The sequence below is a fragment of the Bufo gargarizans genome, chromosome 1 (assembly GCF_014858855.1).
Source record: "Bufo gargarizans isolate SCDJY-AF-19 chromosome 1, ASM1485885v1, whole genome shotgun sequence".
Taxonomy (NCBI): Eukaryota; Metazoa; Chordata; class Amphibia; order Anura; family Bufonidae; genus Bufo; species Bufo gargarizans.
In genome coordinates, this window is record NC_058080.1 from 279,463,004 (window position 1) to 279,576,801 (window position 113,798).

A 113,798-nucleotide genomic window follows, 5' to 3' on the forward strand; every position below is an offset into this window, starting at 1 on the left:
TGGGGTTATCCCTAAAAAAGTGGCAGGAGATTTGTGTCATATTCACGACCAGATAATCGATAATCTTCCTCAAGAGCGTGATATCCTGTGAACAGCCGTGAGGGTTAGAGATATAGTTCCTATCAAAGCAACCATCAGGGTGCCGCTTATTTTGTCCTTAAAGGGGTTGTCCAAGTTATATTTATTGATGACCTATCCTCAGGATAGGTCATCAATATCAGATCGGCGGGGGTCCGACCCCCGGCACCGCCTCCGATCAGCTGTTTGAAGAGGAGACTCGCACGGTGTCAGCGCTGCCTCCTCTTCACTGTTTACCTTCTAGCCGTTGCATCTGCAGTGGTGAGCAGGTGTAATTACACCCAAGCCTTCCTATTGAAATGAATGGGACGGCTTGGGTGTAATTACACCTGCTCACCACTGCAGATGCAACGGCTAGAAAGTAAACAGTGAAGAGGAGGCAGCGCTGACACCGCGCACGCCTTCTCTTCAAACAGCTGATCGGAGGCGGTGCCGGGGGTCGGACCCCCGCCGATCTGATATTGATGACCTATCCTGAGGATAGGTCATCAATAAATATAACTTGGACAACCCCTTTAAACATGTTTATTTTCTTCTTCTCTGAAGAGACAAGAAGTGAAGAGATAATTTGCAATCTGCCTGTGGAGAATGCTATCCTGCGAACAGCCACCGTAATCATGGCTATAGGTCATATTATAGCAAAAAAGGATAAGCACAACAAGGGGTAAGTTATGCCCCCATCGCGGTACCACTTATTGTGTTCTTGAACATGCTGCTATTCTTCTTCTGCTCTGGAATCATAAAATATGATAGAGGGAATCAGCAATTTGTCAGTGAAAAGTAAAATCCTGAGAAAAGACAGCATTAGAACGGGTCTAGATCATTTCAAATCAACTCAAATGTAAGAGTAATTAGGCATAAATGACGTACCCATCGCAGTGCCACTTTTGTATAATGAGAATGATGGAATTAAAAGATGGACACATTGAAATCATTAAAAGTTATAATGTGACAGGTATATTCATAACTGGACACCAGCATACAGTCGTGGCCAAAAGTTTTGAGAATTACATAAATATTGGAAATTGGAAAAGTTGCTGCTTAAGTTTTTATAATAGCAGTTTGCATCTACTCCAGAATGTTATGAAGAGTGATCAGATGCATTGCATAGTCCTTCTTTGCCATGAAAATTAACTTAATCCCAAAAAACCTTTCCACTGCATTTCATTGCTGTCATTAAAGGACCTGCTGAGATCATTTCAGTAATCGTCTTGTTAACTCAGGTGAGAATGTTGACGAACACACGGCTGGAGATCATTATGTCAGGCTGATTGGGGTAAAATGGCAGACTTGACCTGTTAAAAAGAAGGTTGATGCTTGAAATCATTGTTCTTCCATTGTTAACCATGGTGACCTGCAAAGAAACGCGTGCAGCCATCATTGCGTTGCATAAAAATGGCTTCACAGGCAAGGATATTGTGGCTACTAAGATTGCACCTCAATCAACAATTTATAGGATCATCAAGAACTTCAAGGAAAGAGGTTCAATTCTTGTTAAGAAGTCTTCAAGGCGTCCAAGAAAGTCCAGCAAGAGCCAGGATCGTCTCCTAAAGAGGATTCAGCTGCGGGATCGGAGTGCCACCAGTGCAGCGCTTGCTCAGGAATGGCAGCAGGCAGGTGTGAGCGCATCTGCACACACAGTGAGGCGAAGACTTTTGGAAGATGGCCTGGTGTCAAGAAGGGCAGCAAAGAAGCCACTTCTCTCCAAAAAAAACATCAGGGACAGATTGATCTTCTGCAGAAAATATGGTGAATGGACGGCTGAGGACTGGGGCAAAGTCATATTCTCCGATGAAGCCTCTTTCCGATTGTTTGGGGCATCAGGAAAAAGGCTTGTCCGGAGAAGAAGAGGTGAGCGCTACCATCAGTCCTGTGTCATGCCAACAGTAAAGCATCCTGAGTCCATTCATGTGTGGGGTTGCTTCTCATCCAAGGGAGTGGGCTCACTCACAATTTTGCCCAAAAACACAGCCATGAATAAAGAATGGCACCAAAACACCCCCCAACAGCAACTTCTTCCAACCATCCAACAACAGTTTGGTGAAGAACAATGCATTTTCCAGCACGATGGAGCACCGTGCCATAAGGCAAAAGTGATCACTAAGTGGCTCGGGGACCAAAAGGTTGACATTTTGGGTCCATGGCCTGGAAACTCCCCAGATCTTAATCCCATTGAGAACTTGTGGTCAATCCTCAAGAGGCGGGTGGACAAACAAAAACCCACTAATTCTGACAAACTTCAAGAAGTGATTATGAAAGAATGGGTTGTATCAGTTAGGAATTGGCCCAGAAGCTGATTGAGAGCATGCGCAGTCGGATTGCAGAGGTCCTGAAAAAGAAGGGCCGACACTGCAAATACTGACTCTTTGCATAAATGTCATGTAATTGTCGATAAACGCCTTTAAAACGTATGAAGTGCGTGTAATTATATTTCACTACATCACAGAAACAACTGAAACAAAGATCTAAAAGCAGTTTAGCAGCAAACTTTGTGAAAACTAATATTTGTGTCATTCTCAAAACTTTTGGCCACGACTGTACAGTGCAGCTAACCCGGAGTCACTGTTCTTAGATGTGCCATAATGGAGCAACACACAGATTCCTACAGATTGGAGTGGGAGTTGTCATTGTGTAGGGGTTTATTACATCTTCCAATTCATTGCTTAACATTATTAGCACAGCAATGACATCATGAAAAATGTATAATCATTTTATTGTTGAAGCTCTTTATTACACGATGCAGTTACCCTGCGTTCCCACTAGGTGTCAGTCTTCATCTGCTTTCTGACTTGGCCGCTGCCTTCTTCCTTCCACTGGTAATGCAGGGAAATGCAAACTATTGCTTTCTGTTATCAGGGGAGGCTAGACTTCAATTCGAAGAATGACAGGCATTGTAGATCCCTCCCTGACCCCCATGATTACTACTTTATGATATTTTTGAGCATCCATTCGATGAGGTCAGAGCTGTTACTGCTTTCTGGAATGCAGAGGCATAAAACTGGCACACATACATCTACCCCAGCAGTGCACCGTGCTCCAGTCAGTGTGACCAGTGATAGGTCCCTCATATGCTGCACACAATAGGGGCCTGAGTCATTGCAGTGTCAGGGGGCCCGTCCAGCCTCAAACACGTGCCCCCTGTTACAAATCAACTACTTCTAGGGTCTTTGTGTCTTTGGTGATCCAGACTTGCTCGCTGGGTCTTCCCCGTTTCATAATTTCCATTTCTCCTCACCACTACGAGTCTTCTTGGCATCTCAGGTCACATATTGTATAAGAAGATTCCTCCTGAGAGCTTTCTTCAGGGAACTGGAAAAGAAACGACTTACAAGTGAGTTCTGTAGGTAGTGGACCAAGATATACGTTATAGACATTACTGACCACCAAATCCCCCGTTGGTCACGATATACAGACCTCACCTTCACATATCGACCACTCTACACATATACTGCAGCTGACCAAGATACTGATAACTTCTAATATCACGGATGGCCATCTATGAATTGATGCTAAACTAATTGAATGGGTCTCAAATTTCCCAAATCTTCAAAGACACAGTGAATCCTAAACTTTTGATTTGTTTCAGAAGAAAAGCTCAAAATAGTATCCACCATTTTACAGATCAGAAGACCACAGAAGAAGGAGGATCACATTACCTGGACCTAAGATGGGCACCCGGCCGGTAGACTTGCCCATAATGCCATGCAGTCAGCCTAGGCCAATCAGGAGGGACGATATTGACGTGTCATAGGCACTACCCAACCAGAGAAGCCATATGTATTGTGAGCTTGTACGTTGATGTGACAGAACGTCTGACAGAGAGAGCGTTAAGCTGATCCTCAGACACACAGTACTGCGGGTCCAGACAGGGACAGTCTGAGGGAAGATAATAGCTAATAGATAGGACTAATGGCAGGAACTGGCCCAGTCCGCTATCAGTGTACTGTCAGAAAAAGTATTCAGCAGTGGAACGCGACATTGACGCACCGAAACAGACACAACCCTCCTTCACAAGTGTAGAAAACATCACCTGACAATGAATCAGGCATGTACATCTGTCAGGATTTTTACACCTTTCCAGCTGACACCCATGAATAGATCTGCCCTTGCTGACAGTGACTATTCATCGCCCGTCCAATGATGCAATTACTGCCGTCTGTCTGTCCATGATTTTGCATACTGTATTGCTGCCACTACACTACTGCTCCTGCTGCCACTACTACTGCTCCTAGATAGCCTCACATCTCCTGTTCATCAGGCCCCATATTGTTACAGCCACAGCCACTACTGCCACTACTACTACCCCTAGATAGCCTCACATCTCCTGTTCATCGGGCCCCATACTGTTACAGCCACAGCCACTACTGCCACTACTGCTACCCCTAGATAGCCTCACATCTCCTGTTCATCGGGCCCCATACTGTTACAGCCACAGCCACTACTGCCACTACTACTGCCCCTAGATAGCCTCACATCTCCTGTTCATCAGGCTCCATACTGTTACAGCCACAACTACTACTGCCACTACTACTGCCCCTAGATAGCCTCACATCTCCTGTTCATCGGGCCCCATACTGTTACAGCCACAGCCCTTACTGCCACTACTACTGCCCCTAGATAGCCTCACATCTCCTGTTCATCAGGCCCCATACTGTTACAGCCACTGCCACTACTGCCACTACTACTACCCCTAGATAGCCTCACATCTCCTGTTCATCAGGCCCCATACTGTTACAGCCACAGCTACTACTGCCACTACTACTACCCCTAGATAGCCTCACATCTCCTGTTCATCAGGCCCCATACTGTTACAGCCACAGCCACTACTGCCACTACTACTACCCCTAGATAGCCTCACATCTCCTGTTCATCAGGCCCCATACTGTTACAGCCACAGCTACTACTGCCACTACTACTACCCCTAGATAGCCTCACATCTCCTGTTCATCAGGCCCCATACTGTTACAGCCACAGCCACTACTGCCACTACTACTGCCCCTAGATAGCCTCACATCTCCTGTTCATCAGGCCCCATACTGTTACAGCCACAGCTACTACTGCCACTACTACTGCCCCTAGATAGCCTCACATCTCTTGTTCATCAGGCCCCATACTGTTACAGCCACAGCCACTACTGCCACTACTACTGCCCCTAGATAGCCTCACATCTCCTGTTCATCAGGCCCCATACTGTTACAGCCACAGCTACTACTGCCACTACTACTACCCCTAGATAGCCTCACATCTCCTGTTCATCAGGCCCCATACTGTTACAGCCACAGCCACTACTACTGCCCCTAGATAGCCTCACATCTCCTGTTCATCAGGCCCCATACTGTTACAGCCACAGCCACTACTACTGCCCCTAGATAGCCTCACATCTCCTGGTCATCAGGCCCAATACTGTTACAGCCACAGCTACTACTGCCACTACTACTGCCCCTAGAGAGCCTCACATGTTCTGTTTATCAAGCCCCACACTGTTACTGCCACTACTACTACCACCCCTAGATAGCCTCACATCTCCTGTTCATCAGGCCCCATACTGTTACAGCCACAGCTACTACTGCCACTACTACTACCCCTAGATAGCCTCACATCTCCTGTTCATCAGGCCCCATACTGTTACAGCCACTGCCATTACTGCCACTACTACTGCCCCTAGATAGCCTCACATCTCCTGTTCATCAGGCCCCATACTGTTACAGCCACAGCCACTACTACTACCCCTAGATAGCCTCACATGTCCTGTTCATCAGGCCCCATACTGTTACAGCCACAGCTACTACTGCCACTACTTCTGCCCCTAGATAGCCTCACATCTCCTGTTCATCAGGCCCCATACTGTTACAGCCACAGCCACTACTACTACCCCTAGATAGTCTCACATCTCCTTTTCATCAGGCCCCATACTGTTACAGCCACAACTGCCACTACTACTACCCCTAGATAGCCTCACATGTCCTGTTCATCAGGCCCCATACTGTTACAGCCACAGCCACTACTGCCACTACTACTTCCCCTAGATAGCCTCACATGTCCTGTTCATCAGGCCCCATACTGTTACAGCCACAGCTACTACTGCCACTACTACTGCCCCTAGATAGCCTCACATCTCCTGTTCATCAGGCCCCATACTGTTACAGCCACAGCCACTACTACTACCCCTAGATAGCCTCACATATCCTGTTCATCAGGCCCCATACTGTTACAGCCACAGCCACTACTGCCACTACTACTTCCCCTAGATAGCCTCACATGTCCTGTTTATCAGGCCCCATACTGTTACAGCCACTGCCATTACTGCCCCTAGATAGCCTCACATGTCCTGTTCATCAGGCCCCATACTGTTACAGCCACAGCTACTACTGCCACTACTACTACCCCTAGATAGCCTCACATCTCCTGTTCATCAGGCCCCATACTATTAAAGCCACAGCCACTACTGCCACTATTACTACCCCTAGATAGCCTCACATCTCCTGTTCATCAGGCTCCATACTGTTACAGCCACTGCCACTACAGCCAATACTACTACCCCTAGATAGCCTCACATGTCCTGTTCATCAGGCCCCATACTGTTACAGCCACTGCCACTACAGCCAATACTACTACCCCTAGATAGCCTCACATGTCCTGTTCATCAGGCCCCATACTGTTACAGCCACTGCCACTACAGCCAATACTACTACCCCTAGATAGCCTCACATCTCCTGTTCACCAGGCCCCATACTGTTACAGCCACAGCCACTACTGCCACTACTACTACCCCTAGATAGCCTCACATCTCCTGTTCATCAGGCCCCTACTGTTACAGCCACTGCCATTACTGCCACTACTACTGCCCCTAGATAGCCTCACATCTCCTGTTCATCAGGCCCCATACTGTTACAGCCACAGCCACTACTGCCACTACTACTACCCCTAGATAGCCTCACATCTCCTGTTCATCAGGCCCCATACTGTTACAGCCACAGCCACTACAGCCACTACTACTGCCCCTAGATAGCCTCACATCTCCTGTTCATCAGGCCCCATACTGTTACAGCCACTACTGCCACTACTACTGCCCCTAGATAGCCTCACATCTCCTGTTCATCAGGCCCATACTGTTACAGCCACAGCGACTACTGCCACTACTACTGCCCCTAGATAGCCTCACATCTCCTGGTCATCCGGCCCCATACTGTTACAGCCACAGCCTCTACTGCCACTACTACTACTACCTCTAGATAGCCTCACATCCTCACACTGTTACAGCCACTGCCACTACTATTGCCCCTAGATAGCCTCACATATCCTGTTCATCATGCCCCATACTGTTACAGCCACAGCCACTACTACTGCCCCTAGATAGCCTCACATCTCCTGTTCATCATGCCCCATACTGTTATAGCCACAGCTACTACTACTACGCTTACAATGCCACATATTTTCTTCCTTGCTTGTCAGGTTTTATACTGTACTGCTGCTGCTATGGCTACTACTGCCACTACTACTAACCCTACACAACTGCACGTCTTCTGCTTTGTTCATTAGGTTAAATACTGCATTGCTACTGCTGCCAGTACTATTATTGATACTACTACCCCTACACAGCCGTACATCTTCTGCCCATCATGTACCATACTGTACTGCTACTGCCCCTACACAGCCACCTATTTCCTGTCTATCAGGTTCCTAACTGTACTGTTAATGCCATGGCTAATACTGCCGTTACTACTACCCATACACAGCTGCACATTTTCTGCCTTGCTTCTCAGATTTCATACTCTATTGCTGTTGCTCCTCAAAATTGGGTAATATTTGGACTGTTTGCTAAGAACAAATATATATTGCTAATGTAAAAGATTCATGCAGTGCCCATATAGTAGATCGGCTATATACAGTGCTCATCTAACATCTTTATAAACACCTTTATACAATGATCATGTAGTAGATCTATACAGTGCTAACTTAATATATTTATACAGTGTTCATATAGTAGATCTACTGTATACAGTGCTCATGAAATAGATTTCTTCAGTGCCCGTATAGGGCTCGATAACACGACTATATAATAGTGCCAACAAATTTTCAAATAATATTGTTCTATGGTGCCTATATAAGATTGCTATACAGTGCACACATTACCCCTGGGTCACTAGTTTACTATATATAAAGTATATATATATACTCAGTATATACATACTGTGAAAGCTCTGTGCTTGCTGCCCGCTGTTATTCACAGCGAGCATGGGCACCACATCACTCACCTAGCCTTTGCCTGGGGCCAGCAGCCGGACTCCTGTGTCCCATTCTGCAGCCTAGCTGCTGGGTCTGTTTTTATATGTTTTAGTTTCTATTCATTGAATCTCCCCTTGCAGCACTGCAAGGGTTAATTCCCCATTTTGCTCTGTGTTCAGCTGTTTGACTAATGAGCTCCTCAGCTCTACTATATACGCTGAACGTTTTCTTCCCCACTTGGCCTAAGCAATAGATTCCTTTTGGTTTCATTTGCCTACTAGGCCCTGTAAGAGAGCTATAATGCATTTGTCTGTGTACTGACTTCTGCCTGTTTCCTGGAGTCTGACCCCCTGGTGCACATTTCATGTGTAATTAGGCAGATAATGATGAGATTCTTACCCGAGCTGCACACAGGGAAATCCTGTTTCTCGTCTGAAATACAAAAACTCTTCATTAATTATCAGGATTTCTCAAAAAACTTCTAAATACGAGGTCACATTGCGAGATGCTGCCTCGTCTTGTTTCTGCTGCAGAAAATGACCATCATGGCCACATGTTCTAAAATTTGTGAAATGTTTGTGTACACTAACCTCCTCTCTAGGAGGACACTAACCTTCTCTCCAGATGGACATGTGCCCCTCTCTAATTAGAGACTGATCCGCCTACAGAAGACTGACACTCTCTCTAAATGAGCACTTATCATCTATATAGATGGATGCTGATCTCCTCTCTAGTTGGACACTTAGAGTATCACCTCTATAGATGGACACTTACCTCCTAAATACGTACAGTTGAAGTGACTGCACACTTCACATGTGCTGTCTAAAACATAAGTGTTCCCTTGTTTTTCCACAAATCGAAACTTCTCAGCCACCGGTATCAAGACTTCCTGCTCTTTTGGGAAGAAGGAGATTCTGTGGATGTCAACTCCAAAGCAGGTTGTCATCTCGAAGAACAACCCCTCAGAATATTCTTTAGCTACTTCTATATTCCGAGAGGAAGAGGTGAATCTCCCAAACCTCAGATCCACCTCCTCTGATACCTGCAGAGACTTGTCTGTGCCCCTGTAAACTTTATAAGTTCTTGTTTGTCTTTTTGAGTTCTTCCTTAGCACTTGCAAGGCTCGAGTCAAGTAGAAGTGTAAAGCCTTATAGTGGAAGTTCTCCATGTAGTGTCCTCTGGACTTTCCAGCCATGGTCACATTCCCATTGAGTTCTTTATAGATTGGACTGCTCTCTGGCCAGTCTGTGGTGTAGACGATGATCGCTATCCCAAACTCATCCCTAAACTCGCCAGGAAGATGCACTGTTCTCTTCATTTTGTTCCACTGTACTGCTGCCCGGTCCCATGCCAAACCAAAGGCCAAGTTGAAGGATTTCTCCCGAGTTAAAATTTTTGGCATGAGATCTGTCTCATATTGATCCGAGCATCCAATGTACTGGTCGTCAAATGAATTGCGATTAAAATCCAGTAACTGATGCTTGCATTTCATCTACAAGAAATAACAAGAAGCTGAAAGGTATCATGAAAAAAAAATCAAGGACATATTTGCAAGAGAGGAAAGCCTTAGAGGGTGGAGGCCAAAGCGTGGTTGAATAAACAGGTGTAGATAAAGTCTAATGGGCCATGGTGCAAAAGTTTATCTAACCTTCAGTTCTATTGTCTACATTCCTGGTGGTCTAGGTAGTGAAAGGATTAATAACGGTATCCCTAGTGGTCTAGGTAATGAAGGGTTACATTGTGTGTACCAGCTGGTCTGTGGCAGTAAGGGTGTCATTGTCAACATCACTGGTGATCGAGGGCAATAAATAATAGGAATATTCCTCATGTCTAGAGCAGTGACGGGGGAAATGTTAGTACACACTGTGGTCTAGGGCAGTAAGGGGATTATTGGCAATCTACTTGGTGGTCTTTAACCCCTTTGGAAAAAGTGTTTCCATTTTAGTGATCGATTTTGTTTCATGTTACAATAACTTTCGTCTATCTTCTTGTAAATCTACAAGTTCATTACATTGATGCTTTAAGAACAATGTAACTTCATTTTGTTTACTTTCACTTTTCTTCTGTTCAGCCTTTTTTCTTTGCGCCTCACGGTATCTTTTAATATTGGATTTACGATCATTGAAGCAAATTCTCACTTCTTTTTTGTTTGCCCTGTGCACCATACGGCTTTCCCCCCAGGTTATGCTATCTCCTATAATGTACTGTACCGATGGCAGGAAGTCGTACTTGTCCGAGCTCGTTTGTCCTCCTGACATTTTCTTGCTTTTCTTCCAACTTATTAGACTAGAAATCTGGACTCCATCTTCTAAATGCTGATCTAGAAGACAAGGTGAGAACTAAGCTGTGGATGGAAGTGATATTACCGCATTCACTGTGTTCACCTGCCATAAGAAGCTGAACCTGCTGACACAGAGATAAGTCTCACCGGATGCTTCACACAAACTCACCTGGACAGATCCCGGCAAAATCCAGAAACACAGACACCGAAGAGAGAAACAGGAGGTTTAGTGAATGGGACATCATAGGAAATTATCTGTGGAAACAAGGGGAACATGAACAATTAAAAGAACAATAAAATAACTAAAGCAGAAAACAGCTTACAAGTAAAACTCTAAAATCAAAAGACAGACTTTTATTACATTGCTGCAGAAGACACTTGTTCTACAAACATTACGTCATTAAAGAGTTCGGGTCACTTCAGCAAAAAACATTTATTATGTAGAGGAAGTTAATACAAGGCTTTTACTAATGTATAGTGATTCTCCATATTGCCTCCTTTGCTGGCAGGATTCATTTTTTCATCATATTATACATGGCTCGTTTCCATGGTTACGACCACCCTGCAATTCAGGAGCGGTGGTCATGCTTGCACACTATAGAAAAAAGCACCAGCCTATGTGAACTTCAACAGTCCCAGCCACCCAAGAGGCAGGCGATTTTTCCTATAGTTTGCAAGCACGGCCACCGCCGATGGATTACAGGATGGCTATAACCATGGAAACAAGTGTATAATGTGATGAAAAAATTAATCCTACCAGCAAAGGAAGCAATATGGAGAATCACAATACATTAGTAAGTGCCTTGTATTAACTTTCTCTACATAATAAATGCAACTTGGTGAAGCGAGACAATCCCTTTACTAAAAATACATCCAATATTTAACCACGTCAGCTCCCCTAGCTTAAACACCCTTAATGACCAGAGCACTTTTTACACTTCGGCACTACACTACTTTCACCGTTTATTGCTCGGTCATGCAACTTACCACCCAAATGAATTTTACCTCTTTTTCTTCTCACTAATAGAGCTTTCATTTGGTGGTATTTCATTGCTGCTGACATTTTTACTTTTTTTGTTATTAATCGAAATTTACCTAAATGACTTTTTTTTACTTTCAGTTGTAAATTTTTTAAAAAAAAACTACATTTCTATATAAATTTTTCTCTAAATTTATTGTTCTACATGTCTTTAATAAAAAAATCCAATAAGTGTATATTTATTGGTTTGCGCAAAAGTTATAGCATTTACAAACTATGGTGCAAAAATGTGAATTTCCGCATTTTAAAGCAGCTCTGACTTTCTGAGCACCTATCATGTTTCCTGAGGTTCTACAATGTCCAGACAGTAGAAAAAACCCACAAATGACCCCATTTCGGAAAGTAGACACCCTAAGGTATTCGCTGATGGGCATAGTGAGTTCATAGAACTTTTTATTTTTTGTCACAAGTTAGCGGAAAATGATTATTATTTTTTTTCTTACAAAGTCTCATATTCCACTAACTTGTGACAAAAAATAAAAACTTCCATGAACTCACTATGCCCATCACAAAATACCTTGGGGTGTCTTCTGTCCAAAATGGGCTCACTTGTGGGGTAGTTATACTGCCCTGGCATTTTAGGGGCCCTAATGCGTGAGAAGTAGTTTGAAATCAAAATGTGTCCAAAATGCCCTGTGATATCCTAAAGGTGCTCTCTGGAATTTGTGCCCCTTTGCCCACCTAGGCTGCAAAAAAGTGTCACACATGTGGTATTGCCGTACTCAGGAGAAGTTGGGCAATGTGTTTTGGGGTGTCTTTTTACATATACCCATGCTGGGTGAGATAAATATCTCGGTCAAATGCCAACTTTGTATAAAAAAATGGGAAAAGTTGTCTTTTAGAGAGATATTTCTCTCATCCAGCATGGGTATATGTAAAAAGACACCCCAAAACACATTGCCCAACTTCTCCTGAGTACGGTGATACCACATGTGTGACACTTTTTTCCGGCACAGATTTCTTCATTCGCATCGATCAATGTGGATGAAAAAATCTCTCTGCCCAAAAAAAAAAAGGAGGGGAAAGGCGTCTGCCAGGAAATAGGAGCTCCGCCCAACATCCATACCCACTTAGCTCGTATGCCCTGGCAAACCAGATTTCTCCATTCACATCAATCGATGTGGATGAATAAATCATTGCCGGGATTTATTTTATTTTTTTTTATATACAAAGTGTTTGCCAAAGCATATGAACACCGCCGCCCCCTCAGCTCATATGCCTCGGCAAACGTATCTTTTACTACAGAGGAGAAATCTCGTCTTGCAGAGCCGCATACACCGACTTGTGTGTAATCTGACAGCAGCGCAATGCTTCTGTCAGAATGCACATCAGTGCTGCAGCTAGTCGATCGGTTGGTCCACCTGGAAGGTAAAAAAAACAGGCCGCAACGCAATTAAATTTATTTACATTATAATAACATTTGAACGGAACATTAACTTTTATAAACTTTATAGAACTTTTTGAACAGAACATTAACTTTTTTGCTTACCGGTGATTTTTATTTTATTTTTTTACCTTTTTTATAGGACAAACCTCTCCTTCCCCATGGGACAATGTGCAAAGCGCAAATCGCCCAGAGATGTGGCGAAGTACATTATGCACTTTGTCCCAGGTGAAAGGAGAGGTTTGCAGCAGCTGTGAGTGAAAGGGCCCTAAGACCCCTGTGTACCTGTCCTGTGTCACGCAATCCCTATACTAAGTGTACCTGTGTGTGGTACTTCCGGAAACACTCCCCTAAGCATAGGGCAGGGTGGTCAGGACAGAAATAGGGGGTGTCACTCCTTATTCCACTCCTGCTACAGACACAACATCTTTTTTGGTGTGACGGTTGGGTTGAGGTACCAGGAACGACATTGGGGAAACGTCGCTCGTGTAGACGGCTCACGGTGGATGGGGCCACGGAACCTCCTGGATACAGGAGGTTCTCGATGATCTCTTCCTGAAATTTAAGGAAGGATCCTGTTCTCCCAGCCTTACTGTAGAGAACACAACTATTATATACAGCCAATTGAATCAAATATACAGACACCTTCTTATACCAGCGTCTGGTGCGGCGGGACACAAAATAAGGAGCCAACATCTGGTCATTGAAGTCCACCCCTCCCATGAGCGAATTATAGTCGTGGACCGAGAGGGGCTTTTCAATGACACTGGTTGCTCGTTCTATTTGTATTGTCGTATCTGCGTGAATGGAGGAGAGCATGTAAACGTCACGCTTGTCTCTCCATTTCACCGCGAGCAGTTCTTCATTACACAAGGCAGCCCTCTGCCCCCTTGCAAGACGGGTGGTAACGAGCCGTTGGGGGAAGCCCCAGCGACTAGGTCGCGCGGTGCCACAGCAGCCAATCTGTTCTAGGAACAAATGCCTGAAGAGGGGCACTCTTGTGTAAAAATTGTCCACATAAAGATGGTACCCCTTGCCGAATAAGGGTGACACCAAGTCGCAGACTGTCTTCCCACTGCTCCCCAGGTAGTCAGGGCAACCGACCGGCTCCAGGGTCTGATATTTACCCTCATAGACACAAAATTTGTGGGTATAGCCTGTGGCCCTTTCACAGAGCTTATACAATTTGACCCCATACCGGGCGCGCTTGCTTGGGATGTATTGTTTGAAGCCAAGGCGCCGGTAAAATATATAAGGGACTCGTGTACGCAGATGTTTTGCTCAGGGCTATACAAATCTGCAAATTTCTGGTTGAAGTGGTCTATGAGGGGCCGAATTTTGTGGAGCCGGTCAAAAGCTGGGTGGCCTCTGGGACGGGAGGTGGTGTTATCGCTAAAGTGCAGGAAACGCAGGATGGTTTCAAATCGTGTCCTGGACATAGCAGAGAACATGGGCATGTGATGAATTGGGTTTGTGGACCAATATGACCGCAATTCATGCTTTTTGGTTAGACCCATGTTGAGAAGAAGGCCCAGAATTTTTTTTAATTCGGAAACTTGGACGGGTTTCCACAGGGTTCCCATTCCTCATCCGACTGGGTCAGAAGCCTGTAGGCCTCTTCAGAAGAATACCCCTTATTTTCCATTTGGACTACGAAATTTAGGGGTATTCCCTGAGACTACCCAAGAAAAAAAAGCAAGCCTGTCTTACAAATGGGAGGCTAGCGAAGTACCGGAGGCCGCTGCGGTTGATAAAAATATCAAAACTGATTTTTTTTATCGCCGCAGCGCTTGTAAAGTGATTGTGCAGTGATCAAAAAATAATAATTTTTTTGTCACTGCGGTGGGGCGGGCGTGGGTGAACGCACGTGTGGGCGACCGATCAGGCCTGATCGGGCAAACACTGCGTTTTGGGTGGAGGGCGAACTAAAGTGACACTAATACAATTATAGATCTGACTGTGATCAGTTCTGATCACTTCCAGATACTATAAAAGTACCAATGCTGATTAGCGATACGCTAATCAGCGAATCAGTGACTGGTGGGCTGGGCGCTAACCGATCGCTAACTACCTAAGCAAGGGGCCTAAACTATCCTAAAACCTAACGGTCAATACCAGTGGGAAAAAAAAATGACAGTTTACACTGATCACTTTTTTCCCTTTCACTAGGTGATTGACAGGGGCGATCAAGGGGTGATCAAGGGGTTAATTGGGGTGATGGGGGGTGATCTGCTGCTAAGTGTGTAGTGTTGGTGTACTCACTGTGAACTGTGCTCCTCTGCTGGAACCAAGCGACGAAAAGAACCAGCAGAGGAGCAGAGAAGTCATTTAACACATTATATTTATAAATATAATGTGTTAGATGGCTTCTGATTTGATTTTTTGAAAATAATCAGCCTGCCCGGACGATCATTGGCTGGCAGGCTGATGATGAAATTGTCCTGAAACTTTTGCAGGCCCGCGATGCGAATGCGCGGGCCGGCTGTGAGCGTCATCTCGCGTCTCGCGAGATGACGCATAGATGCGTGACTGTGCCTGAGACTGCCGCCTCCGGAACGCGATCCTGCGTTAGGCAGTCCGGAGGCTGTTAAGATGGTCTAACTACTATAATACTGCTCCTGTGTACAGGAATATAACGGCTATAATACTGCGCCTATGTACAAGAATATAACTACTATAATACTGCTCCTATGTACAAGAATATAACTACTATAATACTGCTCCTGTGTACAGGAATATAACTGCTATAATACTGCGCCTATGTACAAGAATATAACTACTATAATACTGCTCCCATGTACAAGAATATAACTACTATAATACTGCTCCTATGTACAGGAATATAACTGCTATAATACTGCTCCTATGTACAAGAATATAACTACTATAATACTGCTCCTATGTACAAGAATATAACTACTATAATACTGCTGCTATGTACAAGAATATAACTACTATAATACTGCTCCTATGTGCAGGAATATAACTACTATAATACTGCTCCTATGTACAAGAATATAACTACTATAATACTGCCTCCTATGTACAAGAATATAACTACTATAATACTGCTCCTATGTACAGGAATATAACTACTATAATACTGCTCCTATGTACAGGAATATAACTACTATAATACTGCTTCCTATGTACAAGAATATAACTACTATAATACTGCTCCTATGTACAAGAATATAGCTACTATAATACTGCTCCTATGTACAAGAATATAACTACTATAATACTGCCTCCTGTGTACAAGAATATAACTACTATAATACTGCTCCTATGTACAAGAATATAACTACTATAATACTGCCTCCTATGTACAAGAATATAACTACTATAATACTGCTCCTATGTACAAGGATATAACTACTATAATACTGCTCCTATGTACATGAATATAACTACTATAATACTACTCCTATGTACAAGAATATAACTACTATAATACTGCTCCTATGTACAGGAATATAACTACTATAATACTGCTCCTATGTACAAGAATATAACTGCTATAATACTGCCTCCTATGTACAAGAATATAACTACTATAATACTGCTCCTATGTACAGGAATATAACTACTATAATACTGCTCCTATGTACAAGAATATAACTACTATAATACTACTCCTATGTACAAGAATATAACTACTATAATACTACTCCTATGTACAAGAATATAACTACTATAATACTGCTCCTATGTACAGGAATATAACTACTATAATACTGCTCCTATGTACAAGAATATAGCTACTATAATACTGCTCCTATGTACAAGAATATAACTACTATAATACTGCTCCTATGTACAGGAATATAACTGCTATAATACTGCGCCTATGTACAAGAATATAACTACTATAATACTGCTCCTATGTACAAGAATATAACCACTATAATACTGCTCCTATGTACAGGAATATAACTACTATAATACTGCTCCTATGTACATGAATATAACTACTATAATACTACTCCTATGTACAAGAATATAACTACTATAATACTGCTCCTATGTACAGGAATATAACTACTATAATACTGCTCCTATGTACAAGAATATAACTGCTATAATACTGCCTCCTATGTATAAGAATATAACTACTATAATACTGCTCCTATGTACAAGAATATAACTACTATAATACTGCTCCTGTGTACAAGAATATAACTACTATAATACTGCTCCTATGTACAAGAATATAACTACTATAATACTGCCTCCTATGTACAAGAATATAACTACTATAATACTGCCTCCTATGTACAAGAATATAACTACTATAATACTGCCTCCTATGTTAAAGAACATAACTATTATAATACTATAATGCTGTTCTGTGTGCGGTATATGTTATGCTGTGCGGTGTGTGTTCTGTGTGCGGTATATGTTATGCTGTGTGCGGTATATGTTATGCTGTGTGCGGTGTGTGTTCTGTGTACGGTATATGTTATGCTGTGCGGTGTGTGTTCTGTGTGCGGTGTATGTTATGCTGTGTGCGGTATATGTTCTGCTGTGCGGTGTGTGTTCTGTGTGCGGTATATGTTATGCTGTGCGGTGTGTGTTATGCTGTGTGCGGTGTATGTTATGCTGTGTGCGGTGTGTGTTCTGTGTGCGGTATATGTTCTGCTGTGCGGTGTGTGTTCTGTGTGCAGTATATGTTATGCTGTGCGGTGTGTGTTATGCTGTGTGCGGTGTATGTTATGCTGTGTGCGGTGTGTGTTCTGTGTGCGGTATATGTTCTGCTGTGCGGTGTGTGTTCTGTGTGCAGTATATGTTATGCTGTGCGGTGTGTGTTATGCTGTGTGCGGTGTATGTTATGCTGTGTGCGGTGTGTGTTCTGTGTGCGGTATATGTTCTGCTGTGCGGTGTGTGTTCTGTGTGCGGTATATGTTATCCTGTGTGTGTTCTATGTATCTTATTTGTAATGAGGGAGGAGATGTGAGCGTGCCCTGCCCTGTGCAGTTATTTGCTCTTACACCCACCCGTGTCGCCCCCTTACAGTTAAGATGTGGTTGCGGTTCCCTCTGCTCCCCTGGATTCGGTGTCCTCTGCTCCCCTTGATTCAGTGTCCTCTTCTCCCCTGGGTGCAGTTCCCTCTGCTCCCCTGGATTAGGTGTCCTCTGCTCCCCTGGATTCGGTGTTCTCTGCTCCCCTTGATTCAGTGTCCTCTGCTCCCCTTGATTCAGTGTCCTCTGCTCCCCTTGATTCAGTGTCCTCTGCTCCCCTGGATTCGGTGTCCTCTGCTCCCCTGGATTCGGTGTCCTCTGCTCCCCTGGATTCGGTGTCCTCTGCTCCCCTTGATTCAGTGTCCTCTGCTCCCCTGGATTAGGTGTCCTCTGCTCCCCTGGATTAGGTGTCCTCTGCTCCCCTGGATTCGGTGTCCTCTGCTCCCCTGGATTCGGTGTCCTCTGCTCCCCTGGATTCGGTGTCCTCTGCTCCCCTGGATTCGGTGTCCTCTGCTCCCCTGGATTCGGTGTCCTCTGCTCCCCTGGATTCGGTGTCCTCTGCTCCCCTGGATTCAGTGTCCTCTGCTCCCCTTGATTCAGTGTCCTCTTCTCCCCTGGGTGCAGTTCCCTCTTCTCCCCTGGATTCGGTGTCCTCTGCTCTCCTGGATTCAGGGGCTTTGCTCTGTTGCTTCAAGTCGTTTTCTTGTTGAAGTTTCGGCTTCCGGTTTAACGACTTAGAGGAAGCCGAGCCCTGGACAGAGACAGAGTTACTGTAACTTCTCTTAACCCCTTCACTCCCTGCTGCTGGGAAATCTGTGCACCGACCTGAGGCTGCAGTCACCGTCAGTCTGTGATGTGCAGAAGATTTCATTAGATCACTCCCCCACCTCACAGCGCGTACACTGAGGGTGGGGCCCTTGTACCAGCACTATGTGGCCCTTAGTCTCCAGTAGCTTATCATAGAGCATCCCTGAGGTCTATCATGTCTGAGGCCATAATGGGTCCTCTTCCCTACTGGGCACATGTCAGGGATGTCACTTTAACCTTCTCTCTCCCTCCTTAAGGAGATACAGTGCCTTGCAAAAGTATTCTCCCCCCCCCCCCCCTTTGACTTTCTTCGTGTTTTGGTGCCTCACAACCTGGAACTAACATGGATTGTTTAAGGATTTGAATCATGTAATTACAGAACATGCCGACAACTCTGAAGATGTTTGTTTTATTTTTATTGTGAAGCAAACAACATATAGGACAAAATAACAGAAAAGGTCAATGTGCAGAACTATTCACCCCCTAAAGTCAGTACTTTGTAGAGGCCCCTTTTGCAGCAATCACAGCTCCAAGTCGCTCTGGATAAGTCTCTATGAGCAGTGGCCACATCTTACCGCTGGGGTTGTTGCCCGTTCCTCCTTGCAGAACTGCTCCGGCTCCTTCAGGTCGGATGTTTGCGCTTGTGAACAGCGATCTTTACGTCTGACCACAGATCTTCTATTGGATGGAGATCTGGGCTGTGACTCGGCCGTTGCAACACATTTACATGTTTCCCCCTAAACCAGTCAAGTGTTGCTGTAGCCGTGTGTTTGGGGTCATTGTCCTGCTGGAAGGTGAGCCTCCGTCCTCGCCTCAGATCACGCACAGAGTGAGGCAGGTTCTGCTGAGGAATATCCCTGTATTTAGCACCATCCATCTTTCCCTCAGCTCTGACCAGTTTCCCAGTCCCATCCCCCCAGTATGATGCTGCCACCACCAGGTCTCACTGTGGGGATGGTGTTCTTTGGGTGATGTGATGTGTTGGGTTTTCACCAGACACAGCGTTTTCTTTGATGGCAGAAAAGTTCAGTTTTTGTCTCCTCAGACCAGAGCACCTTCCTCCGTACATTCTGGGAGTCTCCCACAGGCCTTTCCACAACATCACAACGCACCTTATTGTTTCTAGCTGACAGTAATGGCTTTCTTCTGGCCACTCTGCCATAAAGCCCAACTCTATGGATCGTACGGCTTATTGTCGTCCCCTGTACAGATCCTCCAGTCTCTGCTGTGGAACTCTGCAGCTCCTCCAGGGTTACCTTAGGTCTCTGTGCTGCCTCTCTGATTAATGTCCTCCTTGCCCGGTCTATGAGTTTTGGTGGGTGACCGTCTCTTGGCAGGTTTGCTTTTGTGCCATGTTCTTTCCATTTGGTTATGATAGATTTGATGGTGCTCCTGGGGATCATCACAGATTTGGATTTTTTTTTATAACCTAATGCTGACTTATAGTAACATAGTGACATAGTACATAAGGCCGAAAAAAGCCCTCCGTCCATCCAGTTCGGCCTGTCATCCTGCAAGTTGAACCAGAGGAAGGCAAAAAAAAAACTGTGAGGTAGAAGCCAATTTTCCCTACTTTAGGGGAATAAAAAAATTCCTTCCCGACTCCAATCAGGCATAAGAATAACTCCCTGGATCAACGACCCCCCTCTAGTAGCTATAGCCTGTAATATTATTATGCTCCAGAAATACATCCAGGCCCCTCCTGAACTCCTTTATTGTACTCACCATCACCACCTCCTCAGGCAGAGAGCTCCATAGTCTCACTGCTCTTACCGTAAAGAATCCATAGTCTCACTGCTCTTACAGTAAAGAGTCCATAGTCTCACTGCTCTTACCGTAAAGAATCCATAGTCTCACTGCTCTTACAGTAAAGAGTCCATAGTCTCACTGCTCTTACCGTAAAGAGTCCATAGTCTCACTGCTCTTATAGTAAAGAGTCCATAGTCTCACTGCTCTTACAGTATAGAGTCCATAGTCTCACTGCTCCTACAGTAAAGAGTCCACAGTCTCACTGCTCTTACAGTAAAGAGTCCATAGTCTCACTGCTCCTACAGTATAGAGTCCATAGTCTCACTGCTCTTACAGTAAAGAGTCCACAGTCTCACTGCTCTTACAGTAAAGAGTCCATAGTCTCACTGTTCTTACAGTAAAGAGTCCATAGTCTCACTGCTCTTATAGTAAAGAGTCCATAGTCTCACTGCTCTTACCGTAAAGAGTCCTCTTCTATGTCTGTGTACAAACCTTCTTTCCTCCAGACGCAGAGGATGTCCCCTCGTCACAGTCACCGTCCTGGGGATAAATAGATGATGGGAGTGATCCCTGTACTGACCCCTAATATATTTATACATAGTAATTAGATCTCCCCTCAGTCGTCTTTTTTCTAAAGTGAATAACCCTAATTTTGATAATCTTTCAGGGTCCTGTAGTTGCCCCATTCCAGTTATTACTTTAGTTGCCCTCCTCTGGACCTTCTCCAGCTCTGCTATGTCTGCCTTGTTCACAGGAGCCCAGAACTGTACACAGTACTTCATGTGTGGTCTGACTAATGATTTGTAAAGTGGTAGGACTATGTTCTCATCACCGGCATCTATGCCCCTTCTGATGCAACCCATTATCTTATTGGCCTTGGCAGCAGCTGCCTGACACTGGTTTTTGCAGCTTAGTTTGCGGTTTATTAAAATTCCTAGATCCTTTTCCATGTCAGTGTTACCCAGTGTTTTACCATTTAGTATGTACGGATGACTTGCATTATTCCTTCCCATGTGCATAACTTTACATTGGTCAGTGTTAAACCTCATCTACCACTTATCTGCCCAAGCCTCCAATCTACTTCTCAACAACATTGTCCCTTACTTGTTTGGAGAGTTCCTTGGTCTTCATGGCAGGGTTTGGTTAGTGATGCCTCTTGCTTAGGTGTTGCAGCCTCTGGGGCCTTTCAAAAAAGGTGTGTATATGTAATGACAGATCATGTGACTTCTGGAGGTAATTGGTTGCACCAGAGCTTTTTATGGGCTTCCTAACAAAGAGGGTGAATACATACGCACATGACAATTTTCTGTTTTCTATTTCTAAAAAATAGTTTTATTTATATATTTTTCTCTTTTCACTTCACCGACTTAGACTATTGTGTTCTGATCATCACATAAAATTTAGATGAACAAAACATTAAATTTAAGGCTGTAATGTAACAAAACACGAAAAAAGTCAAAGGGGGTGAATACTTTTGCAAGACACTGTAGTTAGGATGAGCTGCAATGCACGCTGGGAAATGTATGAAAATAGCTCCACGTATGGAAATGGGGGTAGTTAAAGGGGTGTCTCATACAACCTCAAAAAATCTCTGCTAGCTAGTGACTCCTTCTGGACATTGATGGTCGGCTTCCAGGAGGCGCTAGAGGGACAGTCTTCTTCTTGAACTGTCAGATGTTTCACTACTTCTTGTTTCCTCTCATTAAAGGGGTTTTCCAGGAGTGTTGATGTTCTGCCCTCCAATCTAAGGTAGTCACAGGAGCCGTGGACACTCCCGCTGACCCCCCCCCCCCCCAATCATCAGTTATCAGCAGGAAGTACGGAGAAGCTGCAAATGTAAACTAGATACATTGTGAGGAGGCTGGCAGTATTAGGGAGGTCAGTGAGGCTGGCAGTGTTAGGGAGGTCAGTGAGGCTGGCAGTGTTAGGGAGGTCAGTGAGGCTAGCAGTTTTAGGGAGGTCAGTGAGGCTGGCAGTATTAAGGAGGTCAGTGAGGCTGGCAGTATTAGGGATGTCAGTGAGGCTGGCAGTGTTAGGGAGGTCAGTGAGGCTGGCATTGTTAGGGAGGTCAGTGAGGCTGGCATTGTTAGGGAGGTCAGTGAGGCTGGTATTGTTAGGGAGGTCAGTGAGGCAGGCATTGTTAGTGTCACGGCCTTTGCTGTGTACGCCGTGACACTTTTGCCACGCTTGCAGTTGCCCTGGGCAACATGTTGCTGTTATGGCATGTGGTGGCAGTGTCTCGGCTTTTGCTGTGTGCTCCGTGACATGGTTGCCATGCATGCTGTTGCTGGTGGCAACGTGTTGCTGTTATGTTATGTCATGTCGTGGCACTGTCTTGGCTTTTGCTGTGTGCGCTGTGACATGCTGTTGCCTGTGGTAACGTGTTACTTGTTGGCTGGTGTGTGCACTTCCCCTTTTAGTGGTATCCTCCCTCTGTCTGGTGCTGGAAGGGTTAACTCCCTGACTGGGTGTGGTCACTTGGGTTTTATCTCCTGTGGCTTCCTGGCTTGAGTCAGTGGTACTTCAGCTGTCGTTGGTGGTGGAGCTCTGCTCCAGTCCAGGGTGTTCTATCTGCCCAGTCCTTGAGGGCCACCTTGTAGGACATCGATGTCAACTGCGATGTCATCCCTTTGTCTCCCTTGTATGCTCTTTGTACCCAACCTCACTTGTTGTATGTTTGGTGTGGGTTTATGTTCAGGGTTTGTTGTATGTCTTGTTTGTTACATGTCTGGGCTGTTGTTGGTGTTTGTCCCTGCCTGTGTGCAAGACGTTTCCCTGTGCGTGTTGTCCCTCCAGAAGGGGGTTGGTTTCCCGGAGGGGTGAACCATAAGTCATTATGCAGTGCTGTCTGGGGCTGCCATGCAGTTTGCTATAGGGGGCCCAGGCAGTATCAGGAGTGCTGGATACCTGTATGTGGTGTTGTTTGTACGGTGTCCTATTTGGTGTGTGGGCACCTGTACTTATGCTCGGGTTCCAGTTGTGGTGGCTGCGGCAGGTAAGTGTGTTTCTGGTGTTCTTACCTGCCGACTCTGTTGCTGCATGTGGTATTTTCCCTGCTGCTAGGCCATTTGAGACTCCTGTTCATCCGTGTTCTGGGAAGAACAGGTCGTCTCTCCCCTGCTCCTATGTGAGGGATTATCAGGGCGACTCAGGGCCGAAGGTATCCTGGTATGAGCCGTCCTACCTTCCAGGTCCGCTCATACGGTGAGGAGTTAGGGTGAGGATTAGGGACCCTTTAGGAGGTGACCTGCTCCCTGATTCCGGCGTCCTGGCCTAGCTGCTTCTCCTTTATACCTGACATTGTACGGTGGGGAGTTTTCCCCACTCCCCACCGTGAGAGTTAGGGAGTTCAGTGAGGCTGGTATTGTGAGGGAGGACAGTGAGGCTGGCATTGTTAGAGAGGTCAGTGAGGCTGGCATTGTTAGAGAGGTCAGTGACGCTGGCATGGTCAAGGAGGTCAGTGAGGCTGGCATTGTTAGAGGTCAGTGAGGCTGGCATTGTTAGAGAGGTCAGTGAGGCTGGCATTGTTAGAGAGGTCAGTGAGGCTGGCATTGTTAGAGAGGTCAGTGAGACTAACATTATTAGGGAGGTCAGCAAGGCTGGCATTGTCAGGGAGGTCAGTGAGGCTGATATTGCTAGGTAGGTTAGTGAGGCTGGCAATGTTAGAGAGGTCAGTGAGGCTGGTATTGTTAGGGCGGTCAGCGTAGCTGGTATTTTTAGAGAGGTCAGCAAGGCTAGCATTGTTAGGGAGGTCAGTGAGGCTAGTATTGTTAGGGAGGTCATTGAGGCTGATATTTTTAGGGAGGTCAGTGAGGCTGGTATTGTTAGGGAGGTTAGTGAGGCTGGTATTGTTAGGGAGGTCAGTGAGTCTGGAATTGTTAAGGAGGTCAATGAGGTTGATATTTTTAGAGAGGTTAGTGAGGCTAGCGTTTTTAGTGAGGTCAGTGAGGCTTGCATTGTTAGGATACAGGATTATGGGGGCGGCCATCTTGCCTGAACTATTGCTAACAACATTTGGAGATATGCTTTACAGCAGACACCATGAACTGTGGATACAATAGACTGGAAGGGACTCATTGAACTCTGTGGGAGAGATTTGTAGGCATGTTCTGTGACCTGTGCAGAGGTCATTGCACAGAGAGGGAGAGTAGATAAACTGTGATATTACCTATTGTAAATGTTGGATTCTTTCTTTTATATTAATTGTAGAGTTAAGCGGACACCTGGATTTTCGGGTTCGACGGGTTCGGCCGAACTTCGGAAAAAAGTTTGAGTTCGGGACCCGAACTTGACCCCGAACCCCATTGAAGTCAATGGGGACCCGAACTTTTGAGCACTAAAATGGCTGTAAAAATGTCATAGAAAGTGCTAGAGGGCTGCAAATGGCGTCAAAATGTGGTTAAGAGTATGGTAAGTGCTCTGCAAACAAATGTGGATAGGGAAATGACTTCAAATAACATAAAATAAGTAAAAATAAAAAATTATAATCTTGATCTAGGAGGACCAGGTCCACATGGAGTAGGAGGTTGAGGAGGCGGTGGATGTTGGGGTGTAGGTGGAAGCAGCGGTGGAGGAGGTAGCCTACACTGCTTTTTGGTTTTAAATTTTATTTTTTTAATTAGGGTACACCCCAAACATTGGGAAATATAACCTGTGATAACCCCCTCCTGCCATGCTAAACACACGTTCAGACAATACACTGGCTGCAGGGCAGGCCAGCACCTCCAAGGTGTAAAGGGCAAGCTCAGGCCATGTGCCCAATCTGGAGACCCAGAAGTTGCAGGGGCTGACCCCTGTCAGTCAGTTCGTGTAGGCGTGTGCACACTTACTGCCCCACCATGTCGCACGTCCCCGTGATGTTCACGATCCAATTTGATATCTGCTCTATCAACTTTCGATGTTCTTTTATGCGCCTACCATGGTGATCACGGGTGGCGGGGAATCAGGGTTCCAGGCCAGAGAGGGAGCGTGAGAAAGAGAGACCACATCCAAGGGAGGATTCATTTTTTTAAATTTAAAATTAGAGTTGAAATATGGGAGAAATTATTAAAGCATAAAAGTGTGACAACTTATCAAAGTTTAAGCATTGAATGAAAGGATGTGGCGCATTAATTACTGAATAATATATTACATTTTATTCCCTGTCACCTGTGCAGAGCCGGGGTTTATTCACGTCTAAAATTGTATAATGTCAACCCAAGAATGTAACAGAAAAATTATTAAAATTTATTAAGCTGTCAACTAGGAGGAGGAGTGTATATTACACCCAAAAATTGGTGAATTTCACCAAAAAATGTAACTGTCAATTTTTTTTATTTTTTTTCAGTCTGCTAGGTATAGCAGTGGTACTATACACCCAAAAATTGGTGAATTTCCCCAGAATATATAACTGACAATTATTTTTTTGTTTAACCGGCCTACTAGGTATAGCAGTGGTACTATGCACACCAAAATTGGTGAATTTCACCCTAAAATGTAAATGACAAAAGTAGTGAAATGATATAAAATAAAACACGTACAAAAAAAAAAAAAATGGATTTATGAGGTGGAGTTCCATATGGAGTGGGAGTTTGAGGAGGCGGTGGACGTAGCGGTGGAGGAGGACGAGGTAGCCAACACAGGTTTTTGGTTTTAATTTAATTTTGTAAAATTAGGGTACACACCAAAAGAGTGTGAAATATCCAAAATAAAAACATAAGCAATTGCGCTGCAGTATAACAATGGCTGCTTAGTGCCGGTATACATGTCTATTCTGCACAAGGAACGGACAAGTCCTGAGGGATCCAGGCCTGGTTCATTTTAATGAACGTGAGCTTGTCTACATTGGCTGTGGACAGGCGGCTGCGCTTGTCTGTGATGACGCCCCTATCGTGCTAAACACACGTTCAGATAATACACTGGCTGCAGGGCAGGCCAGCACCTCCAAGGCGTTAAGGGAAAGGTCAGGCCATGTGCCCTAATTTGGAGACCAAGAAGTTGAAGGGGGCAGACCCGTCATTTATTACGTGTAGGCGTGTGCACACATACTGCTCCACCATGTTGGTGAAATGCTGCCTCCTGCTAAGACGTTCCCTGATCACTCTCAATGACCTCAGAACTCTCTATCCCCTAATAGCCACAATAGCTCATGGGCCCACCCACCAATCCAAAACTATCTTGAAAGAGCTAATTGATAAAATATGGGTGGCCCTAGGGATCACCCCCGTCCTAGTGAGACATACTCAAGCGTGCCTCATCTGCTCAGAGTGTAATCCAGGTAGAACCGAGCCCAGGCCCCGGAAATGTCTCCCAAAGGCCTTATATCCCTTTCAGAGGATACAAATCGACCACATTCAAATGCCAATGTGCCAAGGGTTTCAATATGTGCTGGTAGTGATAGACTTGTTCTCTGGGTGGCCAGAAGCCTAACCCGTCCGAATTCAGACAGCAACTACTACTGCAAAAAAACTGATGCAGGAGCTTGTCTGTAGGTTCGGAGTACCTGAGGTAATTGAGAGTGATCGGGGCCCAGCATTTACTGCCAGATTAACCCAAGAAGTCTGGGAAATGGTAGGGTCGCACTTGGAGTATCACACCCCCTACAGGCCCCAAAGCAGCGGCAAAGTTGAAAGATTGAAAGATTGAACGGGGTGTTGAAGTAAAAAATGTTGAAGATGACCAGGGAGACGGGGCTCAATTAGGTTCAGTGCTTGCCTATAGCACTCTTTTCAGTTAGGCACACACCAAGGCCTCCACACAAACTGACACCATACGAGATCCTATTTGGGACAGGGCCAAGAATGGGACAGTATTTCCCGCAACAGTTGAAAATGCATTATGAATCTGTTGCCAAATATGTGATAGCTCTGAGTAAACAATTGTCTAACATACATGCACAAGTTTTCTCTTCCATTCCAGATTCTAACTCCCTAGAAGGAAGCCACACTCTAAAACCTGGAGAGTGGGTGGTCCTGCTGACCACCCCAACTTCTGTAAAACTTGAGGGGAAACCTAACTGGATCCATGCATCACATTGCAAAACAATACGAGTGCCTGCTCCAGATATCGAGGGAACCACCGCTGAATCTGCATGATGCCTTTTGCAACAGTTATCGCTCTGCTACTTTTTGTCTACACCTAGATGGTCACATATACACAGAATCTTCCAAAGACAGGAGGACAAGTGGTCATCACCCAACAAAAAGAGAAAGATGGCTACATATTGACCACTTTCTGGTTTAATTTCTCCAGCACTCACGTGGCTACCTTCAAATTCGATTACTGCAGCCTAGCATTGTGCCCAATGCCAGCATGGCAATGTAGCATGTACCAAACGGGCAGCCATAGATCCACATACATCTGTGTCACTGATAATCAGTATGGGGAACAGTGTAACTCGTGGGGAGCAGTTGGGTGGAACACGGGTGACCCATGGGGATACAGACTTGAGAGTGCCCGAGACAAAATGGGTAAATCCTTGCTTACCCGCATGACACTGTTTAAGAGTGGAAGATGCCACCCAAGTAGACAGACAGGCTCCAACATGCCACTTACCCTCACAATAGAAAACCCCAGCGCCAATGACGCAGGGACATATCTTATAGGCACCTGGATGGGGGTAACTGCTGGGGACATGGGCATGTTCCACCTGAAAGACCTACACAATCTCACAAAGATAGAGAAGGGTCCGTCCAAACCCTACACTACCTCCCTTAGGCAGATGACGGCCATAGCAGACCCCACCTTTGAAGATACTATGGACACCGAGACAGGATTTTCTGACACCAACCTGTGGTTAGAATGAATGAAATACAATGCTGACACACACAATAAGACAAACTGTTACATATGCCCACACCTAGGCACAGCGCCCTTGCTTCTGCCTCCTGAGACTAAAAGATGCTTCCTCAGCCTATACACCAACACTAGCGTGAATGACTCTACCATGTGAAAAGTGGAAGATAAAATACCCCCTGGTAGTAAAAACCCCCAAACCAGGTGAAAGTATAACCACATACCCCGGTAACTACACCTGTTACCTCAACCCTGGCAGTCAGAGATTCTTGGCCAACTTCACAAGGGGTACTGCTCATCCTACAGCAGCCTGTCCACTGAAACACAGAATCAGAGGGTATCTTTGGGGGACATCTATTGGATCTGTGGAGACGGAAAAATAAGAACTAGGTTAGAAGGCAATTGGTTCGGTGAATGCGCCCTAGCGAAAGCCATAATGCCCCTTCACATACTAGAAGATGACCCCACAGCTAGAGGGTATACTCAAAAAAACTATTTAGGGAGGTCAAAAAGTGAAGCCTCCCCACAGGGGAGCTTTGACCCACATGTGTATATAGACACAATAGGAGTCCCAAGGGGGGTCCCCAAGAAGTTTAAGGCCAGAGATCAGGTGGCAGCTGGATTTGAATCCCTACTCCTAATGGTGACAGTCAACAAGAACGTCGACTGGATAAACTACATATCTTATAATCAGAAAAGATTTGTAAACTACACCCGTGGTTAGAGGCTACTTCTGCTGTGGCCTTTCAGAACAGGATGGCTCTAGATATGATCCTAGCTGAGACTGGGGGAGTTTGTAAAATGTTTGGGGAAACTTGCTGCACCTACATCCCACATAACACTGGCCCCAAAGTGAAGGGAAGCAATAAACAAGCTTACTAAGCTCTCAGAGGAATTAAAACGTAACTCAGGGGTAACAGACCCATGGGATGAGTACTTTGGATGGTTCAAAAATTGGAAATCCTTCCTCACCCAGATAGGTATGGTGATAGTCTTGATGCTAGTATTAATGTCAGCAGTGTTATGTTGCATTGTACCTTGTGTCCGAAAAATATGTGAGAAAATTGTGACGTCAACTACTGAACAGCCCATCATGCTGCTATATGGTGAAGAAGAAATGGAAACCAAAGAATTCAACACAAGTTCCCCCACCAATTACGATGTCGTACCGAGATAGTACCCTGGGATTCATTTTTCCCTATCATAAGTCCGAATTACCGGGAGTCTACCCAAAAGGGGTAGGTTGTCGCCACTGTGGGTGAAGAGTATTGCGAATGGTATTCCCAGGGGTTCACTAGCCAGCGAAAGTTCTACAATCAAGAATCCAAGGGGGGACTGTTATGGAATAGAATGAACACTTGCTTGTCACTTACAAAATGGTGTCTGTCCGAGAGACAACCCCCAGTATGCAGAGAGACAACCCCCAGTATGCAGAGAGACAACCCCCAGTATGCAGAGAGACAACCCCCAGTATGCAGAGAGACAACCCCCAGTATGCAGAGAGACAACCTCCAGTATGCAGAGAGACAACCCCCAGTATGCAGAGAGACAACCCCCAGTATGCAGAGAGACAACCTCCAGTATGCAGAGAGACAACCCCCAGTATGCAGAGAGACAACCCCCAGTATGCAGAGAGACAACCCCCAGTATGCAGAGAGACAACCCCCAGTATGCAGAGAGACAACCTCCAGTATGCAGAGAGACAACCCCCAGTATGCAGAGAGACAACCCCCAGTATGCATTCTATGATTGAAACTATTTGCAGCAAAGACTTGAAACTGTCAGGATTTCCTCTGAGTCTATCATACATATGCCTTAAACTTATTTCCTTCATTGCTTCTTGCTAAAAAGCCAATCATGTGAGCCCACTCCTCCCACTAATATAGAGGGTATATAATGTGAAGCCCCCACCTAATAAATTAGAGTTATACTTTGACCTTATATAGAGCGTCAGTGTTATTTCTCTCGCCGTGCATTTCTTTGGCTGTTAACCCTTGCTTTGTAAAAGTAAAAAAATATATTAAAATGGAAAATCTGCAAAAAAATTGAAATTCTGAAATTGTATCTCTATTTTCCATTAATTCTTGTGGAACACCTAAAGGGTTAATGACGTTTGTAAAATCAGTTTTGAATACCTTGAGGGGTGTAGTTTCTTAGATGAGGTCACTTTTATGGAGTTTCTACTCTAGGGGTGCATCAGGGGGGCTTCAAATGGGACATGGTGTAAAATAAAACAGTCCAGCAAAATCTGCCTTCCAAAAACCGTATGGCATTGCTTTCCTTCTGCGCCCTGCCGTGTGCCCGTACAGCGGTTTACGACCACATATGGGGTGTTTTTGTAAACTACAGAATTAGGGCCATAAATATTCAGTTTGGTTTGGCTGTTAACCCTTGGTTTGTAACTGAAAAAAAATTATTAAAATGGAAAATCTGCCAAAAAAGTGAACTTTTTAAATTATATCTCTATTTTCCATTAATTCTTGTGGAACACCTAAAGGGTTAACAAAGTTAGTAAAATCAGTTTTGTATACCTTGAGGGGTGTAGTTTCTAGAATAGGGTCATTTTTGGGTGGTTTCTATTATGTAAGCCTTGCAAAGTGACTTCAGACCTGAACTGGTCCCTAAAAATTGGGTTTTGGAAAATTTCTGAAAAATTTCAAGATTTGCTTCTAAAAACTTCTAAGCCTTGTAACATCCCTAGTCATTCCAAAAAAGATCCAAACATGAAGTAAACATATGGGGAATGTAAAATAATAACTATTTTTAGAGGTATTACTATGTATTATAGAAGTAGAGAAATTGAAACTTGGAAATTTTCATTTTTTTACAGGTTTTTGGTAAATTTGGTATTTTTTTTATAAATAAAAATGATTTTTTTTATTTCATTTTACCAGTGTCATGAAGTACAATATGTGACGAAAAAACAATCTCAGAATGGCCTGGATAAGTCAAAGCGTTTTAAAGTTATCACCACTTAAAGTGACACTGGTCAGATTTGCAAAAAATTGCCTGGTCCTTAAGGGGAAATAAGGCTGTGTCCTTAAGGAGTTGATAGGGGCAGTGTGGGGGCAAACTATTTCATGGGGTCGTGTGGGGGGAAAATTACTTTGTGGGGGCAAACTACTACATGGGTGGCATTGTGGGGGAAATTACTATATGGGGTAATGTGGGGGAAATTTCTATGTGGTGTGGGGGATGTTGCTATTGGTGAGGCCCTGTAGGGGCCTTTCTATTACAGGACATATTAGGGGGCATTATTTTTGGGGACACTATTCTGGCATTACCTGGGGCACAATATAGGGTGTTATTATTACTGGGGCACTCTAGGGGGCGTTATAATTGCTGTAGACACTATAGGGATCTTTGGGATAGTTTGTCAAACTGGTGTAAAGTAGAAATGGGTTAGTTGCCCATAGCAACCAATCAGATCTCACCTTTCATTTTTAACAGCTCCTTTGGGAAATGAAAGGTGGAATCTGATTGGCTGCTATGGGTAACTAAGCCAGTTTTACTTTACACCATGTTGATAAATGACCCCATTATGTCTACTGGGGTCACTATTTGTTCAGCAGTATAGTGCCTGGGGCATTGGGGGGCACCACGGGCACAGTATTGGGAGTGGCAGCAGGATGACACTGTCGGGACACCAGGATGGGGAGAAATCCAACGTGTCTGTGTAACTCTGTAAAGACAAGATTCAGCTGAAAGAATTAGTCATGGAGGTCTGGGTCAGATGGAGGAGAAGAGGAAAGAGAAGGTCTACATGACAGGAGATGTGCCTGGATGTTAGAGGTATGTGGGGGTGTATTCTCCTCCAAGTATTTTTTATTATAATCATATGTATTTTAAATTTGGCAAATTTGTAACAGCCCAGATAACAGTGATAACTTTCTGTGTGCAGATAACGTAGTAGATGTTCCCTGCAGTCCTATGTAGCATCCACATAACACAATAATTCACTGTGTTACGTGGGGTGTTACATAGGACTGCAGGTAACATCTATGACATCTGTACTCAGAGAGTTATGAGATGGTTGGGGTCTGACTCCTTGTACCCCAGCCAATCCGCTGTTTCAGACGGCGGTGTCCCAGTGAGCGCCGCAGCCTCTTTGCTCCTTACCAAACACAGCGCTGTCCATTTGATAGCACTGCGCTCGGTACTGCAGCTCAGACCCAATCACTCAGATGGGACAGAGCTGCACCGAGGCCATGTGAGCGATAAATGTGATGTCATATGGCCGAGGAAGAGACAAAGCACCGCAGCCTCTTCATACAGAAACATTTAACTCAAATGGAGGGAGGGGCCCGAGTTGGGTAGGCAGCCCCGGGACTATCATACACTTAATCCGCCCCTGAACACAAGAACAACAGCACTTTCTGAGATACTGTAGAAAAGTATATATTCATGTCTGTACCAGCCCTATCCTATCTATATAGTTATCTTGCCCATTTTTAATTTTTGAAATTCAGCATTTTTTTTTGTTTATGCTAAATGAATATTATTTTTTAAATTAAATTCAGCTCTACCAACGATACCGGGGAATGCAGCATCACATACCTGTTAAGTCTGGTGACTGAACCGTGACAATCCCTCTCATTGGCCACTCTATTTTTTTTCATCTTCTCCAGTTGGCCCAGACCTCCATGATTAGTTTTTCCAGCCCCATCTCATCTCTGCATACTCTGCAACTCACTAATGCCCCTCTGGTCATGTTCTGGCGCTTACCAAGTTCCCACGGGTCACCATTTCCTGGTCTTATCTCAGCACACAGGAAATGCTACGATCGGCCAGCTCACCGGCTGAGGCTGCTCACCACTGTTTCCGTTGGTTGGCTGAGGGGTCATTTCTGACATTTCCTGTGAAGTTTACGATAAACCTACGTCTACAAATAACCTGCTACATTGGCAGAGCAATCAACCTTTACCCCTGAGAAGAGGAATACCCACTGGACAGTACATAAGGGCACGTCGTAATTGCTCAGGTGACTCTGCGTTCCTTCGGGAATGTGATACATTGTTTGAAATATTCCATCAAAGAAGATACCCAAAGAAGACCTTACATAAAGCTCTTCTTAGAGCAAAGAGTACTTACCGTTCTGATCTATTAAGCAAAAAAGAGAAAATTGTTACCCCTGCTACCATTAGGTGCATTGGCAACTTTGATGCACAGCACCGTAGGGTTTTTCAAATCCTGCAAAAAGCACTGGCATATTTTACAAACTGACAATGATTTTAGGGAGGTGTTAATGACCAAACCTAGAATCACTTACCGTAGAGGAAAAAACCTCAAAGACCATCTAGTGCATCGTTTTCACAGCAAAGACCCCCAAAAAACAATGTGGTTGAGATCAAATGGAGTGGTCAGCTACCCATGTGGGAGATGCAGCTTCTGTCCATACATCAAAAAGATCAAAGATTTTATTACTCCCGTGAATGATAAAAAATATGATATCAGGCAATTTATTAACTGCTGAACAATGGGTATAGTGTATGTGGCCCTCGTCTAAAATTGTACAAACCGGATTCCCAAAAAGTTGGGACACTATACAAATCGTGAATAAAAGCTGAATGCAATGATGTGGAGGTGCCAACTTCTAATATTTTATTCAGAATCGAACATAAATCAAAAAGTTTAAACTGAGAAAATGTACCATTTTAAGGGAAAAATATGTTGAATCAGAATTTCATGGTGTCAACAAATCCCCAAAAAGTTGGGACAAGGCCATTTTCACCACTGTGTGGCATCTCCCCTTCTTCTTACAACACTCAACAGACGTCTGGGGACCGAGGAGACCAGTTTCTCAAGTTTAGAAATAGGAATGCTCTCCCATTCTTGTCTAACACAGGCCTCTAACTGTTCCATCGTCTTGGGCCTTCTTTGTTGCACCTTCCTCTTTATGATGCACCAAATGTTCTCTATAGGTGAAAGATCTGGACTGCAGACTGGCCATTTCAGTGCCCGGATCCTTCTCCTACGCAGCCATGATGTTGTGATTGATGCAGAATGTGGTCTGGCATTATCTTGTTGTAAAATGCAGGGTCTTCCCTGAAAGAGATGACGTCTGGATGGGAGCAGATGTTGTTCTAGAACCTGAATATATTTTTCTGCATTGATGGTGCCTTTCCAGACATGCAAGCTGCCCATGCCACACACACTCATGCCACCCCATACCATCAGAGATGCAGGCTTCTGAACTGAGCGTTGATAACAACTTGGGTTGTCCTTGTCCTCTTTGGCCCGGATGACATGGCGTCCCAGATTTCCAAAAAGAACTTCGAATCGTGACTCGTCTGACCACAGAACAGTCTTCCATTTTGCCACACTCCATTTTAAATGACCCCTGGCCCAGTGAAAACGCCTGAGCTTGTGGATCTTGCTTAGAAATGGCTTCTTCTTTGCACTGTAGAGTTTCAGCTGGCAGCGGCGGATGGCACGGTGGATTGTGTTCACTGACAATGGTTTCTGGAAGTATTCCTGAGCCCATTCTGGGATTTCCTTTACAGTAGCATTCCTGTTTGTGGTGCAGTGTCGTGTAAGGGCCCGGAGATCACGGGCATCCAGTATGGTTTTACGGCCTTGACCCTTACGCACAGAGATTGTTCCAGATTCTCTGAATCTTCGGATGATGTTCTGCACAGTTGATGATGATAGATGCAAAGTCTTTGCAATGTTTCGCTGGGTAACACCTTTCTGATATTGCTCCAGTATCTTTCTGCGCAACATTGTGGGAATTGGTGATCCTCTGCCCGTCTTGGCTTCTGAGAGACACGGCCGCTCTGAGAAGCTCTTTTTATACCCAATCATGTTGCCAATTGACCTAATTAGTGTTACTTGGTCTTCCAGCTCTTCGTTATGCTCAAATTTACTTTTTCCAGCCTCTTATTGCTACTTGTCCCAACTTTTTGGGGATTTGTTGACACCGTGAAAATTTGAATCAACGTATTTTTCCTTTAAAACGATACATTTACTCGGATTAAACGTTTGATCCGTCATCTACGTTCTATTACACATAACATACTGACATTTGCCATCTCCACATCATTGCATTCAGCTTTTATTCACAATTTGTTTAGTGTCCCAACTTTTTTGGAATCCGGTTTGTATGTTGGTAAGAATTTCAACGGCGGATTTGCCAACACATAAGCAGTATTAACACAAAATCAGATACTACTATATCCAGGCATGTTAGAGATTTCCATAAGGGGGATCCGAGCGGTTTGAAATGTTGGGGCCTTTGTAGAAGGACACTTGGTGCACGTAGAGGTGATCTGGACAGAGTTCTTCTTCAAGAAGAGACAAGGTGGATTTACCGCCTTGATAGTCTCAGCCCAAAAGGCCTCAATGAAGGCTTTACTTTTTCTTCCGTTTTATAATAGTTATCTGCACATTTCAGTTAATTGATCATATTGTATTTTCATCAATTTGTGAGCAGTATTAGACGCTGTTATAACTACTTCAATCTGACTGCCCCGAGTACGTTGTGTACAGCAAGAATGCTCTCTCGTGATTATTATGTCACATGTATGACAGCAATTTTGGTGAGATATATCGGTATTCCATCCCTATGAGGGACCACAAATACTTCTATAGATACTGATACATCCCTTTAAGGGAGGGGTATTATAGGTATTCTTTTAACAGTGTTACATATATATATGCTGTAATGTTTAAAGGGTAACCTGGCTACAGTGCGGGTGCGCAAGCGCAGTAGGAAGGAGTTGAGCTCATCTGAGATAAAGTCCGCACGCAGGTGTTTCTTGGCTCACGACTAAGTTAATAGAGACACAGTAGTGGAAGCGATGGGCTCTGAGGCTAAGTGCAAGCGCAAGCACATTACTGTTTATAGCGCCCGTCTTGGCCTCTAAGTTCCTGTGCAGCCGCAGTACAGTGCGGTGGTGCGTGTGCGCTCTGAGACTAAGTCAGCGCGCAGAGCAGTGCGCTCTGAGACTAAGTGTATGCGCAGTGTGATTAAAGGCGCTTCTGGTACTTCAATGTTCCTGCGCAGTAGTAGTGCAGTGCGCTCTGAGACTAAGTGTATGCGCAGTGTGATTAAAGGCGCTTCTGGTACTTCAATGTTCCTGCGCAGTAGTAGTGCAGTGCAGCGGCGCTCGCAGAAGGTAAGTCCAGGCGCAGATACCAGGCACGCAGCCGAATAATCTGGATGACGGTGGCGAGTGTCATTGTGACTTATAGTTTTTTCATTGGTAGCATGGTTTATAGGATACCTATTCGTTCATTCTTTGAATCTATGGCTTCCAAGGTGGACGCAGCCTTGATGAGGTTCATGGGCAGCGGCCTTATTCAATTCTGTCCGTTACCCCTGATGAAGCCAGATTCGCTGGGGGAGAGTATCCATTTCCTGGTCTCATCTCAGCACACGGGAAATGCTACGATCGGCCAGCTCACCGGCTGAGGCTGGTCACCACTGAAGGGTCATTTCTTAGGGTACTTTCACACTTGCGGCAGGACGGATCCGACATGCTGTTCACCATGTCGGATCCGTCCTGCGGCTATTTCGCCGTGCCCGCGGACCGCCGCTCCGTCCCCATTGACTATAATGGGGACGGGGGCGGAGCTCCGGCGCAGCACGGCGCTGCACGGAGAAAGGCCGCCGGACTAAAATTACTGCATGTCAGGCTTTTTAGTCCGGCGGCTTTCTCCGTGCACCGCCGTGCTGCGCCGGAGCTCCGCCCCCGTCCCCATTGTAGTCAATGGGGACGGAGCGGCGGTCCGCAGGCACGGCGAAATAGCCGCAGGACGGATCCGACATGGTGAACAGCATGTCGGATCCGTCCTGCCGCAAGTGTGAAACTAGCAGAGATCAGTGACGGTACGGTAAATGTCAAACCGGGATCGTCAGGGGAACGGTGAGGTAAATATGGCTTCCCAATTCTGAACTCCTTGGCACAACATGTTTCCCCTCTGGACAACCCTCTTACCCGAGGGGTTTGTTAATCACAAAAAAAACACCAAACACAAATGAAAAACCTAGAAAAACTTTAATTTATTTGAAGAAAGATTGAACTTGAAGGACTAATGTCTTTTTTTAACCATATTAACTATGAAAGTGTGAAGCAGCTGAACCTTCTGATCTGCAGTGAGCTCCAGCCACATCCTTCACTTGTGTTCTCCCAGGGCCTTTCACACAGTACTAGCTTTCAGCAGGACGTTGCCCCAGGGTTATGATATCACTCACACTGTGGAAGGAAATGGATGCCGGTGGGGGGTTGGTTGCATCCATGAACCTAATACTGTCACAACCAGTGCTTCTGACGTGATGTCACCATCGAGCTCCAGGATTCCTCATGCAGGTCTTATAGACCAAAATGGTAGCACCGGTGATAAGAAATATTAGAAACCAGATGACAAGGCCGAAGATAGAGACTGTGAAGAGATGAGAAACAGTCATTGTGGCAGCGACCTCAGCTCAGCGTCATGATGCCATGTTCACAGTGGGCACCCTGCCCCTATGGCTACTTAACGAGCTCTGGTGTCAATACTGTCTGCGGTCAGAAGTTCTATACGTCCCAGTATTGCCCCTTGTAGGGATGATGGGGATAGCCATAGAGTATTGTGTACGGTGTATTGTAGTGTAATGTATACTGTTCTACAAGTACAGGGTGAGGCAGAAGTTTGGACGCCCCCTTTTAACTGGTTAATTTGTAGAAAATTGAATTCCATTATTTGGTGGTGGAAACATTTTTGGCCGCCATTTTGAAATCCGCTATACTATATCCAGCTCTGTTTTTTCCAGTGGGAAGGGGGTCATGTGATACATCATCTGTGGCTAGAATTTACTGGAGGTGTCAGCTTTGACCTATTTTTACATGTTTAAAAGTAAAGCGAGGGAAATGTTTTCTAGACAACATGTTCTGTGTGTCCACTATTCTGCTGGAGGCACGTGGTTTACCATCTGGTCCAGTCTTCGTGAACACGCTGAAGAATTGCAGGTGATACTTCTTCACCACTTCAGGTTAGCCATACTACGCAAGAGCGCCATGAAGTATCGCCTGTGGCTCTTCAGCGGGTTCACAAAGACTGGATCAAATGTTGAACCATGAGCATCGGACAGAATGGTGGACACATTGAACACGTCATGTAAAGCACTGGAGGGAACCAGTGTACATGTATTCTTCTGACAGTCCTGCGATTGATCTGCTATTTAAAGCTACAGTATTCAATTTTTTCCTAATGATCAGAAGCCTAAGGCCTCTTTCACACGGGCGTTGTGGGAAAATGTGCGGGTGCGTTGCGGGAACATGCATGATTTTTCTGCGCGAGTGCAAAACATTGTATTGCGTTTTGCACTCGCGTGAGTACAGCCGGCATGCTTGGTACCCAAACCCGAACTTCTTCACAGAAGTTCGGGCTTGGGATCGGTGTTCTGTAGATTGTATTATTTTCCCTTTATAACATGGTTATAAGGGAAAATAATAGCATTCTGAATACACAATGCATAGTACAATAGGGCTGGAGGGGTTAAAAAAAAGAATAACCAAAAATTTAACTCACCTTAATCCACTTGATCGTGCAGCCGGCATCTCTTCTGTCTTCTTTCTTAGCTGTGTGCAGGAACAGGACCTGTGGTGACGTCACTCTGGTCATCACATGGTCCATCACCATGGTAAAAGATTGTGTGATGGACCATGTGATGACCGGAGTGACGTCACCACAGGTCCTTTTCCTGCACAGAGCAAAGAAAGAAGACAGAAGAGATGCCGGCTGCGCAAGCAAGTGGATTAAGGTGAGTTAAAAAAAAAATTTAACCCCTCCATCACTATTGTACTATGCATTCTGTATTCAGAATGCTATTATTTTCCCCTACAACCATGTTATAAGGGAAAATAATAAAGATCGGGTCCCCATCCCGATCGTCTCCTAGCAACCGTGCGTGAAAATCGCACCGCATCCGCACTTGCTTGCGGATGCTTGCAATTTTCACGCAACCCCATTCATTTCTATGGGGCCTGCATTACGTGAAAAACGCACAAAATAGAGCATGCTGCGATTTTCACGCAACGCACAAGTGATGCGTGAAAATCACCGCTCATGTGAACAGCCCCATAGAAATGAATGGGTCGGGATTCAGTGCGGGTGCAATGCGTTCAACTCACGCATCGCATCTGCGCGGAATACTCGCCCGTGTGAAAGGGGCCTAATAGAAGCCCAATATACATCTAAAATGTCATATGTACTGGCTGCCGATTTCCTAAGGATCCATTTGTCCTCTAGACATTGTCCAACTGTGCATTTTTTCCCAAAAAAATCTGTTTAGGCGTTTCTTCAACTTTCTTCAATTTTGTAGCATTGCAGTCAGTAAATATTTACTGTAGACAATGTCCAGTTGCACAGTTTCTTCAATTATAAGTGTAAAACCTGACTGGATACACTGCGCAGTGTCCGCGTATATTGTTACTGTAGACTGGGTTCAATCGCACATGTAATTACAAAAAGTCGGCCGGTCACAGACTAGTGCGCCTGACGTGATGTAGCAGACTAGTGCGCCTGACGTGATGTAGCAGACTAGTGCGCCTGACGTGATGTAGCAGACTAGTGCGCCTGACGTGATGTAGCAGACTAGTGCGCCTGACGTGATGTAGCAGACTAGTGCGCCTGACGTGATGTAGCAGACTAGTGCGCCTGACGTGATGTAGCAGACTAGTGCGCCTGACGTGATGTAGCAGACTAGTGCACCTGACGTGATGTAGCAGACTAGTGCGCCTGACGTGATGTAGCAGACTAGTGCGCCTGACGTGATGTAGCAGACTAGTGCGCCTGACGTGATGTAGCAGACTAGTGCGCCTGACGTGATGTAGCAGACTAGTGCACCTGACGTGATGTAGCAGACTAGTGCACCTGACGTGATGTAGCAGACTAGTGCGCCTGACGTGATGTAGCAGACTAGTGCACCTGACGTGATGTAGCAGACTAGTGCACCTGACGTGATGTAGCAGACTAGTGCACCTGACGTGATGTAGCAGACTAGTGCGCCTGACGTGATGTAGCAGACTAGTGCGCCTGACGTGATGTAGCAGACTAGTGCGCCTGACGTGATGTAGCAGACTAGTGCACCTGACGTGATGTAGCAGACTAGTGCGCCTGACGTGATGTAGCAGACTAGTGCGCCTGACGTGATGTAGCAGACTAGTGCACCTGACGTGATGTAGCAGACTAGTGCACCTGACGTGATGTAGCAGACTAGTGCGCCTGACGTGATGTAGCAGACTAGTGCACCTGACGTGATGTAGCAGACTAGTGCACCTGACGTGATGTAGCAGACTAGTGCACCTGACGTGATGTAGCAGACTAGTGCACCTGACGTGATGTAGCAGACTAGTGCGCCTGACGTGATGTAGCAGACTAGTGCGCCTGACGTGATGTAGCAGACTAGTGCGCCTGACGTGATGTAGCAGACTAGTGCGCCTGACGTGATGTAGCAGACTAGTGCGCCTGACGTGATGTAGCAGACTAGTGCGCCTGACGTGATGTAGCAGACTAGTGCGCCTGACGTGATGTAGCAGACTAGTGCACCTGACGTGATGTAGCAGACTAGTGCGCCTGACGTGATGTAGCAGACTAGTGCACCTGACGTGATGTAGCAGACTAGTGCACCTGACGTGATGTAGCAGACTAGTGCGCCTGACGTGATGTAGCAGACTAGTGCGCCTGACGTGATGTAGCAGACTAGTGCGCCTGACGTGATGTAGCAGACTAGTGCGCCTGACGTGATGTAGCAGACTAGTGCGCCTGACGTGATGTAGCAGACTAGTGCGCCTGACGTGATGTAGCAGACTAGTGCGCCTGACGTGATGTAGCAGACTAGTGCACCTGACGTGATGTAGCAGACTAGTGCGCCTGACGTGATGTAGCAGACTAGTGCACCTGACGTGATGTAGCAGACTAGTGCACCTGACGTGATGTAGCAGACTAGTGCACCTGACGTGATGTAGCAGACTAGTGCACCTGACGTGATGTAGCAGACTAGTGCACCTGACGTGATGTAGCAGACTAGTGCGCCTGACGTGATGTAGCAGACTAGTGCGCCTGACGTGATGTAGCAGACTAGTGCGCCTGACGTGATGTAGCAGACTAGTGCGCCTGACGTGATGTAGCAGACTAGTGCGCCTGACGTGATGTAGCAGACTAGTGCACCTGACGTGATGTAGCAGACTAGTGCGCCTGACGTGATGTAGCAGACTAGTGCGCCTGACGTGATGTAGCAGACTAGAGCGCCTGACGTGATGTAGCAGACTAGCGCGCCTGACGTGATGTAGCAGACTAGAGCGCCTGACGTGATGTAGCAGACTAGCGCGCCTGACGTGATGTAGCAGACTAGTGCACCTGACGTGATGTAGCAGACTAGTGCACCTGACGTGATGTAGCAGACTAGTGCGCCTGACGTGATGTAGCAGACTAGTGCACCTGACGTGATGTAGCAGACTAGTGCGCCTGACGTGATGTAGCAGACTAGTGCGCCTGACGTGATGTAGCAGACTAGTGCGCCTGACGTGATGTAGCAGACTAGTGCACCTGACGTGATGTAGCAGACTAGTGCACCTGACGTGATGTAGCAGACTAGTGCGCCTGACGTGATGTAGCAGACTAGTGCGCCTGACGTGATGTAGCAGACTAGTGCGCCTGACGTGATGTAGCAGACTAGTGCGCCTGACGTGATGTAGCAGACTAGTGCACCTGACGTGATGTAGCAGACTAGTGCACCTGACGTGATGTAGCAGACTAGTGCACCTGACGTGATGTAGCAGACTAGTGCACCTGACATCATGTAGTAGACTCTGGCACAAACATTCTCTCCAGCGCAGACTAGTGCACCTGGGCTGACATTTTCGGTTTGCATCACAGTTGCCGTATATCGTAACAGTGGACTCAAAAATGGCCCCCATCACAGCCACCACTATTTTCCTGCCTCCCGGTCACCATATTTTGTACTGGGCTTTGTCCAATTGAACATTTGTTTCTACAACTCTCTTGCTCAGGAGAAGGGGATGTCTCCAGTGCACTGCCAGAGAGGGGATTCAGTGCGGCAGGTGGTGTCATCACCCCAAGTGGACACATTGTCCTCCAGCAGTGTGGAGAACAGTACATTTGTGAAAGTGATTCAGGCATGGATCTGGGAGGATTTTCACACAACTCCGGCTGAGGCCAAAGAAAAGATCTGCCATTGCTGACAGTGGCCATTTATGCCTGCCCAATGATGGCACTGACACTGTCCTGCCTGTCATCATGTACCGTTCTGTACTGCTGCTCTGACTATGCCTATACAGCTGCACATCTCCTGCCTTATCTATCAGGCTCCATACTGTACTGCTGCTGCCGCTACTACTACCTCTTCTGCTGCTACCATTATACCTACACAGCTGCACAACTCCTGCCGTGTCCATCATGTATTATACTGTACTGCTGCTGCCGCTACTACTACCCCTACTGTCACTACTACTATGCCTACACAGCTGCACAACTACTGCCGTGTCCATCATGTATCATACTGTACTGCTGCTGCCGCTACTACTACCCCTACTGTCACTACTACTATACCTACACAGCTGCACAACTCCTGCCGTGTCCATCATGTATTATACTGTACTGCTGCTGCCGCTACTACTACCCCTACTGTCACTACTACTATGCCTACACAGCTGCACAACTCCTGCCGTGTCCATCATGTATCATACTGTACTGCTGCTGCCGCTACTACTACCCCTACTGCCACTACTACTATGCCTAAACAGCTGCACAACTCCTGCCGTGTCCATCGTGTATCATACTGTACTGCTGCTGCCACTACTACTACCCCTACTGCCACTACTACTATGCCTACACAGCTGCACAACTCCTGCCGTGTCCACCATGTATCATACTGTACTGCTGCTGCCGCTACTACTACCCCTACTGTCACTACTACTATGCCTACACAGCTGCACATCTCCTGCCGTCTCCATCATGTATCATACTGTACTGCTGCTGCCGCTACTACTACCCCTTCTGTCACTACTACTATGCCTACACAGCTGCACAACACCTGCCGTGTCCATCATGTATCATACTGTACTGCTGCCGCCGCTACTACTACCCCTACTGCCACTACTACTATACCTACACAGCTGCACAACTCCTGCCGTGTCCATCATGTATCATACTGTACTGCTGCTGCCACTACTACTACCCCTACTGCCACTACTACTATGCCTACACAGCTGCACAACTCCTGCCGTGTCCATCAGGCTCCATACTGTACTGCTGCTGCCATCACTACTACGCCTACACAGCTGCACAACTCCTGCCGTGTCCATCATGTATCATACTGTACTGCTGCTTCCACTATTACTACCCCTACTGTCACTACTACTATGCCTACACAGCTGCACAACTCCTGCCGTGTCCATCATGTATCATACTGTACTGCTGCTGCCGCTACTACTACCCCTACTGCCACTACTACTATGCCTACACAGCTGCACAACTCCTGCCGTGTCCATCATGTATCATACTGTACTGCTGCTGCCGCTACTACTACCCCTACTGTCACTACTACTATACTCACACAGCTGCACAACTCCTGCCGTGTCCACCATGTATCATACTGTACTGCTGCTGTCGCTACTACTACCCCTACTGCCACTACTACTATGCCTACACAGCTGCACAACTCCTGCCGTGTCTATCATGTATCATACTGTACTGCTGCTGCCACTACTACTACCCCTACTGCCACTACTACTATGCCTACACAGCTGCACAACTCCTGCCATGTCCATCATGTATCATACTGTACTGCTGCTGCCGCTACTGCTACCCCTACTGCCACTACTACTATGCCTACACAGCTGCACAACTCCTGCCGTGTCCACCATGTATCATACTGTACTGCTGCTGCCGCTACTACTACCCCTACTGCCACTACTACTATGCCTACACAGCTGCACAACTCCTGCCGTGTCCATCATGTATCATACTGTACTGCTGCTGCCGCTACTACTACCCCTACTGCCACTACTACTATGCCTACACAGCTGCACAACTCCTGCCGTGTCCATCATGTATCATACTGTACTGCTGCTGCCGCTACTACTACCCCTACTGTCACTACTACTATACCTACACAGCTGCACAACTCCTGCCGTGTCCATCATGCATCATACTGTACTGCTGCTGCCACAACTACTACCCCTACTGCCACTACTACTATGCCTACACAGCTGCACAACTCCTGCCGTGTCCATCATGTATCATACTGTACTGCTGCTGCCGCTACTACTACCCCTTCTGTCACTACTACTATACCTACACAGCTGCACAACTCCTGCCGTGTCCATCATGTATCATACTGTACTGCTGCTGCCGCTACTACTACTACTACCCCTTCTGTCACTACTACTATGCCTACACAGCTGCACAACTCCTGCCGTGTCCATCATGTATCATACTGTACTGCTGCTGCCGCTACTACTACCCCTACTGTCACTACTACTATGCCTACACAGCTGCACAACTCCTGCAGTGTCCATCATGTATCATACTGTACTGCTGCTGCCGCTACTACTACCCCTACTGCCACTACTACTATGCCTACACAGCTGCACAACTCCTGCCGTGTCCATCATGTAACATACTGTACTGCTGCTGCCACTACTACTACCCCTTCTGCTGCTACCATTATACCTACACAGCTGCACAACTCCTGCCGTGTCCATCATGTAACATACTGTACTGCTGCTGCCACTACTACTACCCCTACTGCCACTACTACTATGCCTACACAGCTGCACAACTCCTGCCTGGTCCATCATGTATTATACTGTACTGCTGCTGCCGCGACTACTACCCCTACTGCCACTACTACTATGCCTACACAGCTGCACAACTCCTGCCGTGTCCATCATGTATCATACTGTACTGCTGCTGCCGCTACTACTACCCCTACTGCCACTACTACTATGCCTACACAGCTGCACAACTCCTGCCGTGTCCATCATGTATCATACTGTACTGCTGCTGCCGCGACTACTACCCCTACTGCCACTACTACTATGCCTACACAGCTGCACAACTCCTGCCGTGTCCATTATGTATCATACTGTACTGCTGCTGCCGCTACTACTACCTCTACTGTCACTACTACTATGCCTACACAGCTGCACAACTCCTGCCGTGTCCACCATGTATCATACTGTACTGCTGCTGCCACTATAACTACAGTACCCCTATTGCTACTACTACTACACCGACACAGCCACACATCTCCTGCCTTATGCCTTAGCCTCCATACTGTACTGCTGATGCAACTATTACTACCCCTACTGCTGCTACCTCTACTCCTACACAGCCACACATCTCCTGCTTTGTCCATCAGGTTTCATATTTGTTTTGGTTCTTTGTTCAAAACGGTCTCTTTTGGGAATAGATTTAGATTGGAATTTATTATAAGTTCTGCTCTTTTATATTGAGCTCCTTTTACCTGATTACTGAATTTTATGTATTGATCTTTTACGTTCTCTTTTTGTTTTTAGTTGATAGTCTTGTATTGTGTGGTTTGCACTTTGATTCTTATTGTATTGGGACTTTAACAATAATGATGATAAATGTAGACCGTGCAGCTGGTCGGTTCTATTTTCTGCAGCAGTTACTTTTCAGCTGGTGTTTGTATAGCACAGTGTACTGTTATGTACTGTAGCATCGTTTGTACAGTATGTTGTAGTGTACAGTTGTATACAAATATGTCTTTCCTTACCTTTTACTCTTAGTTCACAATATCCCAAGATATCCCAAGAAGTCTGACTCATTATTATATTTTTTTTAAAGCACGAGTTCTTGATAGTTTGTCAGATGCCAGTGCGCTATCCACTGCCACCCGGTGGTTGTGTTGTGTATCGTGGACTACAGTGTACGGTTATAAAATTCAGAAAGGTTTCATGTACTGTAATGTTTCATACAATGTAGCGGTGTGATATAAAGCAGCTCATACTATTAGAGTCTAGATAAGTGTTGTGCATAATGTATAGTTGTACAGTTTAGTACAGCATTGTGCAGTATTTTGTAGTATTCCATTTTCATTTTTCCTATAGCATATAATTGTATATTTGTACAGTTTAGCATACTTTGGCTCAACAAGTATATCCTGTGTATGCTCTGTCTTCTGTAGGCAGGGAAGTACCTACCCCTCATGCCAAATTCTCAACCTAACCCCTTTCCTCCAGCCAGAGATGTAGCTTCATGCACTTTTTATAATACTTGTGTCCAGGGGCGTAGCTATAGGGGGTGCAGAGGAAGCAGTCGCTACCGGGCCCAGTAGCCTTAGGAGGCCCAAAGTCCTTTGTGCCATAAGAATTTGGATTGAGCGGGGATGCTGTTTCAATTTTTGCCTCAGGTGGCCCGAAGGCTATGTGTTTCCCTGTCCCTTGCCACAAAGTAGGGGGCCCAAGCTGAACTCTTGCACCAGGGCCCACGAGCCTTTAGCTACACCCCTGCTTGTGTCTTCTTATGCATTACAAGGGTCCTTGGCCCCCCGCAGGCTCCCGGGCCGGCAGTGACTGCTACCTCTGCACCCCCTATAGCTACGCCCCTGGCTGTAAGGTCACAGATCGGCCGCTGTCCTCTTACCTCGCTGATGTTTGACTTCTTTCCTCAGAATGTTAAAGGCTTCCTCATGTAGGATGAGGAGATGAACAATCTTCCCCTCGTTCTGTTCCACCGCTTTCACCTCGCTCGATATAGAATCTGTCAGGTCATTTAGAGCTGAAAACACAAAGTAATGATGTTATCTATCTATAGTATCTATCTACAGTATATATCTATCCATCTCATATCTATCTCACATCAATCTATCTACAGTATATATCTATAGTATCTATCTATCTAACAAATCAAATCAGCTTTATTGGCAGGACTAAATACATTTTAGCATTGTGAAAGCAAGTGGGAAATAAGTGGGTAGGGTTGGGGGATGGGGACAGGTCCAGGGTGGGGAGTCCATGGTATATCAGGCTCCTCTCAGTCTATGGCAGGCAGTAATATATTGTGCTGCTATGGCCGCTGTGTTCTCCTCTTCCCCCAGCAGTATGGAGAGTCTCTCTTCCTCCTCCATCGAGGTGAAGTCTGGGCAGAGATCAGACAGTCTCCTGAAGTGAGAATCCCTCACTATCTCATATTTATCTATCTATCTGTATTTGCACTGCCATCATGCAGCACTTACCCTTTAGAAAATCGCTCAGTTGCCTCAGGGTACGGTACAGGTTGGTTTCATTCCCACTTTCAGTAAATTGCTGGAACATGGCGCCCAGCTCGGCGTGGTGATGCTTCCAGAATAGTTGATTCTGATTGATTTTCTCCTCAAAAACCTTCATCCGCTCCTCCATTTCAGCTGCAGACATCACATTCAGCTGATCTCCATATTTTGTTCCTCCCATTGGTTCAGTTGTAGCTTAAAACATAGAAAGTAGATTACATTGAAAGCAGCGCCCCACCTGACCGCTGGTTACATGTTGTATTACAGCGCAGCACTGACCTGATTTATATTATATTTCTATCATGATGGGAGTATTATTTTTCTAATACAAATCTCCAAATCCCCTGCCTAGAAATAGAGATACACAAATAACATTCAGATTACCTGTAGCCACCACTAGAGGGAGCTCACTGCATACAGATTATACAGCCACCACTAGAGGGAGCTCACTACATACAGATTATACAGCCACCACTAGAGGGAGCTCACTGCATACAGATTATATAGCCACCACTAGAGAGAGCTCACTGCATACAGATTATACAGCCACCACTAGAGGGAGCTCACTGCATACAGATTATACAGCCACCACTAGAGGGAGCTCACTGCATACAGATTATACAGCCACCACTAGAGGGAGCTCACTGCATACAGATTATACAGCCAACACTAGAGGGAGCTCACTGCATACAGATTATATAGCCACCACTAGAGGGAGCTCACTACATACAGATTATACAGCCACCACTAGAGGGAGCTCACTGCATACAGATTATACAGCCACCACTAGAGGGAGCTCACTACATACAGATTACACAGCCACCACTAGAGGGAGTTCTCTACATACAGATTATACAGCCACTACTAGGGGGAGCTCACTACATACAGATTATACAGCCACCACTAGAGGGAGCTCACTACATACAGATTATACAGCCACCACTAGAGGGAGCTCACTGCATACAGATTATACAGCCACCACTAGAGGGAGCTCACTGCATACAGATTATACAGCCACCACTAGAGGGAGCTCACTGCATACAGATTATACAGTCACCACTAGAGGGAGCTCACTACATACAGATTATACAGCCACCACTAGAGGGAGCTCACTGCATACAGATTATACAGCCAACACTAGAGGGAGCTCACTGCATACAGATTATACAGCCACCACTAGAGGGAGCTCACTACATACAGATTATACAGCCACCACTAGAGGGAGCTCACTACATACAGATTACACAGCCACCACTAGAGGGAGCTCACTACATAGAGATTATACAGCCACCACTAGAAGGAGCTCACTACAAGCAGATTATACAGTCACCAGTTCTGGGCTCCAGTGAACAAAGCAGACATAGCAGAGCTGGAGAGGGTCCAGAGGAGGGCAACTAAAGTAATAACTGGAATGGGGCAACTACAGTACCCTGAAAGATTATCAAAATTAGGGTTATTCACTTTAGAAAAATAACGACTGAGAGATCTAATTAATATGTATAAATATATCAGGGGTCAGTACAGAGATGACTCCCATCATCTATTCATTCCCAGGACTGTGACTGTGACGAGGGGACATCCTCTGCGTCTGGAGGAAAGAAGGTTTGTACACAGACATAGAAGAGGATTCTTTACGGTAAGAGCAGTGAGACTATGGAGCTCTCTGCCTGAGGAGGTGGTGATGGTGAGTGCAATAAAGGAATTCAGGAGGGGCCTGGATGTATTTCTGGAGCGTAATAATATTACAGGCTATAGCTTCTAGAGAGGGGTCGCTGATCCAGGGAGTTATTCTGATTGCCTGATTGGAGTCGGGAAGGAATTTTTATTCCCCTAAAGTGAGGAAAATTGGCTTCTACCTCACAGGGGTTTTTTGCCTTCCTCTGGATCAACTTGCAGGATGACAGGCCGAACTGGATGGACAAATGTCTTTTTTCGGCCTTATGTACTATGTTACCACTAGGGGGAGCTCACTACATACAGATTATACAGCCATCACGAGAGGGAGCTCACTGCATATACAGTTGCAAGAAAAAGTATGTGAACCCTTTGGAATGATATGGATTTCTGCACACATTGGTCATAAAATGTGATCAGATCTTCATCTAAGTCACAACAATAGACAATCACAGTCGGCTTAACCTAATAACACACAAAGAATTAAATGTTACCATGTTTTTATTGAACACACCATGTAAACATTCACAGTGCAGGTGGAAAAAGTATGTGAACCCTTGGATTTAATAACTGGTTGAACCTCCTTTGGCAGCAATAACTTCCACCAAACGTTTCCTGTAGTTGCAGATCAGACGTGCACAACGGTCAGGAGTAATTCTTCACCGTTCCTCTTTACAGAACTGTTTCAGTTCAGCAATATTCTTGGGATGTCTGGTGTGAATCGCTTTCTTGAGGTCCTGCCTCAGCATCTCCATCGGGTTGAGGTCAGGACTCTGACTGGGCCACTCCAGAAGGCGGATTTTCTTCTGTTTAAGCCATTCTGTTGTTGATTTACTTCTATGCTTTGGGTCGTTGTCCTGTTGCAACATCCATCTTCTGTTGAGCTTCAGCTGGTGGACAGATGGCCTTAAGTTCTCCTGCAAAAGTCTTAAAAAACTTGGGAATTAATTTTTCCTTTGATTACAGCAATCCGTCCAGGCCCTGACGCAGCAGAGCAGCCCCAAACCATGATGCCCCCACCACCATACCTCACAGTTGGGATGAGGTTTTGAGGTTGGTGTGCTGTGCCTCTTTTTCTCCACACATAGTGTTGTGTGTTTCTTCCAAACAACTCAACTTTGGTTTCATCTGTCCACAGAATATTTTGCCAGTACTGCTGTGGAACATCCAGGTGCTCTTGTGCAAACTGTAAACGTGCAGCAATGTTTATTTTGGACAGCAGTGGCTTCCTCTGTGGTGTCCTCCCATGAAATCCATTCTTGTTTAGTGTTTTACGTATCGTAGATGTTAGAATATGCCAGAGACTTTTGTAAGTCTTTAGCTGACACTCTAGGATTCTTCTTCACCTCATTGAGCAGTCTGCGCTGTGCTCTTGCAGTCATCTTTACAGGACGGCCACTCCTAGGGAGAGTAGCAGCAGTGCTGAACTTTCTCCATTTATAGACCATTTGTCTTACCGTGGACTGATGAACATCAAGGCTTTTGGAGATACTTTTATAACCCTTTCCAGCTTTATCCAAGTCAACAATTCTTAATCGTAGGTCTTCTGAGAGCTCTTTTGTGCGAGGCATCATTCACATAAGGCAATGCTTCTTGTGAAAAGCAAACCCAGAACTGGTGTGTGTGTTTTTTATAGGGCAGGGCAGCTGTAACCAACACCTCCAATCTCATCTCATTGATAGGACACAAGTTGGCTGACACCTCACTCCAATTAGCTCTTGGAGATGTCATTAGTCTAGGGGTTCACATACTTTTTCCACCTGCACTGTGAATGTTTACATAGTGTGTTCAATAAAAACATGCTAACATTTAATTCTTTGTGTGTTATTAGTTTAAGCAAACTGTGATGGTCTAGTGTTTTGAATTAGATGAAGATCAAATAACATTTTATGACCAATTTGTGCAGAAATCCATATCATTCCAAAGGGTTCACATACTTTTTCTTGCAACTGTAGGTTATACAGCCACCTCTAGGGGGAGCTTACTACATACAGGTTATACAGCCACCACTAGAGGGAGCTCACTACATACAGATTATACAGCCACCACTAGAGGGAGCTCTCTACATACAGATTATACAGCCACCACTAGAGGGAGCTCACTACAGATTATACAGCCACCACTAAAGGGAGCTCACTACATACAGATTATACAGTCACCACTAGAGGGAGCTCACTACATACAGATTACACAGCCACCACTAGAAGGAGCTCACTACAAACAGATTATACAGTCACCACTAGGGGGAGCTCTCTACAAACAGATTATACAGCCACCACTAGGGGGAGCTCACTACATACAGATTATACAGCCAACACCGCAAGAGGGAGCTCACTGCATACAGATTATACAGTCATCACCACTAGAGGGAGCTCATTACATACAGATTATACAGCCACCACTAGGGGGAGCTCACTACATACAGATTATACAGCCACCACTAGAGGGAGCTTACTACATACAGATTATACAGTCACCACTAGAGGGAGCTCACTACATACAGATTATACAGCCACCACTAGAGGAAGCTCACTACATACAGATTATACAGCCACCACTAGAGGAAGCTCACTACATACAGATTATACAGCCACCCAAGGGCTGATTGGCCATAGACCTTACAGGGAAATTTCCCGCTGGGCCCTTCTCAAAGCTGGCCAGTGGAAGTTTTTGGGGATGTATTTTGTGCTGCTGGGACAGTATTTTGTGATGGGCTGTGGTACTTGGCTCTGTTGGGGTGGTATAATGTGCCACAATATGGTATTGCTGGCCCTGGAGGTTAACAAGTGGCTCAAAAACTGGTGTAGGAAGAATGGCTTTGGGTTCCTGGAGAACTGGGCTGACTTCTCTGTTGGCTACAGGCTCTATCGTAGGGATGGGCAGCACCCTTAATGGGGAAGGGGCAGCTGTGTTGAGGGAGAAGATGGCTAGAAGGTTGGAGGAGTGTTTAAACTAGGGACGGGGGGAGGGGGTAATTACGTTATAGGATGGAAAGATATTGCAGATAGAGACTGAGGGAAAGGTAATGGGACTGGGGGAGGAATAGAAGGAGGGACTAGAACAGTTCAGAAGGAAAGTTGTAGGGTAAAAAATATACATAAACCTCTTAATTGTATGTATACTAATGCCAGAAGCCTGACTAATAAAACTGGTGAACTGGAATTAGTGATGTGTGAGGAGGACTATGACAGTGGGAATAACTGAGACATGGCTGGATGATAGCTATGACTGGGCAGTTAATGTACAGGGTTACAGTCTGTTTAGAACGTATCGCAAAAACGAAGAGGGGGAAGGGTCTGCCTTTATGTAAATTCCTGTCTAAAGGCCACAGTCCGAGAAGATATAAGTGTCACGGCGCGGTGTGGAAGGATAACTCTACACCAACTACAAGAGGGAAGGGAAAAGGTACTAGGCCTGGAAACTAAGAAAGGGGAAAAAGGTCACCACCTAGTGAATCACTGACCCGAGCCCTGAATACTATAAGTATGAACAGACCTTGATGGCAGGAATGTTCATACGCAGGAACCTAGGGCCCTACCTGACCCTAAAGGGCCCTGGAAATAGTGTTAGGACAAAAGATGACCTGTTCCTTCCCAGCTGAAGGAACAGGAGACTTCCTCAGGCCTAATACCAAAAGGTACGCGAAAACCATGAACAAGAAATAGGGAAAAGACACTTAACTCCAAAATATGCAGACGAGCAGGAACTCAGAGGAGAACCAGACACCAACTCTTCACAACCAAAAGGAGCTATCAACCGCACAGCATGATGGGTGAGGCCATACTAAATAGAGGAGTAGGAATTACCACTTAAGCTACACCTGAGACCAGAAGTGTGGTCATACCCAGCAGCAACACAGAAGAGTAAAACCAGAGAGGCTGTCAGATCACATCACGTGCAGCCAGTCTCCTAGATCTTCTGACCGCTGTCACAGGAGAGCCCGTGACAATAAGTGAGGGACATGAACATGTGGAGTCACTGTAGGTAGAAATACATGGAGGTAAAAACAATAATAAAATACTAATAGGAGTTTATTATAAACCACCTAATATACCAGAGTCCACAGAAAATCTACTACTAAACAAGATAGATGAGGCGGCAAATCATAATGAGGTGGTTATTATGGGGGACTTCAACTACCCAGATATAGACTGGGAAACTGAAACTTGTATATCTCATAAAGGAAACAGGTTATTGGCAATAACCAAAGACAATTACCTTTCCCAACTAGATCAGGACCCGATAGAGGGACGGCCATACTGGAATTAGTATTAACTAATAGATCTGACAGAACAACAGACGTGCAGGTCGGGGGACACCTGGGAAATAGTGACCATAAAGTAATAACTTTCCAATCGTCATTAAAAAGAGTGTTTCTTAAGGGAGGAACAAAAATACCAAGCTTCAAAAAAAGCTAAATTTAGCCAACTAAGAGAGGCCATAGGCCTAACTAACTGGGACAAAGTCCTCAAAAATAAAAATACAGCCACAAAATGGGAAATTTTTAAAAGCATCCTAAAATCTAATTGTGAGAGGTACATACCGTATGGGAATAAAAGGTTAAAGTGGTTGTCTGGGTTCAGAGCTGAACCCAGGCTTACCCATAATTTCACCCCGGCAGCCCCCCTGACTTGAGCATCGGAGCAGTTCATGCTCTGATGCTCTCCTTTGGCCTGCGCTAAATCGCTCAGTGAAAAGGCCCATTTGTTTACAATCACACACTGCCGGGCGGAAGCTTCCGACCGGCAATGTTTTTGGTGACGTAACCGGCTGTGATGGGCGTGCTTTAGCGCTGCCCTAGCCGTTTTACTGGCTAGGGCAGCGCTAAAGGCCCCCATCAGTGCCGGTGACGTCACCGGGCTTCCTGGCAGCCCCATGGAGTACCCGATACGTCACCAGATCTCCAAAAAATGCCTTTGCCCTGCACGATTTAGCGCAGGGCAAAGGAGAGCATCGGAGCATGAACTGCTCCGATGCTCATGTCAGGGGGGCTGCCTGGGTGAAAATGGAGGTATGTCCGGGTTCAGCTCTGAACCCAGACAACCCATTTAAGGAACAAGAAAAAAACAATGTGGATAAATAGAACTGTAAAGAAAGCAATAAATGACAAAAAGATAGCATTTAAATCACTAAAACAGGAGGGTAGTGAGGAAGCACTGAAAAACTATAAGGGAAAAATAGAATATGTAAAAAACAAATAAAAGCGGCCAAACTAGAGACCGAGAGATTAATTGCCAAAGAGAGCAAAACTAACGCTAAAATGTTCTACAATTATATAAATGGTAAAAAGTATATATCTGAAGCGGGGAGTTGCAGAGAGTGATGAGGGGAAAGCAAAGCTATTAAATATTTTTTTCTCCACTGTATTTGCTAAGGAAAATAAAATGTTAGATGAAATGCAGAATGTAAAAGTAAATTCCCCATTAAAAGTGCCCTGTCTGACACAGAAAGAAGTACAGCGGCGTCTTAAAAAGATTAAAATAGACAAATCGCCGGGACCAGATGGCATACACCCCTGTATCCTAAGAGAATTAAGTAATGTCATAGCCAGACCCTTATTTCTGATATTTAAAGAGTCTATACTGACAGGGAGTGTTCCACAGAATTTGTGCATAGCAAATGTGGTGCCAATATTCAAAAAGGGCCCAAAAACAAAGCCTGGAAACTATAGGCCGGTAAGTCTAACAACTGTCGTGGGTAAACTGTTTGAAGGTTTTCTAAGAGATGCTATCTTGGAGTACCTCAATGAAAATAAGCAAATAATGCCATATCAGCATGACTTCATGAGGGATCGGTCATGTCAAACTAATTGAATCAGTTTCTATGAGGAGGTAAGTTCTAGAGGGAGTTCACTACATACAGATTATACAGCCACCACTAGAGGGAGCTCACTACATACAGACTATACAGTCACCACTAGAGGGAGTTCACTACATACAGATTATACAGCCACCACTAGAGAGAGCTCACTACATGCAGATTATACAGCCACCACTAGAGGGAGCTCACTGTATACAGATTATACTGCCACTACTAGATGGAGCTCACTACATACAGATTATACAGCCACCACTAGAGGGAGCTCACTACATACAGATTATATAGCCACCACTAGAGGGAGCTCACTGCAGACAGATGATACAGCCACCACTAGGGGGAGCTTACTACATAGAGATTATACAGCCACCACTAGAGGGAGCTCACTGCATACAGATTATACAGACACCACTAGGGGGAGCTCACTACATACAGATTATACAGCCACCACTAGGGGGAGCTCACTACATACAGATTATACAGCCACCACTAGAGGGAGCTCACTGCAGACAGATGATACAGCCACCACTAGAGCGAGCTCACTACATACAGATTATACAGCCACCACTAGAGGAAGTTTACCACATACAAATTGTACTACTAGAGGGAGCTCACTACATACAGATTATACAGTATCTATACGTAGAGCCAAAAGTACCAGCTGTAGTATATACTGTACATAGTACAAGCTCTATCTAGTATTCTATTACAGCTCTAGTATAGATAGTACCAGTGATAGTGACAATAGTACCATCTATAGTATATTCATAGTACTAGGAATTGTATAAATAGTACCAGCTATAGGATATACAAAGTTCCAACCATAGCGCCACCAGTACCAGCCATAGTGGCAATAGTAAAGGCCTTATTGCCAATAATACCAGCTGTAGTATAGACACAGTAACACCCACAGTACCAACAGTTTCAGTTGTAGTATATACATAATAACAGTGATAATGCAAATATACATAGTACCAGCTGTAGTCTGTACTGACTACCAGTCATAGTGCTAACAGTACCAGCTGCAGTATACACATAGTACTATAGTGCTAACTGTCACGGCTGAGGATGGGGAAAATCCTCAGCCGTGCGATGCCCGATGATGTTAGGCTGCTCGGCCAGGAGAACAGGATTAGGGAGCAGGTCACCTCCTAACGCGTCCCTAACCTGACCCTAACTCCTAGCTGCATGGGCCGACCTTTAAGGTAGGAGGACCCATGCTCCGGAACCTCGGATCCCTAACTCGCCCTCCGTCCGGTCCCTGGACTAGGAGTCAGGGTAAGACGGCCTGTTCCTCCAGGACACGGAGGAACAGGGGTCTCAATGGCCAAGCTGCTGGGAAAAGGGGAACACAAACAGACTTACGGAAATGGCAGGCGAACTAAGCAGTTCCACCTACCTGCCACAGCCTTGCTGACTGGATCCCTGTGCACACAGGGATCCAGAACCATAAGCTGCACAAAACCACAAAGGTAAGTCCCAACAGAACATCACATGGACATCACACACAACAAAAAATAAACATAATGTGACAATATCTTTATGACCACAGGGGTGGCTCTCACTGGCAGGTAGAAAACACAGGAGGCTGCTCCAGCTAAGCATGGCTGAAGCAACCCTCAGACCTGTGCTAACAGTGAGGCTTTTCAGGCCAAGAAGCCACACCCCACAGTCGGACACACCCAGTGACACACACACACACTGGGAAGGGAGTTAACCCTTCCAGCACCAGGGAAGGGAAAACACAACTTAAAAGGAGAAGTGTCAAACTCAGGAACACACTGTGACTGTTGCCGCAGGCAACGACATGGGTGGCAACCATGTCCTGGGAGTCAGCCCGAAGGCCGGGACACTGCCACCACATGTACAACTACAACCAAACTTTGCCACGGGCAACCACAGTGTAGGAAAGATGTCAGTGCACACCACACATAACACAGAGTGCACACCAGACATACAACAGTGCATCCAAACACGCACAAAACTCCAAGGGGACCGCGCACATAGCTGTTGTCCGCGGCAACCGCACTTGAGGCTAACCACATTATGCCTCCAGCTGCGGTTGACACTACAAACCAAACCGCGGGCAACTGTATGCGGCTCACAAGGAGTCACGGCCATAAACATGGTCGTGACACTAACAGTACCAGATGTAGTACAGTACAGACCAAAAGTTTGGACACACCTTCTCATTCAAAGATTTTTATTTTTTTTCATGACTATAAAAATTGTAGATTCACACTGAAGGCATCAAAACTATGAATTAACACATGTGGAATTATATACATAACAAAAAAGTGTGAAACAACTTAAAATATGTCATATTCTAGGGTCTTCAAAGTTGCCACCTTTTGCTTTGATTACTGCTTTGCACACTCTTGACATTCTCTTGATGAGCTTCTAGAGGTAGTCACCTGAAATGGTCTTCCAACAGTCTTGAAGGAGTTCCCAGAGATGCTTAGCACTTGTTGGCCCTTTTGCCTTCACTCTGCGGTCCAGCTCACCCCAAACCATCTCGATTGGGTTCAGGTCCGGTGACTGTGGAGGCCAGGTCATCTGGCGCAGCACCCCATCACTCTCCTTCATGGTCAAATAGCCCTTACACAGCCTGGAGGTGTGTTTGGGGTCAATGTCCTGTTAAAAATAAATGATGGTTCAACTAAACGCAAACCGGATGGAATAGCATGCCGCTGCAAGATGCTGTGGTAGCCATGCTGGTTCAATATGCCTTCAATTTTGAATAAATCCCCAACAGTGTCACCAGCAAAGCCCCCCCACACCATCACACCTCCTCCTCCATGCTTCACGGTGGGAACCAGGCATGTAGAGTCCATCCGTTCACCTTTTCTGAGTCGCACAAAGACACGGTGGTTGGAACCAAAGATCTCAAATTTGGACTCATCAGACCAAAGCACAGATTTCCACTGGTCTAATGTCCATTCCTTGTGTTCTTTAGCCCAAACAAGTCTCTTCTGCTTGTTGCCTGTCCTTAGCAGTGGTTTCCTAGCAGATATTCTACCATGAAGGCCTGATTCACACAGTCTCCTCTTAACAGTTGTTCTAGAGATGTGTCTGCTGCTAGAACTCTGTGTGGCATTGACCTGGTCTCTAATCTGAGCTGCTGTTAACCTGCGATTTCTGAGGCTGGTGACTCGGATGAACTTCTCCTCCGCAGCAGAGGTGACTCTTGGTCTTCACCTGACTTCTCCACAACGCAACTGATGGTCCCAAAACACATTTATAAGGCAAGAAATCCCACTTATTAAACCTGACAGGCCACACCTGTGAAGTGAAGACCATTTCAGGTGACTACATCTTGAAGCTCATCAAGAGAATGCCAAGAGTGTGCAAAGCATTAATCAAAGCAAAAGGCGGCTACTTTGAAGAACCTAGAATATGACATATTTTCAGTTGTTTCACACTTTTTTGTTATGTATATAATTCCACATGTGTTAATTCATAGTTTTGATGCCTTCAGTGTGAATCTACAATTGTCATAGTTATGAAAATAAAGAAAACTCTTTGAATGAAAAAGTGTGTCCAAACTTTTGGTCTGTACTGTATATACATAGTACCAGTCATAGTGTTAACAGTACCAGCTGTAGTCTGTACATAGTACCAGCCATAGTGCCAACAGTACCAGCTGTAGTCTGTACATAGTACCAGTCATAGTGCCAGTCATATTGCCAATAGTACCAGCTGTATTATATACTGTACATAGTACCAGTCATATTGCCAATAGTACCAGCTGTAGTCTGTACATAGTACCAGTCATAGTGCCAGTCATATTGCCAATAGTACCAGCTGTATTATATACTGTACATAGTACCAGTCATAGTGTCAATAGTACCAGCTGCAGTATATACATAGTATAGAGAAAATAGACCAGGCACTCTATATATGTGGCCAAAACGAGATATTTATTAATACATATAAAATCAATTGTAAAAGATGGCTAGTGTGACACGACAGTAAAAGACTTGGCAGCAATATCCAATGTTACATGTAGTATAGCAGCAATAATAACACATAAATGCAACAATGTGGCAGCAATGTGTCAATTAATAGCAGAAGTTGGAGTTCAAACCACAATCTAATGGTAGCAATGATATAGTCCAGCCATAAAAAAACGCAAATAGATCATGCGTTTATACATCCATACGGCAGGGAATATAACTAATAGCAGCAAATATATGGTTCCTCATGAGAAAACCGCAACAAAGTCTTTGCATATATTTCCAATTCCAAGATATCTTTGAATGTGCGCAATTCCGCTCCTGGCTCACTATACTGATGCAAACAGATAGGTTACCGGTCTTTTCAGTCCTTTCAATATAACCGGAGAGACCAGCAGGTACAATACAGTAAAGACTCGTGGTGGCGTCCCACCACCTTGTAGTTCCTGATACGATGTTACCTTAATCTGGTCGCTTCACCTCTCTGAGATGCGAACTCGATGGTCTGTAATTGAGCGGCTGTCAGCTGACTCTGTATCCAGTATCATCAGCGGGTTGTACGCTCGGTGAGACCAAATATTGCCAGAGCTTTTCGTTTCTGAAGCTTAATTCAAATCCAGGGCAGACTTTGCCGGTACAAGGTGTGTCCCATACGCGTTTCGGGGGTGTGCCCCTTCCTCACTGACACTGCCGTATGGATGTATAAACGCATGATCTATTTGCGTTTTTTTATGGCTGGACTATATCATTGCTACCATTAGATTGTGGTTTGAACTCCAACTTCTGCTATTAATTGACACATTGCTGCCACATTGTTGCATTTATGTGTTATTATTGCTGCTATACTACATGTAACATTGGATATTGCTGCCAAGTCTTTTACTGTCGTGTCACACTAGCCATCTTTTACAATTGATTTTATATGTATTAATAAATATCTCGTTTTGGCCACATATATAGAGTGTCTGGTCTATTTTCTCTATAGTATTACCATTTATTTGTGGCTGGGTGGGTCACTTAGACCAAGAGCACCTGTTCCATTTTGTCCAGCTGAAGTGATCCACAGATAGTTTATCTAATTATATACATAGTACCAGTCATAGTGTCAATAGTATCAGTTGTAGTCTGTACATAGTACCAGTGATACTGCTAATAGTACCAGCTGTAGTCTGTACATAGTACCAGTCATAGTGTCAATAGTAGCAGCCTCATTATATACATAGTACCAGCCGCATTATATACATAGTACCAATCATAGTGACAATAGTATCAGTTGTAGTCTGTACATAGTACCAGTTATTGTGCCAATAGTACCAGTGTTATGCCCTGCTCAGGTTATGTGCGGAGGTCTGCCAGGTCAGCAGCACGTGTGTAGTTTTTTTTGTTTGTTTGGGTTTGGAGTTGAGCTGTATCCGCCTTCCTTCAGGTGCACTGGGTGGGGTCGTTTGTGTGAGTTTAAATTACGCCTCTTCCCAGTGTCCTGTGCGGGTTATAGCTTCTATCTTGCTCTGAGGAAAGGTGGATTTGCTGTTTCTGCTCAGCTACAAGATAAGTTGGTTTTTGTCTTCCTTTTTGTGTGTTCTGTCTAGACTGTTAAAAAGACACCTGCCTCCTCCAGGTCCTGAGGAAGCAGGCTGCCTCTTTTCCACCATCTTAGGGACTTTAGGGAATCTACAGCCTTAGGCACGGGGGCACATTGATTCCCACCTTTCGGGTCTGAACGTGGGCACAGAAGTCCAGGGATACCTGGTAGGGAATTGTCAGGAGGTGACCTTTATCCCCAGCTTCTGGCCTAGACGCTTGTTTTGTGGGTTTCTGTGGTAACTTTTCGCCCAGGGGTTAAAAACGTTAAGTCTCGTAGTTTTCCTGGGGGAAGTAATTCAGAGGATCCTGTTCTGATTTTGGCTGATGGGGTGGTGGTCTCCGCTCTGTAACCCGAGTTGGAGATGGAGGTGTTGGGAGCCCAGGAGGGGGCTCCTGATTCTTGTCCCACAGGGAGGTTGTTTGTTCCTGCTGGACTGCGATACAAGGTATTCAAGGAACATCACGATACTGTCCTGGCTGGACATCCTGGTGGCAAGCCCACCTTTGATCTTATTTCCCGGAGGTTCTGGTGGCCCGGGTTACGTAAAAGTGTTGAGGATTACGTAGCAGCTTGTGAGACCTGTGCACGGTCAAAGGTTGCTCACACTCGACCTTCTGGTTAACTTCTTCCTTTGTCTATTCCATCTCGTCCTTGGACGCACTTGTCTATGGACTTTGTTACTGATCTGCCGAGTTCCTCCGGGAAAACTGTGATTTTGGTGGTTGTGGACCGTTTTAGTAAAGTGGCTCACTTTGTATCGTTAGCTAGTCTGCCCAATGCTAAGACTCTTGCTCAGGTTTTTGTTGATAACAATGTGAAATTACATGGCATTCCCTCGGATGTGGTTTCTGATGGGGGCACGCAGTTCGTTTCCAGGTTTTGGAGGGTGTTCTGCTCTCGTCTTGGTATTCAACTTTAGTTCTCATCCGCAGTCGAATGGGCAGACAGAGCGTACTAACCAAAAGCTGGAGATCTACTTGAGGTGTTTTGTGGCTGAGAACCAGGAGGACTGGTCCTCATTCTTATCCCTAGCAGAGTTTGCCTTAAATAACCGTAGGCAGGAGTCCACGGGTGAGTCAACATTTTTTGGCGCATACAATTTTCATCCTCAGTTTGGTACCTTTTCTGGAACTGGTTCCTCTGGGATGCCAGAGGAGGAGAGATTTTCTTCTGCCTTATCTTCTATTTGGCGGAGGATCCAAGTGAATTTGGAGAAAATGGGTGAGAGGTATAAGCGAATGGCTGACAGGAAACGTATGACTGGTCCGGACCTGTGTGTGGGTGATCTGGTGTGGTTATCTACTAAGAATATTAAACTGAGAGTACCATCTTGGAAACTGTGTCCAAGATTTATTGGACCTTACAAAATATTTGCGGTTGTCAATCCAGTGGTGACCTGGAGGATCCATGATGTGTTCCACAGGTCTTTACTGAAGAAATATGTGAAACTGGTGGAACCATCGCCATTGCCTCCTTCCCCTGGCAATTTAGAGTTCGAGATCTCTAGGGTTCTCAACTCATGTGTTCTTCGGGGTTCCCTTCAGTATCTGGTACACTGGAGGGGATACGGCCCCGAGGAGAGGATGTGGGTTCCGGCTGGGGATGTTGGTTCCAGCCGACTGGTGAGGGCATTTTACAGGGCCCACCCGAATAAAGTTGGGCTGGGGTGTCCGGAGGTCACCCGTAGAAGGGGGGGTACTGTTATGCCCTGCTCAGGTTATGTGCGGAGGTCTTTCAGGTTAGCAGCACATGTGTAGTTTTTTTGTTTGTTTGGGTTTGGAGTTGAGCTGTATCCGCCTTCTTTCAGGTGCACTGGGTGGGGTCGTTTGTGTGAGTTTAAATTATGCCCCTTCCCAGTGTCCTGTGCGGGTTATAGCTTCTATCTTGCTCTGAGGAAAGGTGGATTTGCTGTTTCTGCTCAGCTACAAGATAAGTTGGTTTTTGTCTTCCTTTTTGTGTGTTCTGTCTAGACTGTTAAAAAGACACCTGCCTCCTCCAGGTCCTGAGGAAGCAGGCTGCCTCTTTCCCCCTTTCCACCATCTTAGGGACTTTAGAGAATCTACAGCCTTAGGCACGGGGGCACATTGATTCCCTATTTCGGGTCTGAACGTGGGCACAGAAGTCCAGAGGAAATTGTCAGGAGGTGACCTTTATTCCTAGCTTCTGGCCTAGACGCTTGTTTTGTGTGTTTCAGTGTGTTTTGTATCTTGTATCTTACCCAGCGTGACAACCAGCTGTAGTCTGTACATAGTACCAGCCATACTGCTAATAGTACCAGCTGTAGTCTGTACATAGTACCAGTCATAGTGTCAATAGTACCAGCTGCATTATATACATAGCACCAGACATAGTGCCAAGAGTAAAAATGTGTTGGACGAGCACTCTAACATCAAACACACATTTATTATATAAATATGATGATATCAGACACTATAAAATCAATTAAATCGCAATGTCCACAAAGGGGGCAACTAGTGTGCACCACTATGAGAGTCTGTAATAAAAATAAAGATCTCTTTTACCATACAAGTGCATATATTGCTCTTTGTTTCCTTATGGAGCCTGGAAAGTTGATGTTATGTCGACAAAAATAATCGCAAATGATGCAAGTAGTGTTGTTACTTTCGGGTAAGTTTTGATACAATCCGAAGGGTAATAGCATTAGTAGTGATCATATATGATTTAGTCAGATTGTGACAGATGGTAGTGTCGGCTATTCAGCCGCTTACCTCCTTCCTTCAGGAGTTATTCATGGCGTCTCCGCTGGTGTTGCCGAGGGGTGAGCGGTGCGGGAAAGCTCTGGCATCTCGCGTCGCACTCCTCGAATAGATGTTATCGAGGTCTGTATTGACAAACTCTCGCGGGATCACACTTACGGGATTTCTGTCTCGTCCGGAACTAACATGGCCATGCAGACATCATCGTGAAAGAATTCGAAAAACTGGGCTTTGACTCCATATACAAGAGACGTTAGTTCCGGACGAGACAGAAATCCCGTAAGTGTGATCCCGCGAGAGTTTGTCAATACAGACCTCGATAACATCTATTCGAGGAGTGCGACGCGAGATGCCAGAGCTTTCCCGCACCGCACACCCCTCGGCAACACCAGCGGAGACGCCATGAATAACTCCTGAAGGAAGGAGGTAAGCGGCTGAATAGCCAACACTACCATCTGTCACAATCTGACTAAATCATATATGATCACTACTGATGCTATTACCCTTCGGATTGTATCAAAACTTACCCGAAAGTAACAACACTACTTGCATAATTTGCGATTATTTTTGTCGACATAACTTTCCAGGCTCCATAAGGAAACAAAGAGCAAGATATGCACTTGTATGGTAAAAGAGATCTTTATTTGTATTACGGACTTTCATAGTGGTGCACACTAGTTGCCCCCTTTGTGGACATCAGTACCAGTCATAGTGTCAATAGTACCAGCTGTAGTCTGTACATAGTACAAGTCTTATTGCCAATAGTACCAGCTGTATTATATACTGTACATAGTATCAGTCATAGTGCCAATAGTACCAGTTGTAGTCTGTACATAGTACTAGCCATAGTGCTAAGCTGTAGTCTTTACATAGTATCAGTCATAGTGCCAGTTGGTACAAGCTGTAGTCTGTACATAGTACCAGCCAGGGCTGGATAGTGCTAACATTACCATTGTAGTCTGTACATAGTACCAGTCATAGTCTGTACATAGTACCAGTCATAGTGTCAATAGTACCAGCTGTACCAGTCATAGTGCCAATAGTACCAGCTGTAGTCTGTATATAGTACCAGTCATAATGCCAATAGTACCAAATGTAGTTTGTACATAGTACCAATAGTACCATCTGTAGTCTGTACATAGTACCAATAGTACCATCTGTAGTGTGTACATAGTACCAATAGTACCATCTGTAGTCTGTACATAGTATCAGTCATAGTGTCAATAGTACCAGCTGTATTATATACTGTACATAGTACTAGTCATAGTGCCAATAGTACCAGCTGTATTTTATACTGTACATAGTACCAGTTATAGTGCCAATAGTACCAGCTGTATTATATACTGTACATAGTACCATAGAAAAAGTGCTAACAGTATTAGCTGTAGTGTGTTTATAGTACTAGCCATAGTGCCAATAGTACCAGCTGTAGAATATATCTAGTACTAGCGATAGTGCTAACAGTACCAGCTGTAGTATATACATAGTACCAGCCATAGTGCCCATTATATCAGCTTCAGTAGATACATAGTACCAGACAGGGAGTGATGATAATGTCTGTATAGTGCTGCCAAATACGCCCTTTTCCCTGAACTTCCCGTGTGACTGTGAGGCCAGGCCAGCGCACATGAACTGATATTGTCACAACCAGACAGCTGAGAAGCTCTGACAGAGGCCGTTCAGAACCTCCTCCTTGAGTTTCTGTGTTGTGGTATTCAGTTCCTCCTCTCGTTAGCCTCTCTCAGCTGTCATGTGTTGGACTAATTGCTTCCCTTTAAATTCCTCCCCAGAATGCTTTTCTGGGCGGCTTATACTTCTTCCTGGAGTGTGTGTGCATGCTGACTCTGTCCTCCTGTCTGCTACAAAGCTAAGTGTTGTACCTTTATCGTTTATTTTCTGTTTGTTGGATCCCAGGTGACCCTGACTCCCTCCGTATCTTGTGTAGGGAGCCGGTGGTCGTGTCCCCTCACTATTGTAGGGTGCTCAGGGCTTTATAGTCAAGGTTCGTGGATATGCAAACCTCCACCATTAGGATCTTTGCATAGGCTGAGCAGCCAGGGAAAGTGCCAGGTCTCCTGCAGGGGTCTCCCTTGGTTCCTTAGCTTTTGGATCCAGCGAGTCATTTATACATGTTGCTTTGCCTTGTTTCCTGTACACCGTCCGTGACATTATAAGCCGCCATAACCGTCTCAAGCATGGATCCGGTTTCACTTTTGGCTGAACGCTTCCAGGGTCTTTCATTGGAGGTAGCTGATCTCCGTAAGACTTTTTCTCAGCTTCAAGTGACCGGTTCAGCTGGCGTTCATGGAGTTTGTTCTGAGCCTAAGATCTCGCTCCCGGATACGTTTTCCGGGGGTAGTGAGAATTTTGTGCGTTTTAGAGAGGCTTGCAAACTCCATTTTCGCCTTCTTCCCCACTCCTCTGGTGATGAGGAACGGAGGGTGGGGATCATTATATCGCTGCTCAGGGGTAACGCTCAGTCCTGGGCCTTTTCCCTGCCGGAGGGGGCACGGCCTCTCCGTTCAGTGGATGAATTCTTTTTAGCCCTGGGTCAGATATATGATGATCCGGATCGTATTGCTCTGGCTGAGTCTAGACTACGTCTGTTATGCCAGGGTAAACAATCCGCAGAAATATACTGCTCAGAATTTCGGAGATGGGCAGTTGATACTGGTTGGAATGATGCTGCGCTCCGAAGTCAATTTTGCCATGGTCTTTCAGAGGGATTGAAAGATGCATTTGCCTTTCATGAGAGGCCTATTTCTTTGGACTCTGCTATGTCTCAGGCCGTTCGTATTGACAGGCGTCTTAGAGAGAGAGGAGAGATGACCCCTTCCTGTCATACTCAGTCCCAGGACAGTGCAGCGGTCCTATTCTGTGCGCAGGGGTCTCAGTCGCCGTCAGCACCTTCTGAGCAGGAGCCCATGCAGCTGGGGTTGATTGCTTCTGACAATAGAAGATTCAGCTCGCATGGGAGGGTTTGTTTTTGTTGTGGAGGTATTAATCATTTGGCAAATAGTTGTCCCTCTAGGAGATTCAGGCAGTTCTCTGGGTATAATAAAGAAACAAACAGGAAAAAATCTTTTAAAAATGTTCCGTCTGTTACTATTGGCAGGGTTGAGGCGGAAATTGAAGGTTTTCCATTTGCTTGTAGTTCCCGTTTTGTCCTGCCGGCTAGGGTGGCGCTAGAGAGCAAGAACATTTTTTGTGAGATTTTTGTGGATAGTGGAGCAGCGGTCAATCTCATTGATAATCAATTTGCTATAACTCATGGTTTCCAGGTGCGCACTTTGGGAAAGGATATTCCTGTTTTTGCTATCGATTCCGCTCCACTTTCTCAAAAATCATTAAAGGGCATAGTTCACAATATCCGTTTGATTGTGAGTGATGCTCATGTTGAGGATGTGTCATGTTTCGTCCTTAGCGGTTTGCCCACCCCTCTGGTGTTGGGGCTGCCCTGGCTCACTAAGCATAACCCCATCATTGATTGGCAAGCGAGGCAAATAAATGGTTGGAGTGACTTTTGCAGAGAGAATTGCCTCACGACATCTGTTTCTGAGGTTGCTACTAAGACTGTACCATCTTTTCTCTCTGAATTTTCGGATGTCTTCTCTGAGAGTGGAGTTCAGGATTTGCCCCCGCACAGGGAGTACGATTGCCCTATTAATCTCATCCCAGACGCCAAGCTGCCTAAATCTCGTTTATACAATCTTTCCCAACCTGAGAGGATCGCTATGCGTGCTTATATCTCTGAGAGTCTGAGAAAAGGACACATACGACCCTCGAAGTCACCTGTTGCCGCTGTTTTTTTCTTTGTTAAGAAAAAAGATGGTTCTTTAAGACCTTGTCTGGATTTCAGGGAGCTGAACAATATCACAATTCGTGACCCTTATCCGCTTCCTCTGATCCCGGACCTATTTAACCAGGTTGTTGGGGCTAAAGTCTTTTCCAAATTAGATTTAAGAGGGGCATACAACCTGGTCAGGGTCAGAGAAGGGGACGAATGGAAGACGGCCTTCAATACCCCTGAGGGCCATTTTGAAAATTTGGTTATGCCTTTTGGTTTGATGAATGCCCCAGCCGTTTTTCAGCATTTCGTGAACAGCATTTTTTATCATTTGATGGGAAAATTTGTATTAGTGTATTTGGATGACATTTAGATTTTTTCTCCCGATTTCAAAACTCATAAGGAACATTTACGTCAGGTCTTGCTCATCCTGCGGGAGAATAAATTATATGCGAAACTGGAAAAATGTGTGTTTGCGGTTCCAGAAATTCAATTTCTGGGGTTTCTTCTCTCCGCTTCTGGTTTTCGCATGGACCCCGAGAAGGTCCGCGCTGTGCTTGAGTGGGAGCTTCCTGAGAATCAGAAGGCGCTGATGCGTTTTTTGGGCTTTGCCAATTATTACAGGAAGTTCATTTTGAATTATTCTTCTATTGTTAAACCACTCACTGATATGACCAGAAAGGGGGTAGATTTTTCTTCTTGGTCAGTAGAGGCGCGTAAGGCTTTTTCTGATATCAAGGAGAGTTTTGCTTCCGCTCCCATCTTGGTGCAACCTGATGTTTCTTTACCCTTCATAGTTGAGGTGGATGCTTCTGAGGTGGGTGTGGGGGCGGTCTTGTCTCAGGGTTCCTCTCCTGCCAATTGGCGACCGTGTGCCTTTTTCTCAAGAAAACTCTCCTCCGCAGAGAGAAATTACGATGTGGGAGAAAGGGAATTGTTGGCCATCAAGTTGGCTTTTGAGGAATGGCGCCATTGGCTAGAGGGAGCCAGACACCCTATTACCGTATTTACTGACCATAAAAATCTGGCCTACTTGGAGTCAGCCAAGCGTCTGAACCCGAGACAGGCCAGATGGTCTTTGTTCTTTTCTAGGTTTAATTTTGTTGTCACGTTCCGCCCTGGAGTTAAGAATGTGAAGGCAGATGCCCTGTCACGTTGTTTTCTGGGAGGTGGGAATTTTGAAGACCCGGGTCCCATTTTGGCTGAAGGTGTGGTGGTCTCTGCTCTTTTTCCTGAATTGGAGGCAGAGGTGCAGGCAGCCCAGTCAGAGGCTCCTGATCTTTGTCCTCCTGGGAGGTTGTTTGTGCCTCTCGCTTTAAGACACAAGATTTTTAAAGAACACCACGATACGGTCCTTGCTGGGCACCCGGGGGTAAGAGCCACACTGGATCTCATCGCTCGGAGATTCTGGTGGCCTGCGCTTCGTAAGTCGGTTGAGGGTTTTGTGGCAGCCTGCGAGACTTGCGCTCGTGCCAAAGTCCCTCATTCACGGCCATCAGGTCCTCTCCTTCCCTTACCCATTCCTTCCCGTCCTTGGACACATCTGTCCATGGACTTCATAACGGACCTGCCTCGTTCCTCGGGGAAGACTGTGATTCTGGTGGTGGTGGACCGTTTTAGCAAAATGGTGCATTTCATCCCTTTTCCTGGTTTGCCCAATGCTAAGACGCTGGCGCAGGCATTTATTGATCACATTGTCAAATTGCACGGTATTCCTTCAGACATAGTCTCTGATAGGGGCACGCAGTTTGTTTCCAGATTCTGGAAGGCTTTCTGTTCTCGCTTGGGGGTTCGGTTGTCATTCTCTTCTGCTTTCCACCCGCAGTCGAATGGCCAGACAGAGCGCGTCAATCAGAATCTGGAGACATATCTGCGCTGTTTTGTGGCGGAGAATCAAGAGGATTGGTGTTCTTTTTTGTCCCTTGCTGAGTTTGCTTTAAATAACCATGGTCAGGAGTCCTCTGATAAGTCACCATTTTTTGGTGCATATGGGTTTCATCCACAGTTTGGGACTTTCTCGGGAGAGGGGTCTTCTGGTTTACCTGATGAGGACAGATTCTCCTCGTCTTTGTCATCTATTTGGCAAAAGATTCAGGATAATCTAAAGAGCATGAGTGAGAGATATAAGCGTGTGGCAGATAAGAGACGTGTGCTTGGTCCGGACCTGAATGTTGGTGATCTGGTGTGGTTGTCTACCAAGAATATCAAATTGAAGGTTCCCTCCTGGAAGTTGGGTCCTAGGTTTATTGGGCCTTACAAAATCCTGTCTGTCATCAATCCTGTTGCCTACCGTCTTGATCTTCCTCAGACTTGGAAGATCCATAATCTTTTTCATAAGTCCTTATTGAAACCTTATGTTCAACCCATTGTACCCTCGCCTTTGCCTCCTCCTCCGTTTATGGTTGATGGGAATCTTGAATTTCAGGTCTCTAGGATTGTGGATTCTCGTCTTGTCCGCGGTTCTCTTCAGTACCTTGTTCATTGGGAGGGGTATGGTCCTGAGGAGAGGATGTGGGTCCCAGTGACGGACATTAAGGCCTCTTGTCTCATCAGGGCTTTCCATAGGTCCCATCCTGAGAGGGTGGGTTCTGAGTGTCCGGAGTCCACTCGTAGAGGGAGGGGTACTGTCACAACCAGACAGCTGAGAAGCTCTGACAGAGGCCTTTCAGAACCTCCTCCTTGAGTTTCTGTGTTGTGGTATTCAGTTCCTCCTCTCGTTAGCCTCTCTCAGCTGTCATGTGTTGGACTAATTGCTTCCCTTTAAATTCCTCCCCAGAATGCTTTTCTGGGCGGCTTATACTTCTTCCTGGAGTGTGTGTGCATGCTGACCTTGTTCTCCTGTCTGCTACAAAGCTAAGTGTTGTACCTTTATCGTTTATTTTCTGTTTGTTGGATCCCAGGTGACCCTGACTCCCTCCGTATCTTGTGTAGGGAGCCGGTGGTCGTGTCCCCTCACTATTGTAGGGTGCTCAGGGCTTTATAGTCAAGGTTCGTGGATATGCAAACCTCCACCATTAGGATCTTTGCATAGGCTGAGCAGCCAGGGAAAGTGCCAGGTCTCCTGCAGGGGTCTCCCTTGGTTCCTTAGCTTTTGGATCCAGCGAGTCATTTATACATGTTGCTTTGCCTTGTTTCCTGTACACCGTCCGTGACAGATATCAGCCAGTCAACATCTGAAGATGGAGAGGCATGGAAGAAGAAGACACTCGTCTGACTGCAGGAAATCTCCTAAAACTACATCCTGAAGCAGTTTGCAGATGTTTAAGCAGAAGTTTTTTTTCAGGGTTTAGGTTTCCTTTAATTTGGGGTTCTTCTTCATCACCTGGTTAGTCAGTGAGCTTGTCTGGGTTCTGGACTGTACGGCTTTGAGAATAGGTTGTAATTCCTGGGCATCTAGTGTGTTTTATAATCTATAGTGATCCAATAAAGGGAACTTCTAACCTTTGAAGGCCTTGTGACCCTGGTGGCCTCATAATTGTTTATCAATATTGGCCTTTAACAGGTAGCGTTCAGATGCTCAGGTCAAACATTGATGGACCATTCTAAGGACAGGCCATTGATGTTATTGCCCCAGAGAATCCCTTATAAGTTATCTTCTTACCTGATCGACAAATAGGATCTTTTCGCTTCTCAGCTGAAAGTGAAGAAAAAAAATAAATCAATGAATGTAAGACTATAATTGTTATCTTAACCAGCTTATGTCACTACGATTAACTATTTATCCCTGGTACTACAACTGTCTCTTTTAGGCTTGTGTTGGTTACCCCCAGACTGCCAGACCAATGTGCAGTTCCTGTCTTTTGTAAATCCTCTCCAGCTCGAGGCACTTAAGCCCAGAGGCTAGTTGAGTACCTTGACCCTTTCAGAGATCTTCGAAAAGAGGGACATTGTGGACATAGGCATGTCTCTGAACATCCCACTGATAAAAGAGGCCTTGTGGGGGTCTTGTAGCTGAAACCCTGTTCAGTTCCATGAGTACACAGGCTTCAACCTGGCCATACATGCCACATCACTTGTGTCACCACCTGTCCACCAGGAACTGGAGTCAAACTTATCTTGGCATCATTGAATATCCAGGATTCTGGACTTCCAAAGCTCTGAACATATTTGGTCGATAAATGATAGGAACATTTTCTGGCTATTACTCAAGGCTAGGTGGGACATCACCCTCAACAGATTGTGGGACATTTACCTTCTAGATAGGCACAGTTGAAGTAGCTGCACATCTGACCAGTACTTTTCAGCATATAGAATGAATCGTGTTCTGTCACAAATACAAACTTTTCTGTTGGAGGAATCAGAACTTCTTCATCTAATGGAGAAAATGACAATTTACCAAGTTTGGCACCAAAGCAAGTTGTTATCTGAAAGAGAGATTTACTGCCAAACATTTGTGCTTCCTCAGGATTCAAAGAAGATGAGGTGAAACTGTCAAATCTAGAAACTGGTTGTATGTGGATGAAGTGTTCACTTCCTCTATACGTTATGTAGCTTTCTTCACAGTTGGGTTTTAGCATTTGCAAAGCTCTCGTTAGGTAGAAGTGAAGGGCTTTGAAGTGGAACTTCTCCATGTAATCTTTCTGTGAGGCTCCTGCCACGGTGAGGTTTCCATTCATCTGCTGGCCTATAGGATTCCCCTCTGGATAGTTTTTGGTGAAAGTCAGTACAGCTACTCCATACTCATCCTGAAACCCTTCCGGAAGTTCAAGATTATCTTTTATGTAGTACCACCACTCAGCTGCATTGACCCACGCTTCCTTAAACTGCTTATTTTCCTTCTCCTTATGAAGCACCTTAGGCATGATGTTCTTCTCCAGTTTATCATAGCAGCCAATGTACTGGTCATCAAATACATTGGGATTGGATGTCATTTTATGAATTCCACCATAAACCTGGAAAGAGAGAGAGAGAAAAAGCTTCAGTGGTGACATAGAGAACTTGAAGTGGCCGTCTGATGGGATAACAGTATTCATAGAAGGGTCAGAATGAGTAAAAAAAAGAAAAAAGAAGAAACATTACTCATGAATTTTCTGCAGCTGCCATTTCAATTCCTGCCGGGTCCTCATTAGTCTCCACTTACTGGCCCTGGGTCGGCACAAAGTAAAAGGCATTGGATAGTGGCCAGCTAGGGACCAAGAAGCAGCGACCAGAATGAACCTGGTAAGATTCAGAAGACCAGCGGTGTGGGATTTGTGAAGGGAGTAATGATTCTTCTTTTTTAACCCATTGCCCTTAAAATAAAAACATTTTGCCAGACAACCCCTTTAACTTTGTAGGTGTGCCTCACTAGTCTTCAAGAAGCTATAGTGGACATAAGGATTTTTGTCTCCTGTTTGCAGATTTATACATGGCCTCCTTATTGCAGTAGATCTGAACAAATAAGCAGGAGAGACAGGAAGAAAAATAATCAATCTGCAAATGCTGTCACATCATATTCTGTCTGTACTAGAGGCCCTCTTCTCCATGTATTGGCATTGTTTGTTTTAGTATGACTAGGCCAATGATCCAGTTGGTCTTAATGGTTCACTGATCTGTTACAACTGGTCTTCCCTGTTTCCTGATCTGCTCCAGTTGAGCTTCCTTTTTCTATAATCTGCTCCAGTTGGTCTCCCCTGTTCTCTGATCTGCTCTAGCTGGTTTTATTTGTTCTCTGATCTGCTCCAGTTGGTCTTCTCTGTCATTTCATCTGTTCCAGTTGGTCTCCCCTGTACACTGACTTGCTCCAGTTAGTCTTCCCTGTTCCCTGATCTGCTCTAGTTCATCTTCCCTGTTCTCTGCTCTGCTCCAGTTCGTCTTCCGTGTACATATATCTGCTCCAGTTGGTCTTCCCTATTCCCTGATCTACTCCAGTTGGTCTTCCCTATTCTGCTCCAGTTGGTCTTCCCTGTTCCCTGATCTGCTCTAGTTGGTCTTTCTTGTACATTAATCTGCTTAAGTTGGTATTCCCTGTTCTGCTCCAGTTGGTCTTCCCTGTACATATATCTGCTCCAGTTGGTCTTTCCTGTTTTGCTTCAGTGGGTCTTCCCTGTTCTCTGATCTGCTCCAGTTGGTCTTCCCTGTTCCCTGATCTGCTCCAGTTGGTCTTCCCTGTTCCCTGATCTGCTCCAGTTGGTCTTCCCTGTTCCCTGATCTGCTCCAGTTGGTCTTCCCTGTTCCCTGATCTGCTCCAGTTGGTCTTCCCTGTTCCCTGATCTGCTCCAGTTGGTCTTCCCTGTTCCCTGATCTGCTCCAGTTGGTCTTCCCTGTTCCCTGATCTGCTCCAGTTGGTCTTCCCTGTTCCCTGATCTGCTCCAGTTGGTCTTCCCTGTTCCCTGATCTGCTCCAGTTGGTCTTCCCTGTTCCCTGATCTGCTCCAGTTGGTCTTCCCTGTTCCCTGATCTGCTCCAGTTGGTCTTCCCTGTTCCCTGATCTGCTCCAGTTGGTCTTCCCTGTTCCCTGATCTGCTCCAGTTGGTCTTCCTTGTACATATATCTGCTCCAGTTGGTCTTCCCTTATCTGCTTCAGTTGGTCTTCCCTGTTTCCTGATCTGCTTCAGTTGGTCTTCCCTGTTTCCTGATCTGCTTCAGTTGGTCTTCCCTGATCTGCTTCAGTTAGTATTCCCTGTACATATATCTGCTTCAGTTGGTCTTCCCTGTTCACTAATCTTCTCCTGAGGAATAACTGTTTCCAGGTTTTAAGGTTTCCATTTTCTGTCTCCTTGCCGATGGTGTAAGATTAGTCCGACTGTCTATCCCTGTACCGGACTGATCACAGGGGCTCTGGCTGGAGGATAGATCTGGTGCAGGGACGGACACTTCTCACTCACTCTATCACAACTATGGGTTTTCTTACTTTGAGAAATACTTTTAGACCAGAATTGTGGCACAATCTTAAGCTTGGCCCCTTTCCTGCAACGTTCAGCCCCTTTCTATTAAACTCCACTTCATTTTTATTAAGCCCCATCCCTTTTTGAACAAGTGTTGAATCCCTAGATGCACCAATTAGCTAAATATATTTAGGGAGATTTTGGGCTCAGACACATGGGTATATTAAACAATTGCAGCATGTCCTGTACCTGTAGACACTGAAAGGCGGCCAGAAGCCAGAAGATGACGCCAGTGAGACAAAGCATTTCTGCAAGACAAGAACAAATATATAAAATAAATCTGATATGTACCGTATACCAGTCATAATGAAGAGAGTGACAGGCTGTATTATATTCAGGAGCTGCAGTCTGCAAGCTTCACAGCTGAAATCTCCCAGCTCTAGATATGTAGTTAGATGATAGAATGATAAATCGATAGATAGATAGATAGATAGATAGATAATAGATTGAGGGCAAAATCATGAGCCAATCCTGATGCAAAATAGGGACCATGTAATAGAGGTCTTATGGCTGCTCCAAAGGCAGCATCCATTTTTTTTTGTTATTTTTCTGTTCTTCTGACAGGACAATAGTGCCCTGGAACAGAGTAAAGGGGGGGGGGGCAACAGCAGTGGCAGTAGCAGCACAAGATGGTGGGTAGCAGTAGGAGAAGATGGCAGCAGGTGTGTGGCATCAGGCGGCTGGCAGCAGGATGTGGGCAGAAGTAATGGGCCATGATTTCTCACAAAGTTCTGGTTCAATTCGTTTCTCTTCAATTTGCTCAACAATCCTGATGACCTATCCATTGAATACATCATCAACAATGTTTGTCGGGGATCTCAACCACTGCACGAGTCTCCACCAGGTTGGGTTGTAAGGGTACTTTCACACTAGCGTTATTCTTTTCCGGTATTGAAATCCAGTAAAGGGTCTAAATACCGGAAAAAAAACGCTTCCCTTCTGTCCTTTGTGAATGGAAATCAATCCGTCCAGTATACATCAGGATGTCTTCAGTTCCGTCCCTTGTACGGTATTTGACCGGACAAAATACAGCAGCATGCTGCAGTATATTTTACGGCCAAAATCCAGGAACACTACCGCACTTGCCGGATCCGGCATTAATTTCCATTGAACACCTAGTTTTCCGGAAATTGCTGAATCGCCGGATCCAGTTTTCCAGTCCGCGCATGCGCATTCTTTCTAGCTTTGAATAAATTAAATACCGGATCCGTTATTCCGGATGATACTGGAAAGACGAATCTGGTATTTCAATGAATATCTAAGATATCTGTTTGCACACGGATTTCCGGATCCGGCAGGCAGTTCCAGCAACAGAGCTGCCTGCCAGGTTCTAACAACGCTAGTGTGAAAGTACCCCAACACAGAGACTGTAGGCTACATAGCCCTTCCTACCATGTGGGTCTCTGAGGGACCACCATGTGCCGGAGCCTTCCCACCCATAGACATTAGCATGGATGCACCAGTCACTATAAAGGGACCACTGTTCAGCTTTGTGGGTCTCCATGACCACTACTTCTAACCTCTCATGGACCCCAACCTCCTAGGACCCCGACCATGCAATATGCCCATTGAATTATCACTATGCTACAACTAAAAAACTGTCTCAGCTGCCTAATCTCTGGCCCCCATACACGGTCTGTCAGTTCCCATGAAATTGGTATGTTCAGACAAAATGTATCTGATATTTTTCCAACTTTACTGTCAGTGCCCAAGATAGACGTCCTCTGTGTCCCGTGATCAACGTCCCGGACTGTCTTCTCAGCTCTCTGGTCCTCTTCTCAGCTCTCTGGGTCCTCTTCTCAGCTCTCTGGTCCTCTTCTCAGCTCTCTACCCCTCTTCTCTGCAATCTGATCATCTTCTCAGCTCTCTGCTCCTCTTCTCAGCTCTCTGCTCCTCTTCTCAGCTCTCTGCTCCTCTTCTCAGCTCTCTGCTCCTCTTCTCAGCTCTCTGCTCCTCTTCTCAGCTCTCTGCTCCTCTTCTCAGCTCTCTGCTTCTCTTCTCAGCTCTCTGCTTCTCTTCTCAGCTCTCTGCTCCTCTTCTCAGCTCTCTGCTCCTCTTCTCAGCTCTCTGCTCCTCTTCTCAGCTCTCTGCTCCTCTTCTCAGCTCTCTGCTCCTCTTCTCAGCTCTCTGCTCCTCTTCTCAGCTCTCTGCTCCTCTTCTCAGCTCTCTGCTCCTCTTCTCAGCTCTCTACTCCTCTTCTCAGCTCTCTACTCCTCTTCTCAGCTCTCTACTCCTCTTCTCAGCTCTCTGGGTCCTCTTTCAATGTTCTTTTATGCACCTACCATGTTGATCACGGTTAGCAGTGAATCAGGGTTCCACACCGAAGAGGGAGCATGAGAAAGGGAGACCACATCCAAGGGAGGTCAATGGCTGCAATGTGATCGAGCTGAAATGTGGGAGAAGTTATTAAAGCAGAAGGATCGAATGAAAGGGCCAATTAAAGATGAATTTTACAAATTTAAGTCCCTGTCACCTATGCAGAGCAGGGGTTTTCATTGCCAAAAATGGGTTAATGTCACCCACCAATGGAACAGATTCTTTTTAAAAATTTCGGTCCCTGTCACCTGTGCAGAGCAGGGGTTTTTATTCACGGCAAAAATTGTTAAATGTCAACCCAAGAATGTAACAGAAAAATTAGTGAAATGACATAAAATACGTACATATGGAGTAGGAGTGTGAGGAGGCGGTGGACGTAGCGATGTAGGTGGAAGCAGCGGTGGAGGAGTACAAGGTAGCCAACACTGGTTTTTGGTTTTAATTTTTATATTTTATTTATTTATTTTTATTAGGGTAGACTTCAAAAGAGTGTGAAATATCCAAAATACATGAATGAGCAATTGCGCTGCAGTATAACAATGACTGCTTAGTGCCGGTATACATGTCTATTCAGCACAAGGTACGGACAAGTCCTGAGAGATCCAGGCCTGGTTCATTGTAATGAACGTGAGCTTGTCCACGTTGGCTGTGGACAGGCGGCTGTGCTTGTCTGTGATGACGCCCCCTGCCGTGCTAAACACATGTTCAGATAATACACCGGCTGCAGGGCAGGCCAGCACCTCCAATGAGTAAAGGGCAAGCTCAGGCCATGTGCCCAATTTGGAGACCCAGAAGTTGAAGGGGGCAGAACCGTCAGTCAGTACATGTAGGCGTGTGCACACATACTGCTCCACCATGTTGGTGAAATGCTGCCTCCTGCAAAGACGTTACATATCAGCTGGTGGTGCTGGTTGTTGTGGCGTGCTGACAAAGCTTTTCCACATGTCGGCCATGCTAACCCTGCCTTCTGAGGTGCTGGCGGTGCCCCAGCTGTGTTGGCGACCTCTTCCTCTGCCTTCGCCTTGTGCTTCCACTGTGCCCCCGCTGTCAGGTGGGAATGCCACCAGCAGCGCGTCTACCAGCGTGCGCTTGTACTCGCATATTACCATCACGCTCCAGTGACGGAATTAAGGACGGTACGTTGTCCTTGTAACGGGGATCCAGCAGCGTGGCCACCCAGTAATCAGCACAAGTTAGAATGTGGGCAACTCGGCGGTCGTTGCGGAGACACTGCAGCATGTGTAACATCCCAGAGTATGTCACTAAAACTCTGTTTCCCTGCTATATGATGTTAAGTGTAAATGTGTTATCATCCTGTGTAATCTGACATTGTATTTTCCATTATATGGACTGTTTTATGTAAATTGCTGTAATTATTCCTGTACACCAGTAGGTGGCGGCAATATATGGGCAGTCTATAGAACAGTTTAGACCGGAATAGTCCATTCCAGTCTAGGCTCCCCTGTATGAGCAGAAGTGGGACGTTCCCATGTCCTGTATCATGAGGAGGAGTAGGAAGTCTAGGGTGTGTACCAGCCACCCCCTGTTGGGGTAGGTTGTGTTGATAGGAGCTCCCAGAACAAGGGATCCCAACCCTGGATCCAACCTCGGCTGAGGTCAGGATCCATCTTCCCAGCCTGAGTCATCTTCCTCAGCTGGTTGACCAGAGAAGCAGCCATCTCCAGCATCCAGGAAGAAGCATCCCCTGTGAGTCAAGCTGTGAGTACATTTTCCAAGTCCAGGAGAAGCCAAGTTCCTCCCCAGCTAGTCAGACCCATTACCAAGCAGAAGACAGACAGAGCAGAAGATAGATACCTTCCAGATCTATAGGCGTATGTACCAGAAGCAGAATAGATATAAATTCCTGCCACATATTGCCAAAACCTGCTGGGACCCAAGACTATGCTGTAACTTGTACGGATTCAAAGCTGCCATTAAGTAAAGACGAGTTGGACGATATTTCCTGTCTGGATCTCAATTATTCCATCAAAACTCCTATTAACAACACTCGTTTTGTTGCATGTGAGCCGGGATCCAGGAGTCCAGCCGTACCAAGGTAGGAGACACCGTTGACACCATACCCATTATACAGAGACACTATCCCCCTCTGGCATTCCTCACCTGGTATATGAGCTATAACATCTTAAAGGGCCCTGCAACAGTACCTGCGCAAGCTGCAACTGGCGTCACAAACTATTACACATTTATACTGACCCACTGCATAGCAACCCCACTGACCCAGTGTCCTGCTCATTGCACATGTAATCGCCCATGTGTGCCAGGCTGCCCAGAGGCAACGACAAGCTGTCCTCTGTGGGAGGTGTATCGTCTGTGTCCTCTGTTTCCCCCCAGCCACGCATCAGTGATGGCAATGAGCTGGTCTGGGTGCCACCCCGCTGTGAACATGGTTCCTCCTCCTCCATCTCCTCCTCATCATCCACCTCGTCATCCTCCAGAACTGTGCCCTGGCTGGACAATTGTGTACCTGCGACGCCAGGGAACTCCTTGGAGCTGGCTTTGGTGTGCTCGGTCCCTTGCTGCGGTGGGCAGTAGCAGGCGTACTGTCTAGGGGACGGCCGCTCCGCTTTTGCACCCTGCTCCCTCCTCTGCTGTGCTGGTGTCTCTGTGCGACCACCGCCTCTAACTCCGAACTACATCGGTCACTCGCATGACCTTGATTCCATGCGGGATCGAGGGCCTCATCGTCCTCCACATCATCTTCCACCCAGTCTTCACCCATGCCCTCTTTGTCGGTCTGCACACTGAAAGCCCCAGCAGTTGGCACCTGTGTTTCGTCATCATCCGAGATGTGCTGCGATGGTCCTCCCATGTACTCATCTTGAAGCATAAGTGGTTGGGCATCGGTGCACACAATCTCTTCCACTTCTGGGGCAGGGCTAGGTGGATGGCCCTGGGAAAGCCTGCTAACAGAGTCATCAAAAAGCAGAAGAGACTGCTGCATGACTTGGGGCTCAGACTGCTTGGCTGATTTTCAAGGGGGTGAGGTGAAAGACTGATGGACATCGGCTGCAGGTGCCAACTGTGGTCTTTCAGCAGGAGACTGGGTGGGAGACAATGTGAAGGAACTGGATCCACTGTCAGCAACCCAATCTACTATCGCCTGTACTTGTTCTGGCCTCACCATTCGTAGAGCAGCATTAGGCCCGACCAAATACCGCTGCAGGTTCTGTCGCCTACTCGCACCCGATGAAGGGGTTTCACTTGTGCGTGTAGCTGGCACAGATCGACCACGTCCTCTCCCTGCAACAGGAGCTCCGCCAGCAGCACCACGACCTGGGCCACGTCCCTTATTTGACGCTCTCCTCATATTTCTCAAATTTAGGATCTTGCCCAAAATGGGTGTTTTTTTAATAACAGAATAGAACAACAGTATTTAAAGGGTGTATCTCACAATGTCATATGCAGCAAAGGCTGAGAAATTAAGATTTTTGCACTAAATGTGTGTTTTTTTTAATACCAGAATATGAAAGCTGTATATAGCGCTTAAATTTCACACGTGCAGATGCAGCAAGGGCTGTAAAATAGTGTATTTTGCCCAAAAAGGGTGTTTTTTAAAATCCTGATTATTACTGCAGTATTTCAAGCTTGGATTTGAATGTGACAAAAGCTCAGATGCTGTGCTGGTGCACTGAGCTCGCATAAAACGGCCGCCGCCGCCTCCCACCTAACTAACAGGCGGATAAAAGTTGTTTTTCTCTGTCACAGGGCTCAGGGCAGGGTAAAAAGATTGTGCACTGCACCCACACAACTAAATCCATGTAGATCGCACTTCAGATTAAAGATTCTCTCCTATTCTTTCCCTCACAGCAGCAGCATCCTCTCCCTACACTAGTAACAGCAGCAGCATCCTCTCCCTACACTAGTAACAGCAGCAGCATCCTCTCCCTACACTAGTAACAGCAGCAGCATCCTCTCCCTACACTAGTAACAGCAGCAGCATCCTCTCCCTACACTAGTAACAGCAGCAGCATCCTCTCCCTACACTAGTAACAGCAGCAGCATCCTCTCCCTACACTAGTAACAGCAGCAGCATCCTCTCCCTACACTAGTAACAGCAGCAGCATCCTCTCCCTACACTACTATCAGCGCAGTGAAGGGTGGCGCTACGTGACTCAGTTTTGGATCTGATCAATGGTCAGTAAAGTTCATGTGCTGGTCCAAATTATAGAAGTAGTTTTACAGGCCTGGAGAGAAATGACACTGACCACGCAGGTGGGAGTCAACGCATATTGCTGGTTTATTGCCGAACAGCAGACAGTATATAGGACAGGAAGGAGGGGGGTGTAAGGTGGCGTATATATTTTCTATTGGCTATAAACTCTGTATCTTCTGCCACATCTACGTGCAAGAGGAAGTTCTCCCCTCCCCCTTCCAGATAGAGGAAGCTGCTACTTTCTGTCTATTTGAAGCTGCTTGCTTGAGCTGAACGGAAACCGTCTTGTGACACATGATAAAGCAAAGAGCAAGATTTTTGTTCTAGGCGTTGGCTGGGTGCCTGATCGCCACTTTAACTATAGTATAGTTCTCAACAAGCAAGTATCCACTTTGTCTCAATATTCCATAACACTATAGGGTTCTATATTGCATACTCTGGGGTGCTGTATACTATAGGGTGCTATACTGCATACTGTGGGGTGCTGTATACTATAGGGTGCTATACTGCATACTCTGGGGTGCTGTATACTATAGGGTGCTATACTGCATACTGTGGGGAGCTGTATACTACAGGGTGCTATACTGTATACTGTGGGGAGCTGTATACTACAGGGTGCTATACTGTATACTGTGGGGAGCTGTATACTGTAGGGAGCTATACTGCATACTGTGGGGAGCTGTATACTGTAGGGAGCTATACTGCATACTGTGAGGTGCTGTATACTGTAGGGAGCTATACTGTATACTGTAGGGAGCTATACTGCATACTGTGGGGAGCTGTATACTGTATACTGTGGGGTGCTGTATACTATAGGGTGCTATACTGTATACTGTGAGGTGCTGTATACTATAGGGTGCTATACTGTATACTGTGAGGTGCTGTATACTATAGGGTGCTATACTGCATACTGTGGGGTTCTGTATACTATAGGGTGCTATACTGTATAGTGTTGGGTGCTGTATACTATAGGGTGCTATACTGTGGGGTGCTGTATACTATGGGGTGCTATACTGCATACTGTGGGGTGCTGTATACTATAGGGTGCTATACAGTAAAAAGTTAAGGAAGGATCCCGGAGACAAATAAATCCTCTTTCAGCTCTTCTTTATTAATTTATAAACAGTAGACAGACATCACCATCAGGTACACGGCAGGATGACGCGTTTCGGGTGAGTACCCTTAGTCGTAACAAATAGCTGAGTGTGGCCCCTCAATATAAAGGGATTGAAGACAACCCTCCCCCATTAGGGGCGAACTGTTTTCAAGCAACATTACTTGCTACACACTCAGACACCTTTTTTCGTTTTTTACCTTGATCAAATGGTAATTAGCAGCACACTGTGTGGACATTCCCCCCGCTTGTTAACCCCCGGTTGTCCCGTGTATTCATTCCGCAGGAATACCGCACAGTGTGAATACTTCATCGATTCATCAATTAAAAACAAATAATATGTATAAAAACTAAATACAGAAAATGTAGTAACAAATAATATGGCCTACTGCCTTTCGGCACAAAACTGATTGATTATACGGTACCAGCAACCCCAGATCGGACTCGTCTGACTTTTTGATAATGAGTAACAAGGTAGGAGTAGAAATACAATGGCTCCACCGTCCTAATAACAGGCTTACACTTGCAAATAGTAAAGATTAGATACATATATCAGATGGAAAGGGCTGGTTGTCAAAAAAAATCATGGGTGCATATTGTTAGGATTTACCATGCACAATCGGGGTAAATGAAAGAAACTATCCTATCTGACCAGCGTTCTAGTACGTGGATGAACAGAGATGCATGCAAGTCCAGGAAATAAAAGTTTCTACGTATCATATACCAATGCAAGGATCTTAATAAACTGTCCCATTACATTAAGAGTGATATGATGTGCATCAGAAGCATACCCACCAAGATATTGATTAGATGAACATAAAATATTAATGGTGATATACAGTAAGCAATACGCAATAATGACAACCCACTGGGTGTACCCAGAATTTTACTGATAAATGTATATAAGTTCTTTCTTGAGATTGAGACCTACTGGAACCCTAGTGCCCAGTCTAAAGATCCAGTAGGCCTCACGAAGGAGAATCTTCTTCCGATGGTCACCGCCCCTTTTCGGAGCCAATACTCGCTCAATGGCATAAGCCTGAAAGAATGACACCTGGCGAGCATGTACCTGTATAAAGTGCCTTGCTATATTTGAAATATTCAAGATATTAGGGTTGCTGATATAATTGAGATGTTCAAGTACTCGACTTTTAAACTTGCGAGCTGTGCTTCCCACATACATCAGGTCACAATGTGTGCATCGAATGACATAAATAACACCCTCCGTGTTACAATTGATGTACGTACGTATCGGAAAACTGTATGAATGATCCGCATTATCAAATGATCTCGTAGGGAGCACATGGTTGCAAGTTTTACAGCGATTATTACCACATCTTGTAAATCCCTTATAAATAGGCCAGCTTGGCTTTATATTGGTTCCACTGCAGCTGGCAGTGTAGAGAGACGGGGACAGCGAACAGGACAGGGTAGGGGCCTTTCTAGAGACAATTCTGCAACCTGATTTAAGTGCTTGATATAAAATTTTGTCGTCAAACAAAATGGGTAAGCACTTTTTTATTGCAGAACTGATTGTATTAAATTCAGTACTGTATGTCAAGGAAAGAGTGGGAATACTGTCCCGACAACCGTTTACCCGTGTCTCCACATTGTCAGCAGGAGTTTTATTCAACTTATGTTTTGGTTTCCCAAACAACATATCTTTTCTCTCCTTTTGCAGTGCCATCTCTTTTCCTCTATTAATCATCCAGTCTGGATAGTTTCTCTCCCTCAATCTTTTTTTCACCCTGTCAAGTTCATCCTCTAATCCGTCCATTCCACTACAATTTCTGACAGCACGAGTAAATTCACCTACGGGGATTGCTCTGACGGTATGTATTGGATGATGACTCTTGGCGTTCAGTATGGAATTTCCTGACACCTCTTTCCTATAAGGGTGCTATACTGTGGGGTGCCGTATACTATAGGGTGCTATACTGTATACTGTGCAGGGCTCCAGATGGCAACCAAAATAGTCGCCAATGCGACTTAATATTGCAAAATGGCGACAAGACTTTGTAGTCTTGTCGCCATTTGTGCCTAGACCCTCCGCTGCTCTGCCGCTTTCACACACGAGTTACTGACATGGGACGTGCTGCGGGTGCCGGCCATATCCCATACCCGGCACCCATGACTGCGCGCTGCGATCCGCCGCTATTAACCCGTCAGGTGCGGCACATGATTGGTTAATTGTGGCGTATCGCAGCGCGCAGTCATGGGTGCCGGCTATGGGATATGGCCGGCACCCGCAGCCTGCGTTTGTATTCAGGCATAAAGTATATTAATTGGTGGCGCAGTGTGCCCCCCCCCCCCAGTATTATAACTATTATAATCATTGGTGGCAGTGGCCAGAGGGTCCCCTCCTCTTTATTGGTGGCAGTGGCAGCTTGTGATCGGAGCCCCAGCAGTGTAATCCTGGGTCTCCGATCGGTTACCATGACAGACAGGACGCTGCTGAAGCCCTGACTGCCATAGTCTGCTCCCTGCTGCTGTGTGCACTATGCCCAGGGCAGTAGGGACAGTGTGAAGTCCTATTCACCCTAATAGAGATCTATCAGGGTGAATACGACAAGGGATGAAAAGATCCCAGGTCCAGCCCCTAAGGGGGAAATAGTTATTAAATATAAAGTAAAAAAATATATATACATTATAAATCACCCCATTTCCCAATTTTACATATAAAATATCTAAAAAATAAATAAATATTACATATCGCCACACCCAAAAAAGCTCAAGCTTCAAAGAGACAGAAAGCAGCAGCTTCCCCTCTCTGGAAGGGGGGGGGGGACTTCCTCTTGTCACTTAGATGTGGTGCCACAGTTCAGACTATAACCCGTCTGTAGGTGTTGATTTGTATAAGGTGGCAAATTCTAGTACTCCATCTCACAGGCGGCCTCCCTTATAACGTAGCTTTTCATATTATATAAAATATACAAAGGAACCCTCCAACATAGAACAAAATAATGAACAAACACAAAACCTGGAGCAATAGCGCTGGGGTAATAATTGATATTCGGGTTAGTAATAAGCTATGGGCTCTCTCCCTGTAGCTGACCCTCTCACTATTTATACCCTGCCTAAAAATAGAACAGCCCCCCCCCCCCCTGTATCGGGAACCTCCTGGATGCCCTAGGATGGCCCTGATTAGTATGCTATCCCATTAATAAACCATTATTAGGATACCTAGCGACCGATTGCAAAAAACAAAGACAGATATACTATAGAAAGTACAGATATACTATAGAAAGTACAGATATACTATAGAAAGTACAGATATACTATAGAAAGTACAGATAAACTATAGAAAGTACAGATATACTATAGAAAGCACAGATATACTATAGAAAGTACAGATATACTATAGAAAGTACAGATATACTATAGAAAGTGCAGATATACTATAGAAAGCACAGATATACTATAGAAAGTACAGATATACTATAGAAAGTACAGATAAACTATAGAAAGTACAGATATACTATAGAAAGCACAGATAAACTATAGAAAGCGCAGATATACTATAGAAAGTACAGATATACTATAGAAAGTACAGATATACTATAGAAAGTACAGATATATTATAGAAAGTACAGATAAACTATAGAAAGTACAGATATACTATAGAAAGTACAGATATACTATAGAAAAGTACAGATAAACTATAGAAAGCACAGATATACTATAGAAAGTACAGATATACTATAGAAAGTACAGATAAACTATAGAAAGTACAGATATATTATAGAAAGTACAGATAAACTATAGAAAGTACAGATATACTATAGAAAAGTACAGATAAACTATAGAAAGTACAGATATACTATAGAAAGCATAGATATACTATAGAAAGCGCAGATATACTATAGAAAGTGCAGATATACTATAGAAAGTACAGATATACTATAGAAAAGTACAGATATACTATAGAAAGTACAGATATACTATAGACAGTACAGATATACTATAGAAAGTGCAGATATACTATAGAAAGTACAGATATACTATAGAAAGTACAGATATACTATAGTAAAGTACAGATATACTATAGAAAGTGCAGATATACTATAGAAAAGTACAGATAAACTATAGAAAGTACAGATATACTATAGAAAGCATAGATATACTATAGAAAGCGCAGATAAACTATAGAAAGCACAGATATACTATAGAAAGTACAGATATACTATAGAAAAGTACAGATATACTATAGAAAGTACAGATATACTATAGACAGTACAGATATACTATAGAAAGTGCAGATATACTATAGAAAGTACAGATATACTATAGAAAGTGCAGATATACTATAGAAAGTGCAGATATACTATAGAAAGTACAGATATACTATAGACAGTACAGATATACTATAGAAAGTGCAGATATACTATAGAAAGTACAGATATACTATAGAAAGTGCAGATATACTATAGAAAGTACAGATATACTATAGAAAGTGCAGATAAACTATAGAAAGTGCAGATATACTATAGAAAGTACAGATAAACTATAGAAAGTACAGAAAAACTATAGAAAGTGCAGATATACTATAGAAAGTACAGATATACTATAGAAAGTGCAGATATACTATAGAAAGTGCAGATAAACTATAGAAAGTGCAGATATACTATAGAAAGTGCAGATATACTATAGAAAGTACAGATAAACTATAGAAAGTACAGATATACTATAGAAAGCGCAGATATACTATAGAAAGCGCAGATATACTATAGAAAGTGCAGATATACTATAGAAAGTGCAGATATACTATAGAAAAGTACAGATAAACTATAGAAAGCACAGATATACTATAGAAAGCGCAGATATACTATAGAAAGTGCAGATATACTATAGAAAGCACAGATATACTATAGAAAGTGCAGATAAACTATAGAAAGCACAGATATACTATAGAAAGTACAGATATACTATAGAAAGTACAGATATACTATAGAAAGTGCAGATATACTATAGAAAGCGCAGATATACTATAGAAAGTACAGATGTACTATAGAAAGTGCAGATAAACTATAGAAAGCGCAGATATACTATAGAAAAGTACAGATAAACTATAGAAAGCACAGATATACTATAGAAAGCGCAGATATACTATAGAAAGTGCAGATATACTATAGAAAGCACAGATATACTATAGAAAGTGCAGATAAACTATAGAAAGCACAGATATACTATAGAAAGTACAGATAAACTATAGAAAGTACAGATATACTATAGAAAGTGCAGATATACTATAGAAAGTACAGATATACTATAGAAAGTGCAGATATACTATAGAAAGTACAGATATACTATAGAAAGTACAGATATACTATAGAAAGTGCAGATATATTATAGAAAGTACAGATATACTATAGAAAGTGCAGATATACTATAGAAAGTGCAGATATACTATAGAAAGTACAGATATACTATAGAAAGTGCAGATATACTATAGAAAGTACAGATATACTATAGAAAGTGCAGATATACTATAGAAAGTACAGATATACTATAGAAAGTGCAGATATACTATAGAAAGTACAGATATACTATAGAAAGTACAGATATACTATAGAAAGTACAGATATATTATAGAAAGCACAGATATACTATAGAAAGTACAGATATACTATAGAAAGTACAGATATACTATAGAAAGTACAGAAAAACTATAGAAAGTGCAGATATACTATAGAAAGTGCAGATATACTATAGAAAGTGCAGATATATTATAGAAAGCACAGATATACTATAGAAAGTACAGATATACTATAGAAAGCACAGATATACTATAGAAAGTACAGATATATTATAGAAAGTACAGATATACTATAGAAAGCACAGATATACTATAGAAAGTACAGATATACTATAGAAAGCACAGATATACTATAGAAAGTACAGATATACTATAGAAAGTGCAGATATACTATAGAAAGTACAGATATACTATAGAAAGTGCAGATATACTATAGAAAGTACAGATAAACTATAGAAAGTGCAGATATACTATAGAAAGTACAGATAAACTATAGAAAGTGCAGATATACTATAGAAAGCGCAGATATACTATAGAAAAGTACAGATATACTATAGAAAGTACAGATATACTATAGAAAGTACAGATATACTATAGAAAGTGCAGATATACTATAGAAAGTACAGATATACTATAGAAAGTGCAGATATACTATAGAAAGTGCAGATATACTATAGAAAGTGCAGATATACTATAGAAAGTGCAGATATACTATAGAAAGTGCAGATATATTATAGAAAGTACAGATATACTATAGAAAGTACAGATATACTATAGAAAGTGCAGATATACTATAGAAAGTACAGATATACTATAGAAAGTACAGATATACTATAGAAAGTACAGATATACTATAGAAAGCGCAGATATACTATAGACAGTACAGATATACTATAGAAAGTACAGATGTACTATAGAAAGCACAGATATACTATAGAAAGTACAGATATACTATAGAAAGCGCAGATATACTATAGAAAGTACAGATATACTATAGAAAGTACAGATATACTATAGAAAGCACAGATATACTATAGAAAGTACAGATATACTATAGAAAGTACAGATATACTATAGAAAGCACAGATATACTATAGAAAGTACAGATATACTATAGAAAGTACAGATATATTATAGAAAGTGCAGATATACTATAGAAAGTGCAGATATACTATAGAAAGTACAGATATACTATAGAAAGCGCAGATATACTATAGAAAGCGCAGATATATTATAGAAAGTGCAGATATACTATAGAAAGTACAGATATACTATAGAAAGTACAGATATACTATAGAAAGTACAGATATATTATAGAAAGTGCAGATATATTATAGAAAGTACAGAGCGTCGGTAGGCTGCGTCCAGCACTTTGAAATAGCCGCCGGCTGATGACATCACTAGGTCACATGATCGCAGCTCTTTAAAAGGTCCTTAACCAACGTATTCAGTGTGGTAGATGATGATGATGATGATGTATAGTCTTGTGTACACGCAGTCTTACCCTTAGGGCCTCGATGCGCTCAATGTCTCTAGTGCTTCTAAAGGGTCTGATACATAAGGTTATTTATTCTTAAAGTCACATTCTATTATTTAATTGATGTAATTATTAAGTTTTTTAGTTAGATTAGTCCTATCTACCAATATATTGCAGTAGTATATCGTGTGTTATATAGAATTTTCTTTATTATATTTTTATTATTATTATAACATTTTTATAATTAAATATATTTGAAAGGGGTCTTCCCAATTGTGTTCCCCAATTTACTACGGAGGGTTATTGGGGTAGCTAATGAGCCCCATTGTCAATTAGATACTCCATATATGTGTTAAAACATATAGGAACCCCTAAGTAAGATGATGGACTATAAAAAGCACGCAAAATCAATCCCCTCGTTTATCCCCTGCGGGGCCATGGTTTTAAGGGTAAAAATCCATCTGGATTCTTTTTGTTTCAAAATCTTATCCAAATTACCCCCTCGTATTGAGGGTTTGATGGTTTCAATTACTGAGAAATGTATCGATTAGATGTTTCCTTCACGATACAGGACAACATGTCTAGCTAGAGGTTTGTCTCGTCTGTTTCGTATATCCCCTATATGCTCTAAAATCCGTTTTTTGAAAGGCCTACAGGTCTTTCCTATGTATTTTAAATTACACTCACATTGTGCCTGTCCATAAAAGTGTTCCCTATATGGATAAAGGGGCACGCCTTGCACTTTCCACATCTGAATGTGCCCGGGCTCCTATTCTGGAGCCATGTGTTCTTATGCGGAGATTCAAAATGGCTGTGGACCAATGTGTCCCCAATACTTCGACCCCGCCTATATGTAATCGCTGGGTTCTCCGGTAGACATTTATCTAGGTGCGGGTCTGTTTTTAATAGTGACCAGTATTGGTTCATTTTATGCTGTACTTGTTTAGCCTCAGTATTGTATGTGCCAATCACTCTTTAGGCACGTCTCTCATCTTAGGTTGAGATAGTGACGACCGTTTTACTGATTGTGGATGGGCCCAGGCCTCATAGAGGCAGGAGTCCGGATATCCTCTATTCGTAAAGCGGTTAAACAATTTATGCGCCTCCGCAGTGAAGGCTTCTTGTTCAGACCAATTCCTGCGGATAGTCAGGAATTGTCCTTTGGGTATTCCTCTGTTTTGTGGGACTGGATGAAAACCACCTCACGGGCTGTTAGTAGATGTCTTTTTCCTTTAATAGAATCACCCAGCCCACGCTCAATGAGAATATCCAAAAAGGCAATCCGACCATGTTGGAGCTCCGACGTGAAATAGAGGCCTAAATGACTGCAACTGAGATCGCTCATAAATGGATTAAATTCCGCCTCAGTGCCTGCCCAAAGTAGCAACATCTCATCAATGGACCTGGACCAAAGCAAAGTGTGTTTTGTCCAGTGATGTAATGATTCGGTGAATACTTAATAATTAAATCAATTAAATAATAGAATGTGACTTTAAGAATAAATAACCTTATGTATCATCATCTTCCCTTTTACATTCTTATCTAAGTATAGTTTAAACTGACCCTTTAGAAGCACTAGAGACATCTACCACACGGAATACATTGGTTAAGGACCTTTTAAAGATCTGCAATCATGTGACTGGTCACATGATCGGGTTCCAATCATGTGACCTAGTGATGTCATCAGCCAGCGGCTATTTCAAAGCGCTGAGCGCAGCATAGCGGGGGGGTTATCGGACGCCGCATACACATGGACAGACTGCCCTACAGGTAACCTAGCTCTTACACAATACTGGAGTACCAGCGATTAATGCCTCTGCCCGAGCTTTAGTTTGGGGCGATCTTGTGGGATACTTTAAGTTACTCATTTTCACCATCTTGATCCCTTGTAGATTGCATTATAATACATCAGCGGTCTACTCCTACCTATTGGGCCCATATATATATTTATATATCAACCATAAGTCGGCTGAGATGCATGTGAAGCAGCACTAAGTCGCCCTGAATACCGGACCCCGGCCCGGCAACCTGTATTGGATGTATACACTACACGTCTCTCTATGTGTCACCTAATCGGGACATCACTCAATGTGAATCTAGGCCACTTTAATGTGAGTTGGAGGCTCATGTACATTATATTATTCCACAGGTGGCTGTCACGATGTGGGACTACCCACGTCCGTGATACGCAAGGAGACAATCTTCTATCAATGTCATATACTACCAACCTAAATATCATCTAAACATTAAGGCACTACTTATACCCCTATCATTCTGTGTTTAATTCGTCCCCCGAAGAACCCAAGGGCAATAAGGTTGAAACGCGTTGGAACGAGGAGGTCATCAATCTAGATGGCATCCAATTATTCGTGTATTTAAGGGATATTGGTGTCACCAATTTGGGTTGACGCAAAACACTCTGCTTTACTTGGGTTGACGCAAAACACTCTGCTTTACTTGGGTTGATGCAAAACACTCTGCTTTACTTGGGTTGACGCAAAACACTCTGCTTTACTTGGGTTGACGCAAAACACTCTGCTTTAAGGGTAATTGTTTGTGCTATTTGATAACTGACAATGAGCATCTATGATTACAGTCAGGAGAAGGATGGACAATCACATAATCATCTCTGGATCTTTGTTCTAGAATAATACTTTTTTATAGTTTATCTGTACTTTTCTATACTAACCCGAATACCAATTATTAACCCAGTGCTATTGCTCCATTTTTTGTATTTGTTCATTATTTTGTTCTATGTTGGAGAGTTCCTTTGTATATTTCTTATTTTAGATAATATTAAAAGCTACGTTTTAAGGGTGGCAGCCTGTGAGTTTATCACATAGATGTGACAGAAAATACAGAGTTTATAGCCAATAGAAACGATATACGCCACCTTACACCCCCCACTCCTCCCTGTCCTATATACTGTCTGCTGTTCCGCAATAAACCAGAGATATGCGTTGACTCCCATCTGAGTGGTCAGTGTCATTTCTCTCCAGGCCTGTAAACCTACTTCTATAATTTGGACCAGCACATCAACCATTGATCAGATCCAAAACAGTTGGAGCCCAACGTGGGGCTCGAGAATAGGATCCCCTGATCCAGGACCCCCAGAGACCAGACGAGGAGGATCTCACTAACGGACATTGGGACTGCAGGCCCGCGATAAGAGGTAAGAAAACGGTCTTATTTTACCTCCATGTGTCCTTTAGTGTAGTCCATCCAAGCATGTCTGATGGAGGGGTGCCGTGTCAGCTTAGGACATTCTCGAGGGCATGAAAGTAAGAACCCCATGTATTTGATAATAACTTGATGTGTTGTAAATATCGTTATCTCGTTATGAGGAAACAGGGAGAACCTTGAGTATCTGTGTTAAACGCTAGATATCCAAAGTCTACCTCAATTGCCTGTATCGCGGGACAGCCAGAGGCGTCTGCCCGGATCACAGATGGGGAGGAGGCGGTCAGATTTAGACAGTGAGTCGAAGGTCTGACTAGAGAGATATCTGAGCACTTGATACAAGTATAGGTTACGAAGGCCTCCACAGAGAGAGGCAAGATGTTTTAGAGTCTTGATGTACTGTGTTGCGTTTATAAGTTGTGAAGACTCTGTTGACAAGTATCACTGACTGAGACACAGAGTTCTCCTATTAGCCTGTATCGGAGAGCAGCCCGGCGTCTGATTCAAATCTCAAAAAAGGGGACGATCACAGAAGGGGGGGAGAGTGATCCGCTGTAGCCCAGTGTGCTTGACCGGGACTCAAAGGTCATCAAGTCCAGTGATTACTCTATACAGAGGTCTTTAGACGGCTCCAGTAGGTGCGAGAGACTATGAGAAATCAAGGGAGTGTCCCGAAGGGTTACTGTTCCCCTGAGCAGTACGTGGCGGACAAACGAGGAAAACTATTTGTTAAATGTTTAAGCAAGTTAGAAAAAATGTATAACATACCAAAAGATGGCACACTGCCCTGTTACGTGGCTGACGTTAAATGAGAAAAGAGGGAAGTTGGAGGATGAAAAGTTAAGATACCGTCCGAGTGTGGTTGGACTGTTGTACGGAATTTGAAAAGACGGGGGGAGAACTAAATTATGATGAAAGCAGCTGGAGATACTACTGTAAACCCGGTATACTAACTGGGCGAGAGAAGCCACCACCCTATAAAATGGCGCTGTCAGACAGGAAAAAGGCTGGACTTGTAAAGTGTGCTGTCAACAGAATTCCGCCTCCAGTAATACGTGCCTAGCCTGTGGGGCTTTACGCCCACATAACCGCACCTCTGTAGTTCCCCAGCACGTCTCCTCAGTCCCCGCTACGGCGCTATCTTTTCCACAGCCAACGCCCATGGCTGGACCTTTAAATCTCCTTTGGCCTGGACCCCCCCCTATCACCTCTAGTGTCCCGGTGGTCTCTATGCTGTACCCGATGATAAACCTGGATGGCTTTTATGACTCCCCGTCAAATCACGACCCCCACACCCATAATGGTGGGAGGTCAGACAGAAGAGCCCGATCAAACGCAGTCTGACGAGGCGGTAGACTCTGTCGGGCACAAGGACTCCCACCCCTCCCCAATTGGCACCATGGAACGAGGGTAGTCCTGCTGCACAGAACCCAAACACCGCCCTCCAGTCTCAGATTACTGCATTGCAAATAAACATGCAAGATCTAGAGAGGGGCAATTACGAAACCCTTAGGGAAGCCCTGGCACTAACACGTCCCCAGGGCCCGCCCAAATATGTGTCCTTCACCCCACAGCAGTTGTTCACTATAGTGAACTTACTGCCTGATCCTGATACTCACCCAATGCCATTTTACAAGAAATTGTCTCAAGTGCACCAAACCTATGGATGCACATGGTGAGACCTGCAAAGCATCGTGGAGAAAAAGACAGGCAAATACTCCTCACTGATAATGGACCACATTCCCATCCCTGAGCTGAGGGGTCAGAACTTTGACCCCTGGGAACTTTTTCTTTTCTCATAAATGCTAGTTTCTGCTATGCTCTTAGTTTAACATCCTCTTTCTGGTAAGACACTGTCTCGCTTCTTTGTGGTTTTCACTCAAGTTATGTGACGCCCACGACTGCTAGATGTCTGACAATAAAATTCTCCACTGATTCATATGAGCAAGGGGATTCACTGCAAACCATATTGCACCTCATCCCCGATGCTCTCTGGGCCAAAGGACCCCAGGATATCGGATGCCTCAATGTCCCACCAGTCACTGTGACCCTGAAGGACCCCAAAGTCCTACCATAAAAAGAGACTGGACCCAGTAGCCAGGACAGCCCCTTCCTGTGTCAGAGCTGTACATGCAGCCAGTGTCCTGCTGGACACCACTTCTGATATGGTACTAGGTCACCCCTCACTATTCTAGCACCACATGACATTTCTGCCATTCTCCAACAAACACAACCTAGGCATCTGACTAATCAACGTCACCTACGGTTGCAAGGTAGCCTGCTCCTACCTGATAATGTCACTATTCAAAGATGTCACATCCTCAATCCTGCTGCTCTTCTCCCTCTTCCAAGGGGGGGGGGGGGGGGAGTATACTGGAGAATCTGAAGATTGTATTGATCTACAGGCCGAAGAGGATCTTCAAGAAGAACTATGGGGTTCCTCTGACTCAATTTATGCTGAACCGGAACACGACTGCCTCACAATTATGGAGGCTGAAGTAGGAACACCACCATCAATTCAAGACACTCCATTACTGAATCCACACTGGACTTTCTTTGTGAACGGCTCAAGGTACACCGATGACAAGGGGAAGTTCCATACAGGCATGGCAGTCACTAGTGAGCATGAGGTGCTGTGTGCAAGACAATTGCGCCCAGACCAGTCAGCACAGGAGGCTGAACTCATTGCCTGCCTCATGGCAAAAGACTCTACCGCCAATATCTACACAGACTCTAGATATACCTTTGGAGTAGTTCATGACTTTGGGGTTCCTGCAGCCATGATGTAATCCCGGGCCTTCCATATTACTCCAATCAAGAATGCTTAAGCAGTAGCGGTTCTAATGGCAGCAGTACTCCTGCCCACCCAAGTGGCAGGGATCAAGGTAGAGGCTCATACTCGAGCTGACACCTCTGAAGCCTGAGGAAATGCTCTAGCTGACCAAGCAGCAGTGAAAGAGGAAGAACAAACCTCACAAGTCTTCATGGCAGCAGAGTCCACAACAGACCTAACACAGGAACCAAAAGAGGTCTCCTGGGACCTGCTAGTCTAGTTACAGAAGCAGGCCCAAGAAGAGAAAGAATCTGGACTGTGGACCAAAGGAAAGAGAGTATGTCTGCCTAAAGCTTTCTATCCTCTGATAGCTTCAATAGCTCATGGGCCCACCCACCAATCTAAGACCATCATGAAAGAACTAATTGACAAAACATGGGTGGCCCCAGGGATAACCCCTGTCCTGGTGAGGCATACTCAGTCTTGCCTCATCTGTGCGCAGTGCAACCCGGGAAGAACTGAGCCTACACCAACCAAATGTCTCCTCAAAGCCCAGTACCCGTTCCAACGGATTCAAATTGACCACATCCAGATGCCAATGAGCCAAGGGTTTCAATATGTGCTAGTAGTGGTAGACTTGTTCTCTGGGTGGCCAGAAGCCTACCCCGTCTGAAATTAGACAGCCACAACAACTGCTAAGAAACTAATGCAGGAAACTGTTTGTAGGTTGGCAGTAACTGAGGTCCTTGAGTGTGATCAGGGCCCAGCATTCACTGCTAGCTCAACCCAAGAAGTCTGGAAGATGGTAGGGTCACACTTAGCCTATCACACACCCTACAGACCCCAAAGCAGCGACAAAGTCGAACGACTGAACGGGGTACTGGAGTCCAAGATGCTGAAAATTACTAGAGAGACAGGGCTCAGTTGGGTACAATGCCTGCCAATAGCACTATTTTCAGTTAGTTACTCCTAGGCCTCCACACAAACTGACTCCATATGAAATTTTGTTTGGGACAGGGCCTAGGATGGGGCAGTACTTCCCACAGCAAGTACTAATGCATTATGCATCTGTTGCAAAATATGTGATTGCCCTGAGTAAACAATTGTCTAACATGTAGAGTTGTTGCGATACCAATTTTTTTTATTCGGTTTCGATACCATAAAAAAGTATTGCGATACTTTTGAAGACGGATCCGTCTTCAAAATGCTTTCAGTGTTACTATGGCAGCCAGGACGCTATTAAAGTCCTGGTTGCCATAGTAGGAGCGGGGGAGCGGTATACTTACAGTCCGTGCGGCTCCCGGGGCGCTCCAGAGTGACGTCAGAGCGCCCCATGCGTATGGATGACGTGCCATGCGATCACGTGATCCATGCGCCTGGGGCCCCCTGACGTCCCTCTGGAGCGCCCCGGGAGCCGCACGGACGGTAAGTATACTGCTCCCCGCTCCCCACTACACTTTACCATGGCTGCCAGGACTTTAGCATCCCAGCAGCCATGGTAACCATTGAGAAAAAGCTAAACGTCGGATCCGGTAATGCGCCGAAACGACGTTTAGCTTAAGGCCGGATCCGGATCAATGCCTTTCAATGGGCATTAATTCCGGATCCGGCCTTGCGGCAAGTCTTCAGGATTTTTGGCCGGAGCAAAAAGCGCAGCATGCTGCGGTATTTTCTCCGGCCAAAAAACGTTCCGTTCCGGAACTGAAGACATCCTGATGCATCCTGAACGGATTTCACTCCATTCAGAATGCATTAGGATAATCCTGATCAGGATTCTTCCGGCATAGAGCCCCGACGACGGAACTCTATGCCGGATCCGGACAACGCAAGTGTGAAAGGGGCCTTAATATACTTTTTATTTAATAACTATTTCCGATCGGGGGGGGGACCCTGTGGCCACTGCCACCAATGATTTTAATAATGGGGGGAGGGGGCACTGTGCCAATGATTTTAAGGGGGGGGGGCGGCGGCGCACTGCGCCACCAATGATAATTACCCCTTAATACAGGAGGCGGGTACTGGCAGATCAGCAGCAGTTAACCCCTCAGGTGCCGCACCTGAGGGATTAACTGCCGCTGATCGCAGCTCCCTGTCAGGGGCAGGGTGCCGGCAATGCGATTCTGCTGCCGGCACCCGCCTCCTGTATTATGTGTTAAAGTCTACTTTTCCTGGGTCCAGAGTTTCAGTATTAGGCTACACAGAGCGGCGCCCAGAGATGTCCCAGCACTCACCATTATTCCTGGGCGCCGCTCCGTTTGCCCGCTGTGCCCCATTACTGTCTCCTCTCCTGCTCCATATGCTAATTACTATCGGAGCAATGGGGAGGAGACATCAGCTTCTCTAGTGGGCGTTCCTTCTCCCCGGCTGTAGCGCTGTCCAATCGCAGCGCAGGGAGAAGGAACGCCCACTAGAGAAGCTGATGTCTCCTCCCCATTGCTCCGATAGTAATTAGCATGTGGAGCAGGCGAGGAGACAGTAATGGGGCACAGCGGGCGATTGGAGCGGCGCCCAGGAATAATGGTAAGTGCTGGGACATCACTGTGCGCCGCTCTGTGTAGGAAAAGTCCTATCACTGGTGGCGCAGTGCGCCCGCCCCTCCTCCGCCCCTCTCTCCGTTCATTGGTGGCAGCGGCAGCAGCAGCACAGGGGGATGGAGACACTGCTTCCTTCTCCCCTGTGCTGCTGAGAGAACATGAGCGCGCCAACAGCAGCTCGCTCATGTTCAGAGATACTAGACTGCGCAGCCCAGTATCGAAAAAAATGGAAATCCCGGTATCGTATAGATACCGGGACAAAAGTTTTGATTGGGTATCGAAATTTCGATACCCGCAACAATACTACTAACATATGTGCACAAGTTTTCTCTTCCATTCCAGATCCTGACTCCCTAGAGGGAAGCCACAGTCTCAAACTTGGAGAGTGGGTGGTGGTCAAGAAACACGTCAGAAACACCCTCGAACCAGGATACGAGGGGCCTTACCCTGACCTCTGAGAAACTCGAAGGGATACCTACCTTGATCCACGCCTCACATTGTAAAAGAGTAAAGACTGTCCCGACGACCCAGGAACAATAAGCCATGAGGGTCCACCTACTTATCATGACTTTTACTGTAGGCATAGCCGCAGTGTTGATGAATGGGACAATTCACTGATACGGCACCATCACATTCTAGTCTAGGGGTTGAATGAGACTGAGACTCTGAGAGATTGTTGGATCTGTACCCACAGTCCTGTGAGCTCATGCCACATGTTACGATACCCCTGGACCTTTCTGAACTGATTGACCTGTCTAACTCTACTATCTTTCTCACCAGCATATACTGAGTTAAATCCAGTACACACAAGGGCAGGGAAGTGTCCCTATCTGTCGTAGGGCGGGCAGATGCCTCATGGCTCATGATAAACAGATCAGGACACGTTTCCCTAGCTGGACACAATGTATAAACCAAAGGGGTGACATTTAGTCCACACATACACTCAGGCTGCAATGACTCGTGCAGTGTATTGGTGTAGATGCCGAGAACAGAAAAGACCTACCCTGTAACCACCGTACAGGACCTTATCACAGGTATATTAGCTAACAACACCGAAGGTCAGTTATAAGGATATGAGCTGGCGAAAGGGATACAATTAGCCAAACGAATTACCCAATTATTCAATAGCACCGCAGTGGCAGTTCCAGAAGACATATACTTAGTTTGTGGACACAAAGTGTACAAATGATTATCCGAGACTGTCCCAGGACTGTGCACCATCGCCAGGCTTACTCCCGCCACCTTCATAGTACCACACTCTGAAATTGTCCCAGGACTGTGCACCATCGCCAGGCTTACTCCTGCCACCTTCATAGTACCACACTCTGAGACTGTCCCAGGACTGTGCACCATCGCCAGGCTTACTCCCGCCACCTTCATAGTACCACACTCTGAAATTGTCCCAGGACTGTGCACCATCGCCAGGCTTACTCCTGCCACCTTCATAGCACCACACACTGAGACTGTCCCAGGACTGTGCATTATCGCCAGGCTTACTCCTGCCACCTTCATAGTACCACACTCTGAGACTGACATAAATGCTATTCCTAAACACACCTTGTACCGCAGGGCCAAAGATAACACACCCAGACCAAACGGTAAGCCACATGTTGTAGAAAGGTATTCCCAGGGGATTCGCTAGGCGAGGGAAACTCTACAATCAAGTCTCCAAGGGGGGACTGTTATGGACTATTGATACAAAGTGGATACTTGCTTGTTGAGAACTATACTATAGTTAAAATGGCGATCAGGCACCCAGCCAATACCTAGAACAAGAATCCTGCTCTTTGCTTTATCACGTGTCACAAGACGGTTTCCGTTCAGCTCAAGCAAGCAGCTTCAAAGAGACAGAAAGAAGCAGCTTCCCCTATCTGGAAGGGGAAGGGGGGAACTTCTCTGTAAAACTACTTCTATAAATTGGACCAGCACATCAACTTTACTGACAATTGACGAGATCCAAAATAGTATACAGCACCCCACAGTATATAGTATAGCACCCTGTAGTATACAGCACCTCACAGTATATAGTATAGCACCCTGTAGTATACAGCACCCCACAGTATACATTATAGCAACCTATAGTAAACAACACTCCACAGTATACAGTATAGCACCCTATAGTAAACAGCACCCCACAGTATGCAGTATAGCATCCTATAAAATACAGCACCCCACAGTTTACAGTATAGCACTTTATAGTATACAGCACCCCACATTATATAGTATAGCACCCAGTAGTATACAGAACCCCACAGTATACAGTATAGCTCCCTGTAGTATACAGCACCCCACAGTATATAGTATAGCACCCTGTAGTATACAGCACCCCACAGTATACATTATAGCACCCTATAATATACAGCACCCACAGTAGGCAGTATAGCACCCTGTAGTATACAGCACCCCACAGTAGGGATGTCCCGATACCGATACCAGAATCGGTATCGGGACCGATACCAGACATTTGCACGAGTACTTGTACTCGTGCAAATGTCCCCGATACCACTGCCGATACCTGTGCGCCGCTTCTAAATGTGTCCGTCCGCGGCCTGCCCCTGCATCTCGCACCGTCGCACAGCAAAAACAGCTTCTTCTTGCTCCCAGTCTCCGCCCCCTCGCCCGGATTACCAGCGGCCTCCGCTGTCCCCGGCTCCTCCCATGTTTAAGACTCCACCCACAGCCATCCGACATGACCAGTTCTGCATGTGGTGGAGGTTGTCTGGAAAGAGACTTTTCCCGCGCCTGCTCTGATTCACACTTTCCGCAGCGGCCGCCATCGTCCCCGGCTCCTCCCCCCACAGACATCTGATTTCCGAATCGGAGCACAAGAGCAAGCCAGCCGCGGGAAAAGCCTCTCCAGAGTCCAGACACCCTCCGGCCTCCTCACACAGAGTTCGCCTGCCAGTAGTTTTAAAAGTTATAGGAACCGACCCTAGTAAGTGTATAAAGCTTAGTTAGAAGATTATAACCAGTTAAAAGAAATAAAGGTGTTGTGTCCGTCTTCTATGGCCCTGGTCCTTCCCTTCCTGCCTGCAAGCTGCACATTGATCTCTAAAAGCAGGCATTAGGGCAAGAAGAAATATACATTACTGTATGAGGGCCACAAGACTATTATACTGAGGAGGGAGGGGCTTCAAAAATTGTTGTCCTGACTCCTTACAGTAGCGTCTCCTTGTGGGCCCCATACAGTATAATATCTCCTTGTGGCTGCCCCCATACAGTGTAACGTCTCCTTGTGGCTGCCCCCATACAGTGTAACTTCTCCTTGTAGCCCCCATACAGTCTCCTTGTGGCTGCCCCCATACAGTATAACGTCTCCTTGTGGCTGCCCCCGTACAGTGTAACGTCTCCTTGTGGCTGCCCCCATACAGTATAACGTCTCCTTGTGGCTGCCCCCATACAGTATAACATCTCCTTGTGGCTGCCCCCATACAGTGTAACTTCTCCTTGTAGCCCCCATACAGTCTCCTTGTGGCTGCCCCCATACAGTATAACGTCTCCTTGTGGCTGCCCCCATACAGTGTAACGTCTCCTTGTGGCTGCCCCCATACAGTATAACGTCTCCTTGTGGCTGCCCCATACAGTATAACGTCTCCTTGTGGCTGCCCCATACAGTATAACGTCTCCTTGTGGCTGCCCCCATACAGTATAACGTCTCCTTGTGGCTGCCCCCACACAGTATAACGTCTCCTTGTGGCTGCCCCATACAGTATAACGTCTCCTTGTGGCTGCCCCCATACAGTATAACGTCTCCTTGTGGCTGCCCCCACACAGTATAACGTCTCCTTGTGGCTGCCCCATACAGTATAACGTCTCCTTGTGGCCGCCCCCCATAGTATAACGTCTCCTTGTGGCCGCCCCCCATACAGTATAACGTCTCCTTGTGGCCGCCCCCCATACAGTATAACGTCTCCTTGTGGCTGCCCCCATACAGTATAACGTCTCCTTGTGGCCGCCCCCATACAGTATAACGTCTCCTTATGGCCGCCCCCCATACAGTATAACGCCTCCTTGTGGCTGCCCCCATACAGTATAACGTCGCCTTGTGGCTGCCCCCACACAGTATAACATCTCCTTGTGGCTGCCCCCATACAGTGTAACGTCTCCTTGTGGCTGCCCCCATACAGTATAACGTCTCCTTGTGGCTGCCCCTATACAGTATAACGTCTCCTTGTGGCCGCCCCATACAGTATAACGTCTCCTTGTGGCTGCCCCATACATGTCCTCCAAGCAGGATATGTTGGCTAATTCTCAATTTTACATCAGTATGAGGGTTAGTAAGACCGCATAGTGCACCTGTCTCTGTTTTTGTTATGTTATTTTGTCTGCTTATCACATCCACACAATTGCTTTCCTGTGTAGGATGTCCATTGTGGTACTTGTGGTCCGCTGCAGGCATCCTCCATTGTATGCATTTTTGCTGGGGATTGCCATTAGCAACGGGCCACAAGTGCAGGATCTGCCCCCCCAGTATAGATGCACCACTGCATATGGGGTTGAGCACTTCCTGCTTTTTAATACCACACCAATTTGTAGTTTGCCCCATACAGTATAACGTCTCCTTGTGGCTGCCCCCATACAGTGTAACGTCTCCTTGTGGCTGCCCCCATACAGTATAACGCCTCCTTGTGGCTGCCCCCATACAGTATAACGCCTCCTTGTGGCTGCCCCCATACAGTAAACGTCTCCTTGTGGCCCCATACAGTTAACGGTCTCCTTGTGGCTGCCCCCATATAGTATAACGTCTCCTTGTGGCTGCCCCCATATAGTATAACATCTCCTTGTGGCTGCCCCCCATACAGTATAACGTCTCCTTGTGGCTGCCCCCATATAGTATAACGTCTCCTTGTGGCTGCCCCCATATAGTATAACATCTCCTTGTGGCTGCCCCCCATACAGTATAACGTCTCCTTGTGGCCGCCCCCATACAGTATAACGTCTCCTTGTGGCTGCCCCCCATACAGTATAACGTCTCCTTGTGGCTGCCCCCCAGACAGGTATAACGTCTCCTTGTGGCTCGCCCCCCATACAGTATAACGTCTCCTTGTGGCCGCCCCCATACAGTATAAACGTCTCCTGGTGCTGCCCCCCATACAGTATAACATCTGCTTGTGGCCCCCATACAGTATAACGTCTCCTTTGTGGCTGCCCCCATACAGTATACGTCTCCTTGTGGCTGCCCCATACAGTATAACGTATCCTGTGGCTGCCCCCATACAGTATAACGTCTCCATGTGGCTGCCCCTCACACAGTATAACGTCTTCCTTGTGGCTTCCCCTCCACACAGTATAACGTCTCCTTGTGGCTGCCCCCATACAGTTATAACGTCTCCTTGTGGCTTCCCTCACATACAGTATAACGTCTCCTCACACAGTATAACGTCTCCTCGTGGCTGCCCCCATACAGTATAACGTCTCCTTGTGGCTGCCCCCATACAGTATAACGTCTCCTTGTGGCTTCCCCTCACACAGTATAACGTCTCCTTGTGGCTGCCCCAATACAGTATAACGTCTCCTTGTGGCTTCCCCTCACACAGTATAACGTCTCCTTGTGGCCGCCCCCATATAGTGTAACGTCTCCTTGTGGCTGCCCCCATACAGTGTAACGTCTCCTTGTGGCTGCCCCCATACAGTGTAACGTCTCCTTGTGGCTGCCCCCATACAGTGTAACGTCTCCTTGTGGCTGCCCCCATACAGTGTAACGTCTCCTTGTGGCTGCCCCCCATACATTATAACGTCTCCTTGTGGCTGCCCCCATACAGTGTAACGTCTCCTTGTGGCTGCCCCCATACATTATAACGTCTCCTTGTGGCTGCCCCCATACAGTGTAACGTCTCCCTGTGGCTGCCCCCATACAGTGTAACGTCTCCTTGTGGCTGCCCCCATACAGTATAACGTCTCCTTGTGGCTTCCCCTCACACAGTGTAACGTCTCCTTGTGGCCGCCCCCATACAGTGTAACGTCTCCTTGTGGCTGCCCCCATACAGTGTAACGTCTCCTTGTGGCTGCCCCCATACAGTGTAACGTCTCCTTGTGGCTGCCCCCATACATTTTAACGTCTCCTTGTGGCTGCCCCCATACAGTGTAATGTCTCCTTGTGGCTGCCCCCATACATTATAACGTCTCCTTGTGGCTGCCCCCATACAGTGTAACGTCTCCTTGTGGCTGCCCCCATACAGTGTAACGTCTCCTTGTGGCTGCCCCCATACATTATAATGTCTCCTTGTGGCTGCCCCCATACAGTATAACGTCTCCTTGTGGCTGCCCCCATACAGTGTAACGTCTCCTTGTGGCTGCCATCAGTGTAATGTCTCCTTGTGGGCCCCCATACAGTATAACGTCTCCTTGTGGCTGCCCCCATACAGTATAATGTCTCCTTGTGGCTTCCCCTCACACAGTATAACGTCTCCTTGTGGCTGCCCCCATACATTATAACGTCTCCTTGTGGCTGCCCCCATACAGTATAACGTCTCCTTGTGGCTGCCCCCATACAGTATAACGTCTCCTTGTGGCTGCCCCCATACAGTATAACGTCTCCTTGTGGCTGCCCCCATACAGTATAACGTCTCCTTGTGGCTGCCCCCATACAGTGTAACGTCTCCTTGTGGCTGCCCCCATACATTATAACGTCTCCTTGTGGCTGCCCCCATACAGTATAATGTCTCCTTGTGGCTGCCCCCATACAGTATAACGTCTCCTTGTGGCTGCCCCCGTACAGTATAACTCTCCTTGTGGCTGCCCCCGTACAGTATAACGTCTCCTTGTGGCTGCCCCCATACAGTATAACGTCTCCTTGTGGCTGCCCCCGTACAGTATAACGTCTCCTTGTGGCTGCCCCCATACAGTGTAACGTCTCCTTGTGGCTGCCCCCATACATTATAATGTCTCCTTGTGGCTGCCCCATACAGTATAACGTCTCCTTGTGGCTGCCCCCATACAGTGTAACGTCTCCTTGTGGCTGCCATCAGTGTAATGTCTCCTTGTGGGCCCCCCTACAGTATAACGTCTCCATGTGGCTGCCCCATACAGTATAATGTCTCCTTGTGGCTTCCCCTCACACAGTATAACGTCTCCTTGTGGCTGCCCCCATACATTATAACGTCTCCTTGTGGCTGCCCCCATACAGTATAACGTCTCCTGTGGGCTGCCCCCATACAGTATAACGTCTCCTTGTGGCTGCCCCCATACAGTATAACGTCTCCTTGTGGCTGCCCCATACATTATACGTCTCCTTGTGGCTGCCCCCATACAGTATAATGTCTCCTTGTGGCTGCCCCCGTACAGTATAACGTCTCCTTGTGGCTGCCCCCGTACAGTATAACGTCTCCTTGTGGCTGCCCCCAATACAGTATAATGTCTCCTTGTGGCTGCCCCCATACCGTATGTCTCCTTTGTGGCTGCCCCCATACAGTATAAACGTCTCCTTGTGGCTGCCCCCATACAGTATAACGTCTCCTTGTGGCTGCCCCATACAGTATAACGTCTCCTTGTGGCTGCCCCCATACAGTAACGTCTCCTTGTGGCTGCCCCCATACAGTATAACGTCTCCTTGTGGCTGCCCCCATACATTATAACGTCTCCTTGTGGCTGCCCCCATACAGTATAACGTCTCCTTGTGGCTGCCCCCATACAGTATAACGTCTCCTTGTGGCTGCCCCCATACAGTGTAACGTCTCCTTGTGGCTACCCCCATACAGTATAACGTCTCCTTGTGGCTGCCCCCATACAGTATAACGTCTCCTTGTGGCTGCCCCCATACAGTATAACGTCTCCTTGTGGCTGCCCCATACAGTGTAACGTCTCCTTGTGGCGCCCCCATACAGTATAACGTCTCCTTGTGGCTGCCCCCATACAGTATAACGTCTCCTTGTGGCTGCCCCCATACAGTATAACGTCTCCTTGTGGCTGCCCCATACGTCTCCTTGTGGCTGCCCCCATACGTCTCCTTGTGGCTGCCCCCATACGTCTCCTTGTGGCTGCCCCCATACGTCTCCTTGTGGCTGCCCCCAGTGTAATGTCTCCTAACTCTCCTTGAAACCTCAAGTGTTTTTTTTTTATTCATGTTGCCCATGACTTTGCCCACAGATATCTGATCTCCGAATCGGAGCACAGGAGCAGCCGGCCACGGGAAAAGCCTCTCCAGAGTCCAGACACCCTCCTCACACAGAGTTTGCTGCCAGGAGTTTCCAATGGTAGAGGAACCGACCCTAGTAAAGTAATAAAGCTTCGGAGAAATTCAGTAAAAAGAGAATATAAAATAAGGTGGAGGGGGGAGGAAATGGGCATATAACAGGGTTTCCCAACCAGTGTGCATCCAGCAGTTGCAAAACTACACCTCCCAGCATGCAAAGGCTGTCCAGGCATTCTGGGAGATGTAGTTTTGCAACTGCTGGAGGCACATTGGTTGTGAAACACGGTTATATGCCCATTTATTAATTTATTAACCCTTGTACAAAGGAAAAGTAAACATTGCTATCAGCAACTGCGGCGCTTAAAAAAAACCTTCCACTTATATTACATATTGATTGATACACTGCCTCTTGTACTTAAACAATGTTATAGTTCTGTTTTTGGGCCTTTTGGTTGGTCAGTGGTCACAAAATACATGTGTGTGTATTGTATTGTTAAAATTGGTATCGGTAATTGGTATCGGTGAGTACTTAAATAAAAGTATCGGTACTCGTACTCAGTCTTAAAAAAATTGTATCGGGACATCCCTACCCCACAGTATACAGAATAGCACCCTGTAGTATACAGCACCCCATAGTATACAGTATAGCAACCTATAATATACAGCACCCCACAGTTTACTGTGTAGTACTCTATAGTATAAAGCACCCCACAGTATACAGTACAGCATCCTATAGCATATAGCACCCCATAGTATGCACTATGCAGTATAGCACCCTATAGTATACAGCACCCCACATTATGCAGTATAGCACCCTATAGTATACAGCACCCCACAGTATACAGTATAGCACCCTGTAGTATACAGCACCCCATAGTATACAGTATAGCAACCTATAATATAAAGCACCCCACAGTTTACTGTGTAGTACTCTATAGTATATAGCACCCCACAGTATACAGTACAGCATCCTATAGCATATAGCACCCCATAGTATGCACTATGCAGTATAGCACCCTATAGTATACAGCACCCCACATTATAGCACCCTGTAGTATACAGCACCCCACAGTATACAGTATAGCACCATATAGTAAACAGAACCCCACAATACACAGTATAGCACCCTATAGTATACAGCACACCACAGTATACAGTATAGCTCAATATAGTATACAGCCCCCCCACAGTATGCAGTATAGCACCCTATAGTATACAGCCGCCCACAGTATACAGTATAGCTCCCTATAGTATACAGCCCAACCACAATATACAGTATAGCACCCACAGTATATAGCAAAGCACCTTATAGTACACAATACCCCATACAGTATACAGTATAGCACCCTATAGTATACAGCACCCACAGTATACAGTAGAGCACCCTATAGTATACAGCACCCCACAGTATACAGTATAGCGCCCTATAGTATATAGCACCCAACAGTATACAGTATAGCACCCTATAGTATACAGCACTCCATAGTATGCAGTATAGCACCCTATAGTGTACAACACCCACAGTATGCAGAATAGCACCCTATAGTATATAGCATTCCACAATATAAAGTAGAGCACCCTATAGTATAGCAGCCTATAGTATATAGCACCCCACAGTATGTAGTATAGCACCCTATAGTATACATCACCCCACAGTATACAGTATAACACCCTATAGTATACAGCACTCCATAGTATACAGTATAGCACCCTATAGTATACAGCACTCCATAGTATGCAGTATAGCACCATATAGTGTACAGCACCCCACAGTATGCAGTATTGCACCCTATAGTATACAGCACCCCACAGTATACAGTACAGCACCCTATAATATACAGCACCCCACAGTAAACAATACAGCACCCTATAGTATACAGCCCCCCCACAGTAACCAATATAGCACCCTATGGTATACAGCACCCCACAGTATACAGTATATTACCCTATAGTATACAGCACCCCACACAATACAGTATACCACCCTATAGTATACAGAAACCCACAGTATACAGCAAAGCACCTTATAGTACACAATACCCCATACAGTATACAGTATAGCACCCTATAGTATACAGCACCACACAGTACACAGTATAGCACCCTATAGTATACAGCACCCTACACTATACAGTATAGCACCCTATAGTATACAGCACCCTACACTATACAGTATAGCACCCTATAGTATACAGCACCTCACAGTATGCAGCATAGCACCCTATGGTATACAGCACCCACAGTATATAGTATAGCACCCTATAGTATACAGCACCCCACAGTATGCAGTATAGCACCCGATAATATATAGCATTCCACAGTATACAGTAGAGCACCCTATAGTATACAGCACCCCACAGTATACAGTATAGCACCCTATAGTATATAGCACCCCACAGTATGCAGAATAGCACCCTATAGTATATATTACCCCACAGTATACAGAATAACACCCTATAGTATACAGCACTCCATAGTATACAGTATAGCACCCTATAGTGTACAGCACCCCACAGTATGCAGTATTGCACCCTATAGTATAAAGCACCCCACAGTATACAGTACAGCACCCTATGATAAACAGGACCCCACAGTATACAGTATAACACCCTATAGTATACAGCCCCCCCCCCCCACAGTAACCAATATAGCACCCTATAGTATACAGCACCCCACAGTATGCAGTATATCACCATATAGTATACAGCACCCCACACTATACAGTATAGCACCCTATAGTATACAGCACCACACAGTATACAGCATAGCACCCTATAATATACAGCACCCTATAGTATACAGCACCCCACAGTATAACACCCTATAGTATATATCACCCCACACTATACAGTATAGCACCCTATAGTATACAGCACCCACAGAATGCAGTATAGCACCCTATAGTATACAGCACCCACAGTATGCAGTATAGCACCCTATAGTATACAGCACCCGCAGTCTAGCACCCTATAGTATACAGCACCCAAAGAATGCAGTATAGCACCCTATAGTATACAGCACCCACAGTATGCAGTATAGCACCCTATAGTATACAGCACCCACAGTATGCAGTATAGCACCCTATAGTATACAGCACCCGCAGTCTAGCACCCTATAGTATACAGCACCCCACAGTATACAGTATAGCACCCTATAGTATACAGCACCCCACAGTATACAGTATAGCACCCTATAATATACAGCACCCCACACTATACAATATAGCACCCTATATTATACAGCACCCCACAGTATAACACCCTATAGTATATAGCACCCCACACTATACAGTATAGCACCATATAGTATACAGCACCCACAGAATGCAGTATAGCACCCTATAGTATACAGCACCCACAGTATGCAGTATAGCACCCTATAGTATACAGCACCCGCAGTCTAGCACCCTATAGTATACAGCACCCCACAGTATACAGTATAGCACCCTATAGTATACAGCACCCCACAGTATGTAGTATAGCACCCTATAGTATACATCACCCCACAGTATACAGTATAACACCCTATAGTATACAGCACTCCATAGTATGCAGTATAGCACCATATAGTGTACAGCACCCCACAGTATGTAGTATTGCACCCTATAGTATACAGCACCCTATAATATACAGCACCCCACAGTAAACAATACAGCACCCTATAGTATACAGCCCCCCCACAGTAACCAATATAGCACCCTATAGTATACAGCACCCCACAGTATACAGTATATTACCCTATAGTATACAGCACCCCACACAATACAGTATAGCACCCTATAGTATACAGAACCCCACAGTATACAGTATAGCACCCTATAGTATACAGTAGAGCACCCTATAGTATACAGCAGCACCACACAGAACACAGTATAGCACCCTATAGTATATAGCACCCTACACTATACAGTATAGCACCCTATAGTATACAGCACCTCACAGTATGCAGCATAGCACCCTATAGTATACAGCACCCACAGTATACAGTATAGCACCCTATAGTATACAGCACCCCACAATATACAGTATAGCACCCTATAGTATACAGCACCCAAAGAATGCAGTATAGCACCCTATAGTATACAGCACCCACAGTATGCAGTATAGCACCCTATAGTATACAGCACCCACAGTATGCAGTATAGCACCCTATAGTATACAGCACCCACAGAATACAGTATAGCACCCTATAGTATACAGCACCCACAGTATGCAGTCTAGCACCCTATAGTATACAGCACCCACAGTATGCAGTAGAGCACCCTATAGTATAAAGCACCCACAGTATGCAGTAGAGCACCCTATAGTATACAGCACCCCACAGTATGCAGTATAGCACCCTATAGTATACAGCACCCACATTATGCAGTCTAGCACCCTATAGTATACAGCACCCACAGTATGCAGTATAGCACCCTATAGTATACAGCACCCACAGTATAGCACCCTATAGTATACAGCACCCACAGTATACAGTATAGCACCCTATAGTATACAGCACCCCACAATATACAGTATAGCACCCTACAGTATACAGCTCCCCACAGTATACAGTATAGCACCCTATAGTATACAGCACCCCACAATATACAGTATAGCACACTATAGTATACAGCACCCAAAGAATGTAGTATCGCACCCTATAGTATACAGCACCCACAGTATGCAGTATAGCACCCTATAGTATACAGCACCCACAGTATGCAGTCTAGCACCCTATAGTATACAGCACCCACAGTATGCAGTAGAGCACCCTATAGTATACAGCACCCACAGTATGCAGTATAGCACCCTATAGTATACAGCACCCCACAGTAGGCAGTATAGCACCCTATAGTATACAGCACCCACAGTATGCAGTCTAGCACCCTATAGTATACAGCACCCACAGTATGCAGTATAGCACCCTATAGTATACAGCACCCACAGTATACAGTACAGCACCCTAAAGTATACAGCCCCCCCCCAGTATACAGTAGATTACAGTATAATACCATTACAGCTCCCTTCACCTTTTCCTGATGTAATCTTCACAGTAAAAGCTCCACGATTCTGGGAACCTTCTCCTGCAGTCACACTCCTGGTAGAGGGAAAGGACCTGTGGTGACGTCATAGTCATGTGACCTGTAACATCGCCGATATCTCCTTCCTTGCAGAGACATTGGTAGCTGAAGCTCTCTACAGGAAACAGACCTCCTGACGTCACTGGGTCATGTGACATTCTCTTGTCACGTGACTGGATCGGCAGCTAGAAGGGTCGGAAGCAGGAGAGCTAAGTCTGTATGCAGAGCAGGTGATGTATAGAGGGGGAGGGGGAGTCTGTCAGTGCTGGAGGTACATGTGCTGAGGGGGAGTCTGTCAGTGCTGGAGGTGCATGTGCTGAGGGGGAGTCTGTCAGTGCTGGAGGTACATGTGCTGAGGGGGAGTCTGTCAGTGCTGGAGGTACATGTGCTGAGGGGGAGGGGGAGTCTGTCAGTGCTGGAGGTACATGTGCTGAGGGGGGAGGGGGAGTCTGTCAGTGCTGGAGGTGCATGTGCTGAGGGGGGAGGAGGAGTCTGTCAGTGCTGGAGGTGCATGTGCTGAGGAGGAGGGGGAGGAGTCTGTCAGTGCTGGAGGTACATGTGCTGAGGAGGAGTGGGGGAGTCTGTCAGTGCTGGAGGTACATGTGCTGAGGGGGGAGGGGGAGTCTGTCAGTGCTGGAGGTACATGTGCTGAGGGGAAGGGGGAGTCTGTCAGTGCTGGAGGTACATGTGCTGAGGAGGAGGGGGAGTCTGTCAGTGCTGGAGGTACATGTGCTGAGGGGGAGTCTGTCAGTGCTGGAGGTACATGTGCTGAGGAGGAGGGGGAGTCTGTCAGTGCTGGAGGTACATGTGCTGAGGGGGAGTCTGTCAGTGCTGGAGGTACATGTGCTGAGGAGGAGGGGGAAGTCTGTCAGTGCTGGAGGTACATGTGCTGAGGGGGAGTCTGTCAGTGCTGGAGGTACATGTGCTGAGGTGGGGGAGTCTGTCAGTGCTGGAGGTACATGTGCTGAGGAGGAGTTGGAGTCTGTCAGTGCTGGAGGTGCATGTGCTGAGGAGGAGGGGAGTCTGTCAGTGCTGGAGGTACATGTGCTGAGGGGGAGTCTGTCAGTGCTGGAGGTACATGTGCTGAGGTGGGGGAGTCTGTCAGTGCTGGAGGTACATGTGCTGAGGAGGAGGGGGAGTCTGTCAGTGCTGGAGGTACATGTGCTGAGGGGGAGTCTGTCAGTGCTGGAGGTACATGTGCTGAGGAGGAGGGAGAGTCTGTCAGTGCTGGAGGTACATGTGCTGAGGAGGAGGTGGAGTCTGTCAGTGCTGGAGGTACATGTGCTGAGGGGGGGGGGAGAGTCTGTCAGTGCTGGAGGTACATGTGCTGAGGGGGAGTCTGTCAGTGCTGGAGGTACATGTGCTGAGGAGGAGGGGGAGTCTGTCAGTGCTGGAGGTACTTGTGCTGAGGAGGAGGGGGAGTCTGTAAGTGCTGGAGGTACATGTGCTGAGGAGGAGGGGGAGTCTGTCAGTGCTGAAGGTACATGTGCTGAGGGGGGAGGGGGAGTCTGTCAGTGCTGGAGGTACATGTGCTGAGGGGGGAGGGGGAGTCTGTCAGTGCTGGAGGTACATGGCTGAGGGGGGAGGGTAAGTCTGTCAGTGCGGGAGGTACATGTGCTGAGGGGGGAGGGGGAGTTCTGTCAGTGCTGGAGGTACATGTGGTGAGGAGGAGGGGGGAGTCTGTCAGTGCTGGAGGTACATGTGCTGAGGAGGGGGAAGTCTGTCAGTGCTGGAGGTACATTGTGCTGAGGGGAAGGGGGAGTCTGTCAGTGCTGGAGGTACATGTGCTGAGGAGGAGGGGAGTCTGTCAGTGCTGGAGGTGCATGTGCTGAGGAGGAGGGGGGGAGTCTGTCAGTGCTGGAGGTGCATGTGCTGAGGAGGAGGGGGAGTCTGTCAGTGCGGAGGTACATGTGCTGAGGAGGGAGGAGTCTGTCAGTGCTGGAGGTACATGTGCTGAGGAGGGGAGGAGTCTGTCAGTGCTGGAGGTACATGTGCTGAGGGGGGAGGAGTCTGTCAGTGCTGGAGGTGCATGTGCTGAGGGGGAGGGGGAGTCTGTCAGTGCTGGAGGTACATGTGCTGGGGGAGGGGGAGTCTGTCAGTGCTGGAGGTACATGTGCTGAGGGGGAGGGGGAGTCTGTCAGTGCTGGAGGTACATGTGCTGAGGAGGAGGGAGAGTCTGTCAGTGCTGGAGGTACATGTGCTGAGGAGGAGGGGGAGTCTGTCAGTGCTGGAGGTGCATGTGCTGAGGAGGAGGGAGAGTCTGTCAGTGCTGGAGGTACATATGCTGAGGGGGAGGGGGAGTCTGTCAGTGCTGGAGGTGCATGTGCTGAGGGGGAGGGGGAGTCTGTCAGTGCTGGAGGGCATGTGCTGAGGAGGGGGGCAGTCTGTCAGTGCTGGAGGTACATGTGCTGAGGAGGAGGGGGAGTCTGTCAGTGCTGGAGGTGCATGTGCTGAGGAGGAGGGGGAGTCTGTCAGTGCTGGAGGTACATGTGCTGAGGAGGAGGGGAGTCTGTCAGTGCTGGAGGTACATGTGCTGAGGGGGAGTCTGTCAGTGCTGGAGGTACATGTGCTGAGGAGGAGGGGAGAGTCTGTCAGTGCTGGAGGTACATGTGCTGAGGGGAGGGGGAGTCTGTCAGTGCTGGAGGTACATGTGCTGAGGAGGAGGGGGAGTCTGTCAGTGCTGGAGGTACATGTACTGAGGAGGAGGGGGAGTCTGTCAGTGCTGGAGGTACATGTGCTGAGGAGGAGGGGGAGTCTGTCAGTGCTGGAGGTGCATGTGCTGAGGGGGAGGTGTCGTGATGGGTACATGTGCTGAGGAGGAGGGGGAGTCTGTCAGTGCTGGAGGTACATGTGCTGAGGGGAGGGAGAGTCTGTCAGTGCTGGAGGTACATGTGCTGAGGGGAGGGGGAGTCTGTCAGTGCTGGAGGTACATGTGCTGAGGGGAGGGGGGAGTCTGTCAGTGCTGGAGGTACATGTGCTGAGGAGGGAGGGGGAGTCTGTCAGTGCTGGAGGTACATGTGCTGAGGAGGAGGAGGGAGAGTCTGTCAGTGCTGGAGGTACATGTGCTGAGGAGGAGGGGGAGTCTGTCAGTGCTGGAGGTGCATGTGCTGAGGGGAGTGTCAGTGCTGGAGGTACATGTGCTGAGGAGGAGGGGGAGTCTGTCAGTGCTGGAGGTACATGTGCTGAGGGGGAGGGAGAGTCTGTCAGTGCTGGAGGTACATGTGCTGAGGGGGAGGGGGAGTCTGTCAGTGCTGGAGGTACATGTGCTGAGGAGGAGGGGGAGTCTGTCAGTGCTGGAGGTACATGTGCTGAGGAGGGAGGGGGAGTCTGTCAGGAGGGAGGTACATGTGGAGGAGGAGGGGGAGTCTGTCAGTGCTGGAGGTACATGTGCTGAGGAGGAGGGAGAGTCTGTCAGTGCTGGAGGTACATGTGCTGAGGAGGAGGAGGAGTCTGTCAGTGCTGGAGGTACATGTGTGGAGGAGGGAGTCTGTCAGTGCTGGAGGTACATGTGCTGAGGGGGGGGAGTCTGTCAGTGCTGGAGGTACATGTGCTGAGGAGGAGG

At 45.8% G+C, this 113,798-nt stretch overlaps 2 protein-coding genes across 6 annotated transcripts; both read right to left on the bottom strand.

Annotated features, from left to right (window-relative positions):
- Positions 1–2,693: 2,693 nt before the first annotated feature.
- Positions 2,694–18,799, bottom strand: LOC122945168 (ecto-ADP-ribosyltransferase 5-like). 5 transcript variants are annotated; one of them, XR_006391097.1, is made up of 7 exons: positions 18,023–18,799; positions 10,755–10,840; positions 10,515–10,624; positions 9,079–9,796; positions 8,704–8,736; positions 3,735–3,954; positions 2,694–3,387 (listed from the first exon to the last, which is right to left on the bottom strand). XR_006391097.1 is itself a non-coding variant. In XM_044304107.1 (6 exons), the coding sequence occupies exons 2-6, from the start codon at positions 10,828–10,830 to the stop codon at positions 3,380–3,382; spliced, it is 945 nt and encodes a 314-aa protein (XP_044160042.1). In that variant the 5' UTR covers positions 10,831–10,840; positions 18,023–18,798; the 3' UTR covers positions 2,694–3,379. The 5 variants fall into 5 exon arrangements, 2 of the variants coding, with proteins under 2 accessions (XP_044160042.1, XP_044160052.1); XR_006391098.1 differs by having other exon boundaries at positions 18,006–18,799; XR_006391100.1 differs by lacking the exon at positions 18,023–18,799 and having other exon boundaries at positions 10,534–10,624; positions 10,755–10,802.
- Positions 18,800–37,283: 18,484 nt separating this feature from the next.
- Positions 37,284–110,278, bottom strand: LOC122945186 (ecto-ADP-ribosyltransferase 5-like). Its single transcript, XM_044304132.1, has 7 exons — positions 110,192–110,278; positions 74,129–74,187; positions 71,267–71,966; positions 70,676–70,708; positions 47,506–47,733; positions 46,914–47,048; positions 37,284–37,682 (listed from the first exon to the last, which is right to left on the bottom strand). The coding sequence occupies exons 2-7, from the start codon at positions 74,183–74,185 to the stop codon at positions 37,579–37,581; spliced, it is 1,257 nt and encodes a 418-aa protein (XP_044160067.1). The 5' UTR covers positions 74,186–74,187; positions 110,192–110,278; the 3' UTR covers positions 37,284–37,578.
- Between the last annotated feature and the right edge of the window lie 3,520 nt (positions 110,279–113,798).

What these genes read in the sequence shown, in the direction of transcription:
- LOC122945168 (XM_044304107.1), bottom strand. Translation starts at nt 10,830, where the DNA reads ATGATGTCCCATTCACTAAACCTCCTGTTTCTCTCTTCGGTGTCTGTG. An exon ending in TTTTGCCGGGATCTGTCCAG is followed by an intron (nt 10,625 to 10,754) that starts GTGAGTTTGTGT and finishes CTTGTCTTCTAG; the next exon opens with ATCAGCATTTAGAAGATGGA. An exon ending in AGTACGACTTCCTGCCATCG is followed by an intron (nt 9,797 to 10,514) that starts GTACAGTACATT and finishes TATTTCTTGTAG; the next exon opens with ATGAAATGCAAGCATCAGTT.
- LOC122945186 (XM_044304132.1), bottom strand. Translation starts at nt 74,185, where the DNA reads ATGCTTTGTCTCACTGGCGTCATCTTCTGGCTTCTGGCCGCCTTTCAG. An exon ending in CCGCCTTTCAGTGTCTACAG is followed by an intron (nt 71,967 to 74,128) that starts GTACAGGACATG and finishes CTCTCTTTCCAG; the next exon opens with GTTTATGGTGGAATTCATAA. An exon ending in CAACTGTGCCTATCTAGAAG is followed by an intron (nt 70,709 to 71,266) that starts GTAAATGTCCCA and finishes CTTCACTTTCAG; the next exon opens with CTGAGAAGCGAAAAGATCCT.